Source organism: Mustela putorius, unplaced genomic scaffold, assembly GCF_011764305.1.
Source record: "Mustela putorius furo isolate JIRA1106 unplaced genomic scaffold, ASM1176430v1.1 tig00000382_pilon_pilon_pilon, whole genome shotgun sequence".
Taxonomy (NCBI): domain Eukaryota; kingdom Metazoa; phylum Chordata; class Mammalia; order Carnivora; family Mustelidae; genus Mustela; species Mustela putorius.
Window position 1 is genome coordinate 3,947,989 of NW_025421367.1, and position 121,896 is coordinate 4,069,884.

The 121,896-nt window shown below is 38.9% G+C and overlaps 2 protein-coding genes and 1 non-coding gene across 9 annotated transcripts; all 3 read left to right on the forward strand.

Moving 5' to 3' along the window:
- Positions 1-9,467: 9,467 nt before the first annotated feature.
- LOC123391889 lies at positions 9,468-9,631 on the forward strand. Its single transcript, XR_006606573.1, has one exon. It is a non-coding gene; the product is annotated as a U1 spliceosomal RNA (small nuclear RNA).
- Positions 9,632-25,327: 15,696 nt separating this feature from the next.
- LOC106006160 lies at positions 25,328-40,281 on the forward strand. Its single transcript, XM_045079421.1, has 7 exons — positions 25,328-25,405; positions 25,583-25,828; positions 25,919-25,991; positions 33,115-33,244; positions 34,093-34,217; positions 35,762-35,937; positions 39,549-40,281. The coding sequence occupies exons 1-7, from the start codon at positions 25,328-25,330 to the stop codon at positions 39,684-39,686; spliced, it is 966 nt and encodes a 321-aa protein (XP_044935356.1). The 3' UTR covers positions 39,687-40,281.
- Positions 40,282-59,648: 19,367 nt separating this feature from the next.
- KLHL8 (kelch like family member 8) lies at positions 59,649-117,420 on the forward strand. 7 transcript variants are annotated; one of them, XM_004756119.3, is made up of 13 exons: positions 59,649-59,919; positions 68,382-68,460; positions 69,658-69,718; positions 77,423-77,524; positions 89,955-90,325; positions 96,204-96,752; positions 98,174-98,360; positions 103,175-103,318; positions 104,537-104,648; positions 111,532-111,700; positions 111,912-112,071; positions 114,175-114,376; positions 114,621-117,420. In XM_004756119.3, exons 5-13 carry the CDS (start codon positions 90,104-90,106, stop codon positions 114,742-114,744), a joined length of 1,869 nt encoding a protein of 622 aa, XP_004756176.1. In that variant the 5' UTR covers positions 59,649-59,919; positions 68,382-68,460; positions 69,658-69,718; positions 77,423-77,524; positions 89,955-90,103; the 3' UTR covers positions 114,745-117,420. The 7 variants fall into 7 exon arrangements, with proteins under 7 accessions (XP_004756176.1, XP_004756177.1, XP_044935322.1 ...); XM_004756120.3 differs by lacking the exon at positions 77,423-77,524; XM_045079387.1 differs by lacking the exon at positions 68,382-68,460.
- Positions 117,421-121,896: the final 4,476 nt, after the last annotated feature.

Here is a 121,896-nt window from a genome sequence, read left to right on the forward strand (position 1 = left end):
GTAATCTCTACACCCAACGTGGGACCAGAACTCACAACCCCAAGAACAAGAGTCACACACTCTGCTGACTGAGCCCATATAGTTTGAACATTTTAGTATCAGTGAGATAACTGGCAAAATTTGAATAAGTTTCCCAGTTTTAATCATTGTACTATGGTTTATGTAAGATAATAACATTTGGAGAAACTGGTTGAAGGTTATACTTGTACTATGTTTACTGCAATTATGTAAATCTGAAATTATTTCAAAATGAGTGCTGGTTTCTCTATAAGTAATTGACATCTGAGTAAAACTTGGATTTTCTCTTTTAAAATTTCAAGCTTGATGGGTTAGAGATCAAGAAATGTACACTGTGAGAAGGTCAGGCTAAAAGGATGATGGTCTTGGTCATTCTACATTCGAGTAAGCATCAGGGAGCTTGCTGAGCTCTTCCTGCCCAGAGACCCAGCCACGTTTCTGATGTGTAAAGGAGGGCCAAGTGCCAATAACAAACAGAGACACCCACAAAGTCCTTAATCTTTGACTTTTTATATAAAATAGAATTTTTTCAGGGTGCCTAGCATCTGCCTTCAGCTCAGGTCAGGATCTCCGGGTCTTGGGATTGAGCCCCAGTGTGGAGCTCCCTGCTCAGTGGAGAGTCTGCTTCTCCCTCTCCCTCTGCCCCTTCTTCCTCATGCCCACTCCCCTCAAATAAAGAAATAAAATCCTTTAAACAAACAAACAAAAATGGAATTTGCATCTGCAAAAAGACAAACTAGGGTGCCTGGGTGGCTCAGTCATTAAGCATCTGCCTTTGGCTCAGCATGATCCCAGGATCCCAGGAATTGAGTCCCACATCAGGCTCCCTGCTCCACATGGGGTCTGCTTTTCTCTCTGCTCCTCCTCCTACTTGTTCTCTCTCTCTCTCTTTCTCTCTCTCTCATTCTCTCTCAAATAATAAATAAAATCTTTAAAAAAAAATGAACTAAATATGAAACTTAGAGCCACCCAGAACACAGGACAAAGGGGATTTAGAGTCACTTGTCATTAGCATAAAGGAAAATATACAAGTTAAATAAACTTTACTTGTTTTCTTAATAATTGCACATTATTACATTTTTTTAAAGATTTTATTTATTTATTTATTTGACAGAGATCACAAGCAGGCAGAGAGACAGGCAGAGAGAGAGGAGGAAGCAGGCTCCCTGCTGAGCAGAGAGCCCGATGCGGGGCTCGATCCAGGACCCTGGGATCATGACCTGAGCCGAAGGCAGCGGCTTAACCCACTGAGCCACCCAGGCGCCCCAACACATTATTACATTTTTATGAATTTCTTCTCCATGCTTTCTTCCTCTGTGTCTGCATGAGCTTATCACAAAGTCTCCTTATGTTTGATAAATTTGAGCTAATCTGACCCTTTCTTGTGCAATTAATACCATCTTTGAGCCTGATATTTAAAACTATGAGTAGCTATTAATTTCATAGTAGTTATTGTCCTAACTAAGGAAGCACAAGTCTTATCTTAAAGATAAAGCCCTAGGTGGTAGAGCCAGGTACAAAAGAAAACTGAGCTAAGTTGATATAACATAAGGCAAATAGATGGTCTAAGAAAAATTCTAAGCGACCATTTCACTTAAATGGTGCCCAAGATGCAATTTTGGTCAACCAGATGGTTTTCTATCATATAGACACTACCTTAATGTAAGTTCCTTTTCTAGCTTTCTAGTCATGCCAATATGTTGAGGACAAAATGAGCTTTATGGAAATGAAATCTGTGGAGCTGCTGGAGGCCCTGTGCTCGGGAGGGCCCCACAATTGCTTTCATACTCTGCTGTCACCATCTTGAAATTCATAGTAATTTTAAAACAGGAGATCCCCCGTTTTCATTTCGTGCAGGGCCCTGCAATTTGTGGGTCCGCTCGTGGCTGAAGGCCCCTCCAACTACCAACCAGCTGTCATCCAGGACAAGATTTTATGGACATCATGGCTTTCAGTGGCTAAAGCCCAGCCCTAGCCCCTGTCCCAACAAATTGAAAAGTAAGATTCCAGCCTTAAGACTATTATCATTTATCTAAAAGTTACTGGGTGAATGTTAATTTCCATCCCTTTCCCTCACTCCTTCACATTTTTCCTTTCCCCTTTCCCTCTTCGTTGCTTTATTCTCCTTTTCTCCTTCCATTTCTTCCCCTTCTGATTCACCCACCACCTTACCAATTCTTCCTCCTTCATCCTGTCTTCTGACTTCCATTTCTGATGCTTCACATTCCCACCCCTCTCTCTCCCTTTCCTTTCTCGTGAATCCTCTCCCACCCCCACACCCCGTTCAGGGTGAGATCCTCAAGAGCTGGTACCCTGGGAGCCAGCATGGCCAGAGACAACCAGGCTTAGCATTTCCACTAATGCCAGCTCTGCACTCCTCACATGACTGTGCTCTCAGGTCCTTTCGACCCTGCAGAGATGGAGTCAACTACCATCCCTTGACTTTTCCAACACACATTTAAAATTTGTATCTCCGGCTTTCTAATTTTTCCAGACTGAATGCCAGGAAAATCCACCCTTCAGTTAAAAGATGTGTTGGAAAACAAGTTGCTCTTCGAAATGACCTAAAGAGGAATCTGAGGGAGACAAGGTAGACCAGACACCTGGAGGCTCCTGGAATCTTGGAATTCTGGGTAAGCCAGTCTGACTGTAGTCACTCTTGTCAGCAAGGAAACTGTTAATGTGTTTTATTCACTCTTACGTAACCTGTCACCAGATGGGGTTAAGATCAGTCTGTACGTGCTTCACAGAAGGAGCTGCCTTCTTTTTTCAAAACCTTGCTAAATATGAGAAAGGTAAGCATTATACATTTTGGCTGGCAGAGCTTAAACAAACATATCTGGAGGTGGTGCCAACACAAATGATTTGCCAGGACCTCTGCCAAGTGAAGCTCTGATGATTTTGGCCTGAAGGACTTTGTGCAGTTTCATTAAAGAAAATGCATTATTTGAACTGAAACATGACCCAAGATTGCACAGAGGAATATCTTAGTTCAGTCAAGGTAAGAGATGCACTAATCTTCAGTAGGTTCTGGAAAAGAAGTCAAAATTCTTACTCTTACTGAGGGGGCAAAGTGTAAAGAGCTCCTTCAATATTGCTTGCTTTTTTATTAAGGGACTGTGCTTTTCTTTTTTTTTTTTTTTAAGTATTTATTTATTTAAGAGAGAGAGAGATAGGGACGCCTGGGTGGCTCAGCTGGTTAAGCGGCTGCCTTCGGCTCAGGTCATGATCCCAGCGTCCTGGGATCGAGTCCCACTCCTTGCTCAGCGGGGAGCCTGCTTCTCCCTCTGCCTCTGCCTGCCACTCTGTCTGCTTGTGCTCACTCTCACTCCTCTCTCTCTCTCTGACAAATAAATAAATAAAATCTTTAAAAAAGAGAGAGAGAGAGAGAGATAGAAAAAGTGGGAAGAGGGGCAGAGCGAGAAAGACAAGGAGACTCCCTGCTGAGCAGGGAGATCAACATGGGGCTCAATCCCAGAACCCTGAGATCATGACCTGAGCCAAAGTCAGACACTTAACCAACTGAGCCATCCAGAAGCCCCAGGACTGTGGTTTTCTAGAGGCAGAGGCATTGTGATAGTAGAAAGAGGGGGAAAATATTATTTTTGTGGTTCAGTGACCAAAAGTATTTTGTCAAGTCAATAAAGGTGTATGAGTACTCTGCAGTAACACAAGATGTTGTAACAAATAAACTCCACATTTCCAGTGGTTAATTAATACCATGAAAATGTGTTTCTTGCTCTTATAAAGGACCCAGGCAGGTATGCCTGGTCAGAGGGCAGTTTTCAGTTGTTTCAGGGTACAATTCCCTTCCTTCTTGAAGTTTGTCTGTTTTCTAAGATCTCAGGGCTTTCTAAATCAGATAGAATAACAGAGAACTGGAGAAGCCTCATCCACTTCTAAAAATCCTGTAGCCCATCCAAATGAATATCTATCAACAGATGAGTGGCTAAACCAAATGTGATAGATGCACACAATGGAATATTCCACCTTTAAAGGGAAGGAAATTCTGACACATACTATAACATGGGTGAACTTTGAAGACATCATATTAAGTGAAGTAAGCCAGAGGAAAAGGACAGATATTATAATTCCAGTTATATGAGGTGTCTAGACTAGTCAATTATGGGTAGACAGGGGCACCTGGGTGGCTCGGTCCGTTGAGCATCCAGCTCTTGGTTTCATCTCAGGTCATGATCTCAGTGTCCCGGGATTGATGCCCACAACAAGCTCTTCACTCAGTGGAATCTGCTTCAGAGTCTCTTTCCCTGTCTCTCTCTGCAATAAATCAAATCTTTAAAAAACAAAACAAAACAAAAAACCAAATGTGTGTCGACAGAGAGTAGAACAGTGGTGGCCAGGAACTGGTGGGAGGAAGGAACGAGGAGTTATGGCTTAAAACATACGGAGTTTCAACATCAGCCATCACCAGGGAAATGCAAATAAACAATGAGATATCACCTTATGCCTGTCAGAATGTTTAAAATTTAAAAACACGGGGCACCTGGGTGGCTCAGTGGGTTAAGCCTCTGCTTTCAGCTCGGATCATGATCTCAGGGTCCTGGGATGAAGCCCCGCATCAGGCTCTCTGCTCAGCAGGGGGCCTGCTCCCCCCACCAACTTGTGATCTCTTTCTCTGTCAAGTAAATAAATAAAATCTTAAAATTTTTTTTAATTTAATTAAATAGCACAAGAAACAATAACTTTTGGCAAGGATGTTGAGAAAAAGGAACCCTCGTACACCATTGGTGGGAATGCAAAGTGGTACAGCCACTCTGGAGCACAGTATAGAGGTTCCTCAAAAAGTTAAAAATAGAACTACCCTAAAATTCAGTTATCACACTCCCAGGTATTTACCCCCAAAATATAAAAACACTAATTCAAAGGGGTATATGCCCCCTATGCGTATTGCCGCATTATTTATAATAGCCAAATTATGAAAGCAACCCATGTGTCCATCAACAGATGAATGGATAAAGGTGTGGTATAGGGGTCCTAGATGGCTCATTAGTTGGGCATTGGACTCTTGGTTTGGGCTTAGGGTTGTGGGATTGAGCCCCCCTTTGGGCTCCATACTGAGCGCCAAGTCTGTTTGAGATTCTCTCTCTCTCTCTCCCTTTCCTACTGCTCCTCCCACCCTCTGCCCTCCAACTCACATGCATGCTGTCTCTTTCTCTCTTTCTCTCTCTAAAATAAAAATAAATAAATCTCTTCTGAAAAGGGAGGCGTGCCTGGGTAGCTCAGTTGGTTAAGTGTCAGACTCTTGATTTCGGCTCAGCTCATGATTTCAGGATCATGAGATCTGGCCCCATTTGGGGCTCTGCACTGGGTGTGGAGCTTGCTTAAGATTCTCTTTCCCTCTCACTCTGCCCCTTCCCCATCTCATGCTCACTCTCTCTCTCTCTTAAAAAAGAAGAAGAAGAAGAAGAGATGATATATAGATATACAATGGAATATTCCTCATCCATAAGAAAGAGTGAAATCTTGCCGCTGGCAAAGATGCAGATGGAGCTAGAGAGTATAATGCTAAGCGAAATAAGTCCAAGAAACACAAATATCATATGATCTCATTCATACGTGGAAGTTAAGAAACAAAACAAATGGGGGCGCCTGGGTGGCTCAGTGGGTTAAAGCCTCTGTCTTCAGCTCAGGTCAGGATCCCGGAGTCCTGGGATCGAGGCCCGCATCGGGCTCTCTACTCAGCAGGGAGCCTGCTTCCTCCTCTCCCTCTGCCTGCCTCTCTGTCTACTTGTGATCTCTCTCTGTCAAATAAATAAATCTTAAAAAAAAAAAAAGAAAGAAAGAAAAACAAATGAATGAAGAGGGGAAAGAGAGAGAAAGAGAGACAAACCAAGAAACTGACTACAGACAACAAACTGATGGTTACCGGAGAAGGAGTGGGGGGGGTGCTGGGTAAAATAGGTAATGGGGATCAAAGAACACATTTATCATGATGAGCACTGATAATGTAAAGAATTGTTGGATCAGTATATTGTACACCTGAAATTAATATAACCCTGTGTTAGGTGTACTAGAATTAAAATTAAATTTTTTTTAAAGCTTAAAAATAATAAATATATATAAAATATAAATATATATATATATAAACTGAATAGAGCTTTAGTTTGGGATGGTGAAAAAGGTCTAGAGATGGTGATGATAATTGTACAACAATGTGAATGTACTAACCAACACTGGACTGTAGCTGAACCATTTAAAAATGGTTAAAACAGTAAATTTTATATTAGGTATATTTTATCACAATAATACTAATACTAAAGCCTTCAACCAGGAACTAATTTAGAAAGCCTGGGGACAAAGAGCCCGTGGCTGGATAGTGAGTGAGACAGCACGCTGTTAGAGGAAGCACAACGTTTGGATGGACAGCTAGCCTTTTCTGCCATCACCAGGAAGGGAAAGGGGCAAAGCACTCAAGTATTCTTTTTCAAAAATGATCCCTGCCTGATCCTCACTCATCCCAATTCAAATACGATGTTTTCTGGGTCATGATTTAATCTCAATGTGAATAGTTTGTTCTCATCTTTTAAAATATTGCCTATATAGCTAATATTTATCAAGCCCTTACCATGCTCTGGCCAGTGCTCGAAATGGCCTGCACATATTAAATTATTTAACCAGGGGCTCCTGGGTGGCTCAGTGAGTTAAGCCTCTGTCTTCAGCTCAGGTCATGGTCTCAGGGTCCTGGGATCAAGTTCCTCATTGGACTCTCTGCTTGGCAGGGAGCCTGCTTACCCTGCCTCTCTCTGTCAAATAAATAAAATCTTTTTAAAAAATAAAATAAGTAAATAAATTATTTAACCATAGTAAAACCTTTATGAGGTAGATACTCTTGTTATTCTTAAAGTACAGGAGCTGAGAGGCGCCTGGGTGGCTCAGTCGGTTCAGCGTTCAACTCTTGATTTTGGCTCAGTTCGTGATCTCAGGGTCATGAGATTGAGCCCCACATCAGGATCAATGCTCTGCGCAGAGTCTGCTGGAGATTCTCTCACTCCTCCCTCCTCTGCTCCTCCCTTGACTTGGGCTCTAAATAAATAAGTAAATAAATGAAATCTGCAAAAAGTAAAATAAAATACAGGACCTGAGGCCCAGAGAGATTCTGTAGGCAGGCCAGGATGCACAGCTACTGAATAGCATAGACAGGACCGGACCCACTGTCCGGTAGATCCTGTATTCTTGACCACTATATGGCACTACCTTCTGGAAGCTGTGGTATATTGATTGATCAGTGCTATATATGGCTAAGCCAGTAGTTCAGCTTCTCCTAATACTGGCTTACCCAATAGAGAAGGTTTAATTTCTCGTATTTGAAAAGTAGTCTAAGGTGTTGGATGGTCCAGGAGAAGCCAGCTCTGCTCTACAATGTCATTTAGGGACCCAGACTCTTTCTTTTGCCCCACCTTCCCTGAAGGTGTATCCCTTGTGCTCCAGCATGTCCTGGTTCTAGACCAAAGGAAATGGGAAAGAGGAAGAGAAAGGAAAGCAGCTTCCTTCTAAGTATATGGTCTGGAAGTCACGAGTGCCACTTCATTCCTATGGCTCAGCCATAATTTAGTTGTATTGTTACTCGTAGCTATAAGGGGAGCTGAGAATTTAGTGTCTACCTAGGCAATCATGGACACATTTGGAATTAGGGGAGGTTTGCTTATTAGCAATCTCTGCCATGCATGGTCATCACGTAAAAATCCTATGCTTAATCGTCAGAGCTTAGGTAGTAACCAGGTACCAGAGATAGAGACTTACTAAGAACAGTCTGTATTGAAAGCAAGGTGGAAAAACTCTAGGTCATAGAGAGTAAGGTGAAAAACAGTCTGTAGAAGAAGGTAGGACAGACTGGTGCTGGGATGAATCCTGATATTGGATTCCAAAAGACTCAGGTTCTAATCTGCCTTTTCCATTTACTAGTGTGTGAGGATAGGCAACTTAGTTAACTTCCCTCAACTCTGGTTTTTCTCATCTGTAAGATGAAATTGACAATAATACCTACTTCCAGAATTATTTTGGCAATTAATAAGATGAGACATATAATGTCTAATAAACATGTCAAGTTTAACATCTCCCAAACCAAGCTCTCAATATTCATTCTTTTTTTTTTTAAGATTTTATTTATTTGACAGAGAGAGAGAGATCACAAGTAGGCAGAGAGGCAGGCAGAGAGAGATTGGGGAGGAAGAACGCTCCCTGTGGAGCAGAGAGCCCGATGTGGGGCTCGATCCCAGGACCCTGAGATCATGACCTGAGCCGAAGGCAGAGGCTTTAACCCAGTGAGCCACTCAGGCGTCCCTCAATATTCATTCTTAAACCAGCTCTTCATGGGGTCTTTTCTATCATAGCAGATGGCAACATCATCCTTCTGAGTCTCAGGCTAAAATCATTGAAGTTGTCATTGATTGTCATTTTCCTTTTTCATATCTAAACCATCAGCAAATCCTGTCCACTCTTCACTCAAACCACATCTGTAATTCAGCCCCTTCTCACCATGTGTCCTCTGCTGCCACCCTGGTCCAAGTCATTGTCTCACTTTGCCTGGATTATTGCAACAGCCTCCTAGGTTTCTCCTGGCTTCTACCTGGACATCCTACAATATTCCCCAGCAACCAAAGTCATCTTTTAAAATACAAGACTGGGGGCGCCCGGGTGGCTTGGTGAGTTAAAGCCTCTGCCTTTGGCTCAGGTCATGATCCCAGGGTCCTGGTATCAAGCCCCGCATCGGGCTCTCTGCTCAGCAGGGAGCCTGCTCTCTCCTCTCTCTCTCTCTCTGCCTGCCTCTCTACTTGTGATCTCTGTCAAATAAATAAATAAAATCTTAAAAAAAAAAATACAAGACTGATTCTGCTCAAGGTTGTTGACCCTGACAGCCAGCTCTTTCCCAGCAAAATAGTTTTTTTCAGAAATAGCAAAGGTATTGCCAGTCAAGATATTCAAGCTATGGCAAACCATAAGCAAGTCTGGAGATGAAGGGACAGAAAACTTTATAGAGAAAAGTAGGAAACTGGGAGGGACTGCTTTGAATTAAAGTCTTTTGGAGGAAAGCAAGAGATCAGGGTATTATGGTTTCTCATTGGCTGGGTTGTGGGGTTTTTTTATTATTATTTTTTATTGATTGAGGTTGTTGCCGGGCAAGGAGGTAAGGTATGTCTCTTTCTGTTGGGTCTACAATTGATGACAAGTGATAGGGTGTAGGAGGTTCCCCTCTGGCCTCCTTACTCCATTTTAAATGAGGTTTCTTTTATTCAGTTTCACATTTCCCCTTTTTGATCCAGATTTTCTCCAAAGTAGCACTGGTCAAGAGTTTGGTTTTCTGCACTTAGTGGTTTTTGTCCTTTGGTGCCAGGAAGGACCTATTCCGGTTGTTATGTACCACATCAGAGGGCAAGTGCATAGCAGTTGGAAACCATGTAAGAACATAACTGGTCTCCAGGGAGGTTAGGATACTAACCTGGCAGGGGAGATACCATGATCATGTACGCTGTTTTCCGAGCGTGAGGCTCATCCTTGGTATTCCAGATGGGCTGACCCCTGAGATGTCCCCAAATGCGGGAAACTCAACTGCATAATTTGTGGTAGTGCAGGACTTGTTTGCACTCACCCCTGGGCAAACACACACACACACACACACACAAAACAAAACAAAAAAAACAAGTTTAGTTAGGAGAGAGAACTCTCAGGTAGTTCTTATCTGAAGTCTATATCTTGTCAAGGTCATAAATGTCAGAGAGCATATCAAAACACTGAACTGGTGTCACCCTATAGAATTTATTTCTACAAAGATTTGCCAAGCAGCAGGCACAAGACTTAAAAATAACTATGCAAAGCAGAATCAAAAGTAACATGACAAATCTAGTTTTTATGATGGTTCTAAACCAGGAGCCCAAACCTGAAGGTAACGCGCTAAGTAGGTCGAAAGATTGAGGTGGGGGGGGGGTCAATAGGTGAAATTTGTTATAACCAACGGGCTTGTTCTCTGATCTCGTGTAATTGAATTTCTACGCCTTCAGAGGCATTTATCCATGTGCAACAGGTGGATTTGTAATCGTACAAATGCCCCCTTGTTCAGCAGTTAGGTAATCAAGGGCTCTGGGATTGTCAAAAAGTACTTTGGTCAAGTCAGGTGATCGTGGTTCAGCTGCTACTGCTCTAGCTGTGGAATCAGTTAGCTATCTTAGGTTAGGGAGAGATTTCTGAGGATTCATTGGCATGTACTCTGATTCAGAGCAGAAAGGCTTATTTTGAAAGGATATTAGAAAGGAATTTTTCATTTTGGAAAATGCTTCTTTTCCAAAGAAATGTAGCTGAGGCATCGTTCAAGCCTCCGCCCAAATGTCATATCGTCACAGTGTCTTTCCATGAACACCCCATCTACACCAGCCTCTACGTCCTGCTGGTCTTCACTCTGTCTTATTTCTTTCCTAGCACCTCCTCCTATCTGACCCTGGTTACTATTTATTTGCTTACTCATTTAATGGCTGTCTCCCTTTAAGGCTGTCTCCCTTCCATGAGAATATAAGCTCCAAGAGAGGAGCACCTTACCAGTCTTACTTACTACTGCATCCCAGTGGCTTGATACAGCGGCTGCTCTTTACATGTTGTTAAATATTTCTTAAATTAATGAATGTGTGAGGGGCGTTGGGCTGGCTCCGTCGCTGGTGGAGCTTGTGACTCTTGATCTTGGGGTTAGGAGTTCAAGCCCCACATTCGGTGTAAAGATTACTTAAAATAAATAAAGGAATGAATGAGCCTGGAAAAAAAAAATGAAGGTGCAGGATAGTTTCGTGAAGAGGTGTATCCTTTAAGGCAATAGTAACCCCAGTAACAGATAAATCCACATATCCCAGTGGCTTATAGAATAGTTTATTCACCATTTAAATGAAATCCATTCAGGAGAGCAAGCTATTTTGTGTGTGTGTTTCTGGTCTCCTACTGGGCTTTCCTGTCCTCCACATTTGGTCAGCAGGGGGAATAAGAGGCTGGTGAATCACCAGTGAAAGCTTTTGTAGGCTAGAGGTGACATACATTACCTCCTCTTGTTTTATTTTGGCTGGCTCTCAATTATATGGCTGCTTCATTCAAAATCTGTAAGTTTGAAGCCTGTTCAAAATGTCTGAGTTGAGCGGCAACTGGCAGGCTCAGTTGGTGAGCATGTGATTCTTGCTCGCGAGGCCATAAGTTCAAGTTACACCATGAGTTGGGCATAAAACTTACTTTAAAAAATTTTTTTTTCCATCATCACTTGCTTTTTTAATTTTTTAAAAGATTTTATTTGTTTATTTGACAGAGAGGGAGAGAGACAGTACAAGCAGGGCGAGCAGCAAGGCAGAGGCCCCTGCTCAGCAGGGAGTCTAATGCAGGGCTAGATCCTAAGTTCCTGAGATCACAGTCTGAGCCCAAGATCAAGGCTGAACCAACTGAGCCACCCAGGCACCCCCAGACACTTTCTTAATAATGAAGCAAACTTTTATATTTCAGTTGCGAATTGTATTCTGACACTAAAAAATCATTGGTTGGTAATAATAAGATGAATTAATGTTTTTGAAAAATGTGAAGCTGTCATTGATTAAAGAATGAATCAAGTCAGTCACAGAAACACTAAAGTGTCTGCTCTTGTCCTGATGTTCCCAAAGACAGTAACAAGGTCAAACACCAAAAAACCTAAACATAAATTATTTATGTAAAATGCATTCATTTATAACAGAATTGCCATAAATTTAAGGGAAAATAAAATTATAAAGTTAACTTTTAGTAAATACTTGTGGTAATTGTAAGTTAAAACATCACTTTTTTTTCTAATAAGCTATGGTCAGGATATTTTTCTTGGGTGTCCTTAATGATGTCCTATTGCCTTCGTCTTCTCTATGACTGTCTATAGAACAATCTCTACAAAATCAGTTTCTCCATTTATAACACATGTCTTCCTCCTCAGGCAAACAGTATTATAATTTAACCTTAAATACGGCATCTACAAGATGATTTGGTGGGGAAGAAACCAAATAACTAATCCCAGAAAACTAAGGACAGCAGAGGAAAAAGGGAAATGAAGCTAACAGTAGGGCAGGCAAGAGAACACAACTTGGATCTAATGGTGGGAAATGGGAAACGGGACAGGAGGTGGGTGCATGTGTGGCTTGTGCCTGAGTGGAGATGTGATAGTGCTTAATCACTTCTGGACAAAGTCACGTCTTCTTATAACTTTTCTACACTGGATTACAACTATCTGTTGCTCTCCTGTTTCCCCACTGGATCAGGCTCCTTGAGTGTAGGAACCTTGTCCTTTCTTCTTCAGATTCTCAGCTCTTCCATAATGCCTATACACAGGAAGGCCTCAATTCATGTTTAAATGAGATTCTATAATAAGACTGTTGAAATGACCTCGAGAGAGGAACGCTTCCCACATCCTCCTCCAGACAGCCAGCCATCCCCCCGGGCAAGAGATTGGCAGCTATTTCTTTAAGAAACTGAATCACACAAGAGGAAAGTTCTATAGATTCTGACATGTGGGGGTCCAAAATGGAAAAATCTGATGGTCCTCTGAAAAAACTACAGTGAACCAGCCAATGTCTCTAGAATTTCTATTTGATTTTTTAGAACGGGGGACACAGGATTGCCAGGCATTTGAAAAATATGCCTCCAACATGGCGGATAAAGACCATAAATAACTTTTGAAAGACTGAAAATAAACAATAAAGAGAGGAAAATAAAAACTTAAACTTTAATTGATATCCTCAGAGAGATATGAAAAGATACTGCATACAAGAAACAAAGATATTGGGGGCGCCTGGGTGGCTCAGTGGGTTAGGCCACTGCCTTCGGCTCGGGTCATGATCCCAGGGTCCTGGGATCGATTCCCACATCGGGCTCTCTGCTCAGCAGGGAGCCTGTTTCCCTTCCTCTCTCTCTGCCTGCCTCTCCGCTTACTTGCGATCTCTGTCTGTCAAATAAATAAATAAAATCTTTAAAAAAAAAAGAAACAAAGATATTATTGATATTAAAGATATTATAAATATTATTAAAAGGAAATAGCAGAGAATAAAATAGAGTTCTTAACAATCACAGATTAGATGACAGGCATAAAAAAATTCTGTGAAAACTTTGGCAGGTGAAATTAAGAAAATAGCTAGAAAGAACAAAAAGAGAAAAAAAAAAGGAAAAGTTTTTTTTGTTGTTGCTTTTGTTTTTAGTATATCCAGTACACTCAATATCTAATAGGAAGAAAATAAAGATATACTTAAAAATAAGAAAAGGAGGAAATTTCAATAAAACCAAAGAAGAAAGGTAACTAGAATTGATGGAAATAATTGTCCAAACTGAAAGGACAACTTGCATGTGAGTGTCCAGATTGAAAGATTGCTACTAATACGGAATGAGAAAATATTTATAAAAAAGTGCATGATCGCCCGAAAGATACAAATGTAGTGATCTGAAGGGGCACGTGCACCCGAATGTTTATAGGAGCAATGTCTACAATAGCCAAACTATGGAAAGAACCTAGATGTCCACCAACAGATGAATGGATAAAGAAGATGTGGTATATATACACAATGGAATACTATGCAGCCATCAAAAGAAATGAAATCTTGCCATTTGCAATGACGTAGATGGAACTAGAGGGTGTTATGCTTAGCAAAATAAATTTCTCAATCAGAGAAAGACAATTATTATACGATCTCCCTGATATAAGGAAGTTGAGAGGCAACATGGGGGGGTTGGGGATAGAAAAAGAATAAACGGAACAAGATGGGATCAGGAGGGAGACAAACTGTAAGAGATTCTTAATCTCATGAAACAAACTGAGGGTTGCTGGGGGGGGAGGGTAGGGACATTGGGGAGGGTATGTGCTATGGTGAGTGCTGTGAAGTGCGTAAGCCTGGAGAGTCACAGACCTGTAACATTATATGTTAATTTTTAAAATCTAAAAAAAAAAAAAAAGTGCATGATTGCAAACCACTAAGGACAGAGATGATTATAAACACTCATGGAGAGAAAATCACTTCGCATTTAAAAGTTTGATGAGGAATGCTTCGGTGGCTCAGATGGTGAGGCATCTGCCTTTGGCTTGGGTCATGATCCCAGCCAGGATCCTGGAATCAAGTCCCACATCAGGCTCCCTGCTCATCCAGGAGTTTGCTTCTCCCTCTGCTTGCTGCTCTCCCTGCTTGTGCTCTCTTTCTTTCTCACTGACAAATAAAATCTTAAATAAATAAATAATAGAAGTTTGAGGAGATGGGGTGCCCAGGTGGCTCAGTCAGTTAAGCAACTCACTCTTGGTTTCAGCTCAGGTCATGATCTCAGGGTGGCAGGTCTGATCCACACATGGGACTCTGTACTCAGTTGTAGAATCTGCTGTCCTTCTCTCTTTCTCTCTCAAATAAAAAACTAAATAAAACCTTTAAAAGAACATTTAAGGAGATAACAACAACATTAGGGAGCTAAAAGACTAGGGAGCGATGCCTATAAATTTCTGAGGAGACCTAGTTTTAAAACTAGAGCTCTATAAGAAAATTATCAGGGAAATATTGGGTAGAGGGAGACATTCTCAGGCAAGTTTGAAAATGTAGATGCAAACAGAATTGAAAGCTTGCCAACCTGCTATATGGCCTTTCTCAAGAAATAATGAGAAGATGTGCTTCATCAAAATGACAGGATAAATTAAGATAATACCTACTTCAAGGGGTACCTGGGTGGCTCAGTCGTTAAGCGTCTGCCTTTGGCTCAGGTCATGATCCCAGGGTCCTGGGATCAAGCCCCGAATCAGGCTCCCTGCTCAGTGGGAAGCCTGCTTCTCCCTCTCCCACTCCTCCTGCCTGTGTTCCCTCTCTTTCTGTGTCAAATAAATAAATAGAATATTTAAAAAAAAATTTTTTTTTAAATACCTACTTCAAGAATTAGAAGAAAAACAGGGAACTACAAGAGAGGTGAGGTTATAGCAGGCCTACCGAGTGACAAAGCAGATTGGAACATGAGGCAGAAGAGTTCCAGGAGGGCCATTTCCATGATGTGCCAGAGCCAACTTGTACGGGCTCACAATAAGACACTGTGTCCTTCTCTTTCCAACCCTGCAGTCACTGACATCACGACTGGTAGCTTGAAGTAGGTCCTGTATAAATCTGTATTTACACAATGAAAGGGGAAAAGCTAAACTTCAGAGTTCAGTTACCCCTACACCCCCCGCCCAGGTCAGCTAGCTGTTAATGATTTACCAGCCCTCTCCAGAACTTAGCAGATTTCCTGTTACATTTACTATGTGGAAATTTATAGTAAGAAGTATTTTACAAATCTATTGGGAATGTGGGAAACTTTAGCCGTAATTTCAAAACTAAGCAAGTGGGGGGGAAAATGAGGTAGTTACTATCTCTAGGAAATACAAAAAGTACACAGTAAAAATAGTATAATACAATCTCTGGCTCAGCTATGAGCAAATTTTATGGAATTGTAATAATGACAACCCTGAATATGGATGTAATTAAAATTGGAGTATCATTATACTGGAGCGAAGAAAAGAGGGGAAAGGGTCTATGAAAGGGAGCTGAAATCTTCACCTGTCATACTGGAAGTGGAGGCAGGCATGAGAACGTCCCTTCTCAGATTTCTTTTTTTTTTTTTTAATTTTTCATTTCTTTTCAGTGTAACAGTACTCATTGTTTTTGCACCACACCCAGTGCTCCATGCAATCCGTGCCCTCTCTAATATCCACCACCTGGTTCCCCCAACCTCCCACCACCCGCCCCTTCAAAACCCTCAGGTTGTTTTTCAGAGTCCATAGTCTCTCATGGTTCATCTCCCCTTCCAATTTCCCTCAACTCCCTTCTCCTCTCCATCTCCCCCTGTCCTCCATGTTATTTCTTATGCTCCACAAGTAAGTAAAATCATATGATAATTGACTCTCTCTGCTTGACTTATTTCACTCAGCATAATCTCTTCCAGTCCCGTCCATGTTGCTACAAAAGTTGGGTATTCATCCTTTCTGATGGAGGCATAATACTCCATAGTGTATATGGACCACATCTTCCTTATCCATTCGTCCGTTAAAGGGCATCTTGGTTCTCAGATTTCTGACTGTGGGGAACACACACACATCCATGCAATGGGCCCAGTCGCTGCGCTTTGAAATCCCTCACTACCTTTATGCCAAGTCTGTACTTCCCAGGGGCTGCTCCCAGCAGGGACTGAGAGAGAAAGGGATATTAAGGTGAACTGGTTTCTGGGAGAGAGGGGATTTCTCCAATGGGTGACCCTGATTCAGAGAGTCCCCAATGGCCTTGCTGACTTTTCCTTCGAATTGTTCTGCACTATAAAGTGATTCTGCCCAATCTTCCCCCTTTCCCTCTCTCTGACTTAGGAAGCCCTGCAGAACCGTCTGACAGTATTGCAATTTTCCCTTTGTTCCCTCTCTCTTTGTCCTTAGAGGCATTGTCCTAATAAATTTCCCACTTTTGTGCCTGCCTCTTGGAGGGTCTAGACTAACCCAGAAGTCAGTTAATAATACCGAAAGTTAATCAAAAGGGACGCCTGGGTGGCTCAGTTGGTTAAGCAGCTGCCTTCAGCTCAGGTTATGATCTCAGCATCTTGGGATCGAGTCCCACATCGGGCTCCTTGCTCGGCGGGGAGCCTGCTTCTCCCTCTGCCTCTGCTTGCCATTCTGTCTGCCTGTGCTCGCTCTCTCCCCCTCTCTCTCTCTGATAAATAGATAAAATCTTTAAAAAAAAAAAAAGAAAGTTAATCAAAAGATGGCTGTATATACCTTATTTTCCTAGAATATGCATGTAACTATTAAAAGAAAAGGCTAAAAAAAAAGAAAAAACTAAAAGAAGTGATAAAGGAGCATACATTTTTAGAAGTCTTCAGTATGACTCGACTTTTTAATGTGTGTATGTATTAACTTTGTAAGTAAATTGTCTTTAAAATGACAGACCATTACGGTAGACATTGCTTGCTTTAGATTATTGAGGGAAACCGAGATTTTATCTCGATTTTATCAACTGTACTTCTGGGAGATGATCAGTCCCTGCAATGACTCCTTCCACTTTGTTTTGGGCGTTAGTGGGTTCAGGCTCTTTCATTAAACTCCTTGCAGACAGCGCCACCAAGAGGGAGCGAAATTATCTGCCATCGGAGGGCCTGTGTTGAAATGAAAGCACTATTTGCATTGTCCTTGAGTTGTTTCTGTGTTTAAAATGTGTGGAACAATAGTTTTTAGAGATGTTATTTTTTCCCCTTCTCTCCTCCCTATTTTGGGTAGACAAGTGTTTAGTATAACTTTGCCTTAGAATTTCTGCAAAGGCCATCAAAAGTGGTATAAATCCTCATTAAAACTTTTAAATAAAATCCAGGAGAGTAACTTTTCACACATATACAAAATGTTTTATATGCTATGACTACTTATTAAAACATTATATTTTATTACCTAAAAACAATAATAACTCATTCACCATCTTCATGATCAAGACTATTTTTCCATGCTGTGTTCAAGTCTTCATAAAAAAACTTACCCAATCCCAATCCTTTAAAGTTTTCAGAAGAATGTAGTGGGAAATTCTAGTTAAATTGGTAGATTGAGACATAAACTTACCACCATTCCTTTTCATAATTTCTCTAAAATACCAATTAAGGAATCTTTAAAAACTATAAAAGGACGGGCGCATGGGTGGTTCAGTGGGCTAATACGCCTCTGCCTTCACCTCTGGTCATGGTCTCAGGATCCTGGGATCGAGCCCCGCATCAGGCTCTCTGCTCAGCGGGGAGCCTGCTTCCCCCTCTCTTTCTGCCTGCCTCTCTGCCTACTTGTGATCTCTCTCTGTCAAATAAATAAATAAAATCTTTAAACAAAAAAGAGCTATAAAAGTACAGAATTTTTTAAAAAAGAAAAAAGACTACAACAGAGAAGAGAATGTAGAAAGCAGATGGATGTGTGCTAAGTAACTTAGTAGAACAGAAAAAATCTGAAACCTAAAACCCCAGAAGGTAAAGCGAAAAGAAGCAGACTAATTTTTTCACGTAACTTTTGAGTAAATTAAAGTAAAACAAGTAAACAAGTGTGATATCCTCAAGTTTTAAGATACTAGGACATAAGATATTCTTAGAACAAAAAAAAGTACTAATTTATAAAAGGAACATTTTGAGGGGTACCTGGGTGGCTGTTGGTTAAGCGTCTGACTTCCGCTCAGTTTGTGACCTTGGGGTCCTGCGTTTTAGCCCCAGTCAGATGTGGTGCTCTGCAGGGAGTCTGCTTATCCTTCCCCCAACTTGTGTTCTCACTTCCTCATTCGCTGGCTTGCTCTCTATCTCAAATAAATAAATAAAATCTTAAACACACACACACACACACACGTTTAGAAGGTAAAGCCAAGGAAATTCCACAGAAATTAAAACAGAGACAAAGAGATCTAAAATAAAAGAAAGAACAGATAAGAAAACAAGAGAACCAGAAAAGTTCCAAATAATAAAAGAAAGGGAGGGAGGAAATTAACAAAAAAAGTATTACCAAAAAATTCCCCTCTTCATTTAGTCGTGAATTCATTTGTTCATGTATAGTGAGTACCTATGATGTGCCAGAACCTGGGGGACACAGCATTAAAGAGTAAGGCAGTAAAATTCCTGATCTTCCGGAGCTTACTCAGAAATGAAGGTTATAACTCTTCAGATAGAAAGAGCCCTCTGAATATTATAGCCAATAAATTTTAAAATATTGGCAGTAAAGCACATCAACATGAATTTTCAGAACACCAGGATGATGATAATATCCCTAAATCTTTCAGAAAGAGAAAAAAGTTTATATACAAAATCTTGTGAATGGAAAAAACAGGCTTCTCAACATACACACAGGAACTAGAAGACAATGGAACAGTATCTTCGTAATCTCAGAAGAAATTATTTTCTACTGAAAATTAAGTTCCCAGCCAAATCAACGTGAGGGTAGAATATAGTCATCTTCAAACATTCCAAGTTTTCAAAACGTTATTTATCATGTTGTTTTTATTGGGAAGCTGCTTAGAAAAGATTCTCCACATGATGGAAAGTTAACTAAAAAAGACATAGGATCTAGGGAACAGGGAATCCCACACAAGAAAGGAAAAGGAAGTTCCAGGATGATCGTTGTGCATCAGACCTAGAGAGCAACCAATCCCAACTGGAACAGAAGGCCAAGGAGCTCCAGCGGTGGCTATTTGCAGAAAGAGTGAGAGCAAGAGAGAAGGGTTGCGGGGAGTAAATGGCTTACCTGATTCATATGTATACCTTAAGAGGACATTTACCCTGCTATCAAGAATTATGAATGAATGACTAAAGGATGGATGAATAAAGCAAGAATACACTAAAAACGAAAAAGGCAGTTTTTTGGAGGTGTAAGATAACTAATTGATTGAAAGTAAATAAGAATATGTAAAATAGGGGCACCCGGGTTGCTTAGTCAGTTGGGCGTCTGACTTGTGGTTTCCCTCAGGTCATGATCTCCAATCATGAGATAGAGCCCCCTGTTGGGCTCTATGGTGAGCATGGAACGGGCTTGAGATTCTCTCTCTCTCTCTCTCTCTCTGCTCTTCCCGTCCTTTATGCACATGTGTAAAATTGGAGAAAAAATAGTAGAGTGAACCTGTTATTTATCAAGAAATAAATAACTGTCAGCCCCATGAAAATTGAGTAGCTTTTTGTTGTTGTTGTTGTTGTTGTTTCCCTTTTTCTTGTTTCCCTTCCCTCAGGGGACATGCCTAGAAAAATTTTGCTATGGCCAGTGTCAAAGACATTATTGTCTGTGCTCTCTTCCAGGATTTTCATGGTTTCAGGTCTCACATTTAGGTCCTTAATCCATCTTGAGTTTTGTGGGGTTTTTTTTGAAGATTTTATGTATTTATTTATCAAAGATTGAGAGAGAGAGAGAGCCCGAGCAGGGGTAGCAGCAGGCAGAGGGAGAAGCAGGGTCCCCACTGAGCAAGGAGCCCGATGCAGGACTCAATCCTACAATCCTGAGATCATGACCTGAGCCAAAGGCAGACACTTAACCAACTGAGCAAACCAGGTGTCCCCATTTTGAGTTTATTTTTGTGTATGGCGTAAGAAAGTGGCCCAGTTTCATTCTTTTTCTGTAGTTGTCCAGTTTTCCCAACACCGTTTGTTGAAGGGACTGTCTTTTTCCCTTTGCATATTCTTGCCTCTTCTTTATTGGGACTACATCAAAATAAAAAGCTTCTGTACAGCAAAGGAAATAGTCAACAAAACTAAAAGACAACCTACTGAATTGGAGAAGATATTTGCAAATGACATATCCAATGAAGGGCTAATATCCAATATAGGGGATGTTGGATATTAACATAGAGAACTTGTACAACTCGACACTACAAAACTCAGATAATCCAATTTAAAAATGGGCAGAAGATGTGAACAGACATTTCTCCAAAGAATACATACAGATGGCCAACAGACATATGAAAAACTACTCAGCATCACTCATTATCAGGGAAATGTAAATCAACAATGAGATGTCACCTCACAGCTCTCAGAAAAGCTAAAATAAAAAACACAAGAAACAAGTGCTGGTAAGGATGCAAAGAAAAATGAATCTTCTTGTACTGCTGGTGGGAATGCAAACTGGAAAACAGTACAGAGGTTCCTCAAAAAATTAAAAATAAAACTATCCTAAGATTCAGTAATCACTCCACTGGGTATTTACTCAAAAAATACAAAAACACTAATTCAAAGGGGTACATACACCCCTGTGTTTATTGTAGTGTTATTTACAATAGCCAAATTATGGAAACAGCCCACGTGTCCATCGATAGATGAATGAATAAAGAAGATGTATATATAGACAATGGAATATTATTCAGTCAGAAAAAAAAGAATGAAATGTTGCCATTTGCAACAACGTGGGTGGAGCTAGAGAGTATAATGCTAAGGAAGTAAGTCAGTCAGAGAAAGATAAATATCATATGATCTCACTCATTTGTGGAATTTAGGAAACAACAAATGAACAGAGTGGGGGGGGACAGATAAAAAACAGACTCTTGACTATAGAGAACAGGTGGTTACCTGAGGGGAGGTGATGGGGGATGGGAGAAACAGGTGAAGAGGATTAAGAGTACACTTATTAGGATGAGCACTGAGTAACGTATAGAATTTTTGAATCACTATATTGTACACCTGAAACTAAGATAACATTGCATGTTAACCATTCTGGAATTAAAAAAGAAAAACAAAACAAAAGAAAAGAAAAAAACAAAACCCAAAAAACCCTCAGAGATAGACACTGATCAGTGGGGATGATTGTGGTGGGGAGGGTGAGAGAAGAGGAGGACTTATGCCTTTTTTTTTTTTTTTTTTTAAGTTTTTCTGCTAATTCCAAGTGACAGATCTTGAAGTCAGTGTCTATTAATTCCTGTTTTTCTTGATTTTGTGTTCACTCTTTACTACTTCTTGATATGTCTAGAAAAATTTTAGTTTTGTGCAAAACAGTATGAATAATACATTGTTTAAAAAAATTATTTTTAAAGATATTTTTTATTTATTTGACACAGAGAGAGAGGTCACAAGTAGGCAGAGAGGCAGGCAGAGAGAGAGAAGGAAGCAGGCTCCCTGCCAAGCAGAGAGCCCGACGCGGGGCTCGATCCCAAGACCCTGGGATCATGACCAGAGCCGAAGGCAGAGGCTTTAACCCACTGAGCCACCCAGGTGCCCCTAAAATTTTTTTAAATAAGTAAATGAGTGGGGCAGAGGGTACTGCTTTTCATTACAGGTCTTGTTAAAATCTGAGTACATGTCTTTCTCCAATAAAAATTTAAATTATAGGGCACCTGGGTGGTTCTGTGGGTTAATCCTCTGGGTCAGGTCATGATCTCAGGGTCCTGGGATCGAGGCCTGCATCAGGCTTTCTGCTCGGCAGGGAGCCTGCTTCCCTTCCTATCTCTCTGCATGCCTCTTTGCCTTGTGATCTTGTGATCTGTCAAATAAATAAATAAAAATCTTTTTTAAAAAATAAAATAAAAATCTTTAAATTATAAAAATAGAGTTAAAATTGATGCTACTTGAAACAGTTGTCAAACAGTATATAATAAAACAGAAAAAGGATTCCTTGATAAATCTATTCTATTTAACAAATTTTTAAAATGTGCGCTCTTCTGGCTAGTTCAGGTACTCATTGAATTTGAAGAAAGAGCAGAGGAATAAGTCATCCATGAAAATAAGTTTTGGTCCATTACCCTAGAACAAAGAGAAATCAGGTAACTATACGTACCGCGTACCGCGTGAACATTTCATAATGGGCAGAATTGTTGAATCACTACATTGTGTTCCTAAACCTAATGTAACATTGTCTGTCAACTGCAATTCAACAGTAAAATAAAAAGTTTTATTTATTTTTATTTATTTATTTTTAAATAGGCTCCATGCCCAGTGTAGAGCCCAGTGCAGGGCTTAAACTCACAACCCTATGACCAAGACCTGAGCTAAGATCAAGAGTCAGATGCTTAACTGACTGAGCCACCCAGGTACCCCAATAGTTAAAAAAAAAAAAAATTAAATCAGGAAAGGCCTAAAGCAATTTAGACAGTGGGTCAACAACAGATCATTAAATAAGCACAAGGTTCTGATCTGCCTTCTGCTCACCATCTCTCATTTTTCATGAAAGTCATGTTTGAAAGGGAACCCTGAGGGACACCTGGGTGGTTCAGATGGTTAAGCGTTTGCCTTCAGCTCAGGTCATGGTCTCAGGGTTCTGGGATCAAGTCCTGCATCAAGCTCTCTGCTCAGCGGAGAGTCTGCTTCTCCCTCTCCCTCTGCCTCTCCCCCCATTGGTGCTCTCTCTCTCTCTCAAATGAATAAACTAAATATCTAAAAAGGAAAAAAAAAAATTTTAAGGGAACCCTGAGTCATTTTGCAGCAAGATTAGACTTATATTCTCCTTACTTCCTAAAAGGAAAGTGGTATAAAATTCTCAGTGTCTGAAGATTGTAAGAGGGAAAAATGTTAAGTATTTGTAAAGCATTAAAAACAGAGGATAAAACTGGAAAAGGGAGAGAGAGAGTGGGAGCTCTCTGCCGCTCACGGAGCTCCCAGGGGAGTGAGCCGGTCCGATGGTGGGAGCAAACGGGTCACACACAATAACTGAAAGCGAAAGCTGTTTATTAGCGCATACCACACAAGCTAATACAAGACCGACAACTCTAGCCGCGTGGGCTAGGGAGAGGACCCAGCGTACTCCCGCCCGATCCCCTTCTCTGGAGCACACCGGTTGGGTGCATCGATCGAGAAGGTGACCGATCCCCTCCCTGGAGCACACCTTTTGGGCGCATCGACCGGGAGGATGATCTGAGCGAGAGTGTCCCAAGAGCACACTCTGACAAGCAGAGGGCCAGTGTTGCTTATATGCCAGTTCAGTCACTGCGTCAAGGGCGCTTGCGGTTAATCTGCCGTCTGCTGTACGTGCGAGGCTGCGCGTCTGCTGCTGTTGATGTTGCTTGTAGCATGTACCCCATGTCCCGGTGGTCTATCTGCGGTCGGCTATAACATCCTGCATAACACCTTCTAGTTCATAACAGTTCTTGGAAGCCCTTTTGTCTGCTGAGAAGGTCTGCAAAAGTGGGGCCCATGCTCACAGGCCTCCCTCAGAGAGCACAAGTGCACTAGAGAAAATTTTATAACTTGGCAATTTTTATTATTATATCAACCTTGGGCAAATGACTCTGAAGTCTCATCTGAGATGGATATAATACCAATCTAGGAACATAACTCTGTAAATTCCCAAGCATTTAAAATAAAAAAAAAAAAAAAAAATAGGGACGCCTGGGTGGCTCAGTTGGTTAAGCAGCTGCCTTTGGCTCAGGTCATGATCCCAGAGTCCTGGGATCGAGTCCCACATCGGGCTCCTTGCTCGGCGGGGAGCCTGCTTCTCCCTCTGCCTCTGCCTGCCTCTCTGTCTGCCTGTGCTCACTCTCACTCCTCTCTCTCTCTCTCTGACAAATAAATAAATAAAATCTTAAAAAAAAATTAAATAAAATAAAATTATTCTTTAAGTTCTTTCATGTAAAGTGTAGCTAAATAAGTAAAACACAGAGATTCTCCAAGAAAGAAAAAAAGTGGAATAAATAAAAGGACAAAACCTCCTATCCTCCCCTCAATGATTAATGATACAATAAAGATGAAAAAAGTACATTTCACTATAATCCATTCTTCGTCATGTACCCATTAATAGTTTGTCCTCCCCTTCACCTACTAACCATGCTTAACAATGGACTGGAGACTCGCTTTATAATACAGAGGGGAAAACAGCAACGGTGATTAAGTAGCCCCGCTCCTCCCTCCTTCCTTTTGTTCTTCCTGTGATTAAGTAGCCCCGCTCCTCCCTCCTTCCTTTAGTTCTTCCTCTTACGCTTTCTCCTTCTTTTATTTACTAAAGAGGGAGAGTGAGTGAGAGAGAGTGTGAGAGGGCAGAGGGTCAGACTCCCCACCAAGCAGGGAGCCTAGTGTGGGACTCAATCCCGGGACTCGGGATCCTGACCTGAGCTGAAGGCAGTTGCCCAACCAACTGAGCCACCCAGGCGTCAAACAATCTGTTTCAATAGGGCCAAGTGGATAAGCAGAATAAGGAGAATTCGAGCAATGAGCGCAGGGAGTATCCCAGCTATGCTTTTCACAACAGTAAAGAGAAATTCTTTCATTACCCTGGGAGAGATTCTGCATCAAATTAGAGTCTTCAGGAGAGGAGAGGCAAAGAGAAAGCATTACCAAATCAACACTGTTTGGGTTAAAGGTGAAGTAATTCTCTGTTGAGGGAGCCCTTAAAAATTATTCCACCTAGGGCTAATTAAAGCTATTTGGCAAAACTAACTAAAAAAAAAAAAAATAGACTACAAAAGTAAAGATGAAAAATTACCTCCTCCCAAAATATGGCACTAAGTAGTTCTGGCCATAGCATGACCTTTCCCAATCTGTTTTTCTAGTGCATTGGAGTGGAAAAGTTGAATTCGTCAGAATTTCCTTCGGAGAGGGTGCTGTATTTGTACAGAAGACAAGCCTGTGGAACCTGTGTATGTTGGAAGCTCAGAAATGGAGAGCGTCTGCATGTGGGTAAAATGCCCTGTGTAGGACAGGGAGGTGGGTCTTGTGGTAGATTCAGAAAAGGAAGAGAAGGAGACAGAGAGGGGGTAGATGGAGGATAACAAAAGCCCATGAGGTGACATCTCTTTAAGACTACCACCACCACTCCTCAGGCAGATCTACTGGAAAAAATCATGAAAGGCTTGAGGTGAGTGAGTTGAACGTGGTGAAGGGACAGATCTCCCATCCAGGATCTCGTGGGGGCTGATCGGAGATGCGCCTTGAAGGGAATGGAATGCCGAAGACAGAGGAAAGCATGAGGAGTCGAGAGGACATCGGACCCTCGCAGACGGTGATATTGGGGTTTGGACCAAGCTTAGCCAACTCTTTGAGGGGCCAGAGGCCCAAATGACATATAGGTAACACATTACTTGTTTGTCAACTGAGAAAAGAAGCAGAGCAGAAATAAAACAAAAGTATTTATTTGGGGGTCTCAGAATTGCCATTCGGGGAGCATGGACATGGGTAGCAACCCAAATTGTGTGCTCCTAGGGAACAAAAAGCAGGGGTTTTAAAAGACCAAAGAGAGTGCTTCTATGAGTTGTTGACAAATAATTTTAATTGGTTGGACAGACAACTAACCTTGGCCGAACATAATGGGTTGCTAAGGCTGTCACGAAGCAAAGCAGCAAATCACAGGTGCTTGGGCTGTCTTTGGACTCTCTGCAGCTTGGACCAGTTCAGTAGTTCATGGCTCCATCTGCTGAGGACACAAGTAAGGCTCACTTCCTTAATGGCCCCTTGACATGAGTGCCACCATTTCACTTTACCTTTCACAGTTTTATTTTGTGCTTTTGCTTTTCAGCTTATCGAGGCTGCTCTGAATGAAAGTGAAACCCCCAGTTTGATCTCAGACGAAACCATCATTTTAGAACCAGGTACACCCCTCACAGTTACTGCCAAACTGGGAGACGCCTAGAGGACAAAGAGTGGGCATGAGCTGTAAGAGCTTCAGAATTCAACCTGTGTCGCAGGGAAATTAAGGAGACTGCTGAGATAGTGATTACAGACTGGGATAGGGGAGTGAAAGGCGCAGTTTAAGAGAGAATATTTCAGACAAGAAGCCCAGCCATACCCAGTGTGCAATAAGCTCCCTGGAATCCCAAAGTCCAAGAAACTCTTGATGACCTAGGAGGCTGGGGGTTGCTATCCCCCCTAGCCCTTATCCTACTTTACCTACCTAAAAAGGATTTTCAAAAGATTGATTGGCTTCTGCGGAGCTGGTGATCAGGCACATATAGGGAACTCCGGTCTAGGCTCCAGTTACTAAAGACAATTTGGTAGAAAACAAGGATAGGAGAGACAGCTTTGGAGTTCTAAGCAGAGCATGCCACTGACATAAAGGAAAAAAATGGCCATTAATGAAAAATGGGCTGGGTCCAGCCCTGGGAAGTGGCAGGGACTCAAAGGCAGCCACACATTTCTACTGGTGACAGAATGCTTGCTGGAGTTCGAGAGAAAATTGCTACAACTCGTATGCCAGTTTGGAGGCTATGCACTAATGGGAATTTGGAAAGGTCTCTACATACGTGTCAATATTCAAAGGACTTTTGCTATGAGAGATGGTAGGGAGCATAATTTGGAAAACAGGGCCAGTTGGAAGACATTGCTCTTATAGGGATTTAAGCAAAACATTTTTGTAAAGATCAAGTTCCAAGGATCTCTTTCCCTGCCCCACCCAGGATGAAACTATACCATTTCAGATTCGGAAGTAATACAGAGGGGACTCAATCCCTCTTGCTGCCCCTCGTCCCTGGTAGCTAATTACACATTCATGTAGAACCAATGGCTGTGTAACCAATAAATGGTGTACCCATATGTAAGTCCTTCACCTAAGAAACCCCATGCCTTGAAGATTTGACTCTTGGCTCTCTCTACATATTCAGCAAAGAGAACGCGTCCTTAATTCTGTTCTCTCCTCTGGCACTCTGTCCTAGCACCAGGATATTGCTTCCTTTGTACAGATCTCTGGCGGGAGCACAATTACTATCTTAGGTAAGGATTCCCTACTCTTGCTCCTGGACCCAAGCCATAAAGAGAGGGCATCCAGATTAAAATCAATATTTATGGCCTTAAAGGCCCAAATAACAACGTTCAATAAACATAAGCAATATGTAAGGTATAACGAGTCTTTCTCCAAGGTTCCAACACCTGAAAACATTAAAATCTGAGGAATACACCTAAAACAAAAATGCAGGATACAAAATACTCTAAAATAGTCCCAACTTGTGCCTGGCAAGTGTTTTGCTTGAATCCCAGCCTCTCTGATATTTTTCTGTCCTTGAAATAGTCTCAGGATCGTTTCCAAACAGTCCTCGCTATGGCAGGCCAGATGAAAAAAGGAAAAAAAAAAAAAAAGGAAAAAGAAAAAGAAGAGAGGAGAAGAAGGAAGTTGCCTTCATAATGTAGATTACAAAATCGAATCAGCTAAAGAGCAGTGATCTGAAAATGTCCTAACTTGCCTGACAGTTTTATCATGTAAAGGAAGTGACTAGGGGAATTGCTACTCTGTGGTGAACTCTGATCAACAGGGAGGAATTTGTTGTTGAAGTGGAAATAACAACACTTTCTGGAGAAGTGTCACTCAGGATTGGAAATAGACAGCGTGAAGGAGCAGAGTCTCAGGGAAGCGCACAGTGGCTGTCTTCAAGTATTTGAAGAACATCCGCGTGGAAGAGAGACTCAGATTATTTTATTTCTCCCTAAGAAGTAGAACTGGGGGTGGGGGGGTGCGCCTGGGTGGCTCAGTGGGTTAAAGCCTCTGCCTTTGGCTCAGGTCATGATCCCGGGATCCTGGGATCGAGCCCTGAATCGGTCTCTCTGCTCAGCGAGGAGCCTGCTTCTTCCTCTCTCTCTGCGTGCCTCTCTGCCTACTTGTGATCTCTCTCTGTCAAATAAATAAATAAATGTTTTTAAAAAGAAAAAAAAAAAAAGAAGTAGAACTAGGTCCAGGGCACTTGGGGGGCTCCGTCGGCTGAGTGCCCCGCTCTGGGTTTCAGCCCAGGTCATGATCTCCTGGGTCATGCCATCGAGCTCCATGTCAGTCTCTGTGCTCAGGGAAAGTTGCTTAAAGATTCTCTCCTTCTATGCTCCCCTCACTCTCTCTCAAATAAATAAATAAATCTTAAAAAAAAAAAAAAAGGTAGAACTAGGTCTAATGAATAGAAACTACAGGGGAATAGATTTCAGCTGTTATAAAGAAATAAGTTTCAAATATACTCATTACTATTTAGAGATTTGATAACTATAATGATCAGAGCCACGTTTTGGGGTTTTGTTTTGGTTTTAATCTCATATTACACAAAAGTAGAGAAGATTATTATTAAGGGTGGGGAGTCCTGTGTTGCTAGGGGTGTCTCTAGGCTATGGCTGGAAAGCCCCTTGGTCAGAATTGGTCCTCTGAGCACTGGGAAGAGTATCAGTTAGATATTGCTACAAAACAAACCACTCCAGAGTGTACTGGCTTAAAACAAAACTAATTTAAATCTGGGGGGTCAGCGTTTTGAGCTAAATTAGTTGGACAATTCTCCTGATCTTGGCTTCATTCAGTCAACTGCTGGGTCAGTTGGGAACTGGGACATTGTCTGCTCAGACGTTGATCCTGGAGCTGGCTAGCTTCCCACAGCAGAGAGGAAGGTCCCAGCAGAGCAAGACGAAGTGTGCTAAGCACTAGCATACCATCAAGTCACAAGGTCAACCAAGATTCAAGAAGTGGGGAAAGAGAATTCACCTCTTCACAGGAGGAGATAAAAAGTCATATTGAAAAGGGTGGAGGCACAGGGAGGAGTGAAGGATTGTAGTCATTTTCACTCTCTTGATAGAAAGTCACTCAAGGATGTTTAGCAGAAGAATAATGCAGTCGAATAAGCCTTGTAGAATGATCACCCTAACAGTATGTTGAGAGCCATTGCTTTAACATCCCTCATATTATACCACAGAAGACTCACACGTTCTAGACAGTCTTCACTTTCCATGCTTCCCTTATGCACAAAATTCAGTTACCCTGGGTTTAAGCTCAACAGCATCATTCGCCAATGCTCTGGCAGCAGATAACTATGCTCTAGTTATCACCTGATTATATAAGGTATCAACTCCATGCTTGTTCTTTAGTCCACAAATCTCTGTGTAAGTCACAGATGCCCATGACGATCACTTCACTGCCTTCAAAGTCTGTCAGTGATCCGTCACTGCTCATCTGTAATGCCGGTCATATGCAGCCAGGAAAGCCAGGTTGTGGAAGCTTCTCATCTCCCGGTAATAAACCCATGTGATACTTTACAAAAACAGATCTTTGAAAGAGGGAACTGGCCAAGAAACATGAAAGTACCAGCCAAGAAACAAAAAGTGGTAACCTTCGATGTCAGATTCAAATGGAGCAGAAGGGGATCTCTAAAGAAATAGCTGACCACGAGCCTGGTGACATTACGCATGCAGCTAGAGGAACCGAGCAACGGCAAACTTGTAGCCGTAAATGAAGAAAGTTATTTTTTTTTTTTAAAGATTTTATTTATTTTATTTGACAGACAGAGATTACAAGTAGGCAGAGAGGCAGGCAGAGAGAGAGAGGAGGAAGCAGGCTCCCTGCTGAGCAAAGAGCCCGATGCAGGGCTTGATCCCAGGACCCTGGGATCATGACCTGAGCCAAAGGCAGAGGCTTTAACCCACTGAGCCACCCAGGCACCCCAAGAAAGTCGTTTTGACGAAAAGGAAAAAGATGTCCCAGGGGAAATGACAACCGGAAAAAAAAAATCTTTTACGTTAAGGCAATTCTCAGAGCTATTTTACAACACTGAAAGCATGAAGGTTAATATGTGGATCCCAACTTCAGAAAGAGTATGGGAATTAGCCAAAGTGGAGAAGTCGTTCACATCATAAATTGTACGATGAGAAGAAGGCAAGTGCTAGTCAAAATCCCTGTGATAAGTTTTTTATAAATCTAATATTCAACCTAAGGCTTTAAATTACAGTGGACTAAATATTAGTTTTACTGTTCTTTTTCATTTCCATTTCCATTTATAACCAACAGTGAGACAATTTTTAATGTTTTCACAAAAGGTCACAGAACAGTTGTAATTCTTCCCATTGATTATTAAGAATGCTTGGCACAGGGGCGCCTGGGTGGTTCAGTGGGTTAAAGCCTCTGCCTTCGGCTCAGGTCATGATCCCAGGGTCCTGGGATCAAGCCCCACATCAGGCTCTCTGCTTGGCGGGGAGCCTGCTTCCCTGCCTCTCTACCTACCTGTGATCTTTGTCTGTCAAATAAATAAAATAAAATCTTAAAAAAAAAAAAAAAGAATGCTTGGTATGATTTTGGTCTGCATAATTATTTTTATGGTCCCATGGTAGTGTGCAAAGGGAGGACTGCCTGTTTAAGAAGGTTCCTTATCAGTTAATGATAAATTCCTTATCAGTCAATCCAAGTTTGGAATTGTTTTGGGTGTAGTAACTCTGTAATTAATAAACAAAGAAAAACTTGGATGTTAGGAAAACAAACTTGAGTTTTAGTAATAAAATTATTTTTAATTAGCAGTAATCCCAAGGGTAGGAAAGGAATAAATGAAACAAGATGGGATCAGGAGCAAGACAAACCATAAGAGACTCAGTATCATAAAACAAACTAAGGGTTGCCTGGGGTAGGTGGGTAGGGAGAGGGTGGCTGGGTTATGGACATTGGGAAGGTATGTGCTAATGTGAGTGCTGTGAAGTGTGTAAACCTGATGATTTACAGACCTGTACCCCTGGGGCAAATAATACATTGTATGTTAATAAAAAAATGAAAAATTTTTTAAAAAAGGGGGGGGGCGTGCCTGGGTGGCTCAGTCTGTTAAACATCCTGCTCAGGTCACAACCTGCCAGTCATGAGACAGAGTCCTTCATTGGGCTCCATGCTCAGTGGAGAGTCGGCTTGAAATTCTCTCCCTCTGCCCCTCCCCCTATTCATGTGCCCGCTCTCTGTCTCTCTCTCTCTATCTAAAAATAAAGTAAATAAATATCTTTAAAAAATAATTTTAAAAAATCTTTTTAAAAGTTTGAAGTGCTTTAAGATCTACTAAACTACTCTCAGAAGGAACACTGAGGATATGCTTTTCCCTAAACATTACTTCAGAGACCGTGGTAATGATGCAAAATGAGCAACAAGCAGAACTTTATCAAGGATAAAGCTTTCCACTTCAAAATAAAAATCTGTTACGCCTCATCAAAAATGATAGCTTCCAATTCTTTGGAGGCTGCCAGTGCTTTGGGGAATGGGGGCTCACTGCCAACCTTGGAATGAGCATCCTCTCTTTGTATTGGTCCCTCTGATCATCTGAACTAGAGGATTCAACAAAAACATCTCAAAACCAATTCTTCCATTACTCTCCTATGCCCTTATGGTCTGGTCCAAAAATGCCAGTTGTGAAAGCATTAAGGGTAAAGAGCAAACTGTATGCCCAACAAACCAAGCTCATGCACCCCAAAAAAGGTTGAAAAAAATAAACGATTAAACCATAGCTCTCCTCCCTCCGCAATTAAACGGATAAAAATGAACATCTCTCTTTTTTGAGGAGAAGAAGAGACAGGGAAAGGACAAACATGGGCCTTGCATGTGTTACAGGTGTTTCTTCTGAGAGTCTCTTCAGACTAAATTACCCTAGCAAACTAAATCTGGACCTGTTTTAAGGTAATAACTAAATGACCATATTTGGTTTTGTTTTTGTTTTTAAGATTTTATTTAGTTATTTGAAAGAGGAAGAGAGTGAAAGAGCACAAGCAGCGGGGAGCAGTAGAGGGAGAGGGAGAAGCAGACTCCTCGCCCAACAGGGAGCCAGATGCAGGACTCCTAAGACCCCGGGATCATGACCTGAGCCGAAGGCAGACGCTTGACCATGGGAGCCATCCAGGCACCCCTATTTGTTTTTTGAACAAACAGCTACACCATGCCAGGCACTGTCCTGAGCACTTTGTGAATCTTCTCTCAGGGAATCATATCAACAATTCTTTCAGGTTTTCGTATTTATCTCTTCATAGATGTAGAAGTTGAGGCACAGCAAGGTTAAGTAACTTTCCCAGTATCACATAACAAGTAAGTAGCAAAACTGAAATTTGAACCCAGGTAGACTCGTCCCAGAGTCTGTGCTGTTTGTCACTGGACTATGACATCTGATTGTTTCCACCCAAGGTTTAGTTTGCTGTGTTTTTATTTTACCTTTCCGATCCCTCCCACTGACTTGTTTGTTCTGCTGAAACTTGGAAAACGTTATCATCTTCACCCCTCTATAAGAACTTGTACCTGATGGCAGATCTATGATTTTCATTCAGTTCAATGGTCTGTGACCTTTGGGTGAGATCGCATTCTACAAAAGACATAAATGTGCCTTTGTTTCTTGAAGAAAGAGAGGATAATTTTTATAAACTGACAGTCTTTGAAGAAATAGTTATAATTGGGGTGCCTGGGTGGTAGAGTCGGTTGAGCTGGGGACTCTTGGTTTTAGCTCAGATCTGATGTCAGGTTATGGGGTTGAGCCGTCCATTGGGCTCCACGCTGAGCACGGAGTCTGCTTCAGCCTGACCCTAGCTGGATCCCACAACCCTGAGATCATGACCTGAGCTGAAACCAAGTGTCAGAGGATCAACCAACTGAGCTATCCAGGCACCTAATAAAGAAAATCTTAAAAAAAAAAAAAAAAGTTATACTCTCTCAGCTCTGGTGTTAATATGAACCAGGCTATGTGCTAAGCACATTAATGAGCAGTTTCTCCCGAGCGCCACACAGCTCTAGGAGGTAAGTACCATTATAATGTCCATTTTATATATTAGAAAACTAAGGTAGGGAGAGGCAGATCACGGGGACCTCTGCCTCCCCCTGCACTTCAGGCATGAGAAAGAGCCTGGACCGGGGTTCAGGAGTTCAGGGACCTGGGTTCAAGTCCTATTTCCGCCAATACCTCACTTTGCTGTTGTTGGGCCTCAGCTTTTTAGTTTAGGAAATGAACGCCATTCTCTGGGTCCTTCCTTCCACAGGTGGTGGTTATAAAGGCACAAAAGCTCTTCCAAAGTCGCAGTCTGCAGCCTTCGTTTTCACCCACAAACGGCAGGGACCAGCAGAGGGGGCCGAGATGCCCTGGGTTTGGAGCACAGCCTGGAAGGGCAGGTGTGTAATCAGTTTGGAGTTTAAGAAGGGCCCTGCTCATCTACCCCTGGCAGGAATTTAGGACCCTCAGCCTTGAGTCTTGACTTTACAGACGCTACATTTGGAAGTGAGGAATCCTTGGACTAGAGGAGGCATGAACCTGGGTTCCCACACCCACTCACATGGGCAAATCACTTTCCTTTTGGGGTCCCAGTGCTTTTGAGCTGTAAGGGAAGAGTTGAGAGCTTGAATCCTAAGTCTGGCTCCCAGGATTCCTAAAGCTTCCACCGTACATCTGAAAGGAGGAGCAACAAACTGACTTTCTGTCCTTCATCGGTCTGTGGTTCTAAATTATACAAGTAACGTGGGCGTTTGACAAGAGCCTCTTCCTAAGACAAAGGACTGAGTGGGAACTACCCATTTCCTACCCCAGGGCCTGGTCTGTTTTAGCCTGGTCTGGGACAATCTTTCCAGATGGAAAGATGGAGCAGAGTATTAGCTTGGAGGAGAGTATTAGCAGACTGCGACTTCTGAAGAGCTTCTGTGCTACTAAAAGATGGAGGAGAGTATTAGCTTGGAGAGTTAGACTCTTTAGATCGGTGGACAAACTAAGACCTGGCCCACCTGAGTGGTTTTCACATGTTTTAATGACTGAGAAAAAATGAAAAGGATACCATGTTGTGACATGTGAAAATGATAGGAAACTGAAATTTCAGTATCCATAAATGAAATATTTGGGGGAATACACACACACACACACACACACGAAGAGGTTAAGTAACTTGTTCAAAGGGAAAGAGCCAATAGATGTAGAGCATGGACTTGAAGCCAAATTTCTCTGAATTTGAAGATCATTGTTTTGTCCACAGCCTAGGTCATTCTGTGTCATTTTCCACAATGGGTTACTTCCTTACAAGAACAGTCAAAGAAAGAGCTTGGGGAACAACAGAAGCCAGGTGCTGCTTTACAAATAAAATTCTTCCCCTGAAAAATGGTAAGCTACACAGTGACTACCCACTGATAAATAAATACTAGAAAACAAAATTTAAATGGAAGTTTTAAAATCAAACTGTAATGCAGCATCCCTTCAAAGGCGTAATTGTCACTAATATTCCCTACCTCTTCCAGAGCATTTCTCAGAAAAGACATACACTTTACAAGGCCCTGACCTGAGTCCTCCTCAACGCACTTAACAGTCCTGAATTTTCCAAAATAGTTTTTCAGAACCTAGACTGTTTCCACAGTGTTCAATGGCCCCATGGGTGTTCAATACTACACTGTTTTCATTGTCTCTACTTTTCTCTATTTCCCATTATCAGTGAATGAAGAGAACACTTCAGGAAATAGGCCCTATACCCTTTCAAGCATAATGTCCTTGAAAAGAGATAAAAAGAGAAAGCCAAAGGAAAGAGTGTATGTTAAATGGATTTTATTTATTTTTTTTTTAAGATTTTATTTATTTATTTGACAGAGAGATCACAGTAGGAGAGAGGAAGGGAAGAGATCACAGAGAGAGAGGAAGGGAAGCAGGCCCCCTGCTGAGCAGAGAGCCCGATGTGGGACTCGATCCCAGGACCCTGAGATCATGACCTGGGCCGAAGGCAGCGGCTTAACCCACTGAGCCACCCAGGCGCCCTGTTAAATGGATTTTAAACACTATCCCTGATGTTTTTTTCAAGATGGATTGAATAATTTATAATTTAGAGGCCATTCTACATGTCTGTTTGTAATTTGCCTATTTTGTTGTAAATAATTTAAATGATTTTCTATATTTATGTCTTTCTTTTTCTAAGTTATCTTACTTATTATTATTATTTTCCTCAGGATCCCCGTGCTCCCAAGTAATTATCTTTGTCTCATTGTGGAGGGATGTGGGGGAGACAAGGGTTGCTATTTCATTTTTTTTTTCTCTTCAGTTACAAGTTACTTTCCTCCTCTTCCTCTCTCCCTCCCCCCAAAAAGAGTGGTAAATTTTGAAAAGTAAAAGCTCCATTTGTTTTGGAAGAGTTTGTTTGGTTATGAACTTTTAACACAAACTTTACCTGTTCCATTAGGAATTTATCAAAATACACTCAGGAAAATAAAAAAGAAAAACAACACACCTGATTTAAAATGGGATGTTTTATTATATTTCACATTAACCATAAGGTATCTATTTATTAATTCAGCAATCCTTAATTCTCAAATTTTCCTCAAGAATAATTCCTTTGTGTTTCTCCCCTACTCCAACCATGGCCTCATGTTTTTTTTAATATTTTGAATATTCAACAAAATACATTTTTTTTCTATACAGAGAAAAACATCTTTATTACTATTATAACAATAAAGGGGCATAGGTAATTAAACTAGGAAATATCTTCCTCTCCATTAATGTTACTTTTAGAAATTCCACATCGGCCATTAGATAACCAAAAGTAGCAATACTAAAGCCACTTTTCAAGAAGACTATACATTCGGTTGCAGTGTTTCTGTTTTCCTGACAACCTGCCAGCATTCAAAATACATTTTTAAGTAATAAAGAATTTCCTCCATTTTTAGGTGTTGGGCATGTTACCCGAAACTGCATTCCTCTCCTGCAGTCAAGGCAAAAGTCACAAGCAAGCCGAAGAACAGGAAAGGAAAGGGTATACTTGCAACATGCAAAGGCAGACACTGGGTATTTCCCTAAACAGCGTCTCCTTGGACAACAAAACTGGTTAAGTGTGGAGCTAAGGGTGCGTACATATACATGAAGGATCTTGAGCAAGGGGGAGGTCAGCATGGAATTGGGGCATCATCAACTCTCTGGCTCCCGCTGGTCTGGTATCTGATGCTCACAGGAGGTTCAGTCCTGCAAAATTAACTCAAGAATGTGTGTCCGCTCGGTCTTGACCTTTGAACTAGCACTGAGAGTTTTACTCTTGATTTATTGTCCCTGATAGGATTAGATTATCTCTTGGCCTGATAGCGGCTGCTTGTTCTCACCTTTTCTTGCTCTTTTAGAATTGTTGACTACTGAATCATTGCAGGTCTATTCTGCAATTTCAACCTGTCCCAGGAAGTTCTGCAAGAAATGTGCTTGGGGCGAGGAGTGCCGGTCAGACATAGACCACAAGATGGGGGATGGGGGCTCAAATGACTTTTCTTATGTCAGAAAGCTATGTGTCATCTTTCTTTTTCTGGGGTCCCCTGACTCTTTCTGCCTACAGACAGAGAGATGTAAATGCTGACCATGTAGTTTTCCCCTCAAAGCCATGGGTCAAGCCTGCACAGAGGGTAGAGAAAGAATGAAGCATTAAGCTGAATTGAACTGAGTATTATTTTTTTTTAAAGATTTTATTTATTTATTTGAGAGAATGAGAGAGAAAGAGAGCATAAGAGGCAAGAGGTCAGAGGGAGAAGCAGACTCCGCTCCCCCCCGCCCCCCGACCCCGAGCAGGGAGCCTGATGCAGGACTTGATCTGGGACTCCAGGATCATGACCTGAGCTAAAGGCAGTAGCTTAACCAATTGAGCCACCCAGACAGCCTGAACTGAGTATTATTAACTAAAATGGGTATGGCAGGGATTCGTTGAGGCAAGGAAGCATCTTTGCCCTCAAACAGTGGTAAGAAGACAAATAGTTCATCAAGGGCAACAGGAAAATCTCCCTCAACATTCATTTACAAAAATCCACAAATACACCCTTTTCTGACGCCTTTCCTCCCATCTTCTCTTCACTGGCCCAAGATGTCTAAATCAGGTGTTTTTACTTGCATAACCTAAAGTTCACATGAAAGGTTGAAGAATTTCTCTACACATCCCTAAAAAGCACACTGAATGTGGCATCGTTTTTCTCAGCATTCATTCCTCTGGTTAAACGCCTACATGGATAAAATGAATGTAGCCGCCCCCTTTCAAACCAGGACCAAAGAAAAAGTGCAGTCAGGTCCCCCCCCTTCCTAAGGCCACCATCCATCTTCATGCATCACTCCCTGAAGCTCTAGCCTTACAGGGAGTTACAGCTAATGCTAGATTGAAGGGTTTAATGGGTGGAAGAATTAAACGAAAACAAAAACAAAAGAGCCATCACAAACTGCAAATTAAGGGATCAGCAAAACCCCTGCTGCTTTAAAAAGCCCATTGGGCCTTGCCAATACACTAATTAATATAATAAAACACACAAAGATCTTGCTTAAAATTAAGCGAGCAGGCTGCCCACGGCTTGCTGCCCACTCTCTGAGCAAGCATCTGCTTAGAATGTCACCAATTGTCTCCTTGGGAGGTTAAAGGAAGGGAGGGGGAAATTGCTTGGGCAGAGGCTAACAGTTAACTATGCCCCTTTTGAAAATAGAATTCTTACCCTGTTTTTAATGCCAAGCACATACAACGTCAAGTAAACTGGTCTCGATACAAGACATGACAGAACCGCAGCAAATGCAAGAAAGCGCTCCTACTTACTCTAGCAAAAATAATAGGAAAAAATATATATACGATTAATCTCAAATGCTCACCAGTATTTGAAAATTTTCTTCTTTCCAACTTTCAGAACTCTTCTGTGCCTCGAACAGAGCGTGGTACAGATAAACACGGGTTTTATAACAGACACCTGTTGACATTCCACAGACATTGTTCATGTCAGCAATTCACTATTAGTTCCTGATGTCCAAACCCAGAGGCCAAATACCTTGTTTTGCTTTGTTCAATCAAGAGTCAGTTATTATACCATTACCATTCTAGGCACATAAAGAATTTAAAAAAAAAAAAAAAAAAAACTTCCCAGGCCTCTGGGTGGCTCAGTGGATTAAGCCTCTGCCTTTGGCTCGGATCATAGTCTCAGGGTCCTGGGATCGAGCCCCGCATTGGGCTCTCTGCCCAGCAGGGAGCCTGCCCCCCTCCACCTGCCTCTCTGCCTACTTGTGATCTCTCTCTCTCTCTGTGTCAAATAAATAAATAAAATCTTAAAAAATAAAAACTAGGGGCGCCTGAGTGGCTCGTGGGTTGGGCCTCTGACTTTGGCTCAGGTCATGATCTTAGGGTCCTGGGATGGAGCCCCGCACCGGGCTCTCTGCTGGGTGGGTAACCTGCTTCCCCTGCTCTCTCTGCCTGCCTCTCTGCCTACTTGTGATCTCTCTCTGTCAAATAAATAAAAATTAAAAATCTTAAAAAAAATTAAAAACCAAAGCTTTCTTAGGCAGTTTCCATTCTGGTCTGCAAGAAACAATGCACAGGTAGGAAAAGTTCAGTAACACTACAGAGAAATAAGAACTGAGCAACTCATCAGGAGTAAGGTGCTGTACTTCTATTACTGTTTCTTACACCGTTTTTAAAGTATTTTCTGTGTGCTGGCCATTGTGGTAGACCACAGACCTACAGGATTTCATTTGGTTCTCATTGTTGTGCTTCAGAGATTTTATAATCCTAGTTTTATAGAAAATGAAACAGAGCCTCAGGTCACTCAAGGTGATGCTGGTAGGAAAAAACAAGTTCAGGATTGCAGATATCTCACTTCAAAGATTATACTCTTTCCAAGATGTCTTGCTGTCTCCTCTTTGTCAAACTTATAAAGTATGTTTGTGCTCCTTCTCAGAGCTACAGAGATATTTAGGAACCGTATAATAAATTGCCAAATACTCATCGTCCATCGTCAGTAATTATCTCCTTGTAGCCAACCTCATTTTATTTATACCTGCTCACTCCTCCCCTCACTCATTAGATTTTTTTTTTTAAAGATTTTATTTATTTGACAGAGAGAAATCACAAGTAGACGGAGAGGCAGGCAGAGAGAGAGGGAAGCAGGCCCCCTGCTGAGCAGAGAACCTGATGTGGGACTCGATCCCAGGACCCTGAGATCATGCCCTGAGCCGAAGGCAACGGCTTAACCCACTGAGCCACCCAGGCGCCCCTCATTAGATTATTTTTAAGCAAAGTCCATATACCCTGTTGTTTCACCTGGATTTTAGGATGTATTCCTAAAGGCAGGGGCTGTTGTTAAAACAACAACAAGAAGAAGAACCCATAATCGCAATACCATTATGACGCTTTAAAAATGAACAATAATTCTTAATACAAATATCCAATCCATGTTCAAGTTACTCCTTTTGCCTCATAATTCTTTTATAGTTGTTTTGTTCGATTCAGAATCCAATCAGAATTCACACTTTGCATGTGGCTCCTAGGTCTCTTGAGTTTCTTGAAACTTGTGGTTCTACCTTCAACACTTTCTTGGCAGTCTGTTGTTGAGGAAAGCAAAATAGGAGACGGGCTCAGATTCACAAGCATACAAAGGGATTCATGGGCCATGGTGATAACTTGGGGTTTTCAGTGCTGTGGAAAACCCCACAAAATGTGATCTCGATTTTATCTAGCCTCCTTCTAGCTACCGTGTGGACAGTGGATCATGGGGGCGAAAGTGGAACCAGGAGAATCATTGCCATTTCCAGCATTTAGACACTGCTCTTAATCTTGTGTCCCTCAGCCATGACTTCATGCATGACTCAGCATGAAGATTTTCCTGTTTTCGAGATTATCAGCAACTACACTGGATGTGGACATTTCCTACCAAACAGCTCTCTTTGGGATTAAGAGACGACTTTCATTTCAGGATTCTCGATAACGAACATGAGTGAACGTACAGCAGATGAATCTTGGCATGGCCGAGAACCAGCTCTCGCTGGCTCTGAAGTGCTCCCCTCTGTGCAGAGACAAAGTGGACCTCGGCCAGACTCACCAGCATGAACTGAACCCCACTGTTCACAGCAGTTTGTAGCACAAGCCTCACTGAGTCTGCTTGAGTTGGCAACATTAAAAGAAATTCGGCCCTTGTTAATTATGAGGGCTAAATGCCCCATCCTGGTTTTTCCAGACTCCACTTTGAAAAAAAAAGGGAATATTTCTAATTCTCAAGGAGTTAATAAAACACACCTCTCAAAGAGAATGAATATGAAAGCTTTTGGATTTGCATGCTGCCAATCACATCTGAAATGTAAGCGTCAGGAAAGGGCCTTTCCTATACCCGGCTAATTAATAAGAAATTTGTTTTATTCTTCTCTTTATAAAGGTTACATTTCCCGGGGCGCCTGGGTGGCTCCGTCATTGAGCGTCTGCCTTCAGCTCAGATCATGATCCCAGAGTCCTGGGATGGAGTCCTGCCTCAGGTTCCCTGCTCTGTAGGAAGCCTGCTTCTCCCTCTCCCACTCCCTCTGCTGTGCCTCTCTCGCTATGTCTATCTCTGTCAAATAAATAAATAAAATCTTTTGAAAAATCAAAATTTTTTTTAAATTTTAAAAAGATTCAATTTCCCAGTATCCTCTAGAAGGCACAGGAATTTTTGTCACCATGAATTATTTTTTATAAAATTATTTCCTGTTTACCAGTTCCTTAGGAACTCTGTGGCATAATCACATTGACAAGCCAAACAAACGTACTTACTGAAGGGACTTTCATGTCAGACTGCTTGGGTTTGAATCCCAGCTCTGTGTCTTTCTTAATTGTGTGACCTTAGGCAGGACACTTAATCTCTCTGAGTTCAGATTTTCTCCTCTAAAAACTGGAGATAGTAATGGGAATATATCATAGGTTTGTAATGAGGACAAAACTGAGTTAATCGCTCTAATGGATTTTGAACACTAATAATAGTGCTATCAAGAATTAACAGTTGTCGGGGTGCCTGGGTGGCTCAGTGGTTTGGGCTGCTGCCTTCGGCTCGGGTCATGATCTCAGGGTCCTGGGATCGAGCCCCGCATCGGGCTCCCTGCTCCGCAGGAAGCCTGCTTCCCTCTCTCTCTCTCTCTGCCTGCCTCTCTGCCTACTTGTGATCTCTGTCTGTCAAATAAATAAATAAAATCTTTAAAAAAAAAAAAAAGAATTAACAGTTGTCAAGTATTATATATATCACATTTCAACTATTATATATATCAAATATTATATATCAAGTATTGCTACTACAGTTAGCAATAACAATATCAAATATTGTTATTCACTGCCTTCAAAGTTTTAAAATATTTTTAAGGCTATAATTTTTTCTTTTTGAGTTTAATTTTTTAAGTACATAATTCAGTGGTTTTCGGTATATTCACCAAGCCATACAACCATCACCATGATGTAATTCCAGAACATTTTCATCACTGCACAGAGAGATTTCTACATGTTACCAGCCACTCCCCACCCTCTGTAGTCACTCATTTACCTTTGGTCTCTATGAACTTGCCTGTTACGGACATTCTGTATAAATGGAATCATAGAATGCATGGCCCTAATGTGTCCAATTCTTTCACTTATTACCATAGTATTTTCAAGGTTCATCCATGTTGTAACATGTATCATCAATACTTCATTTCTTTTTATGGCCAAATAATACTCCATTGTATGGACATACCACATTTTGTTTATCCATTCGTCAGTTGATAGATATTTACATTGTTTCCACTTTGGGGCTATTATGAATAATGCTGTTATGGATATTCATATACAAGTTTTTGTGTGGAATTAAGTTTTCAGTTCTCTTGGATAAATACTTAGGAGTGGAATTGCTATGTCATGTGATAACTTTATTTTTAACTTTTTTAAGGAGCCTCCGAACTGTTTTCCATGATGATCACACCGTCCTATAGTCCCACTAGCAATATATGAGGTTTCCAATTTCTCCACATTCTCATCAACACTCATTATTGTTTGTCTTTTTGATTATAGTCATCCTAGTAGGTATGAAATGGTATCTCACTGTGGTTTTGATTTGCAATTTTGTTAATGACCAATGGCATCAAGCATCTTTTCATATGCTTATTAGCCATTTGTATGTATTTTGTGAAATGTTCATTCAAGTCCTTTGCCGGTTTTAAAATTGGGGTGTAAATATTCTTTATACATCCTGGTTATAAGTCTGTAATCAAGTATATGACTTGCATATATTTTTTCCCATTCTATGAACTGTTGTTTCACTTTCTTGATGGTGTCCTTGAAAGCACAGACGTCTTTATTGTTGAGGAAGCCCATTTAAAAATTTTTCATTTTGTCTTTTATCATTTATGCTTTTTATATCATGCCCAGAAACCATTGCCTCATCCAAAGCCACAAAAATTTATGCCTAGGTTTTCTTCTAAGTCTTTTATTTATAGTTTTAGCTTTTACATTTAGGTATATGATCCATTTTAAGTTAATTTTTGTGTATGATATGAGACAGAGATCCAAATTCATTCTTTGGCATTCTGGATAGTATGTCTATCCATCTACCAGTACTACACTGTCTTGATTACCATAACTTTAGAGTAAGTTTGAAATTGGGAAGTGTGAAACCTCCAACTTCATTCTTTTTAAGATTGTTTTGGCTACTCTGTGTGCCTTACATTTCCATACGAATTTTAGGTCAGCTTGTTAATTTCTCCAAAAACAGTAGTTGGGATTATATTGAATTTCTGGATCAATTCTGTATTGACATCTTAATGGTATTGACAGTAAATCTCCCAAACTATGAACATAAGATTATTCTATTTATTTAGGTCTTTTTCATCTTATTTAGCAATGTTTTATAGTTCTCAGTGTACACATCTTATATTTCTTTTGATGTTACTATAAATGGAATTGTTTTCTTAATTTCATTTTCAGTTCTATCATTGCTAGTGTATAGAAATCCAACTAATTTTTGTATATTGATCTTGTACCCTGCAAACATATTGAACTCATTTATTAGCTCTAATAGTTTTGTGTGTGTGTGTGGATTCCTTAGGATTTTCTATGTATAAAATTAAGTTATTCACGAAAAGGGTAACTTTTACTTCTTTCTAAAATGCATTTCCAATGTATTTTACCTCTTTTTCTTCGTTAATTACCCTGGGTAAACCTCTAGTACAATGTTGATTAGAAGTAGAAGGAGGAAACATCCTTGTCTTGTTCATGCTCTTAGGAGACAGCTTTTAGTCTTTCATTATTAAGTATGATATTAGGGGTGTCCGGGTGGCTCAGTTGGTTGAGTGTCTCACTATTGGTTTTAGTTCTAGTCGTGATCTCAGGGTCATGGGATCCAGCCCTGTGTCAGGCTCCCTGCTCAGCCGGGGATCTGCTTAATATTCTCTCCTTCTCCCTCTGCCCTTCCCAGAGGGCACTAAGAGGGCACTGTGTCTCTCAAATAAATAAACATTTTTTTTTTTAAAGCATGATGTTAGCTGTGGGTTTTTCATAGATAGCCCTCTTCAAGATGAGAAAGTTCTCCTCTATTTCCAGTTTGTTGTGTATCTTTTATTATAAAATGTTGTTAGGTTCTCTCAAGTGTCTTTTTCTACATGTATTGAAATGTTCATGTTTTTGTTTTCCCTTTCACTTTTAATATAATATATTAAATTGATTGGTTTTCATATATTGAACTATCCTTGCATTCCTGAGATAAATCCCACTAAGTCATGGTGTATCATTTTTTAAAAAATATTTTATTTATTTATTTTATTTTAGAGAGAGAGAATGACATGGGGCTTGATCTAATGACACTGAGATTGTGACCTGAGTCAAAACCAAGAGTGGGATGCTTAAGTGACTGAACTGCCCGCTCATACCCCAGTCATACCCTGGTGTATGATCTTTTAAAAATGATGCTGAATTCAGCTCACCAGTATTTTGTTGAGGATTTTTGTATCTGTATTCATAAGGGATATTGATCTATAGTTCTCTTCTTTGTGTTGTCTTTGTTGGTACTGGAGTGATACCTTATAAAATGAATTGGGAAATTGGGACAACTATAGGAATCTGTTCATTCATGTAGGTTATCTAGATCTATAATTAACATTTAATTGTTTATAGTATGTCTTTGTAATCCTTTTTATTTCTGTAGGTTTGGTAGTAATCACCCTGCTTTCACTTGTGATTTTAACAATTTTAGTCTTCCTTCTTTTTATCTTAGTCAGTCTTATTAAATCTTTGTCACTTGTTACTACTTTTTAAAAAAAAAAACTTTAGGTTTCTTTTATTTTTCTCTTTTGTTTTTATATACTCTAGTTCATATATTTCCACTCACTTATTTTTTCCTTTCCTCTACTTACTTTCAGTTTGATTTTCTCTTTGCTTTCTAGTTCTTTAATGTATTCAGTTAGGTTACTGATTTAAGCTCTTTTTTCTTCTTCCAATATAGGCAATTGCAGCTATACATTTTTTTTTCCTGCCCAAAAAACAAGCTTGTTGAAAAATCATTCAGTGCTAAATGCATGGAAGATAAGATGTAATCCTTAGCGTCTGAGGCTCCAAGAGGTATTATTAACGACACGGATTTATGTTTCTGCAAGAGGAGCAAAAGCAGAACTCATTTCTATTATCAATGTTAACTTTGTATTATCTTCAATATACTAACCAAAAGCTATCAAACCTGACATTATTTTCAGAAGTAGGATATAAACAATACAACCTATTACTCTATTAGTTTCACCCTATCAATCAGCCAGTGTTTTTCTTGATATCGGTGCTGATGTATCTATCTCAGTCTAACAGTTTGTTTATTTAACCGATGGTTACATCTCTGAGCTGTTTGTTAGGACTACCAACTAAAGAAACTAGAACTAAACTAACTTTCTGTTCTTCTAATTGTGTTTTTTAAAAAAACATTTTTGGAAGACAGTTTCTCCTGAGAACAGCTAAATAAACAGCTTTAAGAAAGAAAAATGTACTGGCATGTACTTCATCCCTCAAGTCCCAGTGAAATTACAACTTTTCTTTGAAGTCTTTCCTGATCTTCCAGAAAATTGCGTGTTTTTCCAATTCTGTCTTACTTTATAGGATTTGCCATGTGTTAGTGTTGTTATTTGTGTTACAAATAGTTGTTATTTGTGTTACAATGTCTTCCCCTGTAGACTGTAAGACCGAATTCTGGGAGGTTGTTGAACATGCTTTATTCATCACCAGGGCCTGACGCATTGCCTGGGACTCAACACTATTCATCTGGGAACATGGCTACCAGCCAGTGCTTGGATTTTAGCCATGAGAATATGTGGGACCTCAGAAGTTCGTTTTGCCTCTGTTGCCTTCTCATTTGCTCTCCCATTATCAAAGTGGTTGGGATTGATAGTGTTATTTTCACTTTAAAATTGGGGAGACATGGTACAGAGTTAAGTCAATTCCCACAAGTTACCCAAAAAAGTCTTAGCTTTCATTTAAATTTTAAATTGTACTTAAATTTATGTAGTATAAATTTTCTGTCATCAGCCTGCTAAAATGATGCAATGCCCTTCTCTGAAGCTACCTCCCATAAGGTATCTATTAGCAAATCAAGTTCATGTTTTTTCCTAGTATAAGGCAAATATTCCTATAGTAGAAGGAAACGTGACAAATTTTACCAAAAACCCTAGAAGAGAGACTGCTGTTGTTTTAAACTTTTCCTTGACCCTAGTATCAAAGCTAACTGAGAGAGCCATTTGTTTCTTTTTGTTTCCATTCCTTTCACCCTGAAGGTGGAGGGCTTCCTCCGCTACTACTCCTTTACGAATATATTCCAGCAGAGGGAGCTCCAACTGCTTTACAACTATTAATGGAGCCTTCTACCTCCCTCTCCACCTATCCGAGAGACAAATTTTGGCCTAATTCTGGTGCCGAGTAGTCGAATGGGTCTCTGACTTTTCCCTAGGGATACATTAGAAGCTGATAGGTGTGAACAATTTGAAGAGAAAGACTGTATTACATCATTCATCTCCATATTCAATTAAGGTCATATTTAAATATTCATTATGAAGTACAGAACATTAATTTTTTAAAAGATTTTATTTATTTATTTGACACAGAGAAAGAGGTTACAAGCAGGCAGAGAGGCAGGCAGAGAGAAGGGGGGAAGCAGGCTCCCTGCTGAACAGAGAGCCCAATGGGGGGCTCGATCCCAACACCCTGAGACCATGACCTGAGCTGAAGGCAGAGGCTTAACCCACTGAGTCACCTAGGCGCCCTAGAACATAATTTTTAATGCGTGGGTTCGCTAAAGTTAGAGATCATGATAGATGATGATTAAATGATAAAAACCATGCCTCCTCCACTTCCCCCACCTCCCCCGCAAAGATTCAGCTTGTCCAATTCATATCAAAGGATGACACATAGACGGATATTTTTTCCTGGTAAAACAGTACTTTTTAATGACAACATGCTCTATGCTTCACAATCTCATCACTAGGACTATAAGATAGGGATTAGGGGCACCAGGGTGGCTCCCTGGGTTAAAGCCTCTGCCTTTGGCTCAGGTCATGATCTCAGGGTCCTGGGATTGAGCCCCACATTGGGCTCTTTGTTCAGCATGGAGCCTGCTTCCCTCTCTCTCTCTTCCTGCCTCTCTGCCTACTTATGATCTCTGTCTGTCAAATAAATAAATAAAATTTTTATTAAAAAAATAAAGTAGGGATTATACTCCATGCTCTTATGTCTACCTTTCTATTTATTTATTTATTTATTACTTTTTTTAAAATTCCAGTATATACACACTATTATATTACTTTTAGGTATACAATATAGTGACTCAATTCCATACATTACTCAGTGTTCACAATAAATGTATTCTTAATTCCATTTACCTATTTCACCCATCCCCCACCCACCACTCCTCTGATAACCAGCAGTTTGTTCTCTGGATTTAAAAGTCTGGGTTTTTTGGTTTGTCCCCCCTTTTTTTCCCTTTGTTTGTTTTGTTTTTTAAATCCCACATATGAATGAAATTATATATTTGTCTTTCTTGTACTGACTTATTTCACTTAGCATTATACCCTCCAGATTCATCCATGTTGTTGCAAATGACAAGATTTCATTCTTTTTTATGGCTGAGTAATAGTCCTGTTTTTTTATGATGAGTAATATTCCTGTGTGTATGTATAAAACATTTTCTTAATCCATTCATCTATCGATGGACACTTGGGTTGCTTCCATAATTTGGCTGTTGTAAATAGACAAAAATATTTTTACATTTTTTTCATTTAGTAGGTCAAATCCTTAAAAATAGCTTTATATCTACAACATGGACCCCAAACTCATCCCACTCTAAATGTACTGATCCAGGGACACCTGGGTGGCTCAGTTGGTTGGACAACTGCCTTCGGCTCAGGTCATGATCCTGGAGTCCTGGGATCGAGTCCCGCATCGGGCTCCCAGCTCCATGGGGAGTCTGCTTCTCTCTCTGCCCTTCCCCTCACTCATGCTCTCTCTCACTGTCTCTCTCTCAAATAAATAAATAAAATCTTTAAAAATAAATAAATAAATGTACTGATCCATTCAAGAGTTGAATGCTGAATGCAGTAAATTGTTGGCTAGGTTGTGATTTTGAAATATATGTATTTAATAAATCAGAGCAGCTGGCTGGCTCAGTTGGTTAAGCATCTGACACTTGATCTCAGCTCAGGTCTTGATCTCAGGGTCCTCCTGAGTATGAGCCCCACATTGGGCTCCACACTGGGTGTAGAAACTACTTAAAAAACAAATGAAATAATAAACAATGGAAAAATACTGAGTATCTTCTACAGGCTGGCTATGATGATAAAAAAAAACTGCATTTATAAAAATCACTGAGGCTGGGTGGCTCAGTCTGTTAAGTGTCTGCCTTCAGCTCAGGTCATGATCCCAGGGTCCTGGGATCCAGTCCCCCTCTAGCTCCTTGCTCAGCAGGGAGCCTAATTCTCCCTGTCCCTCTGCTTGCAGCTAGCCTTATGCATATACAGGCACATTCTCTCTCTTTCTGTCTCTCTGACAAAGAAATAAATAAAATCTTTTTTTTTTTAATTGTATATTTAAAGGTTTGTTAACTCTGAATTCAGATAAGTCATTCTGACAGAATGTGATAGGTTTAAATTAGAATAATGGTTGTAGAGATAATGTGTTAGGAGAAAATGAGATCTTGTGAACAAAGAAACTGCATAATCATGTTTGATTGGATTTGAGTACAAAAAAGAAAAAAGATTAAATAGCAGATTCCCTATTTCAAATTTTGGAGGCCAAAAGAATTTGGTTGTCACTGAGAAAGTTGGGAATAGTAACTGATTGGAAGTCAGGGCTCAACATGAAAATATTCAATATTTTGATAGGAGAGCCAATGGAGAGATTCAGTAGATTATAGAAAGATTCATGTGAGGGGCACCTGGCTGGTCCAGTCAGTAGGTCATGAGACTTACGATCTTGAGGGTGTGGGTTTGAGCTCCACATTGGGCATAGAGCTTACTTAAGGAAAAAAAAAAGACTCATGTGAGTGGTCATACATACAGAGCATAAGGTTAAACTTCAACATGCATTAGATACCTGAGGGAAGGAGATGTCAGAGGCCTCTATTAGACAGGTCTGCTCTTAGGGAAGAATAGCTGAGCAACAGAGCATTAGAGCACGACCTTTGGTTGGTACTACAACAATGTTTTCCTATAACTATCCTTATGTCTAGAAAGAAGGCAGGTCATTAAAAAAGGAAAAGGCTGACCAACAGGAACATTAAAAGTTAGTCATTATATTTTTAAAGATTATTTATTTATTTATTTATTTGGGAGACCACATGAGCGAGAGTATAAGCAGGGGCAGGGGGTGGGCAGAGGGAGAAGAAGACTCCCCACTGACCAGGGAGCCCAACTCAGGGCTTAATCCCAGGACCCCTGGATCATGACCTAAGCCGAAGGCAGATGCTTAACTGACTGGGCCACCCAGGTGCCTGGTTCATCCTTATTATTAATCAAAGAAATAAAATTAAATATTTGCAAGGACTATACCAAGAAAATAGGATTGATAAAGTTGTTGGGAAATAAACAATCTCATCATCGCTGGTAAACCTTCCTAGGGCCCACTTAGATTAAGATATCACAAATCTTTTGACTTTGTATGCCCTCTGATTTCCTACATTTAGGGAAATATTTTGATGATTTAGCTGTAAGTTATACAACCTAATCGTCTTTTTTGAAAACCAAAAAACTCAGAACAATCAAAAATGAAAGTTTGGTTAAAGGGATAGTAATAGGGGCACCTGAGTGGCTCATTGGCTAAGGGTCAGACTCTTGATTTCCATGCAGGTCATGTTCTCAGGGTTGTGCGACAGAGTCATGCATTTGGGCTCTGCACTCAGTGAGGAATCTGCTTCTCCTTCTGGCCCAACTCTCCCCCCACCCACACCAGCTTGTGTGCTCATTTGCATTCTCTCTCTCTCAAATAAGTAAATAAAAATTTAAAAAAAATAAAAGGATAGTAATAGTAAATCCATATAGTGAAACAGTCTATAATAATTTTTCAATGTTGTTAAAAATAAATACTTTTTTAAAAAAGATATTTACTTGACAGAGAGAGAGAGAGCACACAAGCAGGGGGAGTGGCAGGCAAAGGGAGAAGGAGAAGCAGGCTCCCCGCTGAGCAGGAGCTTGCCAGGACCCCAGGGTCATGGCCTGAGCCGAAGGTAGATGGTTAAACGACTGAGCCACACAGGCACCCCTATAAGTCCTTTCTGACAAGTTATTCAGTATATATTCTCAAGTGAGAAAAAAAATTTAAAAAACTAATATAAATTCATGTAAAGAAAATGATTCAAAGGATACACAGCAAGACATTAACAGTTACTATTTTAGAATAGTAGTATTATTTTCAAATTTTCAACAATAAGCATATGTTGTTGCTCTTATAAGATAACACTAACATTTACTTTTAGTTTTTAAAAATGTGTTTGTAATTTTCTTCTAGTAGTTCAGAAACATGTTTAGATACCATGAAAGCAAAGGAAAAGGAAAATGTCAGGGTAGAGAATTTATATCAATGCACATCCTTTGTATATTCCTGCTGTGAGTGCGTTGACTATCTTTGGTGTATCTTATCATTCTACCCTAGAAATAAACCTGAAGATCAGAATTTAAGTCAGACTTTTTTTTATCTGGGAGAAGACTCCACGAAGCATGGGCAGCAGAAAGGCGGAATGAGAAAGAAAAGAGAAGGAAGCTATTAAATGTGCCTTATCATGCAGAATACCGCTATGGGCAACTGGGTTCAATCCCCAGAGGAATTCTGGGAAACTGTGTAGAAGGTACCTCAGAATGGCCCCTCATCAAGTAGGTGAGTTTGCTGTGATTTTAGTCACCAACTCCCTGTCACTGTTTGAGAGCTACTTGTGAGAGAAAGGGAAAACAGCTAACTCTCCAGCATGGCTAACCTCTCCTGCCTACGGGTAAACCAGGCAGACCAAAAAACCCTCACGTGAAGAGTCACAGATGTCCACACCTAGAAGCCTAGGTTCTAGCTGCATGTTCACTGCCCAACTTCAGGAAACACCCCTACTGACACACTTGCGTAAAAATCCTAACATCTAGAGGTCTTGACCTTTCTAATATTGACTGAGTGACCACCCCCAACCCCAACCACTGAATGTCCACATAGTAATACGAAGATATAACATGAAGGAGTAAGTAGGGTGTGATGATAAAAAGAGGGAGAGGATTAAGAAGATTGCAGTTTTTGTCAGCTGCTCTTTGCTAAACACTGTGTTAGATGCTGTGGAAACAGAAAAGAAGTATAATTTATAAATTCTGGTCCACAGAGCTTACAATAAAATGGAATATGTATATACATGTGAAACTTTAAAGTGATAATAAAGGATGTATTCAGTGTCTGTGCCAGTGATACAGATAACATGCTGAGGAGAGAGGCATTTCCATATTTAAAAGTAGGTCATACACTGACATAGCCCAGACCAGAGGATTATATTACAATTGAGAGTGACAGCACTCTAGGTGATAAGTCCAGCATGAACAACAATGTAATAACAGGTGTGCTGAATATCTTCCAGTTATCTCTATCCTGCTTTATGCCAGAAAAGCTGATGTTTATGAACAAAATTAACAGATTTCCTTGTCCTCTAGCTTCAGCAGCTGCCTTTGGCAGGGGCTTTCACTTGAGGTCAGAGAGAAGGAGAGAAAGGTTGGAGAAAAGTTCTATCCCAACTTCCTTCTCTCAGGGTCACTGCGAGTTAGCTATTTTCCTTTAGGAAGTCTTTATTATAATCAGGAGGCTCTCTACACGTAGCTTTCTCTCCTCTCCACCTTCTAGTAACTACTCTCTCTCTCTCTTTTTTTTTATAAGTTTGTGTGTGGGTTTTTTTTTTTTTTTAAGATTTTATTTATTTATTTGACAGAGATTACAAGTAGGCAGAGAGGCAGGCAGAGAGAGGAGGAAGCAGGCTCCCCACAAAGCAGAGAGCCCGATGCAGGGTTCAATCCCAAGACCCCGGGATCAGGACCCGAGCCGAAGGCAGAGTCTTTAACCCACTGAGGTACCCAGGTGCCCCTACTAACTACTCTCTTACTAGCTCAGGAATATTGCACTGTTCCTAGGAGGTTTTCCTAGAACCTATCTAGACCTTTATTAAATTTTCAAGTTGCTCCTCAAATGTACTGCGGGTTTTCTGTCATCTGTCTAATTAAAAGGATGGAAAGGGGCTCCCTTGAGACAAGAGTGAAATATTTGGCAGAGTTTGAGGAAAGAGTTCCTGTCGTGAGGTAGAGGCAGGTAAGACAGACATTTTCTTTTTAATTTGTTTTCCAAAGAAAAATGACACTACAGATTTGAGGACAATATTCTGAGTGAAGTGTAAACATTCTTGACTGACGTGTAAATGGCTGCTTGCCAATGAGCCCTCTTTGGCCTCATCTGTTTTTTGCTCAACAGTTGTGAGCATAAAGGAACTCTTTCTGTGGGTACCTCGGCCAGGTAGGTACACGTCCAATTATCCTCTGCTCTTCTATGATCCAAGCTTCAGCTGATGATAAAAGTAGCAGCTGAAACCTTCCAAATAGGCTGAACAACAGGCTATTCTATTTTAGTAATCCAGATTGCCTCTGAGGAAATTGGCTGAAACTTTCAGTTCTGATTCTGCTTCCTTAAAAAAAAAATGAACTTATAACAATTTTTCTTGTTCAGCGTTGACTTATAAACCCCCAAAAAGAATCAACTACAAAGAGGATCTGTCAACATGGGGGTGCTGGAGGGGTAGGAGAAGAATAAATGAAACAAGATAGGATTGGGAGGGAGACAAACCATAAAAGACACTTAATCTCACAAAACAAACTGAGGGTTGCTGGGGTTATGGTCATTGGGGAGGGTATGTGCTATGGTGAGTGCTGTGAAGTGTAAACCTGGTGATTCATAGATTCATATTACCCCTGGGGCTAATAATACATTATATGTTAATAAAAAGTTTTTGTTTTTGTTTTTTTTTAAAAGAGCATCTGAAATTTGAGCTACCTTCTGGATCATCTGTGTAAGGATAATGGGTGCATGAGTTCTAGATGATGGCTACACCACAGCCAGCAAGTCCTTCGGAGAAAGAGTTACAACATCTTCAAAAGGTTGCAATGAGATAATCTCAGAGTGTGGACTTAGAGTTTCTATGAAACATGGTCAAGGCGTAGTGAAGTAAATTCACATATGCTGTCTGATTCCTCATCCTTGGTTTAGCATTTTTAATCAGTGGTTTTCATCTGCTGATCTCTTCTTGCTCCTGACTATTGTACCATCTTTCTCTGCTGACCCAGTGAAAAAGCAGTTCTAAGTTGCTAATTAATAAGGAAAGAAAGCCTGCAGGGCTGGGCAGGCCACTATGCCAGTTCCAAAATTTGGAAGCAGCCACGTTTTGTTTATCAGAGAGAGATATTATTCCTTTTACAACTGGAAATTCTCATCCCTCAAGGCCTGTAGTGAGATTGTTTTGGTGGTTTGATGGTCATCAGGGACTCGGGCTCCTTCTGTTCTTTTTTCTTTCTTTCTTTCTTTTTTTTTTTTTTTTTAAGATTTTATTTATTTATTTGAGAAGTAGAGATCACAAGTGGCCAGAGAGGCAGGCAGAGAGAGAGAGAGGTGGAAGGAGGCTCCCTGCCAAGCAGAGAACCCGATGCGGGGCTCAATCCCAGGACCCCGGGATCGCAACCTGAGCTGAAGGCAGAAGCCTCAACCCACTGAGCCACCCAGGCGCCCCTCTGTTCTTTTTTTACCATCTTATACATGACCCAAATAACCTCTTGGTCCAAGATGGCTGCTAAAACTCAAGCCATTACTTCCAGGAAGAGAGAAGGATGAGAGGATCCTCCCAGCAGAATCAACTCTCCCTTTAAGCAGCCATCCCTCAAATTCAATGCAACACTCTAATGAATAGAACTTACTTTGTCAGAGAGGCTGAAAGATAATTTGTTAGCTAGGTACATAGCCATCCCTCAAAAAACCTGGGGTTCTCTTATTCACAAAGAAGGCAAGAAGATACAGGTTAAGCACCTAACAGTATATGCCATGCTGCATTTGTTTTACTTTAAATAAACTAATATTTCAAAAAATAAACTTTTAAGAGATAGACTCCATTATGACACTGAAGATGTTATCAGAAACCTAATGTAATGTAGATCTATATCTTTAATGAAACAAGTACTTCTCTTTTTTTTTTAATTTATCTTTTAAAAAAATGTTGTTTATTTATTTGACACACAGAGAGAGAGAGAGAACACAAGCAGGGGAGCAGCAGGGAGGGAGAAACAAGCTCCCTACTGAGCAAAGAACCTAACGCGGAGCTCAATCCCAGGACCTCAGGATCCTGACCTAATCAGGATCATGGCCTGAGCCAAAGGCAGATGCTTAACCAATTAAGCCACTGGGTGCCCCTAAATTTATTTTTTTATTTATGTTTTTAGTAATCTCTACACCCAATATGGGGCTTGAACTCATGACCCCAAGATCAAGAGTTGCACATTCTTCTGTTTGAGACAGGCAGGTGCCCCAAAACAAGTGCTTTTCATATTTGTTTCACTGTGTCAGTTTCTACCATATATGTGGATACAATTTTGCTCAGAAGTGTATTGCAAATATTTCAAACATAGATGTTGGAAGACAGAGTTTCTCTAAATGTATTTTCTGATGTCTAAAGTCATAATACTTACAGAGTCAGGTAGGGATGGAGGCAAATTGCTCTCATTCTGTCCTTTCCCTTTTTGCTTTGGAGAGAATTCCACAGCTCCCCACATATGCAGTTTGAGAGTTCAACTGTGTGTAGGCAAGTTCACAGGAAATGGAAAGTGATTTGATCTGGGCAGGACTGAGTAGCAAAAATGAAAGGTTAGAAATGGGGAAAACCCAGGTTAAATTATAAATTGTAAAAACTCGCAAACATAAGTAATTTGAACTTAATGCACAAATTGAACTAGCAGTGGTCCTACCAAGGATGCTTTCTGTTTTAGCTCCGTCCACTGACCTGCCCCCAAACCACCCAAAATACTATCACTCTACACAAGAACTGTATATCAACTGTGTAAATATATCCTCAAGTAATGTTCTGTAGCCCAGAGCTGCACTCACACTCCTTCTACTCATTTTTTTTCTTATGTCAAATTTGTCTTTTAGAGATATTCTGAAGCCACCAGTGGGAATTAGCTACTGTCCTTCAGGAAGCAGAATTGTATAGTTGTGATAGGATCTTAGAGCCTACAAGCTATAATATTTACTACTTAGCCCTTTACAGAAAATATTTGTCCTTTATTGCACAAAGTTTATATATATTCATTTATTGCCTGAGTGCTTATTAAACAGTTACTATATATCAAGTACTAGGCTCCTACTTTCTATTTAAGAGTCTTTCAGATAAATGAAAGAGGTAGATAACTAATTAAAATGCTCACTGATAAGTGTTACATTTGGGGCAAAAATAGGTTAGAGTGTGAGCATAACTGTAAGGAACTAACCCAGAATTGAGGAGAGGGCACCATAAGCAGGGAAGACTTCTCATGAAAATAGTATCTAAGTTGGGGCACCTGGGTGGCTCAGTGGGTTAAGCCGCTGCCTTCAGCTCAGGTCATGATCTCAGGGTCCTGGGATCGAGTCCCACATCGGGCTCTCTGCTCAGCAGGGAGCCTGCTTCCCTGTCTCTCTCTCTGCCTGCCTCTCTGTCTACTTGTGATCTCTCTCTGTCAAATAAATACATAAAATCTTTAAAAAAAAAATAAAAAAAAGAAAATAGTATCTAAGTTAATGTTGAATGATGATCGGGTGGTAGAGAGGCAAAGAGGGAAGCAAGCACAGCAAATATAAAGGCCCAGAGAAAATTAGGGAAATGCAAGTATTTCCGAGCTCACAATGGAAAAAGGTCAGCAAAGGTTTAGAGATAGTGACATCAGATTATTGACAAGAGTAATGGATGTTAGAATGGTCTTAAATTAACTAAAATAGTTATAAGCTGGGCCACTGGACAAAGGCCAGAAAATGCAGGCATCTGGTATGTTGTGAGGAAAAAGGCAGGAAGTGATGGGGAAAGGGAAGCTGAAGCACTGCAGTAAATTTGGGTCATGGAAGAGGGTGATAAGATATGGGTCGGGGAGTTGCAGGGAAGTACAAGCCAGGGACTCTCTCTGTCTTGGACCAGGAGAAGTGGTCTTGCTAGTAGTGCTCAGGGTCTTTAAGGATGTTCTCATGTTCTGGCTGTCTCTAGGAACATGCCCTTTGATTGCAAAGCTGTGCCTCCATTGCAAATGAAGATAAAAATTGTCCTCTTCATTAATCTTCCCAAATCCCTCTGTAGGCCCCCCTGAAATCCTATTGGAGATTATAAAGCCTTTTATTTCAGGATTAGAGATAAAGATGCCTTCTATATTTTAGCTTAAAATGCAAATGTCCATTAAAGTTAAAACACTATGATTAATTCAGACCAAAGTACATCAGACAATGAGTCAACAGATATCAGACCTTTTCCAGTTTTAATTTATGAGACTTTGTGGGATTTAGGGGAGGGAAATCTTCACTTATTAAGGCAAGTGGTGTTTATTCTCAAAAGGAGCTAGAGAGGAATCAGTAAAAGCTAAGAAAATATTTGTTGTCAGATGTAGGAAATATGTGTCCTTTTTTTCAGTTGAGGTTAAGGGAGGAAAAAATTTTCCTTGCCCCTCCTAGGATCCCTGGCTGGGTGTGAAGATGAAACTGACCTGAAGAAGTGACCCGAGCAGGAAGCTTTGTACCTTTTAGACAAAGAAGTAATACATTTCTGACAAATTGACAAGACAAAGGGATTTGGGCTGGAGGTACTAAATAGTGAAGTAACTAGGAAGATAAGGGTAAGTTTAACAAGGTTTGTTTATATAGGCTTCTTGGCCTTAAATTCCATTCCTGGTGATGAAAATGTCTTCCTTTGGGGCATCTGGGTGGCTCAGTGGGTTAAAACCTCTGCCTTTGGCTCAGGCTCAGGTCGTGATCCCATCTGGCTGTCTGCTCAGTGGGGTGCCTGCTTCCCCCCCTCCCCACCCCGCTTCTCTGCCTAGTTGTGATCTCTGTCTGTCAAATAAATAAATAAAATCTTTAAAAACAAAAAGAAAGAAAGAAAGAAAGAAAAATGTCTTCTTTCTCCTGGTGCAGGAAGGGCTCTATTTACATGGCAGTTTCTTTTTTGTTTTGTTTTGTTTTGTTTAGATTTTATTTGTCAGAGATAGAGCACACAAGCAGGGGAAGAAATGGGAATTTCTATGATAGAAATAGAAATAGGCAGAGGGAGAAGGTGTCTCTATATGGCGGTCTTGTGAATGTTTCAGGTAAGAAAGGTGAGAGGGTGAGCTGCAGAGAGACCTTCCTCCTTCTGCCATTTTTTTCAAATTCCTTCAGCTTTGTTCAATACGCCAACATGCTATATATGGGGGTAGCATGTCCTGAGCCCCATAAAAGGCATATCTTGTTTTGTGAGATACATTTTTTTTTAAATAATTGAGAGCATTTGGGGGGATATATTACTTTCTGGAGAAGGACTCTTTTCCCTTACCCCAAGTTTATTGACATTTGTTTTGAAAATTTCATTTAATTTTCAGATTTATTTATTTATTTAATTTTTGGGGCGCAATTCTTCTTTCCCAACAAAATCTTCTAGATTGGTGTACCTTGTATGCTCCCCACTTCCCTTATCACTATATGCATACCTTTTCATTTGTTAGTTTTCTGCCCCCTCACTAGAGTGCTGGGACTGTTAGTTTTGTTCACTGTGTTATTTCCCATTTCGCAGTGTCTAGCTCATAGTTCAATGTTCAGTAAATATTCTTGAATAAGTAAATGGTAAGAGTATTGAAATTTTGTTTATATTTCTTTGATGTAGTTGGTTACAAGTAACCAATTGCTTTGTATATGTCAGTAATAAGATAAAAAGCCACTCTGCCCTATAAGCATTTTTTATTTCATTTTAATTTTTTTAAAGTAAACTCTAGGCCCTACATGCCACTTGAACTCATGACCCTGGGATCAAGACTCACATGCTCTACCAACTGAGCCACCCAGGCACCCCTACACAGCATTTTTTAGGAGACACAGTACACCTGATTAAAAAGAAAAGTTCATATTATATAAGAAATTCTATTAGATGAAACCTTGCTGTTTGTGACGATGTAGATGGAATTATGCTTAGCGAAATAAGTCAATTGGAGAGAGACAACTATCATATGATCTCCCAGATATGAGGAAGGGGAGATGCAACATGGGGGGTTTGGGGGTAGGAAAAGAATAAATGAAACAAGATGGGATTGGGAGGGAAACAAACCATAAGAGACTCTCAATCTCACAAAACAAACTGAGGGCTGTGGGGGAGGGGGAGGGAGAGGGTGGTGGGGTTATGGGCATTGGGGAGGGTATATACTATGGTGAGTGCAGTGAAGTGTGTAAACCTCGTGATTCACAGACCTATACCCCTGTGGCTAATAATACATTATATGTTAATAAAAAATTCTATTAGGGGACGCCTGGGTGGCTCAGTTGGTTGAGCAGCTGCCTTCGGCTCAGGTCATGATCCCAGCGTCCTGGGATCGAGTCCCACATCTGGCTCCTTGCTCCGCAGGGAGCCTGCTTCTCCCTCTGACTCTGCCTTCCACTCTGTCTGCCTGTACTCGCTTTCTCTATCTCTCTTACAAATAAATAAATAAAATCTTTTAAAAAAATTCTATTAGAACATTGTTTTATTAAATATATATTGTATTGCGTCATGCTTCCAGACAAATTTTATGAGTGTGTGTGTGTGTGTGTACTTTAAAACTAGTCTTGCTCTACTTTTCTAAGGGCATTGACATTAAATTTGCAAAATACAATGCTCTGAAGAGAAGTATTTCCAAATATATATATTTTTAAAGATTTTATTTATTTATTTGACAGAGAGAGATGACAAGCAGGCAGAGAGGCAGGCAGAGAGAGAGGAGGAAGCAGGCTCCCTGCTGAGCAGAGAGCCTGATTTGGGGCTCCATCCCAGGACCCTGGGATCATGACCTGAGCCGAAGACAGTGGCTTAACCCACTGAGCCACCCAGGCGTCCCAGTATTTCCAAATATTAAGGATTATTTCAATTTGTTATGTAAAAAAGGTGATTTTTTTTTTAAGAAATGAAATTTCTAATTAAGTAGTCATTTGGGGGGTTTTACATAAGATCTTATTATTTTATTTTATTATTTTTAAAAGATCTTATTTACTTGTCAGAGAGAGAGCATGTGAAAGCATAAGAAAGGAGAGTGGCAGACAGAGGGGAAAAGCAGGCTCCCTGCTGAGCAAGGAGCAGGAGGAGGGACTGGATCCCAAGGCCTGGGATCATGACCTGAACTGAAGGCAGAGGCTTAACACTGAGTCACCCAGGCATTCCAAGATGCTACCATTTTTTTTTTTTTAAAGATTTTATTTATTTGACAGAGATCACAAGTAGGCAGAGAGGCAGGCAGAGAGAGAGGGAAGCAGGCTCCCCGCTGAGCAGAGAGCCCATTGCAACCCTGAGATCATGACCTGAGAGGAAGGCAGAGGTTTAACCCACGGAGCCACCCAGGCGCCCCAGATGCTACCATTTTTTAAAGACCACTTTTTCTAGTAAAATCAATACAAACCTATGTTTAACATTCATAAATGTACCTAGGGTTGGATGTATTCTGAAGGAGATTGCTGGGGTTGTAAAAGCTTGAGATGGTTCTAACAAAAGACACATTAGGAGAACATTTAAAAATTTTTTTCTTTGTGCTCTCTTAATCTCCTACCTCCACATTCCACTGACTTTATTGAAAAATTGTTTTATTTCAACATTCTTACTAGCAATGGTTTTTGGCAGTGTCAGCTTAGGTCAATTAACTGCTTCCTTCGGTTTGTCAACTTTGCGCCTGTCTTTATAAACACGGGCTGCTGTGTATATCCTCTGCAGAGCACGCGGGCAAAGTGACAGGAATAGAAACGGAAGTCTTCTCCCTCCCCCCCATTTTAAAAAAGATATAATCCCAAGGAACACTCAGCGCGCGGGAGGGGGAGTTGATGGATATAAAATGAAACTAAATTCTGTATGGCCACTGAAGTGCAGAAACGGAGAACTTCAGAGATACGGATGCGGTGTCCCACCCAGCACTGTTTTTGCAGACGTCCCCCAGGCCCTGGTCTACCTTCCCCCCTGCAGCACCGCACCGCGAGTCGCCCGAGCACTCGCGACGCCCACGAGCGAACGGGGGCGGCGAGGACGTGGGGGCGGGCCCCCGGAGGAGGTAACCAGAAACCACACCTCCCAGGGTGCAGTGCGCAGGCTCCGGCGCGCGCTCCGCTCGCCGCCCCAGAGGCTGCGGCTCTCGAGGCTGAGCCGTGAGGACGCCGGGCGCCGGCCAGGGCTCTACGGGGCCGCGCAGCAGAGCGCGCGTCCGTGTGGTGCTCGCGCGGGGCTTAGTGCGGCGCCGCTGGGTGCTGCGGGAAGGCGCTGGGGTGCGGGAGCCTGGCAGGGCAGCCGCAGCCTCGGCGAGGCCGGCAGAAACCGAGCGGAGGAACGAGCCGGGGACCGAGGTAACTGCGCTCATTCCCCGTCGCTCCTCGCTTCCCTTTGTGCGATGCTGTCCGTTCACGCCGAGCCCTCCCTTACCCCAGCCCGAAACCCGAACGCCGCCCGGGCTTGTGCCTCCGGCTCGCGGAAACTCCAGCCCTACAAGCAGTAACTACAACTCCACAGCTGAGAGGGTTTGGGGCCCATTAAACCGCTGCACGTTTTCCGTCGCTCCGCTCGGCGCGGGGTGGGGTGGGGAAGGGGGACGGGGTCGCATTTCCCGGAGGAAATCCCCCGCCTCTGGCTCTGTCAGCCGCATCGGTGGCCCCCTTGGCTCTCTGCTCTCGGTCCTTCGAAGAGGAGAAGGACAGGCAGGTGTTTGGTGGGGTGCAAGGAATCAGCAGGAGCGGGGCGGCCGGCCTGTGGGCGCGCGGCAGGTGGGCTGTCTCCTGGCCCTGCGGCACGGGGACTCGCCGCCCGCCGGGGGCGGGCCTGCCCTGGGGGCTTGTCGCGGGTCCGGGACTGGCCGGCCGGAGGGGCTCGCCGCCTGTCGGGGACTTGTCTCTCCGTGGGGCTTGCTGCTGTCGGGGTTTGCAGCCCGCGCCAGGTGCCCCTTCCGCGGTGGTGGAGACCTGGTCCAAGAGTGCCTCCTGGTGTGACACCTGCAACTGCAGCCCCTTTCCGAAGGCGCAGCCGCTCCACGGACTTTGTTCTACTGCCCCAGAGCCCGCTGTTTCTTCTTCCTTCCACTCAGTTATGGGCTGAGTTAATTTGCTGGTTTTTTCAGGCAGGGCGGTTAGTCTACAGAGTTGGCAGTTTTCTAGCCCCGGGCTTGTCCTTTACTGGATTTGCACCATCGTAGCATCTGCACACCTGGGTATAAAAAGCGTTGTAAAACGTAATGTATACACTCCCGCTGGGCAGGGTTGAATCAGATGACTTTGATGAAATTGAACCATTCTCAGTATTCCTTTTAATCTGCTGTAATAGCATAACTATTTAGGGCCCTTTATGCTAATGTTGCCACTGTGGGTGGTTACCACGTTTAGAAGACACTTTGGGGAAAGCTTCTTGAAAAACCTGGGTTGACACAAGTATGCTATCTACTAGTTGCACTTTTTCGTTTCTATTTGCATTGTTTTTCTTTCTTATAAGTCGATAATTGTTTCATTATTGCTGTTCTTCATGCTCACTCTATGAGGATACCCTTTCTGCATCTCCCTCGAATCCTGACCCCGGCAGAAGGTCGACTTGGGGGAACAGTCACTGCTTGGCGGTGACTTTTTTCATTGGCTCCTGCTTTTCCTCCTCCTTCCTACAGGCACTCCCTTTAGTTTGTCAGTCAACCCATGACCCGCTTAGACTTTTAGTCCCTTGCTATATTGCCATTGCCTTTTAAAATATCAAATAACATGAACATAAATATAAAAAGGAGTCTTAAGGTAACTATACTCACATGTGCACTTAGTTTCATATTAACGTTTAAAACTAATTCTTTTAGCATTTGATAAGATTACTGTTAATGGTTTTTTAAATGATTATATATGCTGTAATAATTGCACGTTCTGTATTCTGGCAGGAAACTTAATTCACAGGGTAATTTTTAGAAAACAATTATTTCCTCATTTGCTAAGAAAATGAGGTGAATTTTGACACATCCGCCCCAGCCCTTTTGAAAAATAGAGTTTATATTTAGGGCAGTTTCAGGTTCACAGCAAAATTGAGTGGAAGGTACAGATTTACTGTATAGGCTCTGCCTCCATATGACCCCTGCCTGTCTCCACATAGGCACAGCCTCCCCCACCATCAAAATGCCCACAAAAAAATGGCACATTTGTTACAATCAATGAGTCTACATTGACAGATCATTATCACCTAAAGTTTATAGTTTACAGTAGGGTACTGTATATCCTATGCATTTAGACAAATGACACTTTTTTAAAAAATCAAGAAATTTTAGGAGTTGTAGAGAATGGAAATGAGTATTATTATTTAAAAAATGTCTTACAAGAAATATTTTGAACATCCTAAAAATTAATTTCTAGTAGTTTTTGTTTTTTAAAAAAATGGATGTTTAAACTTTAAGTTTCTTATTTTTTCATTTTCAGGAGTTATTTATTTTGTATATTAAGAATTGAAGAGACGAATAAGAAGGAATGCCTCATAAAATAACAAAATGTCCTATTTTTCAGTCCTAAAACTCATTAGCTTGACCATTTATTTTTCTGAAAACCATGTTTTATATTCACCAATGAAGCGAAAGGAAATCAAACATTTTAAATACACTAATTTTTCTTTATTGATGCCAAGATATATCTACACTAGAATGTGACCCGTTAGGCTGGCTGGCTGGCTTTCTTTCTTTCTTTCTTTTTAATCTGTTTTCTCTCTCTTGAGGGTTTTTTGTGGAAGCATCAGGATATAGTAATGTACTAAGTAATCTCAGTTCTGGAACTAGACAACTCAATTAGAATCCCAAGTCTCCATTTGTTGGCTGTATGACCAGGGCAAGTTATTTTCTGAACCTCCATTTTGTTAGCTGTAAAAGGGAAATAAAAGAATTATTATAATAATGTGAAATCATTCTATAAACTGTAATACACTGTAATGTTTATTCATATAACTAGTTTCATGTTGTGTTTTAAAATGCTGCCAGTATATTTTCAGGTAATACTGCTTAAGTAAATACTATCAAACTTTTTTTTTTAAGGGCTGTTTTTACAGGAGACTTTGTTGTCTAGTTATGAATGATTTAGTTGGTTCTTATGAATCAGAGGTGAAATTATGAAAGAGAGTCAAAGGTGCTTTGAGAAAATTTCTGCTTCATCTGTCTGGTTCTTAACCTAGATCTTAACACGCCAATGGGTGTGTCCATAGTCTTAAAAGAGTCTGAACTCTGTATAACTGTACATTGTGGGGAGAAGACCCATAGCTTTCAACAGCTGTTCAGAAGAGGTTCGTCGACAACCCCAGCAAAGGTTCTAAGAACTACTAACATAAGTTATGTAGGCAGGCTTCTTTAGTAAATATTTTGCAGATTATTATTATTATCTTTAAAGTAGGTTCCACACCCAGCGTGAAGTTCAACTTAAAAAAACCCTCAAACTTACAATCCTGAGAGCGAGACCTGAACTGAGGTCAAAAGTTGGATATTTAGCAGACTGAGCCATCCAGGCATTCTTTTCATATTATTTTTAATATTAGGGATTTTTTTTGAACTACCGTGAATGCCTGTTTTCTTCCAGAACTAGAGGCTGATATTAATGTTATACTATGTTCATATGAACAGTAGTGCTGCTGCTTATATATGGAGATGATGCCACTGATTATTGATACCATTATTTTTAGGCAGATAGTGTCCATTCCTCCCCACCCATCTTGATGGGCAATAGAATACTTGACAAGGAGTGATACCCTAATACAATCTAACATGTTAGAATATTATTTTGAAATGCTAAAAGATAATTTGGTTTCCTTAACCTAAAATTTGAACATTTTTTCTTTTCTCAACAGAACACCAAATGCTAAGGAAAATTAAGTATTTTATCTTACAAACTAGATAATGATATTTATGTAATGTATTTGTTGTTATATGATATTTCTTCCTATATAGCACAGAGTGTAATGTTTTATTAATTCTTAATTAATGGTTATTTTGACTTTCAGAATTTCTGGTTCAGAAACAAAATTGACTATCTGCCTATGAAGATTAGATTATAATTGTAATTTTAGGACATTGAAGATTAATCTTACTTGCATTTGGCGATTTTAGAGTTAGGTTAGAGTTCTAAGTTTGGGTTCATTCTTATAAGAGTTGGAAGTGAGCTACATCAAACTACCCTAAGTTTCTTATTAGTATTAGGTTGAGCTTTGGAGCTTTACAGTACGAAGCCAGCTTCTCTTCTGGATCAGTTACCAGTAGCATTTATAGGGCTAGAAGAGAATAAGGTGAATGAGGTAATGCAGCACAAACTTAAGAATAAACCAGTGCAGGGCTGCATGGGTGGTTCAGTTGGTTAAGGAACTGCCTTAGGCTCAGATCATGATCCTGGAGTTCTGGGATGGAGTGTCCCGCATCAGGCTCCCTGCTCATCAGGGAGTCTGCTTCTCCCTCTGACCCTCTCCTCTCTGATGCTTGCTCTTTCACTCTCTCTCTCAAATAAATAAATAATCTTTAAAAAAAAGAATAAATCTATGCAGTGGAGTAATGTCTTTTGGTCTTTTTTCTTGAGGTATTTTTTATTTTCCCCTTTAATATTGGTCAGTGTTTTTGTTTTTTTTTTTTTTGTCTTTTTCTTTTTAAAGATTTAATTTTTTTATTTGAGAGAGAGAGCGTGCATGAAAAGGGAGAGGTCAGAGGGAGAAGCAGACCCCCCAGCTGAGCAGAGAGCCCGATGTGAGACTCAGTCCCAGGACTCCAGGATCATGACCTGAGCCAAAGGCAGTTGCTTACCAACTGAGCCACCCAAGCACCGCTGCTCAGTATTTTCATTTGAACTGCAAAGCTTTTCAAAGCTCAAGTTCCAAAACAATACTTGGGAATTTATGGAATAAAGTAACAGAACTGTATTTGGCTCTCTAGGTTTGCTTTTTATAAAATTAGTCTGAGCCCTATATAAATCTCACAGATCAATTAGAGGTGAATGCCAGCCAGCATTGAGTAATACTTTATGTGTACAAGATAAGTCACTATGCTGCGTCTTTAGTTACTTTAATGCTGAGGATTGCTTAATACTTTAATAATGAAAGTTTGAGTTAAATTAATTGGACATAATTTAAAAAGAATCATTTCAGGAAAAATTTTACTTATGGGAAAACTATTATTTTCAGAAGGTCTATGATTTTATGTGTGTTTTCCTACCCTTGAACTTTAAAAAATTAAAAAATGTTTCCTGTATAGGGAGATTATTATTAATACCCCTATTTTAGTTCTTAAAAGTCATTTGTATATACCATACAGAGATATAGTTAATGTCATCTTTAGCCTTGTGGCAAGAATTTTGGCTTTGTAGTCAGACAAGCCTATGTTGAGTCCTGGGCATTGCCACTTAATCACTGGTGACCTTGGGTAGGTTTCTTAGCTTCTCTGAGCCTCATTATCTATAGCTGTAATATAGAAACAGTACCTGTTCAGGTTGTCTGAGTACTGAAAGAAACAAATGTTAAGTATCTAACTCAAATAATAGCAGTTACTTTTATGGTTTATGTGCCAACTTGTTGACTCATTTAATTCTTATAACAATCCTATACAGTTGGTACTATTGTTTTCACATTCTTACAGGTGAAGAAAAATGAAAGGTTATATAACTTTACCAAGGTCATAGAGCTAGTAAGTAGATAGTATACACTCAAAGCTGACTATAGTCATTTAAAAAAAAAAGTCAAAACAAGAGGAAGATGGGATACTATAGCCAGTCGTCATCTTTTGTTTTAGTGAAAAATGCACCTGAATGTAGATAATTATAAAGCATTTTATTTGTTTGCTGGAAAAAATGGAGTACTGTGTTCCTGACCAAGGTCTCAGGATCATATAATTTTAAAAAGTGAATTTGTAATAATGTAATATTATGTAATATGTTATATGTGATATAATGTCATGTATTAATGTAAAGTTATTACAAAATTAATAATGTTCTTGATTGAATGTTTATTGTATACTAGATACAGGATTAGATACTTTATACATTATTACTTCATTTAAGCTCTAAAAAAAAAAGTTTTGCTAATTTAAGTGGTCTCTACCCCTGACATGGGACTCAAACTCACAACCCCAAGATCAAGAGTTGCATTTTTCTTTCAACTGAGGTAGCCAGGCACCCCCCTTAATATTAGTTCATTTAAACTTCAGAACAACCTTATAAGAAAGCTGAGGCTCAAAGTGATTTTAAGTGACTTGTCCAAGGCTAATAGCTAATAGAGAATCCCAAAGCTTTCTGATCCTAAAGTCTTCTGTTAATCACTGGTTTATGTGCCCTGTTAGATATGGCTAAAAGATTTATCTAAAAATCCAGGCAAACAGGGTGCCTGGGTGGCTCAGTCAGATAAGTGTTAGATTCTTGATTTCACCTCAGGTCATGATCTCAGGGTTGTGGGATGGAGCCTGCTTTTGGGGTGTTGTGCTCAGTGGGGAATCTGCTTGAGATTCTCTCTCTCTGCCTTTTGCCCTTCCCCACTGCATGCATGCGTGCTCTGTCTCTCTCTCTCAAATAAATTAATCTTTAGAGGGGCCTAGGTGGCTCAGTTGGTTAAGCTTCTGCCTTCGGCTCAGGTCATGATCCCAGAGTCCTGGGATCAAGCCTCACACTTGCTTCTCCCTCTCCCTTTGCCCCTCCCCCTGCTCATTCTCTATCTCTGTCTCAAATAAATAAATAAAATCTTAATAAATATTAAATATATATAATAAGATAACAGCTTAGGAATTTTATTTTTTAAAGATTATTTATTTATTTGACGAGAAAGAGATAGCAAGAGAGGGAATACAAGCAGGGGGAGTTGGAGAGGGAGAAGCAGGACCCCCCTGAGGAGGAGCCCAATGCAGGTCTTGATCTCAGGACCCTGGGATCATGACCTGTGCTGAAGGCAGACGCTTAGTGACTGAGCCACCTAGGCGCCCCAGGAATTTTAAACAGAAAAAAAAAATACTCTTATATTTTAGAAGTAAACAGTGATTACCTAAAGCTAGGGTTTTATAGGCCAAACTCAGCTTGTTCTCACTTCTGTAAATAAAGTTTTATTGGAACATAGTCACACTTATTTCTTTACATATTGTCTCTGGCTGCTTTCGTACTACTATGGCATAGTTGAGTGGTCATGAAAGAGACTATATGACTCACAAAGCCTAGAAAGTTTACTGTTTGGCCCTTCACAGAAAAGAATTACTGATCCATGACTTACAATCCTGTTCTTTTATAAATGAAGAAACAGATTTGGAGAGATGAGGTAACTTCGCAAAAATGTAGCTAGTTAAAATCCAATTATCCTGATACCTAAGTCACTGTTTTATCTGGTATACCATACTACCTCTTTTTATTTTATTTTTAAGATTTATTCTAGAGAGAGAAAGTGAGAGTGCACAAGTGGGAGGGGCAGAGGGAGAGGGAGAGAGACTCTCAAGCAGACTCTGCTGAACGTGGAGCCTGTCACTGAGCTCTGTCTCATAACCCTGAGATCACGACTTCAGCCAAAATCAAGAGTGGGACATTTAACTGACTGTGCCACCCAGGCACACCCCTATTTTTATTTCTTAAAGTTTTAATTTATTCATTGACGTCCTCTACACTGAACATGGGGCTTGAACTCATAACTACAAGATCAAGAGTCACATGCTCTTCCAGACTGAGCCAGCCAGGTGCCCCATACTACCTTTTTTTAAGTTCTATAAAATCATTAATTGTATCTTATGGTCATTATATAAGGGACATTAAAGTATTACAAAATGTTTATGACCTAAAAGAATATTTAACTTAGTTAAAACAGGCACTGTAGCTATAATAACAGTAAATATTTAGTCATTTCCCTTTCATTCTTAGAATTTGAAGAACTTTGGGGAATATACTGTATATGCCCCATTCCGTAAATTTCAGTGACCCACTTTAAACTTAGGTTTTCTTGTTTTCCTCCACAGATTTTTCTATAATAAATAGAGACTTTTGGAATCATTTCATTAATTGATTCCAAAACTGCAGTTGCTGTTGGAACCATCCTGTGGTTGGAAATCTACCACATATGCATCTTTATAAAATAGAGATCATAAGATCTTGTATCCAGTTTTCTTTCTCCTTACTTTTACATTATTCATGGAATTTTTTAACATTATTCATGGATTTTTTATTTTAAAGCATTGAGGTGCTATGATCTGATTTTAATTTGGGAATGATAACTGGCAGCAGTAAGAAGGATGCTCTGGTGAGAGAACAGGCTGTTGGGAGGCTATACTCATAGCTGTGAGATGATGGGGCCTGGGACTAAAATGATATTGCTGGAGAGGCAGGGCCAACAATATGAGAGGAACTGAGGAAGTAGAATGTATGAAACTGTGTTATAGTTGGGTAGAGTGGAATGGGAATTTTGAGTACATGGGAGCTTTCACATTCAGTGGGGAGTCTTGATCTTCCAGGCTAGTTTGGGTTCTCCCATAATATCCAGCATTACTCTTTGCTATTGCCTTTACCACATTATTATTATTATCTGTTTTGTCCCAACTGGATAATGCAGGCTCATTAATGGTAGGAATTATGTCATGTCTTAATCATCTTTTTTTAGGGGAGACTTATCTTAGATAGCCTTTTTTAAAGATTAGATTACTTTTGTGTATATATTTTCTTTTAAAGGAAAATAGTAGAAATCGAGAGGTTAAGGTGTTCCTAAATTTCTTCACTTTTAGAATCTGATTCTTTTGAAGCAGTTTTTATCTCAGAGTCATTCGTGTTCTTTTTTTGTTTTGTTTTTTATTTTTTCATACAACATAATCTCCTACTGCCCCTAGTGGACAGATGATGCGGCCTTTAAATGTGTTCTGTCATCATTCTTCCAGTTTTGTCACCGGTCTTCCAATTTTGATGCAGGTATTTACTTACTTGATATTTTGTGATATACATTCTTTTTGCCTGTATCCTCATAGCAAAATATAACACCCTCATCTGTTGTGGCTATCTAACTTTCTGAGTGTTCTGAAGTAGTGCTTTTCTTTGTGGTGAAAGACCAGTTTGTGACTGAAATTTTTATAAAAGACAACAAAGACTAATTACTAGAAAAATTAAAAGAAATGGATGCACAAAATATAAACTTCAATTTTTCAAAATATAGACTTCAATTTTTCAGATTCAAAAGGCATCAACTTATTCTGTCAAATATAAATTTCCTGTAAGAGTTTCTAAACACTCCATTTTTGTACTTACCTCATTGCAGACCTGTAAAAAAAAAAAATTGTGGACCAACTCATTTTGAATAGCACTGCTATAAAGCACTTGTTCGGGTGCCTGGGTGGCTCAGTGGGTTAAAGCCTCTGCCTTTGGTTCAGGTCACAATCTCAGTGTCCTGGGATCAAGCCCTGCATTGGGCTCTCTGCTTAGCAGGGATCCTGCTTGCCTTCCTTGTTCTCTGCCTGCCTCTCTGCCTACTTGTGATCTCTGTCTGTCAAATGAATAAATAAAATCTTTGAAAAAAAAAAAAAGCACTTGTTTGTTGCTTTTCATATTCCTCTTTGAATTAACATAACCTGGGGTATATAAAATGTGATGACTGACTGATTAAATGAATGTATTGTAAGACAAGTAGTATTTCCCCTTAACAGTGACAATATTTCTATTTTTTATTGCAATTTCTTGAAATGTGATTATAAAACCATATGATTTACATATACAGTATGTATATGTTTGTGTGTGTTGATTTATGTACCTACCTTCTGAAAATGAAAGTTTCCACACTCCTAAGAGAAGACTTGTTCTTGTGTAGCCATGCTAACAGCAGTTTTAAAACTGATTTGAGTGACTTCCTGAGTAAATGACAGTTCTATAGAATTGGTTTTAAGTCCGTGTAGTCAATCAACAACAACCTGCTTTAATGAACAAGATTTTGCAAGCCACCCAGTAAATGGTAGCCCTTCCGGTAACCATGTTTTGAAGCTGCTGAAAATCCATTTTCCTCCTAAACCCAATATAAAATTAGTAGTCTACTGTACTAAGAGGGATTGTGCCTGACAAGCCTAGCTTTCTCTAAGTAAGTAATTATTTTCTAGCTTTGTGTTTTTTGTTTCATTTCAGATATTGAATGGGAATTATCTTTTCACACATAGAAACAATTTACTGGTCAATTTATTTTTTGGTAGGTATATAATTTTGATTCAAATAATTACCATTTTTTATCTTTAGGTACACTCCTGTGACTTCTGTGACATTCTTAAACAAAACTAATAAGTAATAGAGTCCCTACCTAAGAGAGAGTTCATACATGTTGTTCACATACTTAGGTGAAATTCAAGTCTTCTTAAAATTTTTTTTACTTCTTAGGGGTGCCTAGGTGGTACAGTTGTTTAAGTGTCCCAATTCTTGGTTTTTGCTTGGTTTTGGCTTAGGTTGTGACCTCAGGGTTGTGGGACCAAGGCCTACACGGGGCTCCATGATTTGTGTGGAGCCTGCTAAAGATTCTTTCTTCCTCTGCCCCTCCACTTTGCTAAAAGTAATAAATCTTTAAAAATAAAATAATGTTTTTTTTACTACTTAATACTAGACTTCCCAATGATTAATACTATAAATTATGTAATCCAGTTCAAACAAATGATTATGGTAGTGAAATGTTAATAGCTGGCCTTATTAATAAAGCAGATTCCAAAATAGAAATAGCTTACAAAGTATTCAATGCAGTGAAAATGTTTATAGTCTCTGGAAATGACACTAGTATTTAACAAACAGACTTTGTTAACAGTTGTATCTAATATATGGTAATGCTAAGAAAAACAGGTTTTAAATCACAGCACTAAATTGTTAGAAGTCATATATACCTTGACTAAGTAGGAACTATTGTAACTGTAATCCAGTTTGTCAAACAGCAGCTTCTCCTTTGGTTATTGCCACAGTGTATTTTCTTTTGGACTGCTTGATTCAAAATTTAAAATCTCTATTCTTTGCTTTTGTAAATAGAAATGAAATAATGAGTATAGCCTATAAGATACTGTATAGAATGTAATATTTTGTATCATCTTAAAATCTTCACCTAACTGAATCCTAGTAAGTACAGACTACAGTTATTTTAAAGAAGAATGAATCTAGACTTTCTAGAACAGGAGGTTGGGAAGATGACAGAGTAGGAGAATTCTGAACACCCCTCCCATGGACACATCAGGGTGCAACTACATAAAGTGCAGTTCCCTTTGAAAATGACCTGAGGACTAACAGAACAGCTCTTCCACAGCTTAAGACATAAAGAAAAGATCACATTGAGAAGGGTAGGAAGGGCAGGGATGTGGCTGGGAGCCAAACCTCTGCACAGTGGAAGGGTTATCACAAGGAGGTCCTCCTTGAGGAATGAAGAGATCAAGCCCCACACTGGGTACCCCACACCCTGGAGATTTGTACTGAGAAACTGAGCCTCCATAATATCTGGCTTTGAAAATCAGCCTGGTGGTGGGTATTAAGGAGGGCACATATTGCATGGAGCACTTGGTGTGTTGCATAAACAGTGACTCTTGGAACACTGAAAAAATAAAATTAAAAAAAAAAAAAAAGAAAATCAGCAGGGCTTATCTGTAGATGAGCTGGAGGGCTATAGGGAACAGAGACTCTCCTTTTAAAGGCCCAGCACCTATATTACTCTCTCTCAGACCCAGCACAGTTTGAAAAGCAGTTTGAAAAATGCCTAGCATATATATGAAGAAGATTTATTGACTAATTTTAGTGAATATGCTGGAGAGGTTGAGATGTTTAAGATGTGTAAGAACTTTCTCTGAGAGTGAAAGTGCTGGCAGATATTATTCCCCCCTTCTCCCTTCCCCCAAAGCAATTACTGCCCCCTCATACCCAGCAGGTAGCTCTTCCCAAGTGATTCCTGCCCACCAGCACTCCCACAACAGTTGCAGCTAAGCCTCTAGTCATCTGTACCAGGGGCTAACCCCACTCACCAGCTTGCGTATAGTAGCTGCAGCCAGGCCATTCAGCCAGCTGTACTAGGGGCCAGCCCTGCTCATCAGTGTGTCCGTGGTAGTTGAGGCTGGTCAATGTACTCATCCGGGTGGGGGCCAGCCCACCCACCAGTGTACGTGCAGCAGTCATGGCCCAGTAACAATAGGAGGGCACATGCAGCCCACACAGGTGACACCCCTGGAGTGCCTGGTTCTGGTGGCACTCCAGGATCAGGGGTGGCATTGTTCTACTAGGCCACATAAGAAGCCCTCCACACAAGTCCACTACTTTCAAGACAAGAAGACATATCTGATGCACTTGACACAGACAGACATTATGAGGGGTGAGAGGAATATGTTCAAAAAAAAAAAAGAGAGAGAGAGAGAGAAACCTCAGAAAAAGAACTAAGTGAAACAGGTGAGCAATCTACTTGATACAGAATTCAAACTAATGGTCATAAACATGCTTGACAGATTTGAGAGAAGAGTAAATGAACTGAGCGAGGATTTCAACAGAGAATGTAAGAAAGAACCAATCAGGGGCGCCTGGGTGGCTCAGTTGGTTAAGCGACTGCCTTCAGCTCAGGTCATGATCCTGGAGTCCCAGGATTGAGTCCTGCATCGGGCTCCCTGCTTGGCAGGGAGTCTGCTTCTCCCTCTGACCCTCCCCCTTCTCATACTCTCTCTCTCTCTCAAATAAATAAATAAAATCTTTAAAAAAAAAAAAAAAGAAAGAACCAATCAAAGCTGAAGGGTATAATAACTGAAATAAAGAAGATGCTAGAGGAAATCGATAGCAGATTAGAAGATGCAGAAGAATGGGTCAGTGATGTGGAAGGTAGGGGAGTGGAAATCATCCAAGTTGAACAGCAAATAAATGATTGAATGAATGAATGAACGAATGTTAAGGGACCTCTGGACAATATAATGCATGCTGACATTTGCTTTATAGGGGCTCCAGAAAGCAGAGAGAGAGAAAGTGGCAGAGAACTTATTTGTAGGAATGATTGCTGAAAACTTCTCCAACCTGAGGAAGGAAACAGACATCCAGGTCCAGGAAGTACAAAGAACCCTAAACTTGATGAACCCAAAGAGGTCCATACCAAGACATATACTAATTAAAACATCAAAAGTTAAAAATAAAGAGAGTCTTAAAAGCAAGAGAAAAGCAACTAGGGAAACCTAAGGCCATCAGTTGATTTTTTTAGCAGAAACTTTTCAGGCCATAAGAGAGTAGCATGGTATATTCAAAGTGCCAAAAGAAAAAACCTATAACCAAGAATATGCTACCCAGCAAGATCATTCAGGACTGAAAGAGAATTAAAGAGTTTTCCAAACAAAATTTGGAACTCATTACCACTAAATTGGCCTTACAGGAAATTTAAAAGGGAATTTTTAAGTGGAAAAAGAGCCAAAACTAGAAATAAAATCATGAAAAGAAAAAAATTCTACTAGTAAAGTCAAACATATAGTAAATATAGTAGTTCAGTCACTTATAAGTATAAAACATGGAAGGGGGAGAATAAAAGTATAGTTTTTTATGTTTTTTATGGATTTAGAGTGACTGTCAACTTAAAATAGACCACTATATGCACAGTATGTTAAATAGGAACTTCAAGGTAACCACGAATCAGAATCCTATAATGGATACACTAAAGATAAAGGAATCCAGTCATACAATTGAAGAATGTCATCAGGTCACAAGGGAAGAAAGCAAGTGAAGAATTATAAAAACAACCAGAAAACAACAAAGAGTACATAATAAGTACAACAATAAGTACGTATCTATCAGTAGTCATTTTTTTTTCTTAAGATTTTATTTATTTATGAGAGTGCTCACGTGCAGATTGGGGAAGGAGCAGAGGGAGGGAGAGGGACAGGCAGACTCCATGCTGAGCACAGAGCCTAGCATAGGGCTTGATCTTATGACCCCGAGATCATGACCTGAACTGAAACCAAGAGTTGGCTGCTCAACCTGCTAAGCCACCCATGCACCCCTATCCATAGTTATTTTATTTTATTTATTTTTTTTTTAAAGATTTTATTTATTTATTTATTTGACAGAGAGAGAGATCACAAGTAGGCGGAGAGTCAGGCAGAGAGAGAGAGAGAGAAGCAGGCTCCCGCTGAGCAAAGAGCCCGATGCGGGGCTCGATCCCAGGACCCTGAGATCATGACCTGAGCCGAAGGCAGCGGCTTAATCCACTGAGCCACCCAGGCGCCCCTCCATAGTTATTTTAAATGCAAATGAACTAAATGCTCCATAAAGACATTGGGTGACTGAATAATGAGTCAAGACTGATCTATTTGCTACCAGAGACTCACTTCAGACGTGAAGATGCATACAGACTGAAAGTGAAGGGATGCAAAAAGATACTCCACATAGGGGCATCTCTCAATCTCTCTCTCAAATCTTTTTTTTTTTTTCCCTTAAGATTTATTTATTTATTTTAGATAGAGAGTGTGTAAGCGGGGTAGGGGGGAAGAAGGCAAAGAGTAGACTCCCCACGAGGGCAGAGCCCCATCTGGGGCTCACAAGATTTGAATGCCTAACTGGCTGGGCCACCAAGGCACTCCTCAAATAAATTAATCTTAAAATATATATACACATATATGTGTGTGTGTGTGTGTGTGTATGTATACACATATATATTCTGTGACAATGGACATAGGAAAGCTGGAGTAGCAATTTTTTTTTTTTAGGAGTAGCAATTCTTATATCAAACAAAATAGACTTTAAAACAAAGACTGTAATGAGACAGAGAAGGATATTACATAATGATAAAATCAATCCAACAAGAAGATATAATAATTACGAATATCTATGCATCCAACATAGGATCACTTAAATATGTAAGGCAAATATTAACATACTTAAAAGGAGAAGTTGACAGTATACAATAAGAGTAGGGAATTTTAAAACCTTACTTACATCAGGGAACAGATCATTTACATAAGGAAACAGTGGTTTTGAACAACACATTAGACCAGATGGTCTTAATATATATACATACAACATTCCATCCAAAAAGGGCAGAGCACATTCTTTAAAAGTGCACATGGAACATTTTCCAGGATAGATCATGTTAGGTTACAAAACAATTATCAATATACTTAAGAAGGTTGCAATCATCAAGCATCTTTTCTCACCATAACGGTATGAAACTAGAAATTAATTACAAAAAAAAAAAACCACTTGCAAAAACATAAACATGGATGCTGAACAACCTGCTACTAAACAACTAATGGGTCAATGAAGAAATAAAAAAGGGAATTAAAATATACCTGGAGACAAATGAAAATGGAAGCACAATGCAAATTCTTTGGTATGTGGTGAAGGCCTATTTCAAGAAACAAGAAAAGTCTCAAACAATGTGATCTTCTACCTAAAGGAACTAGAAGAAGAACAAAGCCCAAAATTAGTAGAAAAAAAAATAACAAAGATCAGAGCAGAAATAAATGAAATAGAGACTTTTTTTGTTGTTATTGTTTAGAGATTTTATTTGACAGAGACAGCGAGAGAGGGAACAAAGGGGAAGTGGGAGAGGAAGAAGCAGATTTCCTGCTGAGCAGGGAGCCTCATGTGGGGGTCAATCCCAGGACTCTGGGATCCTAACCTGAGCTGAAGGCAGACACTTAATGACTGAGCCACCCAGGGGTCCCTGAAATAGAGACCTTAAAAAATGGTAGAAATGATCAATGAAACTAAGAACTGGTTCTTTGAAAACATAAAGAAAAAAGAGGGCTCGAGTATTTAAAATCAGAAATGAAGAAGAGGTTACAACCAACACCACAGAAGTACAAAGGACTATAATAGACTACTATGAAAACAAATGGGACAACTTGAAGAAATGGTAATTTCTAGAAGCACAATCTTCCAAGACTGGATTAGGAAGAAATAGAAATCTGAACAGACTGGTTACTAGTAACAAAATTGAATTGGTTATCAAACTCCCAATGAACAAAAGTCCAGGACCAGGTGGTTTCCCAAACACCTGAATTCTTACCAAATGTTTGAAGAAGAATTAGTACCTATTCTTATCAGATTATTCCAAAAAATAGAAGAGGAAGGAGTACTCCCAAATTTATTTTACCAAGACAGAGACTCCACAAAAAAAAGAAATCATAGGCCAGTAACTCTGATGAACATAGATGCAAAAGTCCTCAATAAAATATTAGCAAACCAAATTCAACATTACATTAAAGGGATTATTCACCACAATTAAGTGAGATTTTTTTCCAGGGACATAAGATTGGCGCAATATTCACTACTTAATCAATGTAATGTATCACATTAACAAGAAGAAAGATAAAAGTCATATCAATAGATGCAGAAAGAGCACTTAACAAAATGCAATATTCGTTCATGATAAAAACTCCACAAGGTGGGTTTAGAGGGAACATATCTTAATATAATAAAGACCATATATGAAAAACAAGGAGAGGACCTAGATAGATGTTTGTCCAAAGAAGAAAGATGGCCAACGGGCACATAAAAAGATGCTCAATATTATTAGCTATCAGAAAAATACAAATTAAAACTGGAATGCAGTATCACCTCATACCTGTCAGAATGGCTATTATCAAAAAGACAAGAAATAAGGGGCTCCTGGATGGTGCAGTTGGTTGAGTGGGTGACCCTTAGTTTTGGCTACGATTGTGATCTTAGCATTATGAGATTGAGCCCCACTTCGGGCTCCATACTGAGCACAGAGTCTGTTTGGGACTCTCTGTCCTTCTCTCTCTGCCCCCCTAACCCCGTGTACACACATGTGCTCTCTCTCTAAAATAAATCTTAAAAAAAAAAAAAAAAAGGTTTTGCAAGGTTATGAAGAAAAGAGAAGTCTTATGCACTGTTGGTAATATAAAGTGGTACAGCTACTATGAAAAACAGTATGGAGGTTCTTTAAAAAATGAAAAATGTAAATACCTATGGAGCACTATATTTATTGCAGCATTATTTACAATAACCATGATATGGAAGCAGTCCTAGTGTCTATCAACAGCAAGTGAATAAAGATGTGGTATAAGTACAGTAGAATATTACTCAGCCATAATAAAGAATAAAATCTTGTTACCTAGAGGGTATTATGTTAAGTAAATGGTAAGTAAAATCAATTAGGAAAAGACATATACCATATGATTTCATTTATTTTGGGAATCGAAAAAACAAATGAACAAACAAAAAACTAAAGAGACTCTTAAATACAGAGGACGAGATAGTGGTTGCCAGAGGTAAGATTGGGAGCAGGGAATTGGTGAAATAGGTGAGGGAAATCAAGAGTTACAAATTTCCAGTTATAAAATAAATCACAAGAATGAAAAGTATAGTATAGGGAATATAGTCAATAATGTAATAACTTTGCATGACATATGGTAACTACACTTACTGTGGTGAGCATTGCCTAATGTGTAGAACTATTGAATCACTATATTGTGCACCTATAATATGTATGCCAACTATATACTTCAGTTAAAAAAAAACCAAAACAAAAGAAGAATGAGTCTAAGAGTACCATTGCGCCCTGTAGTAGGTACTGCAGCAGTGTCATTTGGAGTTTCTCTTTCTACTTAGTACCGTTCTGATTAATGTGTAATGTAAAAGTCACTCTGCTGACAAAGACTCAAGCTATGAGAACAATGAGTATGAGTTAAAGCAATGTTGTATGTAATGGTATTATATATTGATAGTACATGCTAATATGTGATACGGATTGTAAGTACAAAGAAATTAGAAAAAGGAGAATAGAGTGTCTTAACGTAGTTTTGTTATGCTTTTCCGGGAAGCTTTGTTTTCTGAAATTCATTGTAAGTCATGTTTAAATGTAAAAACACATTAGTTTCATTATGTATTCTCTGCACTGAACCAGTAAAACCTATCTGCTTCTGGTTGAAGTATTTTTCTTTTTCAGAATTTATTTTGTTGATTGAGAATGACTTTGCTAGCACTTAAGAGGAACACCAAAAAAAAATGGTCTCACTTCCTGTCTGCTTCAGTGTCAAAATACACTATGGTATGATAGAAACAGACTTGCATGTATCATCTTTTTTTCTTTTTTAAAATTTCTTAATATATTGGGGGAGGGGGAGTAGTCTATTTTTTCCTCCTAAGGGTCAGAACCTCAGATACATTTTAAAAAATATTTTGGGTTAGATTGAGTTTTACTTTCCCTTAACACAGTCTTTATGAGTCCCCAAATCTGTGAAGTTCAGTAGAGGAGTGAAATGTCTGGGTAAATATTCTTTTCCTGATCTTGTCTTCCTATTTCATTTATATATGATAAATTTGTTTAAAAAGTTGAGGACAGACATTGCATTCTTTGAACAGACCATTTTAAGAGAATTCGGTATAGAAATTTTTGAGCTGTTGCGTCTTGCCCATATCTGATATCAATGTAAAAATATCTTGATAAAGATGAATAATAATGCCCTTTTCATAGAACAATCCTCTGACAAAGGAAATAGTTTTGAGACAACAGTAATAAGTAAAGCCTTTCACTAAACAAACTATGTTGGTTTGATATAAGGGAAAATGTGTATGATAGTTTTGAATTGTATATATGTAAACAGTGAAATTTAGAAGTAACATATTAGTAATGCTTGCCATCCTAATACTTAGACTCTTAAGGCACAAAATATGGTATGATGAAAGTTCTGGATGAAAGAAGACTCAATAGCTTAACCAATAAGGAAGAAATTGACTCAGTTCTTTTATATTGGGGGAAAAATATACAGCCCACAAAATCATATTGACTTAATCACTTATGACCCAGGCTCATGTGGGCAAGATACATAGGTATTATTAAGATACATTTCTCTGAGAGTTAACACTGTATTAAGTAGACAAGTCTAGAATACAAAAGGAATGAAATTAGAGAAATACATTGTACTATGTGGGTTCATAGAAAGGTGATCACACCCCACTGGGAGAATTTAGAGAAGGCTTCATGCAATTCAGAAACGTTTAAGTTGGGCCTATACATTATTCCCTCGGAAGAAATAGCTTGAATAAAAAAATTTTTAAAAAGAAAAGAAATAGCTTGAGTACTTGCACATGTATTTGAGAAAAATGAAATAGTGATGTCTGACTTAATAGAAAAAGAATGGGCTTAATCAGAGCTGAATTGAAATCCTAGCTCCCATGTTCCACTATGTTGCTTTGGGCAAGTCCGGGATGTTTAGGCCATCTGTAATGTATTCATGATGCTTAAATGAGAAAGTTTATATAAGATTTATGACAAAATATGTGACACATAATGGTTTAATAAGTAGCCTTTCCCCCTTCTTTCCCCTACTTTATGTCAAAATTAATGGAGGGAAAGACTAGAAGATAAGTTGGAATCAGAACAATGAATGCCAGGATGAGCAGTTTGAACTACATACATCAGTTTGAAATTGACACTGAAAGCTAGATAAGTCTGGCACATTGCCCATAATAGATGTTTAGGGATGATAGGGGCTTGGTGACTGGTTAATGGGGTCTATTAAAACCCAGGCAAGGTTTGTACATTTCAGAGTATGGTAGTCCCCCCACCCCTCCTTTATCCCTGGCTTCATTTCCTGCCATTTCAGTTTTGTGAGGTCACCTGCTGTTCAGAAGCAGATGATCCTGCTGACATATCATCAGGTTAGTTGTAGCCTAACAGTATATTGTAATGCCTGTGTCATGTATCTCACTTCATCTTGTGTAGGAATTCTGTCATCTCACATCAAAGAACTGTGGGTATAGTACAATAAGATACTTTGAGAGACACATTCACATAACTTTTATTACCATATATTGTTATAATTGTTTTATATTTGTTGTTGTTACTCTTTTACTGTGTCTAACATACGTTAAACTTCATCATAGGTGTATATGTATGTTCATCAAAGATATTGGCCTGTAGTTTTCTTTTTCTTGTAGTATCTCTTTTTTTGGTGTCAGGACAATGCTGGCCATTTAGAATAAATTTGAAAGCTTTCCTTCCTCTTCTATTTTTTGGAATAGTTTGAGAAGAATAGGTACTAATTCTTCTTTAAATATTTGGTAGAAAACAGCTCTGAAACCATCTGGTCCCGGACTTTGTATTTTGGGGAGCTTTTTGATTACTGATTTAATTTGATTGCCAGTAGTCAGTCTATGCAAATTTTATAATACTCCCTGATTCAACTTTGCAAGGTTATGTTTCTAGGAATTTATCCATTTCTTATAGGTTGTTTCTTGTAGTTTGTTCTTGTTTATTGGCATATAATTTTTCCTAATACTCTCTTACAATCCTTTGAATGTCTGTGGTATTAATTATTTTTTCCTTCATTTCTGATTTTACTTGCTTCTTCTTTTTTCTTTTTTGGTAAGTCTGGCTAAGGGTTTATAAATTTTACTGATCTTTTCAAAGAATTAGCTGCTGGTTTTATTGATTTTGTGGGGTGGGCTTCTATTTCATTTCTGCTCTAATCATTATTATTTCCTTCCTTCTATGGTTTTGGGCTTTGTTCTTCTTTTTCTAGTTCCTTTAGGTGAAAGGTTAGGTTTTTTATCTGTGATTTTTCTTGCTCTTGAGGTTAACCTATACAGGTATAATCTTCCTTCTTAGAACAGTTTTTGTTGCATCCCAAAGATTTTGGACCATTGTGTTTTTATTTTCATTTGCCTTTGTTTTGTTTTGCTTTGCTTATTTAATAGCCAGTAACAAAATTGTACAGAGAATGTCTATACAAAACAACACAGGTAGAGGCTCAGAGACTGTGGTGTTCTCTCATACAAGGCCGAATATTTGTCTCTGGCATGTGGAATTTAAGCTGCAGTTTTTGTTTTTGGATGGACCACTGGGTGTGTGATGTGGTCCATACTTTTAACAAGATATGATAGAAGAATGGCCACTGGGCCTAGGTAGTAGAAGATGAAGTGTTTGGTTTCGTGTGCTGCATAACTACTGAAATTTCTCCCCCCAATGCTGTGCAAAGTGGGATTTACTTCTTGTTAAACTCCTTAATGTGGGTTGTAGTGTCCTTCCCTATATTCAGTGTCTGAGCAGCACACTTCTGAATCCTGTTGCATTTCCTCTGACATCCTGGCAGTTTTGATTACACACTTTCAGTAAGCACATAGTTATGGAGGAGCAGGGGTAGTGGACTGCTAGTGGCCTGCTGGGGAGAGGCTGGTGACACTCACAATTGGTGGGAGCTACCGTGCTATTGAAGCCATGGCATCTAAGGAGCTCTATGCTAGCTGCTGCTCTCTAATCTGTCTCTATGTATTTTGTGATTTCCTCTTTGATTTCTAGATTAGCCTATTCATTATTCCACTGTTTTGGTATGGAATGTTCTGAATACATCCAAATGTTTGGGGATGGAATGTTCTGAATACATCTGTCTGATCCAGTGTGTCATTCAGAGCCGCTGTTGCCTTGTTGATTTTCTGTCTGGAGGATCTATCCATTAATATAAGTAAGGGTGTTTGAGTCCCCTACTATTAATATGTTAGTGAAATTCTTTATGTCTGTTAATAGTTTATGTATTTAAATGATTTCATGTTAGATGCATAAATATAATTATTATATCCTCTTGTTGTGTTGTAGCTGTTTATCATTATGTAGTTTCCTTTGTCTCTTGTCACAGTCTTTGTTTTAAAGTTTATTTTGTTCAATATAAATATTGCTACCCACCTTTGTTTTCATTTTTAAAAATCTTAAAATTAAATTCAACTTAATTAACATAACATATTATTAGTTTCAGAGGTAGAATTTAGAGATTCATCAGTTGCATATAACAAACACCCAGTGCTCATTCCATCAAGTGACCTCCTTAATACCCAGCACCCAGTTACCCCAGCCCCTAACCCACCTCCCCTCCAGCAACCCTTAGTTTGTTTCCTAAGATTAAGAGTCTCATATGGTTTGTCTCCCTCTCTGGTTTTGTCTTATTTCATTTTTCCTTCTCTTCCCCTATGATCCTCTGCCTTATTTCTTAAATTCCACATATCAGTGAGATCATCTGATAATTGTCTTTCTCTGATTAACTTATTTTGCTTCGCATAATACCCTCTAGTTCCATCCACATCATTGCAAATGGCAAGATTTTTCTTTTTGATGACTGTGTAATATTCCGTGTGTGTGTATGTACACATCACATCTTTATCCATTCATCTGTTGATGGACATCTGGGCTCTTCCCATTTGTTGGCTATTGTGGACATTCCCAGCTCTGTAAAAACAGAAAGTAAAAACTTCCGTTTGTATGATAAATGTTTTTTCATCCCTTCACTTTGTCTTAGTATGTCTTTAGATCTGAAGTGAGTGTTTTGTAGGCAGTGTATTGATGGATCTTGCTTTTCTATCCATTTAGTTACCCTGTGTCTTTTGATCACAGCATTTAGTTCATTTATATGCAAAGTAATTATTGATAAATATGGACTTATTGCCATTTTGTTACTTTATATGGTTGTTTTTGTAGTTCTTTTCTGTTCTTCCCTTGCTTCCTTTCCTTGTGGCTTGAAGGCTTTCTTTAGCGATATGCTTGAGGGTTCCTTTTTGTTTATTTTTTGCATATCAATGACAGGTTTTTGATTTGTGGTTACCATTAAGTTCACATGTAACATTTTATGCATATACCAGTCTATATGAAATTGATGGTTGCTTAGTTTGAACCCATTCTAAAAGTACTAAATGTTTATTCTCCACATTTTATGTGGATGATGTAATACTTTACATCCTTTTGTGAATTCCTTGACTTTTATAGAAATAATTGATTTTACTACTTTTGTGCTTTAATCTTATGTACTGGTTTTATAACTGATTGATCTAGTATTTTCATTATGTTTGTATTTACCTGTGAAATTTTTCCTTCCCTGGTTTTCTTGTTCTTGATTAGAGTGTTTCCTTTTCACTCAAAGAATTCACTTTAACTTTTGTTGGTGTGGGAAACTCTTTATCTCTCTTCTGTTCTGAATGATAGCCTCGCTGGGTAGAGTATTCTTGGTTGCAGGATTTTTTTTTCTTTTCAGCACTTTCAGTGGCATGACCTATCATGCCACTCCCTTTTGGCCTGCAGTGTTCTGCTGAAAACTCAGCTGACAGCTCTATGGGGTTTTGCTTGTATAAAAGTAATTGTTTTCTCTTGCTGATTTTTTTTAAATATTTTATTTATTTATTTGACAGAGAGAAAGATCACAAGTAGGCAGAGAGGCAGGCAGAGAGAGAAGGGGAAACAGGCTCCCTGCTGAGCAGAGAGCCTGATGCGGGGCTCAATCCCAGGACCCTGAGATCATGACCTGAGCTTAAGGCAAAGGCTTAACTCACTGAGCCACCCAGGCGCCCATCTTGCTGTTTTTAAAATTCTTTTTCACTATTTTTTGTCACTTTGTTATGTGTTGTGGTATAGGCCTTGCTGGGGGTGATTTTTGGGGGAGTTTTCTTTACCTCCCAGATGTGGATGTCTCTTTCTTTCCCCAGATTTGGGAAGTTTTCAGCTATTCTTTATTCAAATAAGTTTTCTTTTCCCTTTTCTCTCTCTTCTTCTGGGATCATTATAATTTAGGTGTTGTTATACTTGACAATGTCAGTCAGTTCTCATAGCCTATTTAATTTTTATTACTCTCTTTTTTTCTGTTCAGCTTGGTTGCTTTCCATTACCCTTTCAGTTTGCTTATCCATCTTCTGCCTTTTCTAGTCTGGTATTGATTCCCTCTAGTATGTACAATTTTAATTTCAGATATTGAGTTCATCTCTGATTGGTTCTTTTTATCTTTTCTATCTCTTTGGTGACAGTCTCACTGAGATCCTTTACTGTTTTCTCAAGTTTTATAAGTATCTTTATGACCATTACTTTGAATCATTTATAGGTGTGTTGTTCATCTTCATAATTGCATTTAGCTCTTTTGCTGTGATTTGTCCAGTTCTTTCATTTGGGACATATTCCTCTGTCTCTTCATTTTATCTAACTCTGTGTGTTTGTTTCCCTGTATTGGGAAAGTCAGTTACATCTCCTGTTCTTGAAAGTATAGCTTTATGAAGAAGAGGTCTGGTGGTGTCCTGTAGTACAGCATCCCCTGTTCACCAGAACCAGGCACTTTAGGGGTATCTCCTATGTATGTTGCATGCACCATCCTATGGATATTGTGGCTGAGCTGTGTTTGTCTTAAGTTCAGTTGGTTGGAATGGCCCAGTTTATCTGCTGTTTGCAGGGTTTTGGTCCCTGTGCTGTTAAGTGGCTAGTCTGGGGCCACTGTGGACTTCTAGTTGGGTGATGTTAGTAGGTCAGACCAGATACCTGCCCTCAGCTTGTGTGCTGAAGCTGTGGTAACATTGAACTTCCGGACACTTTCCGTTCATTGTTCCCTGAGAGGCTTTTTTTGGTTGGCAGGCCTGCAATCAGACCAGATGCCTGCCCCCAGTAAGTCTTCTGAGGCTGCAATTGCACTGGTGTATGTTGTTATCTGCCCCTCTCCCCAGCGCAGGGGTCACTTTGGAGTGGTACTGTTCCCCACTTGGGCTGTTTATAGGATGTTTTGCAGCAGGAGCTCCTTTGGAGGGATGTTTGCCGAGTGGGACAGTGTCGGAAGGGGGAGATCTGCAGGAGAATGCAGGGTCAGGGCATGTTGTGTTAGCAAGCTAGATGGAGTGTATTCCCAGAAGTGTCCAGCAGTCTAAGCCTGGGGGTGGGAGGAGAAATGGTACCTACCAAGTCTTTCATTCTTGAAGAAGTCTCCTTAAAATCCCTGCCTCTCTAGTGTATGTTCTGAGATTAAAGGACTTTTCTTCCTGCATACCCCAGGTGCTTTTGAAATTGTTGCTTTTATGCTGGGTGTTTCAGGGCAAGGACTCAGTTTCCTACCACCTTTTGGCTCTCCCAGCGCCAGGCCTTGCTGATTTTAAGTATTTGGAGTTAAGCCCCGGTGACTGTAAAAACTCACGAAGTTAATCCTTACTGGTTTTCAAAGCCAAATGTTGTGGGGATTTGTTTTTCCAGTGCCAGTCTTGATGTGGGGTCTGCCCTTCTCCCTTCTCTGTGCTTGTGGAAAGCCTCTCACCTGTGGTTAGTCTTGCCAGTTTCCTCCTTAACATGCTTTCACAGTGGCTACTATCAGTTTTGGTATCTTGTGGTTTTGTTTTCATTTGCTAGGTATTTTTTTTCTACTATTATTAACATGTATTATTTGTTTCAGGGGTACAGGTCTGTGATTCATCAGTCTTATGCAATTCATAGCACTCACCCATAACACATACCCTCCCCAGTGTCCATCACCCAGCCACCCCAACCCTTCTACCCGCCTCCACTCCAGCAACCCTCAGTTTGAGGGTTAACCCTTAACTGATTAACCCTCAGTTAATCTTTCCTAAGATTAAGAGTCTCGTATGATTTGTCTCCCTCTCTGGTTTCATCTTGTTTCATTTTTTCCTCTCATCCCCTATGATCCTCTGCCTTGTTTTCTCCAATTCCACATATTAGTGAGATCATCTGATAATTGTCTTTCTCTGATTGACTTGGTTTTTTGTTTTTTTTTAATATTTTTAATTTTTTAAATTTCTCTTCAGTGTACCAGAATTCACCCAGTGCTCCATCCAACACGTGCCCTCCACAATACCCACCACCAGGCTCACCCAACCTCCTACCCTCCACCCCTTCAAAACCCTCAGATTGTTTTTCAGAGTCCATAGTCTCTCATGGTTTGTCTCCCCCTCCAATTTCCCCCAACTCCCTTCTCTCCATCTCCCCATGTCCTCCATGTTATTTCTTATGCTCCACAAATAAGTGAAACCATATGATAAATGATTCTTTCTGCTTGACTTATTTCACTCAGCATACTCTCTTCCAGTCCCATCCATGTTGCTACAAAAGTTGGGTATTCATCCTTTCCGATGGAGGCATAATACTCCATAGTGTGTATGGACAACATCTACCTTATCCATTCGTCTATTGAAGGGCATCTTGGTTCTTTCCACAGTTTGGTGACTGTGGCCATTGCTGTTATGAACATTGGGGTACAGATGGCCCTTCTTTTCATTACTCTGATTGACTTGTTTTGCTTAGCATAATACCTTCTGTTTCCATCCACATCATTGCAAATGGCAAGAGTCCATTTTCGATGGCTGCATAAGATTCCATTGTGCGTGCGTGTGTGCGTGTGTGTGTGTATACACACCACATCTTTATCCATTCATCTGTTGATGAGTAGCTAGGCTCTTTCCATAGTTTGGCTATTATAGACATTACTGCTATAAACATTGGGGTGCACATGCCTCTTCAGATCACTACATTTGTATCTTTGGAGTAAATACCCAGTAGTGCAATTGCTGGGTCATAGGGTAGCTCAATTTTCAACTTTTTGAGAAACCTTCATACTTTTTCCAGAGGGTCTGCATGAGCTTGCATTCCCACCAACAGTGTAGGAGGGTTCCCCTTTCTCTGAATCCTTGCCAACATCTCTCACTTCCTGACTTGTTACCATTAGCCATTCTGACTGGTGTGAGGTGGTATCTCATTGTGGTTTTGATTTGTATTTCCCTGACTCCAAGTGATGTTGAGCACTTTTCATGCGTCTGTTGGCCATCTGGATATCTCTTTGCAGAAATGTCTGTTCATGTCTTCTGCCCATTTCTTGATTGGATTACTTGTTCTTTGGGTGTTGAGTTTGATAAGTTCTTTATAGATTTTGTATTCTAGCCTTTTATTTGATATGTCATTTGCACATATCTTCTCCCATTCTGTCAGTTGTCTTTTGGTTTTGTTGACTGTTTCCTTTGCTGTGCAAAAGCTTTTATCTTGATGCAGCCCCAATAATTCATTTTTACCCTTGCTTCCTTTGCCTTTGGTGCTGTGTTTAGGAAAAATTTGCTGCATCCAAGGTTGAAGAGGTTGTTGCCTGTTTTCTCCTCAAGGATTTTGATGGATTCCTGTCTCACATTGAGGTCCTTCATCTGTTTTGAGTCTATTTTTGTGTATGGTATAAGGAAATGGTCCAGTTTCATACTTTGGCATGTGGCTGTCCAATTTTTGCTAAGTATTTTCCTCTTTTCCCTTGGGATTTCTTCTTTGAGTCATTGGTTGTTTAAAATGTAATAATTTTTCCAGTCCCACCAATTTTCCATTTCTCTTTTGACATTGATCTCTAAATCCATTCTGTTGTATTAGAGAAGATACTTGGTTTGCTGTTTATCTTTTTAAATCTATGAGACTTAATTTGTGGCCTAACAGTGGTCTGTTCTGAAAATGTCCCATATGCACTGGAGAAGGATGTGTTTTGTGTTGTTGGGTAAAGTGTTTTTATGTCTTAGACCTAGTGGGTTTATTGTGTTGTATTGTTCTCTATTTCTTCTGTCTGGTTGTTCTTTCCATTATTGTGACTGGAGTACTGGAGTCTCCAGTTATTATTCTGGAACTATTTATTTGTCACTTCATTTCTATTAGTTTCTGCTTTATGTATTTTCATGGTTTGTCATTATATGCATAAATCTTTGTAATTACTATATCTTCTTGCTATATTGATCTTTTGTTAATATATATTTGTTGTAATATTTTTTGACTTGAAGTTTATTTTATCTGTATTAGTATAGCCTTTATTTGCTCTATTTTGGTTACTATTTGCATGGAATATTTTTCTCAGTCCTTTCCTTTTTAACTTGCTTGTGTCTTTGGACCACAACTAATAATTATTAAATTTCTACTTGAAATTTTTTATTTTTTATTTATTTTAAAGTGTTCTCTTCCCATAAGTTGTATAGGAAACAAGATTTGGTGTTGCAAATGAAAGTTACACTAATACCAGCTTTTATATTAATAAATGCTTTTTCTTCTTTACATGTATTAGTCTCTTAAATCTGTAGAAAACAAAATGTGGTTACAAATCATTACTACAGTAATACTAGCTTTTGTAATTATCCATGTGTTTACTTTTTCTGAACTCTTTATTTTTCCATATGGCTTTGAGTTACTATTTAGCATTCTTTCATTTAACCTTGCAGGACTCTCTTGACTATTTCTTTTTTTTTTTTAATTTAAAGATTTTATTTATTTATTTGATAGACAGAGATCACAAGTAGGCAGAGAGAGAAAGGAGGAAACTGACTCCCTGCTGACCAGAGAGCCTGATGTGGGGCTCGATCCCAGGACCCTGGGATCATGACCCAAGCTGAAGGCAGAGGCTTTAACCCACTGAGCCATTCAGGTGCCCCTCTCTTGAATATTTCTTACAGGCTAGGTCTAATGGGTCACAAACTCTCCCAGCTTTTGTTTATCTTGGAATGTCTTAATTCCTCCCTCACTTTAGGAGACCATTACTGCCAGATATAATATTTTGACAGTTTTTGTCTTTTACTACCTTGAACATATCTGCCCACCCTCTCAGGCTTCTGAAGTTTCTGATAAAAAAAAATCTGCTCCTGGGACACCTGGGTGGCTCAGTTGGTTAAGCAGCTGCCTTCGGCTCAGGTCATGATCCCAGGGTCCTGGGATCGAGTCCCACATCGGGCTCCTTGCCCTCCGCAGGGAGCCTGCTTCTCCCTCTGACTCTGCCTGCCACTCTGTCTGCCTGTGCTCGCTCTCGCTCACTCTCTCTCTCTGACAAATAAATAAATAAAATCTTTAAAAAAAAAAAATCTGCTCCTTCTCTTATAGAGGAATCCTGTATCTGATTCACTTTTCTCCTGTTGTGTTCTTTTAATCTTCGGCTTTTAGAAGTTTGATTTTAATGTCTTTGTGTGTCTTCTTCGAGTTCCTCTTATGTAGAAGTTCTTGAATGTTTATATTCATGTTTTGCATCAAATTTGGGACATTTTCAGTCATTATTTTTAAAAAATATTCCCTCTTCCCCTTTATCTCTTTCTTACTCTTCTAGGATTCCCACAATGTGTATGTATGTGTGATATTCCACAAATCTTTTAGGTTCTGCTCATCTTGCTTCATTTTTTTCTGGAGGGCTGATAATTTCCATTGTGTTGTCTTCAAGGTTGGTAATTCTTTCTTCTGCTGTTCAAATCTGTCCTGAGTCCCTCTAGTGAATTTGTCATTTCAGTTAATTTACTTTTCAGTTTTAGAAACTCTTTTTTGTCTCTATTTAGTTTTATGTTTCTTTGTTTGATGGTATTGGTTGTTTTCCTAACTTCATAATTTCCTTTAGTACTTTGAGCATCTTTGAAAGAGTTGTTTTAAAATTTTCATTTAGTATAAATCCTGTTAGTTCCTTTTTAGGACAGTTTGTTGTTTGTCTGCCTGCCACCCCCCCCCCCCAGTGTGTTCCATCATATGTTTTGGGTTTTTTTTTGTTGAACACTGGACATTTGAATCTAATAATGTAATTCTGGAAATCAGTGTCCAGATTTAACCCAATTCTTTAAGGTCTGCTATTTTTTTGTTACTTTCCCCTCCTCTTTTTGATTATTGTAGGCCACCTGTGTGCTGAAGACCAACCTGAGATATAATTTAAGATCTTCTTAGGTCTTTTCTGAGCATTTCCCTTGGCATGCATTGTCACTTTCTAATTTTCCTTGTATATACTCTGGGTTTTTTATGTCTTGCTTCTGCAAAGGGAAAACCAAAACTGGAACAAAAAATTGAGTGGAAAGGAAGGACACAAACCTTTTAAATTCTCTGGAAGTCTCTTCAGCCAAGAGGGAGGGACTTGTAACAATAGGTGAAAGTGTATTAACAATGGCTATCCACCACTTTATCTACACCTCTATGATCAGAAGCAGTAGTCAGCAATCTGCAGAGATCCTTGATATTTGGAGAACTGAGTCCTTTTTGTTCACTCTGACTCTTAAAAATTGTTCAAGCTGGGCGCCTGGGTGGCTCAGTGGGTTGAGCCGCTGCCTTCGGCTCGGGTCGTGATCTCAGGGTCCTGGGATCGAGCCCCACATCGGGCTCTCTGCTCAGCGGGGAGCCTGCTTCCCTTCCTCTCTCTCTGCCTGCCTCTCTGCCTGCTTGTGACCTCTCTCTGTCAAATAAATAAATAAAAATCTTTAAAAAAAAATTTTTTTTTTTAAATTGTGCAAGCTCTCAGGAATGTGCACACAGCTTATTACTTGCAACCTGACTGGGAATGTGGAGATGGGCTGCTGCTACTGCTTAAATTGACCAACATTAAACACGTCAGTTTTTCTGTGGAAATTGCGTCTTCAGCAGACTCCACAGAGTTCCAAAATAGTTATAGCAGGCAGATTCAGCCAGTGCAATTGTTGCCTAAGTGGGGAAGACAGATTCCTGATGATTCTATTCCACCATCTTCCCAGAATTTTCAAATTAGATTTTAAAGGAGTTCCTTCAAAAAAAATAAAAATAAAGGAGTTCCTTCACTGGAATAACTGAGGTAACTTATATGACATTTACCATAAAGCTATGAAGTTAATTGTTCTTTTTAAAGTAACAATTTATGTAGTCATTTTATATATGTAGTTTGATAAATGATAGTTACTAATGATTTTTTTCTTCTGATGTGTTTTTATGTGTTTTATTTGCTTTTTAATCTCAGGAAACTGGACAATTTGAGTGGAATTTGAAAAATGTCTAAAGGTTTGAAAAATGTCTAAAGGTTAACGGGCAGCATCTACATTCTGCCTTCTCCCACTCTTACAAAAGAATAAATGAGATGTTTGAGAAGAGAGCTATATTAAAAGAACAATGTTGCAAATGGCTTCAGAATCTGTGAATGCAAAACAAGCTAGGAATCACTGCACAAAGGTGAAAAGGCAGCAGCATCAGCAAATAAAGAATAGGTCTTCAATTAGTGATGGTGATGGAGAAGACTCCTTTATCTTTGAAGCAAATGAAGCTTGGAAAGATTTTCATGGTTCCCTTCTCCGATTTTATGAAAATGGAGAACTCTGTGATGTCACACTAAAGGTGAGACTCCTTTTTTCTTTTCAGTCTCTTTATTGCATTATGAAAACTGGGGGGTTTTCTAGAACCACACAAGGCAAATTTTTGGTGCCATACTTATTACAGTCAAGATGATTTTAGTCTTAGTCCTTTTTTTATTGAAGGAGAAAGGACATAAGGAAAGGTACATATAGAGAGGTTAGCATAAGATAAAATTATTATACTAATATATGTTAATATTATTTATTAGTTAATTTAACTTCTGAGAGTTCTGGAACCTTAAAACGTTCAAGTTACTATTACTGAAATTAATAAATTGCTGTAGACCAGTAAGCTTTTAACTCATGAATTTAGAAATTACTTAGAAAGGTAGGAAGTCTTGGTGTTTATTCTGTTGCACTAGTGTTTTAGTATATGTTCCTATCTGGTAATTTACCCTCTACTTTAAAACAATTGTCCCTTAAGTGAGATTATCTATACCTGATAGTGAAGTAGAATCTATTCAGACTTGGATAAAAAAGTGTAGTAAATTCTAAGTCTGTGGTCTATAGAATCATGCTATTCTGTTGCAAAAGACAATTTTAATAAAATTTAGAAAATTGATAAAGCAGTGTGGAAGAACCCATGTTCTAATTGTTCCTCACTTGTTTAAGGTGATTTTTTACTATTCTTATATGTCACTGTAATATTAAAGATTTTTTGGTGATTCATACGCATTCATACAGCATTTTCCACCTTTATTTTGCCACTTTGGAGTCTCTTAGATTTTGCTTTCCACTCCTGATCAGACAAGTTTTTAGAGCTCAGTCATAGGGCTTGAAGGCATACTTGAAGAATCAGATCAGAGGACACTCAACAAAAGTCTATAAGCTGAAAGCATAGGCTTTGAGTTTCAGGTCCATAATGTCTGGGAGTGTACTATTACATTACAAATAAATGGCTATATTTTCTTTCCTTAAACTGTTACTGTCCTTATGTATTTCTGGGCCCTAAGATATTGAGAAGAAAACCATTGTATAATTCTAGTTCTGTGTAAAACTTAACCATGTATATGTTTTAATGTAGGAACACTTAAGTTTTTTGTTCTGTATGGTATGTTTAATATTATATATACCATTGTTCTAATTTTCATCTTTGTTGTGAAATTCAGGGACCCACACTGGCTTTGGCAAAAACAAGAAATGTAAAGTTGACTATTTGAATTCAGTCAATTACCATTCAGCATATCAGTGTATGAATGGAATATAAGTACAGTATTACTGATTTTATAAATTTTATGATTGAATTTTAGAATGATTTTTTACAACATAGTACATACAAACTTTCTTAAGTAAAAAATAGGGATATAGCCATTTTGGGATGAATGAGAACTAAACTCATAACTTTGTTGTATAACTTAGGCAATAGATTGAAATAAAACTCCCATACAAACAGTGGTTAAAAACTAAAATACTGTTTTAAACAATGACAGAGATCTTTTGGGAATGAGAAATGCTTCATTAATTTAAAGGGACTATCATTTTTTCAACTGTACAATAAGAGTGATGGTTTTTGTGAGGTATAAGTGAAGTGATACAGGTGAAGTCCTTATGGCAGTGCTTGGTATAGAATAGATAACAAATATCAGCTATTTGGATCATTATGTGTACTATCATTGTTTTTTTTTCCAAGGGTATCAGATAATTCTGCTATGGTATATTTTGTTCCTATTCATTAGAAAGTATTACAACTTGAGATGCCTGGGTGTCTCAGTTAAGTGTCTGTCTTTGGCTTAGGTCATGATCCCAGGGCCTTGGGATCAAATCCCTCATTCTGGCTCCCTGCTCATCAGGGAGCCTGCTTCTTCCTCTGTCCATCTCTACCCCTGCTTTTGCTCTCTTTCTCTGTGACAAATAAATAAAATCTAAAAAAAAAAAAAAAAAACTTAATCTTTTAACAAGTCTGTTATTGGATTTCTTTTTTTTTCTTTTTCTTTTTTTTTTAAAGATTTATTTATTTGACAGAGATCACAAGTAGGCAGAGAAGGAGTGGGGAAGCAGGCTCCCCACTGAGCAGAGAACCCGATACGGGGTTTGATCCCAGGACCATGGGATCATGACCTGAGCAGAAGGCAGGGGCCCCAGCCCACTGAGCCACCCAGGTGCCTCTGGATTTTTTTCTTAATTCTAAGTCAACATTTCTTTAACTGTCAGAATATAACTGTCATAGAACAACTAAGTCAAATGGGATTATGGACAATTTATAATGCTCAGTTCAACATAAACTTCACTTTTTGTATTCATACAACTTTGAGGATTATTATTTAATATGAAGTCATATTTACATTCTTTTATTAGTATGTTTCCTTCAACCATTATTGCTTTTACGGCACACATTTTAGAAAGACCATTGAGCTGGCTAAGTCATTGGAGTGTGTGACTATTGATCTTGGGGTTGTAATTTAAGCCCTACTTTGGGTATAGAGATTACTTAAAAATAAAATCTTTAGGGGCGCCTGGGTGGCTCAGTTGATTAAGCATCTGCCTTCAGCTCAGGACATGATCCTGGATTGTTGGGATCAAGCCCTGCATTAGACTCCCTGCTCAGTGGGGAGTCTGCTTCTCCCTCTGCCCCTAACTCCACTTGTGCTCTCTCAAATAAATAAAATATTTTTTAAAAAAATAAAAATCTTTTTAAAAAGGCTGTTGGCCAGATTTATTTTACTATTTGTATATAATGTCATTAGCTGATTTTTAAATTCCAAAATGGGCACCATTTTATAAATAAATAAGTTTATGTTGGGGAAGGTATGTGCCATGGGGAGTGCTGTCAGTTGTGTAAGACTGATGAATCACAGACCTGTACCCCTGAAACAAATAATATATGTTGGGGCGCCTGGGTGGCTCAGTGGGTTAAGGCCTCTGCCTTCGGCTCAGGTCATGGTTCCAGGGTCCTGGGATCAAGCCTCACATCGGGCTCTCTGCTCGGCAGGGAACCTGCTTCCTTCTCTCTCTCTCTCTCTCTGCCTACCTGTGATCTCTATCTGTCAAACAAATAAATAAAAAAATCTTAAAAAAAAAATATAATATATGTTAATTTTAAAAAGAGTAAAAAGCAGTGTTAATGTTTAACTGGAAATTGTAGAATTCTATTTATGTAATGGCAGGTTGTTGAAGCAGATTTACATTACGTGAGATTTACAAATATTTGTATAAAAACTAAATCCCAGCCATGGCATATGCAGAAATTCTTTAAAAAAAAGAAAAAAAGATATTTTTAGCCTGTTTTTAAAATGTTTAATATCAGGTTTCAGATCCCACTTAGGGCTGAAGTAAATTTGAGAACATGCCAAGCTTTCTGCTTTAGTCTAGGTTACACCTTGAATCTCGATAGAATCTAAGTCTTGCCTTATAAATTCTTTTTAAAAAATTAAATACAGTATAACTAACGGAAATGATGACCTTGTATTTGTTGAAGAGATATTCATTTTTCCTCCACATTAGTGATAAAAGGTCAGGGAGGAAGATTTATAAACAAAAGCCTTTATATATTGTAATACTCCTCAGGCCTTTTTCTTTAGAAGTTCTCATTTTAAAATTCATTCCTAAATAATGAGACACAATATAAGTGTATTTATATAGTCAAAATGCTACATGCAAACAGGAAAATTGGTAAAACACTATCCTATTACTTGTACTTAATGATTATTTAACATAAAGTGCTGGGAAAACTGGATACTCAGTACCAAAACCTTCCCCAGATGGAAATAAAGATGTAAGTATAAAACAGTAAGATCATAAAAATACTGGAATACCTGAAGTTAATATTAATGGAATATTAGAAAGATTCCAATTTTAAGCACAGTACCTAAGGCAGAAATCATAAAGACAAAGATTGATTGGATTGTGTAAAAATCTATAGGGGGTGAATAAAAAAGTACATCATAAAAGAGAAAATCTTGAAATATATATGACAGATGATTCACACTCTAAACATATGAGGAGTTCTTAAAAATACATATGAAAAAAGTCATAGAAAAAAGTTCATAGAATAGATACAGATAGCCCAAAATTAATGAATTATTCAATATTAGTAAAAGACAAACTGAAGCAGTGGGATAATATTTTCATTCATCAAATTGACGAATATTTTTAAATAAGTTTCAGCAAAAATATGGCACAAATATTGTAGGTAGATTAGAAATAGACAATTTATCAGTATGTATCCAAACTGCACCTAAACTTTGAAATACGATTTCTACTTTTAGAAATTTATCTATAGGAGATAATGGAGTAAGAACAGATTCAGTGACAGCAAAGTTTATTGTATCATTTACAACAGCAAACTATTAACAGTAGTGTAATTTTTTATCAAAAAGGTGCTAAGATTTCAGTGCTTTTTATTATATTATTTCAAAATAATTTCAGTACTTTTTATTATATTATTTCAAAATAATTTAAGAAATGAAAAACTTTAGTTAAGCTCATAGTAAATACTGCTAAATAATGGTTTATTATTTCTGTGCTATCAAAATTTCTGATAAATTCTGAATCTTCATAGTACCTACTTATAGGGGCATTGGGACCATTAAGTGAGTTAATACATGAAAAGCACTTAGAATAGTACCTGACATGGTGACTATAATTAATAATACTGTATTGTATATTTAGAAGTGGCTAAGAGAGGAGATCTTTTTTTATAATGAAATTGTTTATTTATGTGAGAACAGAGTGCATGCCCCAACACAGGTAGGGGGTGGGGCAGAGAGAGAGAATCCCAAACAGACTGAGTGTGGAGCCCAACTCAGGGCTTGTTCTCATGACCCGTTGGAGATTAGGAACTAAGCCAAAACCAAGAGATGGGTGCCCAACTCACTGAGCCACCCAGGTGCCCCTAAGAGAAGAGATCTTTATTTATTTATTTATTTATTTATTATTATTATTTTTTTAAAAGATTTTATTTATTTATTTGACAGAGAGATCACAGTAGGAGAGAGGAAGGGAAGAGATCACAGAGAGAGAGGAAGGGAAGCAGGCCCCCTGCTGAGCAGAGAGCCTGATATAGGACTCGATCCCAGGACCCTGAGATCTTGACCTGAGCCGAAGGCAGCGGCTTAACCCACTGAGCCACCCAGGTGCCCCAGAGATCTTTTTTTTTTTTTAAGATTTATTTATTTATTTGACAGACAGAGATCACAAGTAGGCAGAGAGGCAGACAGAGAGAGAGGAGGAAGCAGCCTCCCTGCTGAGCAGAGAGCCCGATGCGGGGCTCGATCCCAGGACCCTGGGATCATGACCCGAGCCAAAAGCAGAGGCTTTAACCCACTGAGCCACCCAGGTGCCCCAAGAGAAGAGATCTTAAAAAGCTCTTATCACAGCGAAAGAAAAAATTGTAATTATGTAATTATGTAAGAAAAAAATTGTAAAAATTGTAATTATGTGAGGTTATTAGTTACTAAATGTTGTAGTATTCATTTCATGATATATATATGTAGGAAATGACTATGTTGAACAACTTAAACTTACAAAATGTCATGGTCAGTTATAGCAATAAAACTGGAAAAAAGTTTTTTTAAAAAAGGGACACACAAACCAAAAACAAGAATAGTGTCCAAGTGGTGCTAGATGATGTGTCTTCTCATTCATTCACAGAATGCTCCTGAAATTTGAGATAATATAGAAAATCATAGTTTATGATTTTAGTATATATACATAAATAGATAATATATAGATGGTAAGTGGCTTACTTGGAAGAAAAAAATTGCAGCTGGCCTACATTAAAATAAGTGACCAAAGGATTGCATTGTTAAAACAAATATACTAAATCTGTGTGGGTTTTGTCCCTGCTACCACATGCTCAATGCTGATCTAAAACTGATTTTTATATTAAACCGAGTCTCCTTTTGTTTTTTTGTTTTGAACAGGTTGGCTCAAAGCTCATCTCTTGTCACAAACTAGTATTGGCTTGTGTTATCCCCTACTTCAGAGCCATGTTTCTCTCCGAAATGGCTGAAGCCAAGCAAACACTGATTGAGATCAGAGATTTTGATGGTGATGCAATAGAAGACTTGGTTAAATTTGTCTATTCTTCACGGCTCACTTTGACTGTTGACAATGTCCAGCCTCTCTTATACGCAGCCTGTATTCTACAGGTTGAACTGGTGGCTAGAGCTTGTTGTGAATACATGAAGTTACATTTTCATCCCTCCAACTGCCTGGCAGTGAGAGCCTTTGCTGAAAGTCACAACCGAATAGACTTAATGGACATGGCGGATCAGTATGCCTGTGAGCATTTTACTGAAGTTGTAGAGTGTGAAGACTTTGTAAGTGTGTCACCCCAACATCTCCATAAGCTTTTGTCCTCCAGTGATTTAAATATTGAGAATGAAAAGCAGGTCTATAGTGCAGCCATCAAGTGGCTTCTTGCAAATCCTCAGCATCATTCCAAATGGTTGGATGAAACACTTGCACAGGTAGGGACTGAAATAAGATTGTGTGTAGAAATGAAATGAGATGGAAGCAAATTTGAGTGTTTGATTGATCATGAATACTGTAGATTATCCAAAGGAATGTAGAAATCCTTGTGTAATACAATGTGAAAATGGCTTTCTCTTTACTTCGCTATTTACTCACTGTGCTATTTAAGGATACGTCTGAATTTGTTACATTTAATTGGAAATATCATTCTTTGTTTTTTAACCTGAATGTTAAAGATAGCACTTTGAAACTGTAGTAATAAATATTTTATTTATGCTGATAGAAATAGGTTCTGAGGAAACAGCTCTAAGTAACTATTGTTTTATAATGAAGTTTCTAAATTGTAGTGAATTACTTTCCTATCTGGGAAGAACCATAAGACATAACTTTCCATTTTCTTTCCTCACCACAGTTTCACTTCTGTAACCTCAGAAACGTGGCTTTTTTCTTATTTATTTACTTACTTACTGTCAACGGGGTAACCTGGGTAGGGAGATAATAAATGGGCCTTAGAATTACTTTGAGGGACACCTGGGTGGCTCAGTGGGTTGAGCCTTTGCCTTCAGCTTGGGTCGTGATCTCAGGGTCCTGGGATCGAGTCCTGTATCAGGCTCTCTGCTTGGCAGGGAGCCTGCTTCCTCCTCTTTCTCTGCCTGCCTCTCTGCCCACTTGTGATCTCTCTCTGTCAGATAGATAAATAAAATCTGTCAAAAAAAAAAAAAAGAATTACTTTGAAAATAAGTTTGTCACAGAAAAAAAAGTTTCATTATTTTGCAGCTATCTTATTGGTGTGTATGCATATGTAATTTTAACTCCAAATCACATTACCTGGTTTGATCATCCCCTTAATCCACTAGAAAACCAGTGCATCTTTAAGGAAAGAAAGGTGAGTGCCTCTATTTAAAGTGGGGATGCATCCCTGACTTAATATATAACCTTCCAAGGTGACTGATTTGGAGGAAACAACACTTGATTTCATATTATGAATGTTCAAGTAACAAAGAAATCCTGTTTCCATTTGTTCAGTTTGGTTTTAAAAGGCATAAAAAAACCCAGACATGGCAATTTTGTTTTGATTGTGCCTTTTCTCTAGCAGCAGTGGGGCCTTGTGATTATGACACTACCATTTTTGGAAGTGAGAAACTTGAATGAATACAACTGAATTATTTTATCCAGTCTACTTAGATCTGTATGTAAAGGGGGGAGGTTGCATTTAATATGTAATATGATTTCATTAGACCATACTAGAAATCACTTTAGAACTTGGCTCATTGAACTTCCTTCACATGTTAGAAAGGCTTTGTGTGGTAAATGAGTTTTAAAAAGACAACTCAAAATACTTAAAATACTACAAAGTAGAGTGTGAGCTAACTAATTACAAATTAAATTTTACATTTGTGATTATTCATGATCTTAGGTTCGTTTGCCGTTGTTGCCAGTTGACTTTCTTATGGGTGTTGTGGCAAAAGAACAGATTGTCAAGCAGAATCTAAAATGTAGAGATTTATTGGATGAAGCAAGAAATTACCATCTTCACTTGAGTAGCAGAGCAGTACCTGACTTTGAATACTCCATTCGGACTACCCCAAGGAAGCAAACTGCTGGTAATTAAATTACTCATTTTATCATCTCTACTGGAAGGATTATATTCCCAAACTTAATTGTAAGATGATTAGTATCTGATTACCTTAAAGTGGTAGTAATTGGCAAGTAAGGTCATATGTGAATTTTATTAGACATAATTCAGGTAGTTTTGCCAATAAGCCAATTTTTTAAAAGGACTTTAGTCCTGTGAACTTTGAAGAGCCTGCTGAAATAGCTCTCTCTTTCCCTCCTTTTCTTAAGGTTTTCTTGATACTTTCAGCAGAGTTAATTTCTCTATCATTTGTACTTTTAGAATACTTTGTTTGCACTTGTTTTATTTTAGTGTGTTGCACTGAAATTTATTTGACATGTTTTGAGCTCTTCAGAGACAGGTAAATACCTTATTCACATTTATATTTCTAGTGCCAAGGATGGAACGTGACACATATTTTATGTTTAAATATTACTAGTTTTTGTGTTTTATTAAAAGAAAGGCACTAAATGGGGCCCCTGGCTGACTCAGTTGGGAGAGCAATCTGACTCTTGATCTTGGGGTCATGAATTTAGCCCCATGTTGAGTGTGCAGATGACCAAAAAATTTTTTTAAAAAACTGAAAGGCACTAATTATATTTAAAATTTGTATAATAGATTATGTTAAACTCTTAGAGTCTAAAGGTCTTATATTTAAGTAGGCATGCAGCTTTACCTTTATTTGCCACAATTTTCAAACTATATTTTCCTAATAGTTCACTTATGTTACTTTTTACAAGTATGAAAAATATATTTGAGGGATGATGGAAAGGAAATAAAAATCCAGGAATTTGGGAAGTGGTACTTTGAACAGAGAATTTATCTACATTTGTTTTGCTACCCAATATAGTTATCAAATAAAGAGATCTGTGGAATAGTCTAAAAATAACAACAAAGGGGAGTACTTGATTATGAATAGTGGGATTTTATCTATGTAAAAAGAATGTGAATGTCATAAATGTACTTATGAAGAAGTAATTCTTCTAAATAAAACTGACTGTTGAACAATACGGGTTTGAACTACATGCATGGGTCTACTTCTATGTGGATTTTTTCAGTACTATAAATGTATTTTCTCTTTTTTCTTATTATATTTTTTATTTTAAGTAGGCTCGACACCCAGCATGGAGCCCAGTGAGGGGCTTGAACTCACAACCCTGAGATCAAGACCTGAGCTGAGGTCAAAGGTCAGGTTAACTGAGTGACCTAGACACCCCTCTTATGATTTTCTTAGTAACACTTTCTTTTCTCTAGCTTACTTTATTGTAAGAATATGGTATATAATATATACATAAAATATGTGTTAACTGACCATGTTACAGCATGTTAATAGCAGTAGGCTATTAAGTTTTGGGGGAGTCAGAAGTTGTATGCAGATTTTCGACTACACAGGAAGTTGGCATCCATTACTCCTGGGTTGTCCAAGTGTTAGCTGTAGTTTAACATGGAAAGGACTGCTTATCCTCCTTTTTTAATAGGTTGATTTCAAGAATTAAATTTTTTTGAAGTGTAGGGTTTTTTTAAGTTGTGAATCCTGTTTCAGGAAGTCAAGGTATTTAATTAAATTCCTCTTTAAATTCAGTTTTGGGCGCTTGGGTCGCTCAGTGGGTTAAAGTCTCTGCCTTTGGCTCAGATCATGATCCCGGGTTCCTGGGATGGAGCCCCACATCGGGCTCTCTGCTCGGTAGGGAGCCTGCTCCCTCCTCTATCTCTCTGCCTGCTTCTCTGCCTACTTGTGATCTCTGTCTGTCAATAAATAAAATCTTCTTATTTTTTTTATTTGTTATTTTTTAAATTTTTTATTTTTTATAAACATATATTTTTATCCCTAGGGGTACAGGTCTGTGAATCGCCAGGTTTACACACTTCACAGAATAAATAAAATCTTTAAAAATAAATAAATCATGCAGTTTTAAATTTAAACAACACCTTGGTAGCCTGATTTATATGTATATAGTAGGCATATAGTAGACCTTTGTGTACACGATCTCTTACATGATTGCAAGAACCTAATGAGTAGGTTTTAGTGTAGGATTCAGTCCTTATTATGAGATAGATGGTTTTATTCCATTTTATGGATGACGAGAACTCAGCATAAAAATATGCCCAAGGCCACACAGAGAAACAGTATAGAAAGGATTTGCATCCTGATCTTTTTGTTTCATTTTTAGCTTTTTTTCTTTCCATTCCATGTTCCTAGGAGAACTGTAAAACTGAAATACTAGTTTCTACTGAAAATCTATTCAATAATTGAGATTACATTCTGGGATTATAATTGCAGTTGTGCCATTTAATAGTGTAATTTGGGGCAGATTTATAATCTCTGAAGGCATCAGTTTATTTATAAACAATTTTGATTTGCATAATCTTTAAAGCCTCTTCCAACTTTAAATTTCTTTGATTTGAAGTATTGATTTAGTTGGAAAAGATGACACAAGCAATTTTGTACATTTTTTAATGCTATTATTCAGCAAATATTTATTTAGTACATACCACATGTCAGGTTCTGGGTAGGCATTAGAAATGCAGATGCAGAGGGCACCTGGGTGGCTCAGTTGGTTAAGCATCTGCCTTCGGCTCAGGTTGTGATTCCAAGGTCCTGGGATTGAGTTATGCATTGGGCTCCCTGCTTAGCAGGAAGGCTGCTTCTCTCTTCCTCTCCCTTGGCTTGTGTTCCCTCTCTTGCTGTCTCTCTCTGTGTCAGATAAATAAATAAAATCTTTTTTTAAAAAGTTGAGGGAAATTGGAGGGGGAGGTGAACCATGAGAGACTATGGACTCTGAAAAACAATCTGAGGGTTTTGAAGGGGCGGGGGTGGGAGGTTGGGGGAGCCAGGTGGTGGGTATTAAGGAGGGCACATATTACATGGAGCACTGGTTGTGGTGCAAAAGCAATGAATACTGTTAGGCTGAAAAGAAATTTTAAAAAAAATTAAAAAGGCAGATACACATAGAATATAGCCAGCCCTATTTTGAGAGAACTTGCAGTCCAATATAGGGAAATAGACATGTGAATAAATAAATGCAATGAAGTGGTACAGGGATGTTGATATATTTATAAGGATAGTGCGGAACACAAAGAAAAATGTGGCTATTTTTTGGAAGGGTCAGAAAAGGTTTTATAAACAAATCAAACCTCAGTCTTAGTTTTGAATAATAAACAGATGTTTTTCTAGGTGCCAGTTAAAAAAAGGGGTATTCAGTTCATTTTTCATCTGTTGAATGCCTAGTACGTGCCAGACACTGGGCTAGCCCTGATTAGTACAAAATGCTTAACACACAGTCTAAACCTATCTTAGGCTCTGGAGACAGATACAGCATAATGGATCATTTCTATACCGTGTTAAGTGAACGACAGTTACCAAAAATTGGCTTTGAAATATCAAGGATGAGCACTGTATGCATGTTGCAGGAACATGAAGTTTAAGAGAAACAGAGGGAGAAGTTTGATTAGACAGTGCGAGGCCTTTATGCTGTGCTGGGCTTTAACCTGTAGGACAGTGGTTCTCAAAATGTAAAGGAAGTGGTGACCCCTGGCCCAGTAGCATAAGCATTCCCTTGGGAACTTGTTAGAAAATAAATTCTTGAATCTACCCCACGCCTATTGATTCAGAAACTCTGGAGGTCGGGACCATCAATCTATGGTTTATGCCTTCCAGGTGATTGTTGAACCACATGGAAGTTTTGATTTTTATTATTTTTTATAAAGATTGCAGTGAAATATGTATAATCTAAAAATTGTCATTTAAACATTTTTAAATCTATAATTTAGTGGCATTGGCTAAAGTTTTTAAAAACTACTGATTCAGGTAATGGAAAGCTGTTGAAAGAGTCTTTTAATCTATTCTGTTGAAGGTCTGCAAGCAAAAAGACTACTAAGTGATAAAGGACAGGATTTTGCAGTAGTTGTAATAGCAGATGAAGGCCTGAACCACAGCAGTGGCAGGGAGGGAGGGAGAGGGAGCGCAGGGCCCCTCAGGGAAGGAAGAGGTTTCAGGTAGCTGAGGAAGAGAGAGCATTTGAGTATGTTGGGTTTGAGGTGCCTGTGGGACGTCAAGTGGAAATGTGGCTTAGATGTGTTGCTTGGAAGGCTAATTATGATACAGATGCAATTGAAAATCAAGGAATGTTCTTTTCCTGTGTGAACATGAAGTATGTGAGAAGCAGGCAAAGGATGAAACATGGGAAACGTAGGAAAGAAAAACTATTGCAGACAAAGGAGACTTCGGTATTATGAAAATCAAGAGAATTTAAGAAGTTTTCCAAAAAGCAGGGTGATCAACATATTGAGTTGCATTAGTATTCAATAAGAAATTAACTTAAGGGGCACCTGGGTGGCTCAGTTGGTTTGGCATCTGCCATCAGCTTCACGTCAGGTTCCCTGCTCAGTGGGGAGCTTGCCTCTCCCTCTGCTGCTCTCCGTGATCATGCTCTCTCATTCTCTAGCTCACGGTCTCAAATAAATAAATAAAATCTTTAAAAAAAAAAAAAGAAATTAAGAGTTTATTGGATGTAGTTTTGACCTTACAAGAGCAATTTAACAGAGTGGGTGAAGATCTAAACCATACTACAGTGGGATGTTAGCAGAGATAGCTGAGGTATCGTGTTCTTTGAGAAATTCAGATAAGGTGAAAAGAGAAAATTAGGATTTTAGTAACATAATGACATTGAAGTTATCCAAATAACTTGTTTTATTTTTTAGCAGTTCTTGAAAATTTTGTCTTCCTAAGTATTTTTTCCACACTAATTAAAAAAACATTAAGGAGCTATAATTCTGATCTGTATTTTCTGGCTTTACCTTTAGGTGTGCTGTTTTGTGTAGGTGGTCGAGGTGGATCTGGTGACCCCTTTCGCAGTATTGAATGCTATTCTATCAGCAAAAACAGTTGGTTTTTTGGGCCAGAAATGAATAGTCGAAGGCGACATGTGGGTGTAATCTCTGTGGAAGGTGGGTCCATTATTGTCTTAAGTCATAGCACATGATGATAACACACTTCTAAATATTTAAATATTGAGAATTTCTATAAGAAAGTTGCTAAATTATAAAATGTTTCACTATATCACTAAGATATTTGTGTGGTGACTATTTACTTGCCTTATGCCTGTAGATGCTCAGCGAACAATCTCTTGCATGTAGGTGCTTATTGGGGGAGGAATATTAGGGAAAAGCTTGTTAAAATAAAGAGTTAAACTCTTCTAAGTTATATTTGCAAAATAATCAAACTAAAAAAAGTATTGAACTCAAATAATAAATACATATCAGCTTTTTCGATACCTAATTATTGTTGAAATGAGTTTTTTTTTAAACTGGTTACTGAAAATGAAATAATTAAAGAACCATGGGTAAACTGTTAGAGGACTTTAAAAAAGTAACTTTTTTTCTGATTATAGAAGTGTAAATTCTTTTTGGGGGGGGAAATATGAAAACATTCTAATAAAAAGTAAAAATCATCCATAGTCCAAATACCCAGAAATAATCACAGTTGACATTTTATATGTAACCTTTAACATTATTTATTTTATGTGTATTTTTAATAACTTCATTTAGAAAGTTTGATCATACTGTATTGAATTTTGTATTTTTTCATATAACATTGCGCATTTTTTAATTTTACTAAACATTCTTTGAAACCATGATTAGTGATTTCATCTATGTAATAAAAAGTTGGGAAACCAAAGGTAGGGATAGGTTTGATATTTAAATAACTTCATATAGAACAGCATGTTCCCAGCATTTTATTAAGTAGAAGCTTACAATTATTTTTATTTGAGGGACACCTGGGTGGCTCAGTTGGTTAGGCGGCTGCCTTCGGCTTGAGTCATGATCCCACCATCCTGGGATCAAGTCCCACATTGGGCTCCTTACTCGGCGGGGAGCCTGCTTCTCCCTCTGCCTCTGCTGCCACTCTGCCTGCCTGTGCTCACTCTCCCTCTCTCTCTCCGGCAAATAAATAAATAAAATCTTTAAAAACAAAATAAAACAAAGAAACAATTATTTTTATTTGACTATTTAAGTGACATTATTCATGATGACGAACAGAAGAATATTTGTTGAAAATTATCATGCTATTCTAATTATATGTTGATCTCATGTATACATTATGTATGTACATAACTATCAATTTACTTACTTGGAATCAAATGAAAATGCTTCTCTGTTTGACAGGTAAAGTGTATGCAGTTGGTGGACATGATGGAAATGAACATTTAGGTAGCATGGAGATGTTTGATCCTTTCACTAATAAATGGATGATGAAGGCATCAATGAACACAAAGAGGTAAATTAGCATGGAAATTTTTTTGATTTATTGGTGGAAAATAAAGCTTCCAATAACTGAAAGGGCTAATTTTCTACTTTTTATGTTTTTAGAAACTTTAAATACCGCCTTAAACACATTTTGTTAAATTTAGCATCCAGTGTGATGCTTTGTTATAACTTTTCATAATTTCTTTCTTGAGAATGTATTTTATATTTTAAATATAGTAACAAATAATATAGTTTCCACCTAAACCTGAGCCTGAAAACTGATTTTTTTTTTAAATTTTGAAATAATTTTAGACTTAGGGAAAAATAACAGAGTTCCTACATACCAGTGATTCTCAACAAAAGATGATTTTGCCTCCTCTGTGGAACATTTGTCAATATCTGGAGGCATTTTTGGTTGTCACAGTTTGGGAGTGGAGACGTTGGGGGAATAACTGCTGGCATCTAGATGGGAGAAGCCATGGATGTTGCTAAAAATCCTGTAATGCACAAGAAAGCCCTCCACAGCAAAGAATTTTCCCCATCCCAAATTTTAGTAGTGCTGAGATAGAGAAATCCTGCTGTATACTCTTAACCCAGCTCCCCTAATGTTGACATCTTACACTCAATTGCTTTGAGTAGGATAGACATCTTAACAATTTGTTTTTACATAGTACAACTATCAGGAAACTAAAATTAATACAGTGGTATTAGTTAATATAGATTTTATTCCACTTTTCCCAGTTTTTCCACATATTCCTGTGCTTTGAATTGGGTTTTCTTGTCTAATTATATTGCTTATTAATATAATACAATGTAAGTAGTAGCAGAAATGGTAGGTGTTTTTGCCTTATTTATTTTTTTGAAAGATTTTATTTATTTATTTGACAGAGACAGTGAGAGAGAGAACACAAGCAGGGGGGATGGGAGAGGGAGAAGCCGGCTTTCCGCCAAGCAAGGAGCCTGATGTGGGGCTCCATCCCAGGACCCTGGGATCATGATCTGAGCCGAAGGCAGACAGCTATCAACTGAACCACCCAGGAGCCCCCATTTTGTCTTATTTTTTTATCTTAGTGGAAATGTCTCTAATGTTTTCCTATTAAATTAGATACTGGCTTTAGGATTAAGGCATAGGTACTTTAACATACTAAGAAAATACTCCTCAGGGCACCTGGGTGGTTCAGTTAAGGGTCTGCCTTCAGCTCAGGTCCTGATCCCAAGGTAGGGGGATCAAGTCCCCCTTCGGGCTCTGGAGCAGCAGAGTCTGCTTCTGCTCCTCCCCACTACCTGTGCTCTCTCGCTCTCCCTCAGTCTCTCTCAAATAAATAAATAACTTCTTTTAAAAAATAGCCCTAGTTTTTACTCACTCTTTATTATGAGCATTAATATTAATAATTTTCATTTATAGTAAATTGAAATATATGTTGATAAGTGGATTAGTCTAAAGAAGAGGAATAGGGACACCTGGGTGGTTCAGTTGGTTAAGCAGCTGCCTTCGGCTCAGGTCATGATCCCAGCGTCCTGGGATCGAGTCCCACATCGGGCTCCTTGCTCAGCAGGGAGCCTGCTTCTCCCTCTGCCTCTGCCTGCCTCTCTGTCTGCCTGTGCTCGCTCTCTTCCCCTCTCTCTCTCTGATAAATAAATAAAATTAAAAAAAAAAATTTAAAGAAGAGGAATATTTTCCATAACATGACTTAGTAAATGTTGACTAGAATTTTTTTAATGACTTGAATATCAAATTTTCAGATATCTTAAGGTGAATGGATAGCTAATATTTGATCAAACCAAGATTAAAAAGCATAGGACTCCTGGGTGGCTCAGTGGGTTAAGCCGCTGCCTTCGGCTCAGGTCATGATCTCAGGGTCCTGGGATCGAGCCCCGTATTGGGCTCTCTGCTCAGCGGGGAGCCTGCTTCCCTTCCTCTCTCTCTGCCTGCCTCTCTGCCTACTTGTGATCTCTCTCTCTGTGTTAAATAAATAAATAAAATCTTAAAAAAAAGAGAGAAAGAAAGAAGGAAGGAAGGAAAGAAAGAAAATTAACCACATTTTCTTTTTTTTGTTTGTTTAAAGATTTTATTTATTTATTTGACAGAGAGAGATCACAAGTAGGCAGAGAGGCAGGCAGAGAGAGAGAGAGAGGGAAGCAGGCTCCCTGCTGAGCAGAGAGCCCAATACGGGGCTCGATCCCAGGACCCTGAGATCATGACCTGAGCCGAAGGCAGCGGCTTAACCCACTGAGCCACCCAGGCGCCCCAACCACATTTTCTTTATCCATTTATCTATCGATGGATTCCCGGGATGCTTCCATAGTTTGACTATTGTAAATAATGTTGTAATGAACATTGGGATGCATATATCCCTTTGAATTAGTGTTTTCATATTCTTTGGGTGAATACCCAGTAGTGGATCTTAGGGTAGTTCTATTTTTAATTTTTTGAGGAACTTCCATACTGCGTTCCACAGTAGCTGCACGAGTTTGCATTCCCACCAACAACGCACAAAGGGTTCCTTTTTCTCCACATCTTTGCTGATAGTGTTGTTTCTTGTGTTTTTGATTTTAGCAATTCTGAGAGGTATGAGATAGTATCTCATTGTGGTTTTCATTGGCATTTCCCTGATAATAAGTGACGTTGAGCATCTTTTTATCTGTTAGCCATCTGGATGTCTTCTTTGGAAAAATGTCTGCTCATGTCTTGCTCCCATTGTTTGGGTTTGGGGTGTTGAGTTTGATAAGTTCTTTATAGATTTTGTATACCAGCTCTTTATTGGTAAGTCATTTGTAAACATCTTCTCATTCAATAGGTTGCCTTTGAGTTTTGTTTATTGTCTCCTTTGCTCTGCAGAAGCTTTTTATTTTGGTGTAGTCCCTATAGTTTATTTTTCCTTTGTTTCTCTTGCCTTAGGAGACATATCTAGAAAGATGTTGCTATGATTAGTATCAGAAAATATTGCCTTTGCTTTCTTCTAGGATTTTTATGGTTTCAGGTCTCACATATAAACTCTTAATCCACTTTGAATTTATTTTTGTGTATGGTGAAAGAGAGCGGGCCAGACTCACTATTTTGCATGCTACTGTCAGGTTTTCCCAACACCATTTATAGACAAGACTGTTTTTTTCAATTGCATACTCTTTCCTCCTTTGACAGAGATTAATTGACCATATCGTTGTGAGTTTATTTCTGGGCTCTCTACTCTGTTCCAGTGACCTATATTTCTCTTTTTATGCCAGTACCATACTGTTCTGATTACTACATATTTGTAATATAACTTGTGGTGTGGAATTGTGATACCTCCAGTTTTCTTTTTCAAGATTGCCTTAGCTATTCAGGGTCTTTCATGGTTCCATACAAATTTTAGGATTATTTGTTCTAGTTCTGTGAAAAATGCTGTTGCTATTTTGATACAGAGTGCATTAAATCTGTAAATTGCTTTGAGTAGGGTAGACATTTTAACAATTTGTTTTTACCCATGAACATGGAATATCGTTCCATTTTTGTTGTCTTAAATTTCTTTCAACATTGTTTTATAGTTTTCAGAGTATAGGTTTTTCACCTCTGGTTAGGTTTGTTCCTAGGTATTTTATTCTTTTTGGTGCAGTTGTAAACAAGATTGTTCTCTTAATTTCTCTTTCTGGTGCTTCATTATTAGGGTATAGAAATGCAACAGGGGCTCCTGGATGGCTCAGTTAGTTAAGTGTCTGATTCTTGATTTCAACTCAGGTCATGATCTCATGGGTTTACTTCTGTAGATCTTTTTTTTTTTTTTTCTTTTTTTAAAGACTTTATTTATTTGAGAGAGCAAGCAAGCATGAGCACAGGAGGGAGAGGGAGAAGCAGACTCCTGCTGAGCAGGGAGCCTGATGTGGGGCTCAATCCTAAGGCCCTGAGATCATGACCTAAGCTGAAGCAGATGCTTAATCGACTAAGCCACCCATGTGCCCCAAGGGCAATAATTCTAAATGTAGGGTGGTAAAGGTTGCTTGAGAATGGGGAAAATCTTAAGGAAGTTCCATTTAAATTAAGATCTGAAGGAATAGAAGAATTTATCCTAGGTAAGTGTTGATGGGTAGAAGGGTGATGGGTGAAAAGAAATGAAGTCTGAAAATCTGGAGGTCAACATGAACAGAGAATATAAAGGAAGTCCAGTAAGGTGAATGGTGTGAAAAATAAGGCTGAAATATTAGGAAAGGTTGAGGGACACCTGGGTGGCTCAGTTGATTAAGTGGCTGCCTTCAGTTCAGGTCTTGATCCCAGCCAGGGCCATAAGATCAAGTCTCGCATCAGGCTCCTTGCTCCGCAGGGAGACTGCTTCTCCCTCTCTCTCTACCTGCCTCTCCTCCTGCTTGTGCTCTCTCTCTCTGTGTCAAATAAATAAATAAAAACTTAAAAAAAAATACAAAAGGGTGAGGGTCTTTCATGTTTGCCAAGAGTTTATTTTATCTGGTGAGCTTCCCCTCTCTCTCTCTCTCTCTCTCTCTCACACACACATATACTTTTTAATAGCAGGGGATTGAAATGGAAAAAGGATTTGAGGAGGACCAGAGTGAAAACAGTTTGGGAGACCAAGAGGGTTATTGTAATATTTTAGTCAAGAAATAATGGTGGCTTGGACTAAAATAGGAAAAAATGGGATACAAAGGACATATTTGAGGGATAATTTGGAAGTATACAATCAAGATTTTATGATAATTAGATGTGGAAGGTGAAAAGAACAAGAAGCAAGGATGATCCTTCAGTTTTTGGCTTAAGTAGTTGGATATGGGTAGCGGTACAATTTTCTGTGTTAGGAAAAAAGAGATAACAGGATAAAATTTTTGTTTCCCTTGTGGTGGGTGTATTCATTTTCTATTGCTGTGAAACTATTTACCCCACACTTAGCAGCTTAAAACAGTACCCGTTTATTAAAGCTCACAGTTCCATTGGTAAGAAGTTTGGCAGGTTTGACTGAGTTTTCCATTTAGGGTCTTACAAGGCCAAAATCAAGGTGTATGGTGGGCTAAGCTGTTATCTGGAGGCTCTGGGGAAGAATCTACTTTCAAGATCATTTGGGTTATTGATAGAACTCTGTTCCTTGAGATTGTGGGACTAAATTTTTATTTTTACTGGCTGTTGCCAGGTGTCACTCTCAATTCCTAGAAGCCACTTTCAGGTCCTTTCCAGGTGCTCCTCTCTGTCTTTAGACAAGCAGTGGGATGCAGAATCCATCTCATTCTTTGAGTTGTCTCTACTATGAGCTGGAGAAACCTCTCTAATAGGGCTTGTGTAATTAGATTAGGACCGTTCAAGTAATCTCCTTTTTGCCATATAATGTAATAAAATCATGGGAGTAAAACTAGAGGGTGAATATACTGGGGGTGGGGGGCTACATCTTAAAATTTGCTTATCACAGGGAAGTAGGCATGAGTTTCAGCTTAAAGTTAAGGTTGAAGAGGGGTGCCTTGCTGACTCAGTTGGTTAAGCATTTGACTCTTGATTTCAGCTCAGGTCGTGATCTCAGGGTCAAGAGGGAGCTTGCTTAATATTCTCTCTCCCTCATCCTCTGTTTCTCCCTCCTGCCCCCCGCACCTCTCTTAATTGCAAAAAAGTAACATTGAAGAGTTAGCATGACAGATTTAAGGTAGAAGTTGGATATATGTCTGGAAATATACATTTGAGTTATCATAAACCCATGGAAAGAATGAGGTTGCCTTGGGAGAGAGCGTAAAATTGCTAAGAGGCCTTAGGCAACTTCATAATTTAATGATGGGGTAGAGAGGAAGTCACTGATAAAGGAAACAGAATAGCACCAGCCAGAGATTTAGGGGGAAATTCAAATGTGTGATTTCATGAAAATCAAGATGGTTTTGAGGAGTAGGAAATAACATTATTAGTTATTTTGGTTTGGTAATGGGGAGGGAGAGGGAGGGACATTTACTAGGTACACATCTGTCATTATAGAACACCTGTATGTTCTAGGGTGCACACACATGTTCACACACCTGCAAATTTTTATAGGCACAGTATTTTATAAGCCATTGCTCTATACTCAAGAGAAAAGAAATTAGGGGGATTGAAAATGAGTAAAACATTACCCTTAAGAATCCTCCCTAGGATTCTCTTTGGTAAACTTAGACTCTCGGTTGACCAGCTGCACTCTCCAGGAATTTAGCTAATACATAGCTCTAAATATGGGCCAGTCACTGTTCTAAGTGCTTTACCTATATTATCTCTGCATCACAAATGGGTTACAGATGAAGAAGCATGGTAGACGTTTATAAAGTACACTGTCCAAAGTACATACCAAGTTAATGGCAGTTTATAGTTTTAGAATAGTTTAATTTTTATTGCTGTGTTTTTAAAGAAATTGATATAATTTTTTTCTGATCACCATTACAGTGAATTAGCGTTTAAGAGGGCTAAGTCTCCCTCTTTCCAAGAAGAAAAATACATGCCCTTCAGAAGTAAAGCAATGTGATGTAAAGCTTGTAATATAAAAATTGATGTTCTTTTGTGTGGTACCATGAAACCCTGCATCAAAAAACGTGCTCAGCAATGACTTGAATTTAGAAATGAGATTGACTTCTGACCTCTACAGCAAAACATTTCTACCAATTCATTAATCTCTCATTAGGCGATATTTTACTGTTGAATGTTTTGAACTCCATTTATATTATTTTGTTGGGTTTCACTTTATTTCATTTGAGTTTAAAGTAACCTGTGTAGACTGTGTGTTATAAAACTCCAGAGGGCACTGTTCACATACAGTCACACAATTTGGCAACCTTGTAGCCACCTATTCAGAAGCTCTGATAAATCTAAAAATAATGGGAAAAAACCCTCATTGAAGTTAACAAAGTAAATGACTTCCTTTAGCATATTTTTACTACCTTTTTTCTGGAAACAAAACCAGATGCTAAAGTATGTTTTATTGTCTTTGCAGGCGAGGAATTGCCTTGGCCTCCTTGGGAGGTCCAATTTATGCAATTGGTGGGTTAGATGACAACACTTGCTTCAATGATGTGGAAAGATATGACATAGAATCTGATCAGTGGAGTACAGTGGCACCAATGAATAGCCCTCGTGGAGGAGTTGGCTCTGTGGCTCTTATAGTAAGTTATGTGGCAGTTTGCTCCTGGATTACATTGTATGACAGCCCTAATAAAGGTCTGCTATAGTCCTATCTCCAGGTTGCAGATAATGATTGTATACCATATTATCTCATGAAACACTGCTTTCTTACACATTCTGGTCTACTGATAGGACCACATATAATTCAATTAAAAGTCTAATGTCACATGTTTTTATTCTTTCCTCATTTAGAACCATGTTTATGCAGTAGGTGGCAATGATGGAGTAGCTTCTTTATCTAGTGTGGAGAGGTATGATCCACATCTGGATAAATGGATAGAAGTTAAAGAAATGGGTCAACGAAGAGCAGGCAATGGAGTTAGTGAGCTCCATGGTTGCTTGTACGTTGTTGGTGAGTGGATGGTATTTGTTTTAGTTTATTTAGCTTAATTTGTTGCAGTATATACAATGATAGTGTCAAAGACAACACACATTATACTGGATTTACGCTCAAATGGAATAGTCCTAAGATTTGCTTTCGAAGTACTAAGGTTCACCTTCATGTTTTTTGTTTACACCTTCATCTTTCACATTTAAAATTTGTACCTTCATATTTTTACTAGGAGTTGCAAATATATCTAAAGTAGAGGATTATATTTAAATAAGATATGTATTTTTTAATGTAAAGACACAAACGTGCTTTGCTAAAATCTTTAAAGATTTAAAAAATTTGTTTCTCATCTTCATTTCACGGGAATTATGTTGACTCCTTTAAGCAAAGCAATGGATATTTCATATGCATAATGGCTGTTGGTATCTCTACCTTGCTTTTTACTTACTGAATTGCAGAATTGGAAGGAACCATAGGCAGTGCTTTCTCAACCTTTAATATGCATATGAATATTCCGAAGATACTGTTAAACTCAGGGGAGGAGCCCAGATTCTGTATTTCTAAGGCTCCCAAGTGATAATCAGTGCTGCTTCTGGTCCATTCAGCACACTTTCAGTAGCAAGGTTTTAAAGAACTATGAGATGGGAATAATGATGAGAATTATTAATGAGAACTATGAGAATTATCTTTGAGAGAATTATTCTAATAGAGACAATATACATGAAGCATCTCAAACTGCATCTGGTACTTTGTAGTTACCCTGTAAAATGGGTGGCAATATTGTGATTAGTAATTCCCTCCTTTACAGAGAAAGAAATTGTTCAGAGAGGTTGTAACTAGCATATGTCACACTAAGGTTGATGTAAACTGTTTAGTATTACATAACTTACAGTTCTTGATAAGAGAGTGTGGGATGTTATTAGCATTGAAATATCTGCAAGTAATAGAATTAATGCTGAATATTCCAGTGCTTATGTGTATTAAAAGAAATAACATAATTTACCTTTAGATCTTGTCTGATCCTTACAGCTCTGTGAGGTAGCAAAGATTCAGCCTGAATAAATTACCTTATCGTCACATGCCTTCTAAACCAGTGACAAAGCTGGAATTTGAACTTGGTCTATGAGAAATCACAGTTCTTGCAATACACAGTTGTTATGTCTCACAGCTCCCTATTTAGGAGAACTAAACCCTTTATTATAATGAAAATGTGTTTTGTGGTGAGGATACTACCATACACATTTGTTGATATTTATTGAATTATACACATAAAATTGGTGAATTTTAGTTCAATTAAATTGATTTAATTAAACCCATTAGAGAAGTTAACTGTTGTGTTTTTTTTTTTGTTCTTTTTGTTTTTTTACTGACCTTGTTTCTGAATAGACTGATCATAATAGCAACACTTCCTGTCCTCAGGAAAATAGATTTAGTTGCTAAAGAAAGTCATTACTCACGTAGACTGAGATGGAGTCTAAAAAGAGGCACATTTATTTTTAAGGGAAAGAACACTGTCCAAATAATAGTCTCTGTAACCCTCGGGAATATATTAAGTAGCATTGTTAGAATGATGTATAGAGAGAACTGTCATCATCTAGATTATGTAGCATGAAGATGTAGTTTTGGCAAAAATTGGTGAGAATTCAGTCATATCCATCTCTAATTGTGATGACCATTACAGTATTAGGAGAAGCAGTTGGAAAACTTTTGAGTCAAATGATTTCAGTGGTATTTTAGTCTCTTCTCAGGCCCTCTTACTATTTAAAAATATAATACACAACGTACACACAGAGAAGGAATCTCAGTACTGTCTTAGATCCCTCTAGGAAGTGAAGGACAAATTATGAATGTTTGTGGGGTTCTTCTCCAGAATTATCTGCTTAGATATGGGGACTTAAGTTTTTTCTATTTTAAGATTTTTAATCTTAGTATTGAGGTAAAATACTAAGTTATCTTGAATTGTAGAAAAATGTCTAATAGGAGTTGTGGGGTGAATTTTTTCCCTGATTTTCTCTTTTCTAAAATGTTTTTAAAGGATTGGGTTGTAAAAGCTATTGGATTGAGGTTTAATAGTTAATTTCTGTGACGTACTATTTTTTAAAATCTTCTTTCTTATATATATAGGTGGTTTTGATGATAATTCTCCTCTGAGTTCAGTTGAGCGGTATGATCCTCGGAACAACAAATGGGATTATGTAGCAGCACTTACCACTCCCAGGGGTGGAGTGGGGATTGCAACAGTGATGGGCAAAATCTTTGCAGTTGGTGGGCATAACGGCAATGCGTACTTAAATACAGTGGAAGCATTTGATCCAGTGCTGAATAGGTAATTTTCATGTTTCCTGTATGCTTTAATGGGATCTTCCAGTAACAGATTATTCCAGAGTGCTAAAATACTACTAGATATAGCTATTAATATAAAACATTAGGGATATCTTATCTCCCTGAGGAAACTTGCAGTCTTTCAGTCCCAATAATAGGGAGTTTTTAGCTATGGCTGTTGGTATTTTGAGTAAAGTAAATCGTGCTTTGTTTTATGATAACACACTTTTTGTCTTCTGTCTTTTCAGGTGGGAGCTGGTTGGATCTGTGTCTCACTGCAGAGCTGGAGCAGGCGTAGCTGTGTGTGCCTGTTTAACCAGCCAAATTCGAGATGTAGGTCATGGATCCAATAATGTGGTTGATTGTATGTGATTTGAGTTCCGGCCACCAACAATTTAGCCATAATTGATATGCAAGAAGGACAACCAGGATTTTGTATGACCACCTTTGAACAGTTTTCACTACTGCTGGAGTCTTATTTTAAATGAAAACTGTTGTATTGTGACTAAGTGCAACATTTGGAATGGTAGCTGAAGATCTATTGTAATAAAAGTAAATTTGATACTTTCCACTTTAGCAAATAATGGGGTAGGGAAGAAAAACAATTTAACCTGAAACCATACGTCCTCTGAAAAATTTTTAAAGTAGTACCAGAACCTTGAAATCCCTCTTTAAAGACACTTGGATAAAGCAAAAATGTACCTGAGTCTTACCTTCTCTTTTGCCTAACAGTGTTAACTGTAGGCAGTGGACTTCTCCTAGAGGAGAGATTAGAACCTGGTCTTCAACACAAGTATATCAGGACACATAAAAGACCTGATCCTTTTGAAGATCATTTCTACTTCGTGCTGATGAATTTATGCCTTGCTTTTTTTCTAGATGTCGATTTTTCAATTTCTTGGATATTTATAGAAGTAGAAAAAATGTTTACTCTTTTTCAGTGTCACTTGGCTGAATTTTCAGAAGCTTTATGGGCTTCTGCTGTAAGAAGCCCTTAATTACAGTTTGAATTATTTAGGGTACCAAATACCTACCTGAACTAATTCCATCTGAATAAATCTATACTTGTATTTTTTCATCTCATGCAAAAAGGACTTGTTTCATATTAGCAAAAATTGAACCAGAAGAAATATTACAGGAGAAGGCTTTAGAGTTGATATTATTCTGGTGCCCCCTTGAGAAACCTTGAGAAGAAATGGTGTCGCTTACATGACTCCCTGAGAGGAATCTGAAAATATGTCTCTTATTTGATTTAATCATTTGGTTTTGAGCCTAGGATTATTACCTTTCCATTTTGCTCTTTTCCGCCATCTAGGTTTAAAAAAAAAAAAACTGGAATTTGGATGTATTTATTATAAAATGAATGCATTTTTACAAAAATTCTTTATAGATTATGGTTTACTGATTATTAGTTCACATCTATTATTACCAATAAAAGATATTATTACTAAAAACAGCAAGATTGGAATTTACTGTTTTTTCTGTTTAATCACCTTCAGTATATTTATTGAGCTTCAATTGAAAATATTTCTGTGCATTAATTTGAATTCAGAATATTGATAAACCTACTGATTTAACAGCTCTTTGTGGTTTTAGCCAATATAATAAAATGGTCTATTCATTATATGTAAATATTTGTGTGAATATTTATGAAGAATATTAAAATACTCTGTTTTGTATTTGGAATGCACTTTGGTACCTCTCTTCCAGGCTTCTTTGCATTTTCCTATCATCATGCCTCCCAATTTAGTTTAGTTCATTGCTGGTTCACAAGGAAGCTAGGCTATTGAGGAACCCATCCAGCCAGCTCTGAAGTTGATTGCCTATTAACTCTGATGGTCCTCGTTAAAAGGTAGCCTGGGCTTGTCAGCATAGTAGAGTAGAAAGCCACATTACAAAAGCCAGTGTCTACTGAGTTTATTAGACCAAAAAAAGAAAAAACAAATTATAAGAGGATCTCAGGCTAACAGATAAAGGTCTTCCATGAAGCAGATTTAAAAGTTCCCAAATTATGCCACTTTCTGCTGTCAGCAGCCTATTGGCAAGGTCATAAGTCTTTGCTGGATCTAAATCAGTGTTCTTTTGTACAGCTATAACCATATTTCAGTCATTCCTCAAAACATTGAACTCTCTAGCACTCACTGGACTGGTTACCGTTAGCTGGGTGTGGAGCATAAATGTCAGCACCTGGCTTCAGCTGTCTCTTTCGTATGTCTGATGGAACTCTTGTGTTATACTGCTTGTCTGGCTATGGTTATTAGTAGGTTTGTTATATTTATTTTGTGGAAGAGAAGATCATGGTCTTATTTCTAAGATTATTTAAAATGGTTTTTTTCTTTAACATATTTCTGCCTTTCATGTCTGCAGAATTTGGGAACATATAGGTATTAAATTTCTTTTTTTTTAAGGTGTTAAATTTCTATTTCTGGTTTTTACCATACCGTAGTCATCTAACATACTAACATACCCTAGCTACCTATAAAATAGGAACTACTCATAAGGGAAGTAAAGTGAAGTGAAGAAAACATGTTGGCTGTCTGTTATATCATTAGAAGCAGAGTTTGGAAGGACCTCACAATGGTTATGAAAAGATAAATAGTGGAACCAATATTCATAATTTATTAAAAACATTCATATAAAATGAGAATCAGGCTGAAGGAATCAATGCAATTGAAAGATTATTAAATTCATGGGAATAAAGAGATGACATTATTAAAAGAATATGGCTACTTAATTGTGAGGCCTTTCATTTTAACCTCAGATGTTAGTAAGAAAAGCAAAAAGTGATATAAAATTTTGAAATGACAGATGGGAGAAAAAGAAAAAGTGAAAATTTCCGTATTATTATTTCTTCAAAAAGTATTGTAGGTGCTTTTGTGTGATTCTCCCATAAAGTTATTAAAGCCACTGCTTTCCTATATTGATTGTGTTGCCACTTTAAAAAAAATCACCTAATATTGGTTTTGGTTAATTTCACTGTACTCTATGTAACTGATTATTTTAAATTATTTTAAATGTTTGAATAAACTTTGTATTCCGTCTAAGGAATATATGTATTCTCTTAATTCCCACACACATTTTGAATTTATAATGCTGTTAAATGCCTAGATAAGAGATTGTTGAAATTATATAAACTCCTTTTGCAAATGGTAAACTTAAGAATTTTCTTTGTTACTTTTTTCTCCATTTCTTACATGATAGAGAATGCATTTAGAATCCAATACATACCTTATCAGTTAAGAATGTTTTCTGTGTTTTTTTTATATCAGACTATAAAGAAATTGTTGGGGTGTCATTTGCTCTTTCTCTTCTTTATGTGGAATTAAAAGTTGCAATAAAACTTCTCTAAAATATTTTCTTAAAACTGTATATAAATATAAATTTGTGTAGTAATACTCCCAACAAATCAAAATAATAAATTACCATATATACTGCTAAGGGCTGTGATTACAGTACTTGGATTCACACCAGTACTGTTTATTGATTCACAATGTACTAGGGCGCCTGGTTAAGTTGGTTAAGCATCTGCCTTTGGTTTAGGTCATAATCCCAGAGTCCTGGGATCGAGTCCTCCATCAGTTTCCCTGATAAATAAATAATTTTTAAAAGTTTATTTATATACTACATGTATCTATTATGAATAGCAACTTCTGTAAGGTCTATGCAGCTTCTCATTTTTGATGCTTTTACAGAATCCTATCAAAACTATATAATTGCTTATTCTCCATCCCTGAAACTGATTTAGTAAGTTGACTGTAATATTTTTTTTTCTCATAGAAAGGATTATTTAGGGGCGATGCTCAGTGAGTTAAGCATCGAACTCTTGATCTCAGCGTAAGTCTCCATCTGAGGGTCTTGAGTTCAATGCCCGCACTGGGCTCCATGCTGGGCATGGAGCCTAATTAAAATAATAATAATTAAAACATAAAGGATATAGGCAACTAATGTAAGTACTTTCACTAATCTTAGTAACTGATTAAAGCAATAGTCTCTTCAACAGCTGCGGACTTGTATAGAAATGAGATTCTTGATGCATTAGGATGAATGTTGTTCTTCCAAATAAGTGTTTTTTTTCCCCCTTTTATAATTATGTTGCCAATGTTAAACATTTTTCTGAAAATGGCCAGAAGAGTCCATTTGTAAGGCATTCAAGAGAATTAGTCTTGGGGCGCCTGGGTGGCTCAGTGGGTTAAGCCTCTGCCTTCGGCTCGGGTCGTGGTCTCAGGGTCCTGAGATCGAGCCCCACATCGAGCCCCACATCGGGCTCTCTGCTCAGCGGGGAGCCTGCTTCCTCCTCTCTCTCTCTCTGCCTACTTGTGATCTCTGTCTGTCAAATAAATAAGATCTTTAAAAAAAAAAAAGAGAATTAGTCTTGTCACTCATTTTAGTCACATAAAAATTTTTTTAAAGATTTTATTTTTAAGTAATCTCTATACCCAGTGTGGGGCTTGAGCTTACAACCCTGAGATCAAGAGTTGTATGCTCTACCTGCTGAGCCAACCAGGTGCCCCAGTCATGTTAATTTTGACCAGAATCTTGATTATGGGCATGTATACTTTATTCATCAAGCTTGATTAAAAATATTTTGTGTTACAACAGGGGACATCTACCCTCAAAAAATTAAGGTTTTCCTTCACTGGGAAATTTTTTCACTAACAGACCATTCCAGTGGAAGATTTCTAAAATCACCCCGAGCGATAGTAACTTTTTTTTTTTAGTTTTTATTTATTTATTTGAGAGAGAAGTGAGCATGTGTGTGTGAGAGTGTGTGTAAGAGAGAGAGCACAAGCGGGGAAGAAGAGGGAGAAGACTCCCTGCTGAGCAGGCAGCAGGGTGCCCTAGGACCCTGGGATCATGACCTGAAAGGAAGGCTTAACCAACTAAGCCACCCAGACGCTCCAGAACAATAGTAATTTTTTTTTAAGATTTTATTTATTTATTTGACAGAGAGAGAGATGACAAGTAGGCAGAGAGGCAGAGAGAGAGGAGGAAGCAGGCTCCCTGCTGAGCAGAGAGCCCGATGCGGGACTCGATTCCAGGACCCTGAGATCATGACCTGAGCCGAAGGCAGCGGCTTAACCCACTGAGCCACCCAGGCGCCCCCAGAACAATAGTAATTTTAGTGAAGGAAGTATACAGCTTCTTTGAGGGGAAACATGAATTGATGCAAAAATTCTCCTGGTTTTTATTGTTTCACTTACTCTTCCATTATATTAATGGTTGAGGCTAGGTTCAGCCCACCTGAACAAACTCTTTAGAATATGAGGGGCTTCTCTTCTCCTTTTTCTTTTTTCTTTACTTTCCTTTCCCTTTTCCTTTCCTTCTTTCTCTTTGTTTCCTTCCCTCCCTCCATCTCCCTCCCTCTTCCTTCCTCCCTTCCTTCCTTCCTTCCTAAAATTTTACTTATTTATTTGATAGCATGAGAGAGAGCACACGAGTGGGGTGAGGGCCAGAGGGAGAAGCAGACTCCACACTGAGCAGATGAGGACTCCGGAATTATGACCGGAGCTGAAGGCAGACGGTCAACCAGCTGAGCCACCAGGTGTCCCTTCTTTTTCCTTTTTTTAAAAGGTTGATTTATTTTAGAGAAGGAGCACGCATGTGAGGTGGGGAGGAGCAGAGTGAGAGGGAGAGGAAATCCTTGAGCAGGCTCCCTGCTGAGCGTGGAGCCTGACCTGGGTCTTTAACCAGAGCTCTGTGTTCATGACCTGAGTTGAAATCAAGAGCTGGACACTTAACTGATTGAGCCACCCAGGTGCACCTATAAGGGGTTTCTTAAATTTGGGTAATAGTCAAGGGGAGAATTAATAACTAAATTTTTTTAAATGTGCAGTTTGTACCACTTTACAGAATTTTGATCTTTACAATAATTCTGTATTTTACAGTTAAAAAATAGATTCAAAGACATTAAATGACTTGTCCAAGATCCATAACTAATGAAGTGGTTATGACCAGTATTCTTTGTGAACAAAAAAAAATCCCACTGTTTCACCTAACCATCTGCTTTTACAAGGTAGTGTACATACATTTATGGGAAGTTGATTTCCTTTTTCATATTGCCTTGGCAATATAAAAGTATTTCTGGTCACTTTTTTTTTTTTTTTTTTTTTTGCTTTTTTAAAGATTTTTAAATTTAATCATTTATTTGAAAGACGGAGATCACAAGTAGGCAGAGAGAGAGTGGGAAGCAGGCTCCCCGCTGAGCAGAGAGCCCGATGTAGGGCTCAATCCCAGGATCCTGGGATCATGACCTGAGCCAAAGGCAGAGGCTTAACCCACTGAGCCACCCAGGCACCCCACTGGTCACTATTTTTTGAGATGTAATTGACATATAACATTAGTTTTAGGTGTACACTATAATGATTCAATATATGTATACTTTATGAAAGAACACAACCTAGTTAAGATTCATCACAATACAGTTAAAATTTTTTCTTAAGGTGGGAACTTCCAAGATCTCTCTTATTAGCAACTTTCAAATATAAAAACAGCATTATTACCACAGTTACCATACTGTAATTATAGCCCCAGAACTCATTTTATAACTGGAAGTCTGTGCCTTTTCACCACCTTCACCCACTTTGTCCACCTCCCACACCCAACCTCTGGTAACCACTAGTCACTATAGTTCTTTGTGTAATGTATGATTCATAGATTAAAAATAGATGCACTAGGGGCACCTGGGTGGCTTAGTGGGTTAAAGCCTCCGCTTTCGGCTCGGGTCATGGTCTCGGGGTCTTGGGATCGAGCCCCACATCGGGCTCTCTGCTCAGTGGGGAGCCTGCTTCCTTCTCTCTCTCTCTCTGCCTGCCTCTCTGCCTACTTGTGATCTCTCTCTCTGTCAAATAAATAAATAAAATCTTTAAAAAAAAAAAAAAAGATGCACTATAGAAGTAATAATAAGCATCTATGTACTCCCTCCCTAATTAAGAACTAGAACATTTCTGGGTGCCTGGGTGGCTCAGTGGGTTAAGCCTCTGCCTTTGGCTCGGGTCATGAGCTCAGGGTCCTGGGATCAAGCCCCACATCAGGCTCCTTGCTCACAGGGGAGCCTTCCCTCTCTCTCTCTGCCTGCCTCTCTGCCTACTTGTGATCTAATAGTTAAATAAAATCTTAAAAAAAAAAAAACTAGAACATTTTTGATCATATTGACTATACCTTCATGTTCTTCCAAATTCCAGTACCCAGCTTGCCTTCCCCCCAGAGGTAGGTAACTATTGTGCTAAATCATTTTTGTTGTTGTTGTTTTGTCTTTGCTTTATATATATATATCCCACATATTTACGTTTGTTGGTGAACTTGATACAAAACAGTATTGTACTCACTATGTAGTGTTTTTATTTCTTAGGATTTTATTTATTTATTTGACAGAGAGAGAGGTCACAAGTAGGCAGACAGAGATAGAGAGGGGAGGCAGGCTCCCTGCTGAGCAGAGAGTCCGACTTGGGCCTCGATCCCAGGACCTTGAGATCATAACCTGAGCCGAAGGCAGAGGCTTAACCCACTGAGCCACCCAGGCGCCCC

What these genes read in the sequence shown, in the direction of transcription:
- LOC106006160 (XM_045079421.1), top strand. Translation starts at nt 25,328, where the DNA reads ATGCGCCTTGAAGGGAATGGAATGCCGAAGACAGAGGAAAGCATGAGG. An exon ending in AACCATCATTTTAGAACCAG is followed by an intron (nt 25,992 to 33,114) that starts GTACACCCCTCA and finishes TTCCTTCCACAG; the next exon opens with GTGGTGGTTATAAAGGCACA. An exon ending in AGCACAGCCTGGAAGGGCAG is followed by an intron (nt 33,245 to 34,092) that starts GTGTGTAATCAG and finishes TTTTGTCCACAG; the next exon opens with CCTAGGTCATTCTGTGTCAT.
- KLHL8 (XM_004756119.3), top strand. Translation starts at nt 90,104, where the DNA reads ATGTTGCAAATGGCTTCAGAATCTGTGAATGCAAAACAAGCTAGGAAT. An exon ending in TTGGCTCTGTGGCTCTTATA is followed by an intron (nt 111,701 to 111,911) that starts GTAAGTTATGTG and finishes TTCCTCATTTAG; the next exon opens with AACCATGTTTATGCAGTAGG. An exon ending in TTTGATCCAGTGCTGAATAG is followed by an intron (nt 114,377 to 114,620) that starts GTAATTTTCATG and finishes CTGTCTTTTCAG; the next exon opens with GTGGGAGCTGGTTGGATCTG.